The sequence below is a fragment of the Candoia aspera genome, chromosome 3 (assembly GCF_035149785.1).
Source record: "Candoia aspera isolate rCanAsp1 chromosome 3, rCanAsp1.hap2, whole genome shotgun sequence".
Classification (NCBI taxonomy): domain Eukaryota; kingdom Metazoa; phylum Chordata; class Lepidosauria; order Squamata; family Boidae; genus Candoia; species Candoia aspera.
Genome location: NC_086155.1, coordinates 108,214,693 through 108,317,812, shown reverse-complemented (window position 1 = coordinate 108,317,812; position 103,120 = coordinate 108,214,693). Strand labels below are relative to the sequence as shown.

Below are 103,120 nucleotides of genomic sequence, written 5' to 3'. Positions count from 1 at the left end.
TAGTGACAGCATTTCCAGCACTTCTGGTTGTCATCGTTAAGCAAATCCCGCACCATCATTAAGCACAATGTCACATGGTCACCATTTGCGAACTCCTGCCAGCTTCCCTACTGACTGCTTGTTGGAAGCCAGCAGTGAAGGTCACATATGGCAATCATGTGACTTCAGGACACTATGATATCATAATTGCAAGTTGGTTGCCAAGCGCACAGATTGCAATCACATGACTGTGCAGACACTGCAACAGCCACAACTACAAGGACTAGTTGTAAGTCTACTTATTCAGCGCTGTGGTAAATTCAAATGGTTGCTGAATGAGTGGTCATTAAGCAAGGACTACCTTGTATGTACAGTGACCATAGGACCTTTATTACAAAGGATAGTCCTTCATTTCAGAAAGCTGTCCTTTAGATTTATTTTTCAAAAACTCACTTTTGTCCTTTATTTCAGTCATTTAACCTTTACCATACAAATGGCACCACTTAATGCACTGTCTTTCACATTCATGTGAAAAATATGGAAATTGAATTGAATTTAGAATAAATTTACATATACTGCTTGATTCTAGATTTTTTTAATATGCATTTTTGTGAAGTTTTTCTTGGATTTGCTCTTGAATTTTTCTTTGTAAAGCAAAGTTATAAACATAACGTTTAAATTGTTTTATTCCTTTGAACTTCTTTCAGATTTGCCCTTTTCATGTTTGTCCTTTATTTTTTCCAAGAAAATATGTCACCATAGTTATAATAAACATCAAAACAGTACTTAATGGTGTATTTTCAATTCTTTGGACAGATCATTCCTGTCCGGGCCAGCCTCGCTCCGAATAAGACACGGACTCACTTAATAGGGATTAAGGATTTCCGGTTTATTGAAACGGTGCTGACAGAAAGAAAAAAGGGAATGGAGGCATGGTGGCATGGTGCCCTGTTTATACCCTCTTGCCAGACCCCGTGCTCTTCCACCCTCCATTGTCCCCATTCCTTTGACCGGATGGGCGATTTAGGTGTTGATGTGATTTGTGATGGGTGTCTGGGCGTTTTCCCGGCTGCCGTCTTTGTCCTCTGGTTGCAGGTGCGTCCTCCGGGGCACAAGGCTTGAGTTCTTCTGTGTCATCGATGCTTATCTGAATTACCTAGTGATATCCTTCTATTAAGCTGTAGATCGGTTGATGGGTGTGGACGCTTGGGTGATTATCTGAGCATTGATTTGATTGTAATCCTTCCTCTCTTTCCTGATGATCATGATCCACGTTGTGAGGCTCTTGTGTGCCTTGCAATGGGGTCATGACAATTCCTTATATTTGGTGTGTATATCTGTGATTAATTTTGATTAATTGATTTGTATACTTTAATTTAATTTAATTTAACTTAATTTAATTTAATTTAACTAGCCCCAGATGTGATGATGCAGTTAGCTCAAAGCCAGAAGGATGGCTAGTGGCTGACGGTGCTGCTGGTGAACGGCGGATCTGATGTTCTAAGGATCAACACACCATTGGAACCTGGAATGTAAGATCTATGAGCCAGGGCAAATTGGATGTGGTTATTGGTCAGATGTCAAGATTAAAGATAGACATTTGGGGCATCAGTGAACTGAAATGGGCCACTTCACATCAGATGACCACCAGATCTACTACTGTGGACAAGAGGACCACAGAAGAAATGGAGTAGCCTTCATAATTAATAGTAAAGTGGCTAAAGCAGTGCTTGGATACAATCCAAAAAACGATAGAATGATCTCAGTTCAAATTCAGGGCAAGCTATCTAACATCACAGTGATCCAAATATACGCCCCAACCACAGATGCTGAAAAAGCTGAAGTAGAGCGGTTCTATGGGGATCTGCAGCACCTACTGGACAACATGCCTAAAAGAGATGTTATTTTCATCACGGGAGACTGGAATGCTAAGGTGGGCAGTCAAATTACACCTGGAATTACAGGTAAGCATGGCCTGGGAGAACAAAATGAAGAATAGATTTAAGGGATTAGATTTAGTAGATAGGGTCCCGGAAGAACTATGGACAGACGTTCGCAACATTGTTCAGGAGGCGGCAACAAAATACATCCCAAAGAAAAAGAAAACCAAGAAGGCAAAATGGCTGTCTGCTGAGATACTAGAAGTGGCTCAAGAAAGAAGGAAAGCAAAAGGCAACAGTGTTAGGGGAAGATATGCCCAATTAAATGCAAAATTCCAGAGGTTAGCCAGAAGAGATAAGGAACTATTTTCAAAGAAGCAATGCGCGGAAGTGGAAGAAGACAATAGACTAGGAAGGACAAGAGACCTCTTCCAGAAAATTAGAAACATCGGAGGTAAATTCCAGGCCAAAATGGGTATGATCAAAAACAAAGATGGCAAGGACCTAACAGAATAAAAAGAGATCAAGAAAAGATGGCAAGAATATATGGAAGATCTGTATAGGAAAGATAATAATATTGGGGATAGCTTTGACAGTGTGGTCAGTGAGTTAGAGCCAAACATCCTGAAGAGTGAAGTTGATTGGGCCTTAAGAAGCATTGCTAATCACAAGGCAGCAGGAGACAACGGTATCCCAGCTGAACTGTTTAAAATCTTGCAAGATGATGCTGTCAAGGTGATGCATGCCATTTACCAGCAAATTTGGAAAACACAAGAATGGCCATCAGATTGGAAAAAAGTGGATGGATGGATGATATTCTAGAGGTGATGGATTCGACCCTGGGGGAGCTGGGGGTGGCGATGACTGACAGGAAGCTCTGGCGTTTGTTGATCCATGAAGTCACGAAGTGTTGGAAGCGACTGAACGAATAAACAACAATACTTTAATTTTTGTATGCTTTGTTCTCTTTTTTATAAATTACAGAAACAGAACTCCTTCCTGTTATAAGCATAGGAGAGGCATGGAATAGAGGCATCAGGAGTGGATGGAAGAGAGGAACATCTTAGGGAAAGGACTCTCATTGGCAGTACCATAACTCCCTAAAATTATCAATGAACTAGTCAAACACTCCCTACTCCTTGAATAAACTAATGATTTTATTGGCCTTAGGTCTTAGCTTTGCTTTTGAACTGTGGTGTTGGAGGAAAATTCTGAGAGTGCCTTGGACTGCAAGAAGATCCAACCAGTCCATCCTCCAGGAAATAAAGCCAGACTGCTCACTTGAGGGAATGATATTAAAGGCAAAACTGAAATACTTTGGCCACATAATGAGAAGACAGGACACCCTGGAGAAGATGCTGATGCTAGGGAGAGTGGAAGGCAAAAGGAAGAGGGGCCGACCAAGGGCAAGGTGGATGGATGATATTCTAGAGGTGACGGACTCGTCCCTGGGGGAGCTGGGGGTGTTGACGACCGACAGGAAGCTCTGGCGTGGGCTGGTCCATGAAGTCACGAAGAGTCGGAAGCGACTAAACGAATAAACAACAACAGGTCTTAGCTTATTTTAATATTTAAATTTTACTCTGTAAATCAGCAGGGTTTAGCAAACTTTGAAGTACAAAATCTTCCATCAGTATATCAGCTGCCTACTGTGCTCTTGTACAGGCCGAATTAGGAGCAAAACAAAGCATGTTTTGAGAGGGCTCCCTCTTTGTCTGCACAAATCAAATAATTTTTTCTTCCAAAAAAACCTGGGAATACCACCCCTTCTCTCCCCACTAAAATATTTACACACTGCTTGCAATGCACAGGGATTCCCAGCCACAGTTTGAGAAATTCTATCTTAGGCAGTAGCTGGAGCAGGAAGATGACAGAAGGGTCCAGCATAGTTCATGTCCATTGTCTATACAGATGCCCAGAACATGCCCCCTCGCAGAGAATTCACACAAACACCCTTATTCCAAGAAAGCACGTAGGTAGAGGGAAGACATAAAACAAACTGTATTTTCTGTACGGATCTGGGTAAAATTAGTTTTAGCAAAATACGACGTACTGTATCTTGTATTTTGGTTTTTTAAAAACCTACACTATTTTGCTTTACTTAAAAAAAAATCACAGATCTCTGATCTACAGATTTCTATAACTTTTCATTTCCTGATTAGTTTTTTATCAATAAATTTGTTTCTGGGATAATTTCTCACTGGATGACAAATCTGAATGATACTTCTTCCTTTCAACCAGCCAAACATATTTACTTTTTGTTTTATCCACATGTCATATTTGGAATTTGTATCTTGGAAGGATTATCTGTATTATTACTGTGAGAAAAAAATAAAGATCTCTCCCTCCCAAACACTTGTCTTGTCTCCCCCAAACACTGTTTTCCCACCATACTGCTCCCCCTCCAAGTGAGGCAGAAGGTTGGAAATTACAGACAGAAGAGGATACAAGAGATTAAGATCAAAATGTAACAGGAAGACCTGAGATGAAAATGTAACAGGAGCCCCAACTTTTTAGACAAAAGATTCCCTACAGCCTTAATCAGAGACCTTGTAAAACAAAAGGTTGCTCCTTCCAGAAATTTGTAGCGCCCATCCAGGTAAACATTCTTCCCCAGCCAAACAGAGCTCCGTAACTGAATAACAAAAGATTCCTTCCAAGATGAACATCACAAGCTAGTAGACAAAAGCCAGAGCCCAGCAGGGAACCTGGACTAGCTGAGAACAGGAAACACAAACAGCAGGGGCCTGACCACAGAGCGCCTCCTCTCTGAACTCCGGTAAACTGCGCTTTTCTAGAATTCCTGGAGAGCGCCCGCTTCCAAGAAACCATCCAAGTGCGCCTTCTCAGAAGTTCCTAGAGGGCGGGAACACCTTTGCATAACAATAGCCAGGGTTTCCTATATAAAGGGCTTGTGGGGAAAATACAAGTATGGCCACCTCTGACAGCTGATTGTTCTGTACTTCATGCCCTCTTGGCCAATAAAGTTCACCTCTGTTCAAGCAATTGCCCAAGTACTTTTGTTCCTGGCTTGGAACAGAACTGGTAAGATTTTCTTCCAACAATTCCAAATATTTTCCCCCAAGCTGGGGCCTTCTAGGTTCTTGGACTTTAGCATAGGTTGAAGGGAGTTGTAGCTGGAAGCAGCAGATTAGGGAAGGCTGGTGTTTGGGTGAATTAGGGATTATAGCTATAAAATAAGAGGAACTAAAGCTGAATAAATTGCAGGAAAAGAGGAAATTACAAAGCCAGAGTAGGAAGAGGGTGTGGGCCTTGAATGTACAGTATTTGTGTTCAAAGGATTTTCTTTATAGTATTTGCATACCTTTGGTTACTGAATATTGATGGCATGCTCCATCCCTGGATGTACTACTGACTGAGAACAGGAAGTTTGTGAGTCAATAGAATAGCTTCACTACACAGATAAACCTACTGTGGATTCTAGCATGCTTTTTGGCCAGCCGTTTGCAAGTGGGTCCCATTTAGTCTCTTTCATCCAGACCTGTGGCGCCCTCTGCACCCTGCTCCTAGGCCCTGGCCGGGTGCCAGAACTTGGTCTTTGGAATTAGCCACAGAGCCTGGCAGTACCATTACCTCAGTGTTTTCAGTGCACATTGCACTTCCTTTTATTTCATTATGAGTTCTTTGCCCATTGGATTCCTTTTTACTAGACAGTTGTTTCCACATTTTGAGAATATCTGCAGAAAAAATGTGCTTAGTCCTACACGTATATGAAATCAATTTTTCCAGCATCAGAAAGACTGGTTTTTCAGTCGCAATATTGTTCAGCAAATCTTTATTTTCAAGAACACATGCTAGCGATAATACAGAATCGACAATGATGCACTTTCCAAATTTCACCATAGAAATGTATAATGAACCATGTGATCTACAGACTACAGTGGTCATAGATTTGAAGGGACTGGATTGAAGCCAATTGCTGGAATCGGGAAATAAATTGAAGAACATAAATCTAGACTGTCAAGCCTGTCGACGAAGGAGGGGAAGAAAGAGACAATTTACAAGGTCACAATACTTGAACATTTGAATGACTAGTTGTGAAAATAGTCCAAAAAACCCACAAGGCACTCAGAAAGCAAGACAATATTTGATTTTAAGGCTATGCCTGCCAGATGGAGGACATGACGGCAAAAGGGAAGGCATGTTCTCCTTTTGCCAGCCTCTAGTAATGCTAGTCCTCCTAGTCTATTGCACAAAAATCATAATGAACAGCCTTGTGGTACAGAGTTTAACAAATCTGTCTTCACATTAATTTTGTGGATCGTGACTGCTATGTGAGATGCATGGAGCAAACTACTGTGAGCAAGATGATGGAACTCGATTTGGTTATAGGAGCATGATAAAAAGAGTTGGGGAATAACCAGGATTGTTAGGCCATTTAGGAGATAAAATAGCTAGATAATCGTCTCAAATAAGCTGCAGACGTGAGTGTGGAAGAAAATTTCCTCTCTCTTTGTGGATATTCTTTTTGAAAGGATCATCTATTAATGTAGATCTTGTTGTTGTTGTTTATTCATTTAGTCACTTCCGACTCTTTGTGACTTCATGGACCAGCCCACGCCAGAGCTTCCTGTCGGTCATCAACACCCCCAGCTCCCCCAGGGACGAGTCCGTCACCTCTAGAATATCATCCATCCACCTTGCCCTTGGTCGGCCCCTCTTCCTTTTGCCCTCCACTCTCCCTTGCATCAGCATCTTCTCCAGGGTGTCCTGTCTTCTCATTGTGTGGCCAACGTATTTCAGTTTTGCCTTTGATATCATTCCCTCAAGTGAGCAGTCTGGCTTTATTTCCTGGAGGATGGACTGGTTGGATCTTCTTGCAGTCCAAGGCACTCTCAGAATTTTCCTCCAACACCACAGTTCAAAAGCATTGATCTTCCTTCGCTCAGCCTTCCTTATGGTCCAGCTCTCGCAGCCATATGTTACTACGGGGAACACCATTGCTTTAATTATGCGGGTCTTTGTTGTCAGTGTGATGTCTCTGCTCTTAACTATTTTATCGAGATTTGTCATTGCTCTTCTCCCAAGGATTAAGCGTCTTCTGATTTCCTGACGCTGATTCCTGAAGTAATCTTTGCACCTAGAAATACAAAGTCTTTCACTGCTTCTACATTTTCTCCCTCTATTTGCCAGTTATCAATCAAGCTGGTTGCCATAATCTTGGGTTTTTTGAGGTTTAGCTGCAAGCCAGCTTTTCCACTTTCTTCTTTCACCTTCATCATAAGGCTCCTCAGTTCCTCTTTGCTTTCAGCCATCAAAGTGGTATCATCTGCATATCTGAGATTGTTAATGTTTCTTCCAGCGATTTTAACTCCAGCCTTGGATTCCTCAAGCCCAGCATGTCGCATGATGTGTTCTGCGTACAAGTTGAATACGTAGGGTGAGAGTATACAGCCCTGCCGTACTCCTTTCCCAATATTAAACCAGTCCGTTGTTCCGTGGTCTGTTCTTACTGTTGCTACTTGGTCGTTATACAGATTCTTCAGGAGGCAGACAAGATGACTTGGTATCCCCATACTGCTAAGAACTTGCCACAATTTGTTATGGTCCACACAGTCAAAGGCTTTAGAATAGTCAATAAAACAGAAATAGATGTTTTTCTGAAACTCCCTGGCTTTTTCCATTATCCAGCGGATATTGGCAATTTGGTCCCTAGTTCCTCTGCCTTTTCTAAACACAGCTTGTACATCTGGCAATTCTCGCTCCATGAATTGTTGAAGTCTACCTTGCAGGATCTTGAGCATTACCTTATTGGCATGTGAAATGAGTGCCACTATTCGATAGTTTGAACATTCTTTAGTGTTTCCCTTTTTTGGTATGGGGATATAAGCTGATTTTTTTCCAATCTGATGGCCATTCTTGTGTTTTCCAAATTTGCTGGCATATAGCATGCATTACCTTGACAGCATCATCTTGCAAGATTTTGAACAGTTCAGCTGGGATGCCGTCGTCTCCTGCTGCCTTGTTATTAGCAATGCTTCTTAAGGCCCATTCAACCTCACTCTTCAGGATGTCTGGCTCTAGCTCACTGACCACACCGTCATAGCTATCCCCTATATTGTTATCCTTCCTATACAGGTCTTCCGTATATTCTTGCCACCTTTTCTTGATCTCTTCTTCTTCTGTTAGGTCCTTGCCATCTTTGTTTTTGATCATACCCATTTTGGCCTGGAATTTACCTCAAATGTTTCTAATTTTCTGGAAGAGGTCTCTTGTCCTTCCTAGTCTATTGTCTTCTTCCACTTCTGCACATTGCTTGTTTAAAAATAATTCCTTATCTCTTCTGGCTAACCTCTGGAATTTTGCATTTAATTGGGCATATCTCCCCCTATCACTGTTGCCTTTTGCTTTCCTTCTTTCTTGGGCTACTTCTAGTATCTCAGCAGACAGCCATTTTGCCTTCTTGGTTTTCTTTCTTTGGGATGTATTTTATTGCCGGCTCCTGAACAATGTTGCGAACGTCTGTCCAGTTCTTCCAGGACCCTATCTCCTAAGTCCAGTCCCTTAAATCGATTCTTCACCTCCACTACATATTCCTTAGGAATATTAGTGAGCTGATATCTAGTTGATCTGTGGGTCTTCCCTAATCTCTTTAGTCTGATCCTAAATTGTGCAATAAGAAGTTCATGATCTGAACTACAATCAGCTTCAGGTCTTGTTTTTACCGACTGTATAGATGTCCGCCACCTTTGGCTGCAAAGGATGTAGTCAATCTGATTTCGGTGTTGTCCATCTGGTGAAGTCCATGTATAAAGCCGTCTCTTAGGTTGTTGGAAGAGAGTGTTTGTTATGCAGAGTGAGTTGTCTTGGCAAAATTCTATCAGCCTATGTCCTGCTTCGTTTTGTTCTCCCAGGCCATACTTACCTGTAATTCCTGGTGTCATTTGACTACCCACCTTAGCATTCCAGTCTCCTGTGATGAAAATAACATCTCTTTTAGGCGTGTTGTCCAGTAGGTGCTGCAGATCCTCATAGAACTGCTCTACTTCAGCTTCTTCAGCATTTGTGGTTGGGGCGTATATTTGGATCACTGTGATGTTAGATGGCTTGTCCTGAATTTGAATTGAGATCATTCTGTCGTTTTTTGGATTGTATCCAAGCGCTGCTTTAGCCACTTTACTATTAATTATGAAGGCTACTCCATTTCTTCTGTGGTCCTCTTGTCTGCAGTAGTAAATCTGGTGGTCATCTGATGTGAAGTGGCCCATTTCAGTTCACTGACGCCCCAAATGTCTATCTTTAAACTTGACATCTGACCAATAACCACATCCAATTTGCCCTGGCTCATAGATCTTACATTCCAGGTTCCAATGGTGTGTTGATCCTTAGAACATCGGATTCGCCGTTCACCACCAGCACCGTCAGCCGCTAGCCGCCCTTTTGGCTTTGAGCTAGCTGCGTCATCACGTCTGGGGCTAGTTGAACTCATCCTCTGCTCCTCCCCAGTAGCATTTTGGCCATCTTCTGACCTGGGGGTCTCATCTTCTGATGGTATACCAACATATCTCTGGTTCTACTGATCCATTTAGTTTTCACCGCAAGAATATTGGGGTGGCCCTTCACGGTTTAGCTCATGGCATCATTGAGGTGCTCAAGCTCCAGCACCACAAGGTAACGATCCTTTGCTGAATGTAGATCTTATTTATTTAAAATATTTGCATCCCGCTTCTCTAAAGAAGCACTGAAAGCAGTTTTGCAGAAATACTTTTCGGAGCCACAGCAGCTATTAGAAGCACGTTAGTTCCCGCAGCCCCTCCAGGGGGCGCAAACGCCCCTCTCCGAGGAGACTGTGCCGCCACGGGCACAGTAGCCCAGTCACGTGGCTAACGAGCGGTACGTGCGTGCTGAAATCAGACGCTGTTAGGCGCCGCCGGTTTGGCTATTCGCCCGCCATTTTGGCCCGCTCTGTGTGAAGGGAGCTCAGGCGGTCGCTTCGGCCTTGGTAAGTGGGATCTTGAGGCGGCGTTCTCTGGCGGTAGCGGAGGGTGAGGGAGCGAAGGGGATGGGGGATAGAAATCTGGTGCCGGCGGCCGTTAAAAGGCTCCGCGCGGGGTGAGTGTCCCGCCGGAGAGAGTCGGGTGGCCCGCGGCGAGCCCCGGCCGGAGCCGGGCGCCGGTGCAGGGAGAGCATCGTCCTTCCCATGCGCCTTTCTGCCTCGCGCCTTGGGGTCTCAGGGATGGACTGGGGTGAGATCCGCGCCTGGACTTCCCTATTTTATTCCTAAATCGAGACAAAAAGGAATTTGGGGGGAGGGGGACAGCGAAGAGCGCAGGAATCGGAGATCCTTTTTTTTTTAACATCCGGTTTTTTCGCCTTGAAGGTTCCGGCGTCGTTTCCTAACTTCTTTTTCCCAGTCCGAATTCTCCGACAGCCTCGACGACTCTTTTTATTTTCACCTTTTATTCCTCTTCCGGCATTTCTCTCCTTTCAGATTTCTTCCTTCTGGGGAACACGAGTAACTTATGTGACTAAGCCTGTCCTAAGATTGCTCAAGGCTGCTGTTTCTGTACTTGTGCTAAATTTAAGAGTAATTTCTTCATGGTGAGATGAGGCAGAGGATAAAAATTTAAGTACTTGAGCTGGGAATAGATCCCATTCAGGTTCGGTGAATTTGCTCCTCAGAAAGGAGAAGTGTATGTTAGCGATTTGAGAGTAATAGTTCAGTTATCAAATAGTGTAGTGTGTGATTGACTGAAAAATCAGACATTCCCCTCCCAGCCACCTGGATGTGGAGGTCTTCATCAGAACCTTTCCTGTGGAAAAGTACAGAGTTATTTTTCAGTTGAAATACTCCTTTTACTTCCAATATCTTTCAAGTTTTATTTTTAATCCGTTTTTTCTCAGCACTCTGGTAGTATTACGATGTGGCACAAAACAAGGGTGAATCGTTGGAGCTGGCATGCTTTTCATAGAAGAAATTATAGTATAGGTGAGTGCCACAGAATGGATGAATTTGTGAAGGAGGTTGTCAGCTTTTTGAGGTAGCCCAGACAACTAGCACAAACCATGAGTACTAGCACTATCTTTATTTTAAGCTTACAGTAACAGAAACAAGTCTGAAAGCATTTCTCACTTCCTTTACTTTTACTTTCCAGAAAACTAGGGAGGGTCCCTTCTGAGATGCTTCCCATGTCCCTTTTCCTTCTCTGGGCTGAGATACCTTTTGCATTATGGTTGTCTAGTCTGCAGTTCTTCGTCCTGTCCCCCAAGATCATTCTCACATACCATTACAGAGGTCTAGCCTCATTTTATGTGACACCAAAAAAAAGTATAGGAGGCAGAATGAAGCTACCTAGACAGTTACTGGTTATAAGCAAATAAGATCCCAATCTTTTAAAACTATTGTCCTAATCATAGTCCAATCAGATAAGCTAGTTATTAGAATTTTTCACCCTCACCTTATCATTTGACTGGCCTAGTCATCTAAAGCTCTGCTTTGTGAGGTATGAGCTAGACAACAAGTTTTCTCTGTGGCAGCCTACTCTTTATGGAACACACTCTGTCCCAGAAGTATGTACAGTCCCTACTTTATTTATATTCCATAAACAAGCCAAAGCTGTATTGTTTCACCAAATCTTGGGTTCCTAGAACTCCTGAGTGGGGTGTTCATCCGCCATATTAAACTTTTGGTTTCATTATTTATTTTTATTTTGTGTGTTGTAGTACGCTGCCTAGAGACCTCCAGGATTATAAACATTATAAATAAATAAATGTCTGTCTGTCTGTCTGTCTGTCTTAATGCTGTATTTCTAGAACATGAACGTTTCAGGGCAATCTGCTTCCTTGTGGTGATTCTGTTGGTGGGGGGCGGGTGGCCTCAGTGCAGCAACCCATTCTCCTGTTCTGTTTCTCTAGTTCCGAGGTTAAAAAGAAAACCACCGGAAGAAATCTTCATTCTAATAATAAAAATGGCAGTATTGCAAAATCTGAGGTAGAAAATTCTCAATATTTTTTGCGAGGTTATATATCCTTTTCTCATTTCCTTTACCCAGTGACTTTGTTATTGTGTGAATGCTTCTGAATATCAGCTGATCAGTAGTTTTTTCTTGAATACTTAGATATTTCTTCTTTATTGCTAAATCTGAATCAGCCAAGTAAGATTGCAAACCATATTCTGATCCAGATTGAAAGGATCACATTCAGTTTGGATGTAGTTAATCAAAGTGGACCAGAATGACATAAGGAATATTCCAAATGAAAGTCTCATTTATATAACAGTAAATTGTCAATCCTAGTGTCTGATAGATGGATGATCCTTGAGTAAACAGCTATATGGATAAAAGAATATAATTATATTACAAGGTTGTTATCTTGATTACAGGCATAAGTGCTATTATTTTAAGACAGTGTTCTCACAACTCAGTAAACTGTAAAGTTCCTTAATCTAGATTTCAAAATCTTGCTTCAGGGCTGCCAAATAAACCTAAGGGTTGGAGGTAATCTAGCAGCACACATTGATTTTACAGTTTAGTGCATGGTGAGGACACAGCCATGTTGGTGTAATTAAGAGGAAATTTTGGATGTTCATATTTTATTTGAAATGTATTTTGTAGAACTAGTGATACATTTTACTCAAGAAACTTTCATGTATTTGCTGTTGTACATAACAATATTGTATTACTTCCTGTAATGACCTTATCTCCAGAACACTAAAAATTCAAGCTCTAATCTGAATAAGCTCTATATTGAAAAGTTAGGAGTTAGCTGTTTCTCTGAACATTCTAACATGATACATGCAGGGGGATTTTCCCTTCTGTATTCTTAACTCCTATTCTTTGTGCCACTTAACCTTGTGGCATTTACATTTATTCCTGATAATGGGTTCTACTACATCTTTTTTTTTAATATGTTGATTTTTATTCCTTCGTGAAAGAGTATGGTTATTTTTGCTCCCCCCTGCCTCCTGATGATCAATTTCCTTTTGAAGACAATTCCTGATATTTTGTCCCTCGTTAAAAGTGCCATGTTAAGTCATATTATGTGGGTTAAAGTATCTCTATGTAAAGAATAGATGTAGCTTAATATAAACCTGAAATATTTTTGAAGCCATAACACCTACATAGATCCTTTGTAGGTTGTTTTACATTAAAGCAGTAAAGGCTGCACCAAAAAAATGCAGGCTCTTTTCCCAATTTAAATTAATGCAATTAAGTTTTGTACTGTATTAACTAATTCTGTGCTTTGTTCTGAATGAGATACTTCAATTTCTTGAAGAATTGGGTTTTATTTTTTTGGCAGCATAGTGAGATGGTAGTAGAAGTGATGTTCCAACAGTGGGAATGCTTGAGCAGAGGAAAAATGACAAGAGTCTGTTAGTGAATGATGAAAATCACAGAAGTTCCATGTTTTTAGAGCCAGAATTTAAGATAGGTTGGCAGACACCACTCACATATTCAAATATTAATGCAAATATAAAAACTTTAAAACAATGACATACATTAAGTTTAGGATCTGTAAGATTATGTGGGATCATCCCCAGGTCACTCTGACTGTTGCATGAACATTCTGTAATAACTTGTTATGACATGTCCTTATAACGTTGCTTTTGTCTCATTCTCAGCACACAGCTAAGGTTTAAGGTTGCCATTGATTATTCCAGTTTTAATAGGGTTTTTTTCCCCTCTTCTCCACACTTTTGCTGAGGACACAGCCTAGCATGCTTCGTCATCAGTGATATGGTTGATGACTCAATCAATGGCTGGGATCTGGCCAATTCCTACTGGCGATGTTATGCTGCTGCAGCCTTGCCCACTCTCCCTCAATCACTGGTCACAGCCCTTGATGGCCATTTTGGCCTGAGCCATGAAAGAGGCTGGATACCTGGTTTTTGCAGAGCCACAAGAGGGATCAGCAGTGAGGGTAGTGCACAGTATGTGACATACTTTCCTACTGGCTCATAGCCTGAAGCAAAGCACTTGAATGTGGCTGTCCGGTTGTGCCCTCTGTCAGGTGCTACTCTGTGTGTAAAATTCCACACACTGAAACTATTTATTTATGTACTGAGAAAACTAACATTGGTGAAATAATGATATTCATTTAGCTTACAGCTAAGTTACAGAATGGTCTTTGCTTAAGGTTATAAATATGTATTCCCCTTTAGAGATAAGTTCTTCCAAGAGTCCAATTGACAGTACTTCTGTGATATGAAGAATGTAGTCCACTTTTTGAGGCCATCGTAGATAACTGATATATTAGGCAGGTAGTCCGTTAATTTTTATGGACTTTTGATTTCTGTAGAAGTATTTTCAAGGCTTTTATGGTTTCATAGTCAGCAGGATTTAATGTTTAATCAGTGTATGCACTTGTTTTGAGATATTCTGCTAGTAAGTACAGTAATGTTTTTTGTACCTCTGCCTACAGCCAGTTATGCTCTATATTCTTATATATTTGGTTTTGGTTTTTCTTAAGAGACTGTTTTACATTTTGAAAGATTTTGTAGTATGAAAATCACGCAGTGATTACAGTCATTTCTTAGGTGATTGGGCCATAATTTCATTGTCTTTGTTTTTTAAAAAATAGAACTATCAGTGCAGATGGTTGACATGATAACAACATTATTGTTATATGAAATAACAAAGAAGCGATTTCTTCACCTGCTTTCCTAAATAGATAGTTCTGTAATACAGTATTTGTTGTTGACACACTATTTTCAAGTTCTTGTAAACTTAAGAATACTACACAGTATATTTTCCCTGGAACCCCATGCGCAGTTAAGCATGCAGCTTATATCTTACAAAACCAGAGTAGATTTTATATATTCCATTTTTAGTTTGCTGTTGTAAGATATAAGGCAGTGAAATTTAGGAGGTTGTACTTTTACATTTTGGTGTACTTGCATTCTATTTTAATGCTTAGCTAGAATCTTATATTCACTGTATGGATAGTCTTCTGCTTTGCTTGCTGTTGCAACTTAGAGTTGCTTTGTTTTTAAAAAAGAAACCTTAATTTTTTGTGAAGAGCATTGAATAAGCCATTCTTTGCAGACTGGGAATACTGGGGTCTGCCTCAGAGAAAGAAGAAAATGAGACTTTTTCTTTGCATCTTTTGAAGTGCACTTCTGAATCTGGCAATGTTTTTCTTTGTCCTAATGCTTGTTCACTTGGTTTACTGACAAATTACTCTACAGTGTATTTTAATGCAGATCTAATCTTTCTATATAAAATTTGACTTTTGAATTAATGGTTTTAAATGCTGTTCACAGATGAAGAATGGGAACTCTCAAGTTTAGAAGGCTTAGTTTAAGGCTTAGTTTGGGGTTATATTAATTTTTACTGTACTGTTTTACTGTTTGACTGTATTTTAATTAAGGTTCTGTTCCTGTTTTATGTAGCCGCTCAGAGTCGTGCTCTTGAGTGAGATGGGTGGGGAATAAATTTGATATAAATAAATAAATAAATTTCCAAGTAGGTTATCATTGTACTAAACAAGGACTGTGTTGTTGATTGCAACCATGGTTTTAATCTTTATAATGTTCTAGACCACTTGAATCAATTTATGAAAATTTTGGCAGTGCTGATACATATGTTGTGTGAGGCTGCTCTTTAGACTGTTATTTTATATTTGCAGCATTGGAATCTAGAAGTCACACACAGTGCATTGAAAGCAAACCTCTGGTAGAAACATTTTTGAATTGTTGCTTTCATATAAGAAGCTTTCCTTACTCAAATCTAACCTGACTTTGCACGTTAGCTGGATTTTGTTAACAGTATCTAACTGCAAAATATAGAAGTAGTAATTATCTTTAGAGGGTTAGAAGAGAGATGGAGAAAGCTGGAGAGACAAATATGTATCCAAAACTTAGCTGTCACCTCAGCTGAATAATAAAAAGCTCAAGTTGATCAATAAGCCATAGGTACATTTTCTATCTCATTCTCAGCTAGTGGGAGAAATGAAAGAGCAAGCATCGAGCTTCATTTTCTTAATGAGAGAATGGTGTGAGGAATCTCATTGTTTTCCCTTCAGAAGGGAGGACCTTATTAATTATTAATTAATTATTAATAATAAGCTTATTAATTATCAGTCTGGCAAATGAGCCAAGGCTCATTGGTTAGATTCTTTATCTAGTTTATCTAACTTAAAGTATTGAAATATGGCATATATTGATGAATATTTTTAAAGGTGGTGCTAATACGTTAAATTGATACTTATTTTTCTCTGCACGTAAGAAGCATTCACTGGTTTGCCAGTTCTTAATTGAATGCTTTAAGCTAGATGGACTGTCATAACATGTGAGTGAAACCTATTTTCTATTTCCTATGGTTTGATCAGACTAGAATGATTATGTAGCTGATCTCAAATATGTTATGACAATAGCCATACATGGAACTGCAAACATTTTAAAGTTATAGTCTGGTATAAGGGTCAGCAAACCTTTTTTTGTGAAGGGCCATATCCTACTCAGCAACTGGCAGGTCTGCAGGCCAAGGAGTCTAGGAGCCATTGGATGGTGCTGGCCCAACAGGCTGTTGAGAGGCCGCTGCCACCACCCAGGACACTCCATCCTCAGCCCCACCCCTCACCCTAGGAGCTTGGCTGAGGCTCAGGCCTGGTAATCTGCCATCCACCTATCCATCTAATTCTTAGCTTGCAGGCCATGTAAAAACAAGTAGTGGATCAGATTTGGCTGCGGACAGTAGTTTGCTGACCCCTGGTCTAGCAGTTCATGAATGGAACAGCATGCTGAGAAACAAGAGTATGTCCCCAGAGAGTTTGTATGTATATAAATGTTAATGTTAACTACTCTACATGCATGAATATAGATAGATTCAAGCACAGGCTTTTCTTAAAGCATATTAGTAGCATTGCTCATTTTAAATTGTTCCATCTCTTTGTTACATTGTGATTTTGATATTTTTTGGTATGATTTGTATTTGTTTCTAAAAATCAGAGTTTTATCAACAGAATCTCTGTAACACACATACTAGTTTCATTATCTGTTGTGATATTTCATATATTGGAAGAGCTGCAACAAAGTTTTTGTGGAGCAGTTGCACCACATTCTGGATATCCCAATTCTTGTGATAATTACATGCATTGCATGGATGAGGTTTGTTTTTTTTAAGTTGTTTTGTCTAGCTAGTTCACTTTTTCTTTTCAGGGGGTGAGCAAGGAGATTCCAGACTCGATGAACTGAAATGTCGGAGAAGTCAAGCCAGAGCACAAAAGCAAAGGACGGGAAAACAAAGTATGCAACACTTAGTTTATTCAACACATATAAAGGAAAGGCTCTGGAAACACAGAAAACTACAGGTATGTTTGTTAAAATTGAACATTTCATACCCATTTACTAGGTTTTACATGGTTGTCATTTTGTTTTATGCAAGAAGCGTTTGCGCTAAAGCATTTTGCTTAACTTCAGAATTTCAATTTTGCAATCTAGTTACATTTCCTAATTTATATACATGGCAATGTTAGACTTATGGACCCTGTTCAGATTTTTTAAATAGTTTAAGATCATGATGCTGAAAGGACCATCTTCTCTCCAAAGTCGTCTTTTTTATTGTTTTAGTATGATCCTTTTCATTGTTGTTAGCTGCCCAGAGTCACTGGTCTGAGATGGGCGGCAATATAAATTAAATAAATAAATAAATAAAAATATATACAGATTACTGGTGTGTTGAGTCTTTTGTCTTTTAGTGGGTTATCAATTTGGCATTTAATCTATGAATTTCATCTGTTACTTAAATGTTTATGATTGATTTGTGTAGATTTTATTGTATTACACTGTTCCTTGTTATGTATATTTTTAATGAAAAAGCAAATTACACCCATAAATATCTGTGTACTTGAGCAGCAAATTCACAGTGAATACAGTTCCATAAGCAGAGGAAAGAAGGAAAAAAGAGAAGTCCTTTCATAATTGCTGCTCTATAAAAGAGAGCAATAAATAAAAATAGACTTAATTTATACTTGACTTAGGAAACAAAGTTTGCTCTATGAATCTTATGACATAATATTAGACTTTAATGATGCTTTGTATTGTTTAATGTTTGTTTAAATAAGGCAGACCACAGAAGAATAACCTGATATGCGGATGCTCAGTTTCCACTATCTATTTCAAGAGCTATATTCATTTGTCCCTACATTATGAATGTATATTACAGTTGAAAATGTTTTTGTTATATAGTTACAACTCGTCATGGATTACAAAGTCTTGGGAAAGTTGCCATTTCACGGAGAATGCCCCCTCCAGCTAACCTCCCCAGTCTTAAAGCAGAAAACAAAGGAAATGATCCTAATATAAACATTGTGCCTAAGGATGGCACAGGTTGGGCTTCTAAACAAGAACAACATGAGGAAGAAAAGTAAGTTAAAGTTACACTACAAATCATCCTTCCTGTTAATGTTTTAGCATATGCTGCAGAAGTGTCATAGAACATTACAGGTAGTCCTTGCTTAATGATCATTTGTTCAGCGACTGTTCAAAGTTATGGCAGCGCTGAATGAATGGTAGTTACAACCGGTCCTTGAAGTTATGGCCTTTGCAGTGCCCCTATGGTCACGTGATAAAAATTTGGGTGCTTGGCAGCCCGTCCATATTTACGACTGCATTGTGTGCTTCAACTCCCCCACCCGCCTGTCTCCCTCCCCGTCTGCCCTTTTGGCCACCCTGCACTCTGCCACTGCTGCCTATCCCTGCTGCCCCCACCACCCCCAGCTGACCTTCACCGTCTTCTTCCCACTGCTGACGAGGCATGCCTGGCTGAGGCAGCTGCTGGCCCTTCACAAGGCCCATTATGAATTAATTATTAATAATATTAATTATGAATTTTATAAGAATTTTATGCAAATACTAGGACTTTAGTTTTCTGATAATTTATTACCAGTATTTCCTCTGAGTAAAAAGAAACCAAATCCCTCGATTCCCTTCTCATCCCCATTTGGGAGATAGATATGATCACAATATTGTCTGCATATAAAAGAGCTGGAACTACTTAGCCTGCTAATACAGGGGGATGATGAATGGGAACAGAGAAGCCCTGTCATCTCAAATAGGTATTTATAAAAGATGTTTCATCAGTAATTTTTGTAAATGAAGACTAGATTGGACAGATAGAAGAGAAGGATCGTGTCTTTTGAAGCATTGATATGGATCCCATTCAGGTTTAATTAATCCTTGATTAAACTTACTTTTCTAGATCTTGGTGGCAGCATCAGATCATCTGTTTCTCTTTGCTTTGCATCTATAATGAAGAATGTAGGATTGTTCGTTCACTTCCACCATGAAAAAATAAATGAGTACAAACTGAAATTAGATGTTACCTCTCTGTGTTAAGAAACAAATTTCATATAGTTTAAAATGTTTTTTATTTGATACAAACTATTTCATGCAGATCCTGATAGGTTTTCCTGAAGTTCTTCCCTTTTATTTTATATCAAAGCTTCTGAAATAAGGTTGTTGGTAGAAATTCTACTAAGAGAAGTATTGGCCATAGGAGTTGCATTCATAAATGTGCCTAAACTTCCCCAAATTATGATTGTTCTGCTCTTACCATAGAAGCTTTAATGATTTGAAAATTTGAATTGTTTGTGAAAACATGGTTTTGCCGTCATTATGTTAGTCATTTTCGCTCTCAAGCATCTTCAAATTTCTCTTGCTTTTAGACAGGCAGAAGTGCCACAGGTGCAGCCAAAACCTGCAGTTCCTGCTCCTCCAGAAGCACCTCCTGTTGTCAAATCATGGGCTAATACCAAGCAAGGAGGACAGGGTGATGGTAAGTAGAGGAAAGATGGACCAACCTAGCTGAGCTAATAGTTCTGCCCTGCAGTTTTTTCTAAGACTCATTTCTTTCATCTTTCTGTTTATTTGGGTAGTGTTAGAGATGTAGTAGAATCATTATTCTTTGGTGAAAGATGAAGCACAGCACTGAAACTTTCAAGTCTGTAGCAGTTGCCTTCTGATCAGAAACTTAGGTAGACCATTTGACATTAAAGGGTGAGAAGGTAGTATCTAGAGTACAATTTTGCTGAAGTTGGTTTATGGGAAAAAGAACACCAAAATGCGTGTATGTGCACAGATCAGCTGGCTTTGGGTGGTCTGTGCCTGATCAAAATAAGTTCCTGGCAGAGGTCCTTTGTGGATAGAAGAAAAATGGGACCAAGGACATCGATGGCAGTAGCTGAGAAGAAGGAAAGCTCTGGGGAGATTGGGGGCCAGTTCATCTGTGGGATATGCTGCATTGGGGAACAACTGAAGGGAAAAAGAGAAGGAGCTTGGGAGCTCAGACCAGTGGGTTATGCTATGGTGGGAGCTGCTGTGGGGAGGGAGAGAATTAAGGGATAACTTCCTTCCCTTTGCTTTGTACTTGCTTCGTCCAGATTTTGATTACTCTAAAACACCAAAGAGGTGGCATTGCCAAACGGTGAAGATTCAAAATTATTTGGCAGAACTTCTAGAATGGGTTTTGCTCCAGGTACAAAACAAAAACATTTTTTCTGTTTCATGCACTCTCCCCAAGCCAGAGCTATGAAGGATTCAAGGCCTAGGTGTGTGATCTGTGTCTGAAGAGTTGATGCGAAAAGGATATTGCCCTTTGGGGAGCTGTTGAAGGATGTTAAGGCAAAGCTATTCTGGTCATTATGTCTTGTGTTTGTATATGAGTTATTATTTGTTTATTATATGTCTTAGCAGAGCATGTAACATTTATGTGTATGGCTGTGGCTGCTTCTGCTGCTTCTGTGGCCTTGAGGGAGAGTAGAGAGAGAACAGGGTGCCCCTAGTATACAGGGGGAAGTATGAAGCTTGTCAGATAAGGAAAAGTTACATGCTTGAAAGCTGTTCTTTACGTTGAGTCTTCCGTCTTGCAAAATTTTAGACTGATAGGCCAGTCTACCTTCTGGTCTTACAACGCTGATTTTAAATGCCAGGTTGGATTTCTAATAGCTTGATTGTGAATGAGATGGCTAACCCAGGGACTTGGGTAAATGGGCTTAGTGTAAGTGATCTCATTCAGCTCTCCTCATGTGGGTACTTGGTCCAGCACAAATCTATGCTGGGAGGCCATAGGATGTGTGTTGCTATTATCTCTAGGGATGCCAGGAAATTGTTCTGCTCTAGTCCCAGTTTTGAAGGCATATACCTGTTGATTCATTGTGCCCTTCATTGACCTCCCTGATTGATGTGGTCTCAGAGATCAGATTGAGAAACCTTAGGCAAGTTGGTCTTAAAGAGACTTCAAATTCATGCTGAGCTCTCCCACTGTAGAGCTCTTTCAATTCACCGTAGGCTTGAAATGTCATATTTTTGACTTGGCTTTTGCAATGGATAGAGAGAAAGGAGTCTGAGTGTGGGGTCTCTTTGTGACAGGCAGATCACTTCCTTGTGGAATTTATATTGGTATAACAGACCTTTCTTGGGAGGGTAGAATATCTTTTAGAATGATTCATTCCAGAGACTGATGAAACCTGGATGATTCTTGAATGCCCTGGGGTTTTTCTAGCTGGCAGGGCTAGCGATCCTATTGAGGTTGTTGTCATGTCAAAGAATTAAGAGAAGGAAGTCATTGATGTGATTGCTCCCAAACTCCCTCCAGTGCTGTGAACCTAAACTGTTCCTTGGCTCTCAGTGCAGCTTCACATTTTGAAGTATTTATTTATTTATATTTCAAATTTAATCACCGCCCATCTTGCATGAAGCAACATTTTGAAATAGATACTAAGATGCGGGTGCCACAAGTTTAGACTGTGTCAAGCACAAATGAAAGTATTATGTCGTGACTGGGGAGTTCTATACTACTTTTTTATTGTTTTAACATATGAAAGGTTCTATTTTTTATTGTTTTAACATATTAAAGTAGGCAGCAAAATTTGTTTTCTTATTCTCACTTGGCAAAGATAGCTATTTGTTCTATTTGCTGGTTTCTCCCTCCTCCCAAGCAAAACTATTTGCCTTTTAAATTGCAAGATAATTTTTTTCCTGTACTCAGGACTTCATCCTAAAGCAACTTTAAGCATAAATATTTCCAGATTATGATTAATGTAGGGCTAAAGAAGTGTTTACAAATATTGGTGTCAATTTTCTCTCTTGAGGTGATAGCTGATTTTTCTCTAAGTGGTAAGACCATTAAACTTTCACCTTTAATCCCTGGGTGATTATCTGTGCAGAATAGACAGTATTCCTTGACACATCATCTTCTTTGAGTCTTCATGCTCTTCTTTGGTTCATGCCCCAAAACTCTCTTTAACAACTTCTCTAGAAACCCTCAAACTAACAAATCTTCAGCAATGTAAATGCTGCCCAATCCACCTCAGATTTGCCTAGTCTTACATATGGCATAGGAAGGATAAATTTAACTGTGTTAAATGCGTTATTTAAAAGGTTACAAATTTTAAATCTAATAGAAATAGCAATTGTGAAAAACCTGGCTGTTTCAGGAACCATGTCAACTGAGGAAAACTGAGTTTTCTCTTTATTAGACCATAACAGTTTAACAGGAACTATCAGATGTCCACTCATACTTATGTAGAAGGGACAGTAAAGTAAAACATAGCCAACAGATTTGATAACCCCAATTTGGCAGGTGCATATCCATTTGTATATTGGAATGTTATATCTGTCCTCTACTAGAAGGAAGAGAGTTAAGTCTTGCCAGAGGGAAAGGGCTCTTTGGTGTGGCACACTTAGGAAATTCATTAGATAGGTAGAATAAATAGTCTGTGGGTGGAGACTCCTAATGGGGGGGTACTATAGTCCCAATGAAGGTCAGTGTTAAATATACATTAGCTCCCTCCAGCCCTAGAGAAATTACATAATGTGCTAAGATCCAAAGCTACCTGAAAGTCTAGATCAGTGCACTTCAGCCAGGTTGAATAAAAATTCAACAGGGTCGAAGAAGCCAAATATCCCTCTGTAAAAATTAATTTGGAATCTGAGATGACATTGCCCTGGCCAAGTTCTTTTTGAACCAAGGTTAAATTCCAGATGTAATTGGGAGTTAGACATTGTAGAAGAAAAGCCATTTTAGTTTGTGGTAGCCATGAAACAGTGTTTGGTAGCATCTGTTTTGACAAATTTTATTAAAAAGCATAAGCTTTAATGTGCTTTCATAGTTCATTTCATCAGATGCATTAAATACCTTGGTTTGATGGTGGTGTTATTTGTAGTCCAACAGTGATTACATCTGGCAAGCCTTTTGGTGATGTATACTACTTTTGTTTTAGGGGGCAAGTCTTTCCATGATACATTACGAGGACCCGAAAGCTCCCATTTAGGTCCACTTGGTTTGTGTTGATTTATCTTTATTAATTGGACAGTAAATACAAATAGTCCCAAAGAAAAAGAAAATAATTGTGTTGATATACAAAAGAAGAAGAAAAATAAAAATCAATAAAAACATTATTAAGGAACTGTATGGTTACAAATTATACTCTTCCCTCCCATTGTGCCCTAACTGATAAGTGTAATCCATATTTTTATAAGCATTAGGGATTGTTTCTGATTTCTAGTTAAGTCCTTTCATCTATTTTTTTCTTAGAACCCATACTCTAGGTTTGCCTTGCTGTGTAATGCATAATATATAAGGGAGTCATTCTTGCTTAAATTTAATTAAACGTATGTTGTGAATATAATTTTGCCATTGCTGCATATTCTTCATGTTTAGTTACCCAATAATGTTGCTGGCAAAGTGTCTGCTTTCCAGTATTGAGCCCGATTTATCCTTGTAGCCATCAGCATATATCTTAATAAATTATGGCATTTCTTGTTTATATGTTTTATCATTATTCCTAGTAGAAGTATTTGAAGTTTCAGTTCAAATTTTACTTTAATTTTTATAAAATAATGTTATGTATTTCTTTCTAGTACTTTGAGGGTTTTTATTTTTTTTCATAACCACCACATATGATAGAATGTTCCCTCTTTATTATGGCATTTCCAACTTTTTATTTTGTATGTTTTATCTATTTTTATTATTATTGATGGAATTATATACCATCTGAAAACATTTATACCAATTTTCCCTTAAATTATAACTTGAGATAAATTTTATTGATTTTTTTCCATAATTCTTCTCGTTGTTGTAGTGTGTGTGTTTCCTTACAGATTGGCCTCCATTTTTTAATGCAGTTTTTTACTTGTTCAGTCTCTGTATCATATTTTAATAACAATTTACAGTGGTTCTTAAAAGTTTGTGGACTCCTTTGAATTTTCAATATTTCTGCATAAATGTGACCTAAACGTGATCTGTTCTCCACACAAGTCCTAAAACTAGATAAAGAGAACCCAATTAAATAAATGAGTCAAAAACATATAATTTATTGAGAAAAATGATCCAAAGCTACATGATAAAAACATAAAGTTGTTAAAAGTATGTTTACAAACAGTATAATTTAAAAAATGTACATCTACACTAATGTAGAGTAATTTTCCTATGAAGGTTCAGCTAATTTGCACAGGGTGACTTTCATTAGAAATTATGTTAGATATCTGTCTACAGATGGGACAGTGGGAAAATAAGTGGTTGAAAGGATTGAAATTTACGTTATGTTATAAATTTATTACATTTATAAATTCTTATAAATTTAAGGAGAATTTTTATAAAATGATGTATCATTGGTATATGTCACCAGAGAAATTGTCTAGAATGTATAAAGGTACCTTAAATTTATGTTGGAAATGTGAACAACAGAAAGGGACATTCTGCCATGCTTGGTGGACTTGTAAAAAAGCCAGAAAGTTTTGGATTTAAATACATACACTAAGTCAGAGGATTTTAAAGATTAAATTGAATTGAATTGAATTATAATTATAATTGAAACCAGAGGCTTTTCTTTTGGGACTGATGGATAAACAGTTGGAAAAAAAGTCATGGAACTTTGTTTTTATGCATGACCACTGCATAGGCTGACCATATTTCCTTGAGACAAAAATGGGACATTTGAGATGGCAAAACGGGATGGAATTAAACTTATGTAATATTATGTAATAATCCATATTCATGAAAAAGTAAGACAATAAAGTTTTAAAGAGTTTTTAAGATCCATTTGCTGGTCCTTGCTGGGAAAGTGCGGGAGAGGGAGGTGCGGCAGTGCTTGGGTCCGGAGAGGCTGGTGCATGGGTGGAGTTGGGCGGAGAGGTTGCAGGAGGGCTGAGGGTGGTGGCGAGCTGGGACGAGAGGACAGGAACTGAGGCGGCAGCAGGCTGGAGAAGCACAGGAGGGCTGAAGGCGGCGGCAAGCTGGGGCAGAAGGACAGGAACAGAGGAGTCTAGTGACCTGTTCCTCTCTGGCGCACCCTTTTATTTTATTTTCTTCCCGCCGTTTTGGCCTGAGAGCCAATCGGCTTCTTTTCTGCTGGGTGCGCTTTTCCGACCATCTTCCACTGCACTGATTGGCAGCAGCAACTCTTCCCCTTGCTCACTGCCGATCAGCTGTTCCTGCAGTTCCCACTCTAGGTTTCCTGCTGGATTGAGAACTACTGCCAATGGGTAAGTCAGCCTGCTTTTCAATTTCAATTTTTTCCTGCTTTTCCCAATAATGGCTCCAACGTTTTTTAAAAAACGGGACAAAATTGGCATTTATATTAAAACGACAGGACAGTCGGGAAATGTCACAAAAACGGGATTGTCTCAAAACGGTATGTATGGTCAGCCTACCACTGCAGCAAGATTATTATATGCACAAAGATGGAAAGATTCGGTACTACCAACAGTAGAGGAATGGTTGGTGAAGATGATGGAACTTGTGGAAGTGGCCAAACTGACTTCTTTGATTAGAGAAAAGACAATATCTGGGTTTATTGCTGACTGGGAACCCCTTATAGACTTTTTGCATGAAACAGAAACAAATGAACTTATGATTTACAGTTTTGATTATTAGATAGGATAGATTATAGAAAAACTGAGCTACTTTGTAACCATAGAGGAAGAGGTAAATCTATAATTGTACTTACAACTGCTGTAAAAAAATTCAGAAGCTAGTCCATCCGTCCATCTTTCCTTCCTTCCTTCCTTTTTCACTTTTAGGTCTTTGATCTCCTTTTTCTCTTTTTCCTACTTTATATTAGTGTCTATTGTTTGGTGTAGTGGTTAAGGCATCAGGCTAGAAACTGGGAGACCATGGGCTCTAGTCTCACCTTAAGCACAAAGCTAGCTGGGTGACCGTGGGCAAGTCTTTCAGCCCTAGGAAGAGGGCAATGGCAAACCATTTCTGAAAAACCTTGCCAAGAAAACTGCAGGAACTTGTCCTGGCAGTCTCTGAGAATTGGATATGATTGAACGGATTGAAAAAAATAGTGTCTGTTAGTTTTTTTATCTTCTTTTTTAGAATTTTTAATAAAATTATAAAAAAGAAATTAGCTTAGATAAATAGTCCAATTTTATAAAAAAAATCTGCAAAAAAAATTCCAGTTCAAACTTTTTTAGCAGACCACATCCCAGTGTACCTAGGAGAGCTTTGAGTGCAGTCTTCGATATTCCACAAAAAAATATTACTGTGGACCTGAACCACTTCTCCCTCTGCATAATTCTAGAATTTCTGACATTAAGATGATAGAGTTGGAAAGGGCCATTTAAGCCATTCAGTCAGTCCCCGTGCTTCAGTGTAGTATACCAAGTTAAAGCATCCAAATTAAATTATCTCAGAATATAACACATCCAACAAAGGGGAGCTCACCATCTCCCTGGGTAATTGGTTCTTCTGTCAAACTACTGCTTCTCTTAGGAAGATTTTTCAATCAAAATTCACCTTTTTATGTCTTCATTATTGGATTGTCCTGCACTGTGGAACAAGGATGAACAAGTCTTGACCTTTCAGCTATATTCTTCAAATGCTGCCATATTCTTCCTCAATCATTTTTTTCATGGCTAAATATAACCAGCTTCTTCAGTCTCTCTTCCTAGAGCTTCGTTTCTAGTCTCCTGATCATACTCATTATCCCTCTCTGAAACTATTAATTTCCCTGAATTGTTATTGAAAAATGGTGCCCCAAATTGGACAAAATAGTGAAAGTGAAATCTGACCAAAGCAGAATTAAGTTGAATTATTGCTTCCCATGATTTGGGAATGATACTTCATGAGTAAGCTATGTATGTACTTAATTGTAATGCTGGGTGCTTAAGGTGAGACTAGAAGTAGTCCTTGGTTAATGATCACTTGTTCAGCGACCATTCAAAGTTATGACACCACTGAATGAGTGGTACTTAAAACCAGTCCTTGGAGTTCTAGCCATCCCAGCACCCTTGTGGTCACTTGATTGCAATCCAGGTTCTTGGCAACCAGCTTGCACTTACAACAGTTGCAGCATCCCAGTTACGTGATCACCAGTTGCGGTCTTCCTGGGGATCTTGTATTCCATACCTCCTGCAGCACCCCCCCCAGCCCACACTCTATACTGTGTACATGCCCACCTGGCCAAGCTTATAGAGTACTGCAGCAGCCACCAGCACACCCTCCCACACCCAGCAGCCATCCCTGGCCATGCTCGCGCAGTGCTGTGGTGGCCAGTGGTACACTCTACCACACCCTGCAACAGCCACCCCCCACCCAGCCACACTTGCACCACCGTAGCCACTTATCTGCCTGCCAGCCTGCTTGCAAACCACCCAGGACTTGGAACTTCCTGCCGGCTTCTCCATTGATTTTACTTGTTGGAAACCAGCAGGAAGTTGGCTAGATCAGAGCATATGTAATCATCCTTGCTTCTCAGTGCACAAATACAACTCAAGAGATAATCAGAAACACATGGAGACACAGCAAGTTTGTTACAGTGGAAAAATACAGTCACTTCCTATGACCACTGCTGGTAAAGGAGTTGGAAAGAATATCAGAAGCCATGCATTCAGTTTTTCTAGCTTGTAATTTTTCCCAACTCAATAGAATGTTGGAAATAAATTTCTGATCCCCTTTATATAATTTATCTGTCATCCTTTCAAGGTAGACCAGACTAGGAAACCAGTCATGCAGGCCAATATTACTTTTATTATAAAGATATAGTAACAGAATCTTGCAAGTCTGAATGCACTCCCCCCTCCCTCCCTTCATGAGAATTAGGGAGGGTCTTTTCTGAGATGTTTTCTCAGGTTACAGTTCTGCCCTGATTCAGGTTTCTTTTATCTGATCATTGTCTTGTCTTCGGCTCTTCCTCTTGTCCTTCAAGGCCATTCCCTCTTCCCACTACATTGACCATCAATACAATAACACTCCAAAAACTTAACAAATGGAACCAAATTGGTGTGGTGAGAGCTCCACAAAAGAAAGATGACATTCAAAAATAGGCCAGATCAGGCAACAGGCTATGGAGATAAGAAGGCCAGGAAAATTTTCCCATTATATCCCTATTGGAGAAGCAGTTGGGCAGTGGCTGAAAAGGTTTCAAACTCCTCCATTCTAATGCCCCCTTTTCCTGGCATGAGTGAAAGAAAATCTATTATTAAGGGGTTTGAAAGAATTCCAAAAAACATACTCTGCATGCTTTCCCTGACCTTTTTTTAAGACTTCACTAAACTTGTGAAGCCACATTGACTCTTCTGTCAGTTTCTGTTTTTTTTTTCTCCTCATTAGAATGTTTTGCAATTGTCTTATTAATATCATCTTCTTTAATATCTCCCACCGACCTTAAGCTCCTTTTCCTTTTATCTTGTTCTGCCAAGGGATCCTACTTGTAATTGCTCTGTGTTTATTAAAATTTGGTTATTTGATGTCTAAAATACAGTTTTACTATGCTCAGTTCTAATTTTGCTTAACCACAAAACCTTCAGCATTTCCATGGCCATTTTCCTGCAACATTCCTGCTACTTCCATTTCCTCAGCTAAGCCTTCCTTTTCATAGAAGTGTCTTTTGCAAATAATAACAGCAACAATCTGCCAAGTAACCTCTTCCCCAAATTGTTAACTATATATCTGGGCCACAGCTCAGTACTTCCACATGAAGTGTTTATAAATGGTCCTAGGTTCAATCCTTGGCAAGTCTAATAAAACTATAGCTGAAATTATAAACAGCTGCTTTCAGTCAATGAACTATGGAGTAATGGTAATTTGGTGCAAGGCAGCTTCCTTTATTCCAGTACTAAAAGGAAGACATTTTTTCTTCCAGTCTGCCTTCTGGGTGTATTAAATAATTCTGTTTTTAAGACCAGCTTCCTAAGCTATAGTAACTTTAAATTCCAGTTGTTGATTTCTTATTCAACAGCTGGATCCTCACATAGTGCTAAGCTATAATATGTTTAATTTGGTTTTGGCTTGGTACGTTCTATTTATCCAGTCAGTAAGCTCTTACTTTCCAGTAGAGCAATATACTCATTGCTATTTTGTAATACAGATCATTATTAAGAAAACTAATTCAAATCATCTGAAAAATATGAATTATGAAAGAAAATATATTTCTTGTTTAAACATAAGAATAAAAGAACATTCTTTAAAGCTCATAAATTGTTCTCTGTTATGATTTAGACGTTCTGAATTACAAATGTATTGACTTTGTTTTTAATGACTTTCAGGTCCTGGAGTTCAAATAAATAGCTATTTCCAGCAAGAGTTTCCTAGTTTGCAGGCAGCTGGAGATCAAGAAAAGGGAAATAAAGAAAAGGATGCAGCTGAAGAGCCTTATGGTCCTGGGCCAAGTTTGCGTCCACAAAGTAAGTGTACATAAAATAGCCTAAGGTTAGGGTGGTAGTGCAGCCCCTGTTGGGTTTTTGCATGTTGGGGAGTGTTGTTTTGGTCTGGAGAATTACATGGTTTTTACTGTGTTTTTTTATCTATGTACTAGACTTATTGTACGCCACCCCAAGTCTTCTTAGAGTTGAACAGCCTTAACAAATCCAATAAATAAATTTAAAAGTTCTTTATAGAATTCAGTGTTCATTTACATTTGATCCATGTCAAAATTAATTTGCAAATGATATCCTGAAAGTCAATGATATATTTATCTAGAATTGAGGGCTTTTTGAGATTGAGAGCTATTTGCTCTAAGTGGTACAGTCCTAAAGTGTGACCACATCACTTAGTGACAGCAATCCCTGCAGTCCCAGTTGTCACTGTTAACCAAATCCCATGGTCATTAGGCAGGGCAACTTCCTGCTGGCTTCCCATAACCAAAGTCAGTGGCAAGGGTTGGGGAGGGTGCCCGAGTGTCAGGGAGGGTGCTAGGGGGTGCGCAAGAGGCACAGGTTGGGGAGGGTACACAAGGGTCAGGGAGAGTGTTAAGGGGTGCACAAGAGGTGCAGGTCAGGGGATGCAAGGGTGCACGAGTGGCCGATATGTGAGCACAGGTCAGGGGAGAGTGCACAGGTGTGGGAGACTTACCCCAGTGACTTGCAACCTTCCCTGCTGGCTTCCCCACTGATTTTCTAAGGAAGCTGGCAGGGAAGCTTGCAAATGGTGATCGCTGGGCACTGCAACCAGTCATAAGCACAAATTGGTTGCCAAGCACCCGGGTTGCGATCACGTGACTGCGGGGGCACTGGGACGCCATGTTGGGAAAGTGCACAGCATAATACTAGGGATCTCCAAAACCGAGATACTCCAAAAATATTCTTAGTATGAAGAGGCAACTTTGTAAAATCCTACCCTTTATACAGTAGTGGTTAACAAAAATGAACTAAGTCACACAATTTATTTCAATTTTTCATTGAGTGATTGTCCAGGTTGTATGACTTCAGTTTATGTTGCTTCAACTCTTTTCAGTCAGTAGAAATGTTGTGGTTTTTTGGAAGAGGAAAATAAAACTGCTTACTGTATTTGTACAGAACTTCAGAAATCTTATGTTCCCTTTTCCAATGCAGATGTTGCTAGCTGGAGAGAAGGTGGAGGCAGAAGTTTAAATTCTCCAAACTCTCCAACTGATCAAGAAGCAAAACCTCTTATTCAAGAAGTTGGTAATACGCCTGGACCAACAGAACAAACTGATGTCCCTAAGATACCAGAAAAGAAGGATATACGGATAGCACAGCCCCCCCAACCCAAGATGAATGGCCAGCAGCAGCCAGGGATCCTTCCTCAATACAGAGGAATGATACCACCATATGTAAGATCAAATTCTTGCAAAATTTCTTTCACTTGCAAGGTCATATTGTAAAGAAAGTGGAATGTGGAGGACAAATGGTTCCTATAGAGCAGATAGCAGAATAGCCTGTTTGCTAGTAAGTCTCTTCCATTTCTGGTATGGATTTAGATTATATTTAACTACTAGAGAAGGTAAAGCCATAACAAGCTTTTTAAAGAATCTTACAAAACATGAAGAATTGAGAAGTAATTCTTATAGCCTTAGGATTCAAAAGCTACCTATTGGTGTATATTAATTGAAAAAGGAACACCACCTGGGCACGGATGAAATAAAAAACATATTTTATTTCAAGCATGGAACAAAGCACCCCTCTCCCCTCAGAATAGAGCACCTCCTCCCCCAACATTCCAAGTTAGCTCATTCCAAGGAAAGAAATCTCAAAATAGTTTCAGTACTTTTTTTTTTTTAACAAAACTCAAATCTTTCAAGCATTCTGGTCATCAGAAATAGTGGGAAACCAAACAAGTCCCTTGCTCCCCTATTTTTTTACCACAGGGCCACTAGTATAGGTAGATGCTGATTGCTACAATTTAACCACGTAGAAGAAGGAAAAAATACAAAAAAATAAAAACATACATCTTGAAGTCCCAAACAGCTTTGATAGAAGAGAAATCTCAACATTCTTACTGCACACCGACAGGTAGAACAAAAAACTAACCTTCAATCAGTTATGTAGCACCTATTCTTTAATTAACATTGCAACTCCAAGATTGAATCCCAACCTAGCCAAGCAGTGCTATTGCACTTCTATCGCTACAGTAATACAGGATTTCTTTAAATGTATGCTAATGTTTCATTGGCAGGATGGGAAGAAGTTGTGCTGTTTTCAAAACTGGGCTGTTCCTGCTTAATTGCATGGATGGTGTGTGTTAGCATTATACAACAAATCAAAAAAAGTCAGCACTCTCCACTCCTACTATTTTACCAGGCTGTGCTAATAGTAATATCAACATTTACAGCTCATGAGCAAAATGTGCTGATACTGTCCATACAATCAGCAATTAAATAGGTGCACATTGGGAGGTTTTTATCATTTTTCTAAATGCACCTTGAAGCTCACATCAGTAAAACGTAAGAGGCATGCACAGATGCATATATACCCATACTTCAACAGACCAGCACAGAATCTTCTCACACCCACACCTCTAGATACCCATCACACTATGCTAGTTTAAGAGTGAAACCAGGGCACTTGAACTAAATTGAACAGGGTAGAATGCAGGTTGCTTCAGAGGCTTGATTTTGACTTGATGTGTTATGTGAACCCAGTCCATTGTGATGTTTCTGGCTTAACATGTTGCATGAAATGTAACATGCTAAGTTGTAAATGTAATGTAAATGTTACACAATGTTTCTGTCTTAGCATGTTACATGAAATCAGTAAGTGATATCCTAAGGATTTTTTCGCTGGTCCAATAATAGGCAACTTGATATCTTCGAAGTATTTAAATTAAATGTTTCCACTATTCCAAAAGAGTATGGCCAATTATCAGGAACACTGAAAGGTTAACAAGCTGCCATACCTGGAATAAATAATATATCCATCTATTTGACAATGTGGCAGTGTAATTTTTTTAAATCAGAACATAGCACAGGGGATCTGAACTCCTATATTTAGCAGGTATTATCTGAAATAATCTAAGATGAAATGAACAGAGACAACTAGCCCCTGATCTCTACTTTGTGGCTACCTCATCAGGTCCCTCTGTAACTAAGTACTCTGCCTTCCAAGTCAAAACTGAAGAAATGTTGACTCAAGAATGGAAATACAAAAATTTCTATTAATTTTGAATCATTGGGGGAAATGGTTTTTCAGGGGAATTGAAAAAACAAATTTTGGAAAAAATGAAATAAATGCATGGATGTATAAACTGCCTCCAATGTCTAGCTCACACCATTGTTTTGAAGCTTAGTAAAGGACAGAACAGATCCTCCAACTGCTAGATCAGAAGTCAGCAAGAAGCAAGCCAATCCATCTTTTTTCTGCACCTTTTCATTTCATTTCGTTAAAGCCATAGTTTGCTTTAAAATTTCATTAAGAAAATAGAGCAGGCTGTTTTGGAGCCCTTAATCTATTATGATTTGTAATTTGGCTACATGAGATGTCAGAAATGTTCTTCAATTATATTAGTTGAAGTTAGCCCTGTAAAGATTATTGCCAGAAACTATTCATGTTTCTAGCAAATTCTTACTATTGTATCTTAGCTTAATATTCTAAGATATGAGTAGTTATTTTGCTCATAGAGGCAGCCCATGTGTTCCTTCCCTGGTTGACTGAGCAGTTATGATAGAAAGATTTCAGTTAATCGTACTTCTGCAAAGTACTTCACTGGACCAAACAAGTCAGGAAAATAATCAAACTTCAGAACAGGCACAAATACAAAATCAGCTTCATACTGTGGTTTAACATCCTGATATTTTCTTAAACTGGTGATTCTTGTTTCCTGTTTCATTCACATTGGGAACCTATGATTTTTCAGTGTCTTCTAGTTCAACTGGAAGTGTGAAGGGATAACCAAAGGGACTGTATGTGCTAACTAATTATTAATGCTACCTTTTCTTAAGAAGGTGATACGTAATTGTTTAAATATAGCTGTACATTTTATGAGATACAAATAGATCTGTGTGAAATGCAAAATACATGCTTATAGGAGCCACAGAATTTCAAGATGATATACTTTTGCATGATTTCATTATATAAATTTGGTAAACTCAACCTTTTAAAAACTTGAATAGCTTTAAATTTCATAATTTTTTATATGGGAGCCTATTCATCATTGCTTTGGTTACACTTTGGCATTGTGCATGATATTTCCTATAGCCTATCTTTATGTATGCCTGCCATATAAATGTAGTTCTTACAGATCTAGTTTCTTTTTCTTTAGATGCTTAATCAGTACCCTAAATTGGCATATCCACCAATGGCAGGTCCCAGCAGATTTCCTGCCCCATCTGAGAGCAGCAGGTGAGAAAGCCAATTGCTTTGCTTGTTTTGTTCCAATATAAGTTTGCATTTGATACCAGAACTTGATCTGCTTAATAACTGTGAAGTCTTATACCCAGAAAGTTATACATTGTGCAGTACATTATATGGCTGAAATTTGTAATCTCTTAGGCTAAGAGAATCCTAGACATTTAACAATGTATATGCTGATATCAAGGATTTTAGCTTTTTCTCCACCTGACTTCTTCAGTTTGATTTTACCTTCTAGTAATTTAAATATTTACTCCAGTATATTTTTCAATATTAAACCAATCATATAACCATTAAGCTGGAAGGGTCCATTTAGGCCTTTGAGATCTGACCCCCTGTTCCATGCAAGAATTCAGATTAAAGCATTCCCTGATAGATTGCTGCCAGTCTCTACTTGAATATGCTCTATAAAAGTAATCCCACCTAATAGGGTATTTTGTCTCATTTGTTAACTAACCTGAGTGTTAATTTCTGAGGTTTAAATCCAAATGTGATACATATTTCCTGTTTTTCTAGGGGCCAAAGGGGAAGGGGGCCTTCTTCATGGAACTCAGAAACTGTAGAACGTCCATCCATCCTAAGTGCTAATGAACTCAAAGAACTTGATAAGTTTGATAATTTAGATGCTGAAGCAGATGAGGGTTGGGCTGGTAAGCATATGGATCTTGATAAACCTTGAACTGAAATTGCATACAGAAAAAGTGTTCACCATGCTAATCTCTAATTTGTTACTTTAGGAGCTCAAAGTGAAGTCGATTATACTGAACAGTTGAACTTCAGTGATGATGATGACCAGGGAAGTAATCAGAAAGAACAAGAAAGCAGGTGATGTATTGATACAGAAAATATAAAAATAATCTGCTAGTCTTTGTGTTCTAAATATAATGTTTGCATCAGTTTGCCTTTGTGAAATAGTACATAGCTACCTACCAGGTGTACATATCTGTTTAGCTGTAGTGCTTCTATTTGCTAAATAATTTTGAGCATGTCACTGTTACTTATCTAGCCTATTTCACAGCATTTGAGAACTAGCGTGGTGTAACGATTAAGGTGGTGGACTAGGAGCAGAGAGACCCAGTTCTAGTCTGTCAGCGATCAATGCTCACTCAGTGACTTTGGGCCAATCACCTTCTCTCAGCCCAACCTATTTCACAGGGATGTTGTTGTGGAGGAGCAATAGGTACGCTGCCTTAAGCTCCTGAATAAAAGGCAGGCTACATATCTCATTAATAAATATATTTGTAATCTGTACATGCTTCTCATTATGTTCACTTTGTTTTTCTATGTACCTTGGTTGGTTCATGGTTCCATTTTCAGCTACCTTATAAACCTTGTCAGGGCTGCCTTAGTATTGCAATATTTATGAAATTAGTATAAAGATTTTAAAATGTGTTTGTCATAAAGATTATAAGCAAAATATGTTTCTGTTAATGTGTTTTATGCAGTAATGAATCTACTAAAGATCTGAACAATAAAGATGTAGAAGAACCTAAATCATCTGCTCCTTTGCCATCAGTTGGATCGAAAGGAACATATAACAAAAGCAATCAGTTCGACCAGGTATGTCTTGTTGCTATTTCTTTAGACACCATGTAGTTCCTAAAGAACAAATCGGCCAGAACACTTTTTTCCTCAGCGAAGCACATATGCTAAATGTCTGAATTTGCAATTCTTTTCATGCTACAAGCAGCATTTGCTGTTCCAAACAGAATTCTGTTTCTGTATATCTTTAGTTTGAGAAACTTGCAGTAAAAAAAAAAAGTCTTCCTCTCTCTTTCAGGAGGAATCACATCTGATCTTACTCCATTGATCACTAAAGTTATCAGTAGTCTATTGTGATTAGGGTTAATACTTTCAAAAATGGTTTCCTCTTATGTATTAAACATGCTTGATTAATGTCTTTTTGCCTTCAAATAACCAAAATAAAGCTGCTTCTAATGACAATCATTGCCAATTAAGTATATTGTTCTATTCATAATTAATTAAAGTATTAAACCTTTCATGTTGACTCTTTGTCCAAAAGATTAAACATAATGCATATTTATATGATTAATAGAAATATGAATTATTGAGAGACATTTCTGTTGCTGCTTTTTAGGCTCCAGTTCAAGACATTTCTTTTTGGCATGACCTTTGATTTATGCTTGCTTTTACTATTTAAAATCAGTTACGTTTTGTTGTTGTGTTAAATTTGAATGGTAAATTCTGTTCGAAGTGTATGTATGTGTAATTTTATTTTGTCCTGTATACCAGAGTATCAAGTTGAAAGGTGACAAATAATTTCTTATGTTTAAAAACAAATAATTGTATATGTTTAAATCAATAAATTTTATTTTCTTGATGTATATTAGGGAAAAGATTTCATTTTGCTGCCTTTACGCTCTGCCTCTAAGTAAAATTTAATGTGCCCAGCTTGAAATGTTTAAATTAGCTTTGTTCAGCTTTTTGATTTCATAAGAATATCCATGAAGGTTTTTGTTTTGTTCTGTTTTGTTTTTTAATCCATCAGGGACGTGGACTTCTACCAACACAATCTTCAGTAGTTGAGAGAAGCAGTTCTGGACTTCATGCAAAATCTGCTCTTCAGGTATCATCAGAATGTTGGTTTAACAGAAATCATCTCTGATCCAAATGTTAATATTTACATTCCTTTAACTGTCTTTTTTAATAAAATATTATAGTCTCAGTTGGAATAATTTCATAGTTAGATTCCCCAGAAGTTGAATTTGCATTTTTTTTTCCTTTAAATACCTTTGCTGAATTCATAGGCTAAACTCCAAAATGAATGTATGGGATGTATTTGTGCATCAGTTTTTCTTTTTTTATTGCATTCATTTACTCTGCATTAACTGCTGTGTTGAATCTCTGATCTTAAAATTAGAATACAATATGCTAAGACTACTACTCCTTAAATTTTAGATTTCAGTAAGCCTAAGGAATTAAAAGTTAATTCACGCACAGGGTTCAAAATAATAAAGCTCTTGCTAACAAACATTTTATCTTTAAGAAGAAGGATTATTTTGAGCACCTCTTAACTCTGAAAATGTTTTTAAATATATATATTTTGGGGGGATTCTTTGGTGAAAATAGGTAGAATTCCAGGATCTCCAGCAGTGTTTTTCCATTTATAATTTGCACTACTTATTTTTATTAAACCTGGCCTGAGATTATATGACACACTACTTGGAAGTCTTTCTTCCAGAGTTACTAAGAGAATTAAGAGCCATTTTGCTCAGGTATTTAGGCGGGGAAATTTAATCTTACAATTTTGGTATAGATGTTTACTTTTTAAAATTTTTTTTAAAAATAGCATCCACTTCCCGATCGTATGGCAGGGCCAGGAAGACAAGGTTCCTTTCCTCCTAGGCCAGTACCAGATGAAGATGAGATTTGGAAGCAGAGGCGAAGACAGCAAACAGAAATATCTGCATCAGTAGAACGAGCCCGTAAAAGGCGAGAAGAAGAAGAACGAAGAATGGAAGAGCAAAGAAAAGCTGCATGTGCTGAGAAATTAAAACGCTTAAATGAGAAATTTGGGTGTGTACCAAAACCAACCCGAGAAGACTCATTGAAAGAAAAAGAAAAGATCATGGAAAAAGACATTGAAAAGGAAAAGGAAAAAACTATCGAAAAGGAGAAAGAAAAATCGATAGACATGGAAATAAAAGAAAAAGAAAAAGAAAACCAAGAAACAGGAAAGGAAATAGAAAAGGAGAGAGAGAGAGAGGAGAAAGAAGAAATGGAAGAGAAACCTATAGCAGACGAGAAACCTAAAGCTGAAATTTCTGAGTCTCAGGAGTCTATCATTGCACCAGCGATCTTAGAAAAACAAGAAAAAGAAAGCATCAGTGAGGAAGCGAGAGGTCTGTATCAATTCCTTTGTTAATGTAAAGCAAAGTTGCCATCCAGATATTGTCATGCTTCAGTTTTCAGCATTCCTTGTCTCTACTCAAGCTTTGTCTGGGGCTTTAGCAATATCTCAGGGGAGGCACAGGATCCACACCTCACATTGGAAGCAAGCAGTATGCTTGTGAATGCTAGCATTACAGCCAGATCATTACCCTTGAGTGCTTTGGACGTCCTGAAGTAGGCATTCAGCATTTCATAAGGAGGAGCACAGTTTTTAAATGTGTTTAGAATAGAAGTCATGCAAAATAATGCTTGGAAAGTCAACTACAATATAAGTTGGAACATTTTCTCAGTTTTAGTACCCTACATCTGCAGAGCACCCATATGTGCCAGTAGAGTTTTCATTTGGAAGATCCGCAGTGAATGTTTACAAGTTGAAGAGGCAAGCTGAACTTAGATTAAATACCAGTTTGCCTAATTTGAGATGTAAGCTGCTCTGGTGACAACTTCTTAAAAAAGACTGAAATACATAGTTTTGTTTTCCTCATCAGTTTATCGGTTATTCTTAGACCTAAATCATATGTGGCACTAATCTTTTCTCCCCTTGCCCTTGGACAGATTGTCAACTTGTTTCCACCATACAAGAAAGCAGTCATAATGAAAGAGACAATTCACATGAAAGTGAGCCTGATTCTGGTGCTCAGCCTCGTCCTGCTGTTTCTTCTGGCTATTCAAAGCAGTTTCAGAAGTCATTGCCACCACGATTTCAGAGGCAACAGGTAATGCATTCATCTTAAGCTTTATAGTACATATTTTATTCAATTTCAGTTACAGAGACAAATAAGTGACTAAAGATTGCTTATAACTATACAGGTAATCCTTGCTTAACGACCATTCATTTAACGACAGTCCAAAGTTACGACAGCCACAGAAAAAGTGCTTTATGACCTGTACTTGCACTCGTGACTGTCGCAAACCGTCGCACCACCCCCTGCCGTCATATGATTGCAATTCGGGCACTTGGCAGCCGGCTTGCATTTACGACTAGCTGCAGCATCCTGTGGTCACGTGATCAGAACTTGCAACATTTTTTGCTAGACTCTAGCAAAAAACGTCCTTTGGGAAAACTGGATTTACTTAACAGCCATGGTGATTCACTTAACAACGTCATAAAAATGATCATAAAATCGGGTCCAGTCATGTGATGACTTAATGACTGCATCGCTTAACAACCAATTTTCCAGTCCCTGTTGTTGTTAAGTGAGGACTATCTATAGATACCATGGAACAAGTAATAGCTTCCATGATCCAAAGTTAATATAGCAATTTTATGTTAATTGCTCTTTCTACAGCTGTAGATTATATCTGTGTGCCATTTTCAACCAGAATTTACATATTTATATATGTAAATATATAGATTAACAATGACTAAGGAGATATCCATCCATCCACCCAACCTTAGTCGTAGTTAATGCTACTAAAGTTCCCAGCATAGTAAGAGTTGGAAGTTTGGACACCAAGAAGATTAAATATATACTATTCCAAAACAATGGTAGCTGAAAAAATGTGAATTAAGTATATCAGATGTTTCTAAGAAAGAAACTGTATAGAGAAAATTGTATCTGCTTTTTTGTAGGAGCAAATGAAGCAGCAACAGTGGCAGCAGCAAGGGGTTTTACCACAATCTACACCATCACAACCGTCTAGCAGTCCTGTTCCCCCACCACCACATAGACCATTGTACCAACCCATGCAACCACACCCTCCACATTTGGCTTCTATGGGCTTTGATCCAAGGTGGCTCATGATGCAGTCTTACGTGGATCCAAGAATGATGTCAGGAAGACCTACTATGGATATGTCACCTATGCATCCTGGTATAACTCTTACTGTATGCTCTGTGCAGAACTTCAGTTTCCTCCAGTTTTTCCTGGGTGTCATTTCAATGTCTTTGTACTGCAGGTCATCAAGATGTTCTGAAATTAGTCATTTCAAGGGGCTGTTTATTTCAAAGTGAATATGTTGACAGCTACTGTCATTACTAGAAATACTACTAGTCGCTTGCCAGATGGGCAGTGAAGAAATTTGAGAAATAGATAAATAAATATTTTTCTAGTGGCATTACTTGAAGATAAATGGATAGCTACCAGGCATATGATCTCTTCTGTCGCTGTGCCCCAACTGTGAAAATATGTTCTACATCAAAGTATATTTGTAGGATGTGTGCTTGTTTATAAATTTATACTGTATTTAATGGGCTATAAGAGTAACCTTGAGGACCAAGAGAAAGAGCCTCAATCCAGACAACTGTCAGACAAAAAAAAATTGAGTCCGAGGCAGAAATGTAATTTAAGAAACTGTCTCAGGCTTGATCCTCCCTAGTTCTCTTGTAGAGGAAGGGGGGAGGCACATTTAGACTTACAAAATTTTGTTACTGTAACCTTATAATGAAAGTAGTGTTAGCATTCCTAACCTTGGTTTTCTAGTCTGGTCTGTCTCAAAGGGCTGACAGTTTTACACCTCTTGGCTAAAGGTCAGAAGTATTGGATGCAAATCCTAGTATGCAGCTTATTTTTGAATATCTCCATTTCAGGAATTATACCTCCTAAACCACTTCTGAGAAGGGATCAGATAGAGGGGACAGGAACTGGTTCAGATTCTTTTGATCATGTTGCTCGATCAGCAAGGGAACATACCATACCCCTGGCAGAATCACGTATGATGTGGGGGTCAGAACCGTATACACACACAGATCCTCAACGGACTAGTACCTCCCCCAAAATCCTTGAAGAAACTGTTGATACAAGGTAACCTTTGGGGTTTTTGTGTATAGTGTGGCTTTCTTCTCTGCAGTACTGGCATCCTGTGCATTCAGGCATATCTGTAACTTCCAATAATGTAAAAGTATCAACATATTTTTTCTAATTAATGCTTCTTCCTAGAAATAACTATATTCTTCAGGACAGTTGTCTCTCTTGGACAAGTAACAGAAAAATGTAAATGTAATTCCAGCTCCACTAAACTAATAGAATTAACAGATGGATATTTGGAATGAAAGAGCTGAAACATTGCCCTTGCATTTTTTATTGTGGACTCCTTGACTATTTTCCACTTAAAAACAAACAAAAAATTCATGGAAGATTGTCCACACATCTCCCTCAGCATGTCTAGTTTGACCCTGAATGTCAGCTATAAGATATAAATGACATCTATAAATAGTTTAATTGCTAAAGTAGTTCAATAGTGGACTAAATTTAAACAAATTTTCAATTGCTAAAGTAGTTCAGGAGTGAACGAAATTTAAAGCTCTTACTATGTAAAGGTAGTCCTCGTTTAGAGACCACAAAGGGACCAGCAACTCAGTCATTAAGCGAAGCAGTCGTTAAGTGAATCCGTGACTATGTTTATGATCTTACTTCAGCTTTCCTTTGCTTTACAAACCTCCGCAAGTCATAAATGCAAGGATTGGTTGTAAAGTTATTTTTTCATCACTGTCATAATTGAACAGTCACTAAACAAGGACTGCCTGTATACATATTTAGAGTTATGTTCATTTTAGCAGCTATTTCAGTTTCTTTCAAATACCTACCCACTGGGTTGCTAAGTGAGATTTACTGTATTTTTAGATATAACAGTATTCTAAATGTTGAAAATCTCTATCACAACCCCCCAAAAATCTCTCCAGAACTAATTGGGTTACCAATTGATACCTTTGAGTATACAACAAATAACCCACATTTGAAGCATGTTTTTATGTTTGATATTGTTTAGGAAGATTGATAAGATTTCAGCTGAAAATGTGGCTTGTTTCCATTAGGTCTGAGGAACTTTTGGATCAAGAGCAAATAGCTGTTCAAGCCGTCTACTCAGGAGAAGAGAGTCAGTTGGATCCCCATATAAAGACAGACTTCCTCAAAGATTCTGAGGATGTGAATGCACAGCAGACTTCAAGCAGGTCTTTAGAAAATACACAGCCTCATCAGTCAGACACATGTCCACCAACAGTAAGTTTCGAAACAACTGCAGGAAATGTTTCAGAAAGCTCCAAAGAAGAGCAAGTGCCTATAGAAGAGAGTAATTCTTCTCTGAAGAGGAGCATTTCTCATGGATCTACTCATTCTTTGAAATCAGAAGAGCCAGGAAGTGATACACAGGCAAATGTTCCCAAAATAAACAACAGACACATTGAAACAAAAGAACCACTGCTTGAAAGAGTGGACAGCAAGCAAAAAAAGGAGGTGTTTACAACTAGTAGGTTGTCAGAGGGACCAAAACCTGAAAAGCTTTTTAAACCTAAATCTGAAACTAGGTGGGGTCCAAGGCCAGGATATGGCAGAAGAGAGGAAGGTAGTGACAGGCCAATGAGAAGATCTGGTCCTATTAAAAAGCCTATTCTTCGTGATATGAAAGAAGAGCGTGAACAAAGAGAAGAACGTGAACAGAGGAGAGAACGAGAGGGAGAAAGACTGACAAATGAGAGAGTCAGCAAAATTGAGAAAAGGGACCAGCCTCAGATGTTAATTTCCAGATTAGAACCAGAGAAGACCACTACAGATGGCAAGAAAACATTGCAAAACACATCACAAGCTTCAGAGGGTACAGACAGCCCCACAGAGTCTGTAATGACACCCACTGTTCAGCAGCCTCTCATTGTGCAGCAGGCAGCAATAGTACTTCCTGTAACTCAGCAGCCAGCTACAATCCAAACACCTTCACCTTCAGTTCCACAGCCAGCCAGTCCACAAACTGCAGTTGAGGCTCCACCACTTACTGTACAACAGTTACCAGTTCAGCAACCTGTCAGTGTAAAGGAAGAAAAACAACCAGAAAAAATAATTAGCAAAGAACGAACTGTAGAAAGACCTGGTATTGAAACCAGACCAGTAAAAAGAGAACCTGGATTACCTCCCAGAACGTACTGGAAAGAGGGTAGGGACTGGTTCCCAGACCAAGGATACAGAGGGAGAGGACGTGGAGAATATTACTCTAGGGGGCGCAGCTATAGAGGTTCTTACGGAGGCAGAGGTCGAGGTGGGAGAGGTCACAATAGAGACTATCCACATTACCGAGATACTAAACCTAGAGTAGAACATGTCCCTTCTGGTCCTCTTAGGCAGAGAGAGGAGAGTGAAACCCGTAGTGAGAGCTCTGATTTTGAAGTTGTTCCAAAACGGCGAAGACAAAGAGGCTCAGAAACTGACTCTGACAGTGAAGTACATGAAAGTGCAAGTGACACTCTTCTTTCAGACAAGGACAGCTTAAGCAAAGGCAAACACCCGAAGAGAGAAGAAAGGGCAGATGTTAAAAAACCTTCAAAAGCCCTGTTATCTTTCAAACCTGAAAATAACATTCGAGGGGACCATAGAATTGTAGATAAAACATATGTAAGGGATGATGAGAATAAGACCAAACCAGGTTTTCTTCCTAAAGGAGAACCTTCTAGACGTGGCAGAGGGGGGATGTTTAGACGTGGTGGCAGAGATCCAGTTGGCCGCCCACCTCGACCATCTATTCTTAGGAGACCAGGATACAGAGAGAATCTGTGGAACCCTAGGCAAACAGAAATGTCCAGAGTTGAAGATGGAGAACCACAACGAAGGCATGAGCACTATGGCCCTATACAGTTGGATAAAAGACCTCCTGCTAAGTTTGAGAGGAAATTTGATCCTGTAAGGGAACGACCACGAAGACAAAGGCCTGCACGGCCTCCCAGGCAAGATAAGCCACCACGCTTTAGACGTTTAAAAGAAAGAGAGGCGGCATCAAAAATAACTGAAGTCACAACCAGTTCATCATCAAGTGTGGCAGTGAGTAATGCTGTTAATGAGCAGCCAAGCACTACTTTGGAGGTTTCCGGAAGTAAGACACCTGACTTGTCCAATCAGAACTCTTCAGACCAGGCAAATGAAGAGTGGGAAACTGCTTCAGAAAGTAGTGATTTCAATGAGAGACGTGAGAGGGATGAAAAAAAATTAGCAGACATCACAGCACAGGGAGCTGTTAAGACAGGAGAAAACACATTAATTCCCAAAAGAGAAATAGCTAAGAGAAGTTTTTCCAGTCAGAGACCTGGGATTGATCGGCAGAATCGCCGTGGCAATAGTGGCCCATCCAAACCTGGACGAAACTTTTCAGGGCCAAGAAATGAAAGAAGAAGTGGCCCTCCAATAAGACCTGGGAAAAGGGGGTAAGTATATTTGCTACAAGAACCTAATTTAGAAGGCTTCAAATAAAAGCCAATAAAATAAAAAGATATAATTTTACTTCACTGGAATTTTAAATGATTCTTTAAAATAATGTGAAGTTAATGCTTCATGTTTGATTCATAAACGTTTCAGAACATGCAGGAGCATGAATGCAACACTTGACTGTAACTCATTAAAGCAGCCACATCTGTTTCCCAGGTTGTGCAGTTGCAGTGGAATTTTCAGCACAGCAGCTGCACAGTTCTGAGAACAGACATTGCTGAGTCTATGTAACGACTCATAGATATACTGTGTTCACATTCCCATGAATTCTAACTCTTTGGTTTTTTAATCAAATCCAAAATATTGCACAGCGCTGAGAGTTACTTCTTCCATGGTAAGTTTTTGGCTGTCCAGTTAAAAATAAATAATTTAGTTTACTTGAAATAGGACAGGACCTCTTCACAGTTGTCTAGTGATTTTTATAAAATACTTCATTACTGTCAGTCTAGTGGAACACTAGTGCAAAAGTGCAGCTTCTGGGCTGCAGGTTGACCACTGGGAGGGAAGAGTAGATGTGACTCTCAGGGCACTCTCCCTCATAGCCATCTCCTTTCCAGCTATTGCATTTTCCACCCACTCACTGCCACATTTTGCTCTGCCATTTCTCTCTCTATGAAGGTGGAAGGAAAGAGGATTGGAATGGCGGAAATTCTTGAAATTGGATGAGGCCATTAAAACATCAAGTGTAGTTTTCTAAATTAAAACATTGTGCAACATACTCATCATCTCAATTCCAGTGGAGTCTAGGTGGTTTATTGATATTAAAATATCCCAGGCAAATGTTGGGTTAGGCTCCACTTGAACACATCAGACAGAGCAAACCCACCATCTTTCTGGGTAGTTGGCAGTTGGTACTGCTGTCAACTGCTTTTATGATTAGGAAATGTTTTCTGTTGTTCAGTGTGAATCTATCTTCCTGCAACTTAAATTCCTGCATGCTGGTATGATAGAGATCAGGTGTTGACTTGCTCCTGTATGATACTAAAGAAGCTGTATGACACTTCTGAAGGAGCTCCTGTATGACAGTTCTTCAGAGTGTTATCTATCACATCCTCCCTCAGCCTTCTATGAATTGTGTCCAGAATTGAACACAGTATCAAAGTAAGGTCTGACTAACTCAGAACCATGTGGAACTAATACTTCCTGTGATTTGGAGGTTATATTTCTGTAGATACAATCTAAAATGCATTTGCTTTTTTTTTTCTTTGCTTTTTTTTTTGCAGCCATATCACTCTGCTGATTCATACAGTTTGTAATCAATTACTGTTCTTTAAAAACACAAGTACCGATCAGGCCAGATCTCAGACCATTGTTTTTTCTCACAGTGTTGAACCAGAAAAACCCAAGCCAGAGGTGGCATTAACTCTCAGAACTAATAGCTCTTGACATTAGTCCTCTTTTAAAACTGCCCAAGTTAGTGGCCCTTTCTCATATTGTGGAATATGGTTGAACTTAAATTATTTTTAGCTAACCTTCAGACATTATGAAGAGGTTTGACCCTCTTAACTTGTCTTTATAGTCTGTTTTTTATCAGAGCCCTAATTTTTCTGCAGTTTTTCCTTTTGTAGAAAAATGTTGGACCCAATTTCAAAAAATTGACTCCACAGTAGTTTACAGAAAAACAAAAATCCACAGTAACAAGCAATAAGACACCCATAGTAACAGGGCTCAAACAAAGTGAGCATGAAAACATCTGCAGTAGGTTTAGATATGAGTCCTAGGCTGAAGAGTTTGTTAAAACATTTAAGATGTCAAACAATTACAAAAAAAAAAAAAAGATGGCATCCATACACTAAGGAAAAGCCCTATGGAAGAGCTCCATCTTCAGTGTTGTGTTGTGTTGTGTTGTGTTTTGTTTTGTTTTGTTTTGTTTTGTTTTTAATGTTGTCTGAGAGTCAGATGTCAACAGGGAAGATGTTCCAGAGGGTTGGTGCTATAACAGAAAAGCAGCAGCTGACAAAACCTGTCAGAGGTAGGGCTGCAGTTTTTCTCAGGATGATCTTGTTGGTTGAAATAATTCTGACTGGAGAGATCCAAAGCATTAGAACTTTATAATAGTGAGGCATCAATCAGCACGAACTAGGATTGATCCAAGATTTTAGGAAGTCAGAAAATTATGTGAAGTGTATATGGAAGTTACCTCAACCAACCAGGAACACTTTTTCCACAGATTTGTTTCACTGAGGTTATGTGAGTTCTGCGTTAAGGAAATGATAGCGCCATTCTTTTTTATCAAGAGGGCAGGAATGGACCATGTCCAATATTCCTCAAACCATCACAATTTATTTCCCAAATCCAGGCACATGGAAGAAAGGCAGAATGGTCTGTCAGTCAAAGACAAGGACATGAAGATTCTTGGAGTACCAGTGAAGGGCACTTAGATGCCACATTGATCCCTTGTGCAGTCCTTTTTATTGAAAGTGAAGGAGGTCCCAAGAACTTCTGTGTCAAAAGTGCTGAGGCAGCTCTGAGGAACTTTGAAATTTCAGTCACAGCTTTCAATTGTGAATTTCATTTTAATAGGCAATCTCTATTTACAGAGAAGAGATAGCAGGTTTGGATGACATGTCAAAGGGCATTAAACATGATTTTAGCACTATCGCTCTTTCAGCTATTTTGCTGACAGATTCCTCATTAGGACAAATAGATGTGTTTGAATTTCATGCTACTGTCACCGGAATTGTAGCCATAGGAAACCCTTAGTGATCTGAAATCTTAACTCAGACTGATTAAGCCTTCTCAGGATCCAAAAACTTTCAGGCTGAGTTTTCCTTAAAAAAACAACCTCATTTCTTAGAAGAAAGATGGATGCTCTGGGTACGACAGCCTTTTTGCGCACATTCATTTTGCCACACTTGGAGGCAATTATCAAGTAGTGCAGCTTCAAGGATCAAGGATCCTGCTTGTTTTTTTCTGACTCTAATGCCATAATTAAGATCCTGTTGGTTATAGGGAAGGGAATAATCCATAATGCCATCCAAAAGTTGCCGAAAAATTGTAGTAAGACGTTTTCTTTTTTAACAAAACTTGGAATAGTAGTTAGGGATTTAATGATATTACATTCACTGTCATGCAGTAAAGAAAGTACAATATTCCTTGCAATAAGAAGTTATGTAGTATATTCATTTGTTCACTTCTATGCTATCTAAAAAAGCTGCTTATGTTTCGAAAGACTTCTGGAAATTTTTAAGAAGCACCACTGTTTATTTCATTTCTGCCATATGTAATGTTAAGGATTTTTTTTTCACTTTTCTGTAAAATTGGTGTACAATCAACCATGTCTGCATTTTTATCGAAAGACAAAATATTTCCTGTATGAAACTGCATTATTTTTCCCTATGAGCTAAATGTAATGGTTTTCCAGAAAGCTCTAACTTGAAATAATTTTTTTTAAAGTGATAGATTCTGTTAACCAAAATACAGTATTTAATAATCGCCATTAAACTACAATAAGTATATTTTGTGATCCATAGAATGGTTAAGGCATTACAGTGTGATTTTAATGGTGACTATGTGTGAACATGTGAAAGACTTGAGTATGTATTATGGCTGTGATTCTGTAAAGCAGAACTAATTCAATCCAATTCATGTTAGACGGGAAAATAGATGTTTTCATCTACATGTTTTTTCCTTTTCACATTGCTGCTACTCCTGTTTGGATTAATCATACACAAAACATTTTGAATTTTTTAAAAATTGCACAAATGTTAAATTTGGGTGGATCATAAAAAAGTAAAATTGTGCTGCCAAATGAGGGACAGATATTTCTCTATAGTTGGAACTCCATTACATCCCCCCTTCCTTACCTCCCCACTCCAAAATTTTGGGCATGTGCTGCAACCATGTGGGAGAAACTTTTCTTTATTTGTCAAGAAATGACAAAATGGCTTTACTGTAATACATAGAATGAGGCATGTTACTTCAACTAGAATATGGGCAATGTTCCATAATGTGCTAAATACCACTATTTCTTCCATTGCTGTGCTTTTACTAATTAATTGGTTCTGTTTCTTATACAGACCATTTGAAGAGCAGATACCTGTTGTGATTAGCACTGAACCAATCACCAGCAGTTTACATCAGGAGGAAAATGGCAGTAGTGCTGCTGTGCTGAAAGGTTCCAAAGATAACAACAACAAGAAGCGGGAAGAGCCCAAGTCTGGCCCAAAGAAACCCAAAGAGAAAGTAGATGCAATCTCTCAGTTTGATCTTAATAACTATGCAAGTATGTATTTGGAAATCTCTGTAAGATTCTTATGTGCTTCCTAAGATTCTTAAATACTCCATCACTGGAGGTTTTCATGAAAAGGCTGGATAGCCATTTATCCAAAATGGTATGAGGATTCCGGCACTGGGCAGCAGGTTGGGCTAGAACAGCAGTTCCCAACCTTTTTGGCACCAGGGACCGGTCTCGTGGAAGACAGTTTTTTCCATGGACCGGGAGGGGAGGGGATGGTTTCGGGATGATTCAAGCACTTCCTCTTTTTCCCAACCTTTGTGCCCTTTGGAGATAGCAGCCAATGGGCTTGCTTTCTCTGGCAGGCGGAACTCAGGCAGTAATGCGAGCAGTGGGGAGTGGCTGTAAACATTCAGGCTGCAAATTCGCCCACCGCTCACCTCCTGCTGTGTGGCCCGGTTCCTAACAGGCCACAGACCAGTACCGGTCCATGGCCCGGAGGTTGGGGACCCCTGGGCTAGAAGACCTCCAAGGTACCTTCCAACCCTATGATTCTATGAAATGCTTTCTTTATGAAATGCCCAGTGGAATAACGGTGGGTTGTTTTCCTTTTCCACTGCATAAACTAAAGCTGTGATAATGACCATTGCTTTTAACTGGTGTCTAGGTATAGATCTAATTAAAATTTGGATTTTCTTTATAGGTGTTGTAATTATTGATGACCATCCTGAAGTGACAGTAGTTGAAGATTCCCAGTCCAACTTGAACAATGATGGCTTTACTGAAGTAGTATCAAAAAAACAGCAAAAACGTTTACAAGATGAAGAACGTAGAAAGAAAGAAGAACAAACAGTGCAGGTTTGAGATCAGGCATAATATTACTTTTGTGTGTTTTTTTTTCTTGCAGAAAGAAGTATTGATTTGAATTACGTCTTTTTCCTCAGACAGTTTCAATAACACTATCCACACATTCTTTTGTCCCTGCAAAAGGATTCTGATTTATTTCATTTTGTGATGCCTTGTTCTGTTTGGAATCATACAGGATAAGTTGATCTCATGCTGTAAAACATTTACATAGCAAATGCATTCTATCTCTTACCTCTATCCACCTATTGGGTATTCTGTAGCTCTTCAGGTGTTGCTGAACTACAACTGCTTGCATATACCTCACCGTGATTCATATTAACTGGATGGACCAGGAGTTGAAATTGAGCAGCACCTGGAGTAAATGGTGCTCAGGCATCCTGATTCAGAGAACATTCTACTTGAAATTAATGCGGAAATCTCCCAAAACATTCATTTGTTGCAAACCATAAGAATTACCATACTGGTTCCAGTTACAACGTTAACTAGTTCAATATTCCGTTAGCTGATCCACATGGTATCTTTTAAATTGTTGATTTATTTGTATGCTGATCTTCAGTCCAGGTTATTCATGATTATCGGGTTGGTAGTTGATATAATGGCCACGGAAATACACCTTGTACTTTGTAGGAAGGAGTGTCTAATCAGTCTGCTTGTGCACCATAAATTCATCTAATCGTTTTTTTAACCAGCAGTCAGATGTATTCCTTGCATTAATTGGAAGTTATTTGGAAAAAGTGCATCGTTTTGCCATTTATTTAAGCACTTCAGTTTCAACTTTCCTTAGTGGATCACCTCTCTCAACAGTCTTTTCTTTTTCAGGTCTGGACCAAAAAGAATTCAAGTGAAAAAGGAAGATGCCCAAATTCTAAGCTACCGCCCAGGTTTGCCAAAAAGCAACAACAGGCAACTGCAGCGGCTGCGGCGGCTGCTGCTGCTGCTGCTGCAGCTGCTGCTCAACAAGGTCAGGCTCAACCACAACTCCCATTGCAATGTGTGTCTCAGATTCCAAGTCCACAAACACAAGCAACTTGTGCAGTGAACATCTGTACAGACTATGCAGGAACAAGCAAAAATCTGCAGAATGCACCTGTCCATAACGCTGTAGGAACTGAATTATGGGATAATAAAATACCCCCTACAACCGTCCTCAGTGACATCTCTAAAAAACGTAAGCAGAGACCTTTTTTTCCACTGGCTACATGTGCAGGAGAAAGAAAAATGTATGCTTAAAGTGTTGAATAACTAACTTCCTTCCCGGGCTTCTCCGTTCCTCTTGGCATGAAATGTTCAGCCCTTCATATGATACTGTCATGTGAAATAATTAGATTGTAAAGCTGCAGGGTTCAACCACACATCCTTAAAATGTGTATCATTTCTTTTTTCCTTTGATCCTTCCAAACATAGTGGGTAAGTTTCCTATCTGCTACTTGATCTTTGAATATGTGAGTGTTGGTCAGAATATAATCGGAACTGACATGCTGTGTTCCTCACTTTTTTCTGGACCAATTCCAAGAGTTTTTCTTCAAAGAGAAGTCAGTTATACACTGTAGTGAGAAGTTTGTTTTTTCCCCAACCTCCTGAGCTTTACTATATGGGAGGTATCTTAAGATAGCTTTTCTGAACTTCTGCTAATGTGCTTCACTTCCAAAAATTCTGATTCATTTTACTCTTTGGACTTTCAGTGGGACCCATTAGTCCTCCACAGCCGCCTTCTGTCAGTGCATGGAATAAGCCTCTGACATCATTTGGATCGGCAACGTCACCAGAGGTAATGCATTAAGCAGACAGTGGATAGCATATATTTTGATTTAAAACTTGCCATGTGTAGGTATTAAAACAGGAAAACCTGTATCTAGGCCAGATATTAGAAGTTGCGTTGTTGGACACATTTCAGTTTATTTAAAAAAAAAAAAAAAAGCATTGTGATGCAGCCACTTTGTAATGGAATGGTTTGTTGCAAATTTGCTATAATGGAGATTTATCCAGTTACAACGAATTGGAAACCTACAATTTTCCTTTTTTTCTCTCTTAGATACAGCGAGACATTTGGACAGAGATAGGCACAGACAGATCCAGGCAGGTATAGACATAAAGAAAGGGATAGATACACAAAGCGGAAAAGAGAAGGCAGTGTTTTTCCTCCTTTACAAGTGACTGGCAAACATAATTCTGTTGACAGGAATAGAAAAAAGAAAGGTTCCTAGCTGAAAAATAGCTGGAAAGGTGTGGAAAACACTCCCAGAGGTCTTTAAAGACGATCTCAGCCACTTTTTAGCAAAGGAGTTCCCCATTCAAATCAAAGGAACTGATCTGCTGAAAGGGGTGAAAGCTTTCTCCCTGACAAAGAATCTGTAGTCTCTGATGAGAATGAGATGCCATTTCCCTCCTGCCTTTTCTTCTAGGATGCTTTTGTTCTTCACAATGAATGAATATTGATTAGCGGTACTGCTTCATTCACTTGTATAAAGGAAAAATGACATGAAAGGTGCCTGAAATGATCTTTTTTGGCTGAATAGGTAGTGGATCTTAAGATCTGATGAATATGGAAGTTCATCCTGTATGATTATAACTTAAAATATGATATTGTTGTTAATTTTAATTTTAAATACATAGTACAATTAGCTAATTTTGTTACTGTGTAATAGATCCTTTCTTATTTATTTATTTATCTATCATATTTCTTCACTGCCCATCTCGTATTGCAGCGACTCTGGGCAGTTTACAAGCAATTAAAATAAAAGATTAAAATATCATTAAAACAAATACAAATATAAATAACACATAAATATAAAAATGCAAAATATAAAATATAAAGTCCAAGATGGTAAATAATGGTCTCATCATTGGCCCCATCAAGGTGTCAACCACCCCCATGATTGACTATCCCCCCTCCCACCCTAAGCGAGGTGGCACAACCAAGTCTTAACCCCCTTTCGGAAGGCCGGGAGAATGGGGGTCTGCCTCACGTCTGGGGGTAACTTATTCCAGCAGGCGGGGACCACATCAGAGAAGGCCCTCTTCTTGGACCCTGCCAGTCAACAATCTCTCATGGACAGCGTCCATAACATACCCTCTCTGCCTGACCAGGTGGGATGGATCGATGTAATAGGGGTGAGGCGGTCCCTCAGGTAACCTGGCCCCATGCCATGTATGGGTGATAACCAACTTGATGATAACCAACACCTTGAATTGAACCCAGAAGCAAACGCACCCAATACAGCTCACACAGCAAAGGAGTTATATGCACCATCCTTGGGGCTCCTAAATCTGCTCACGCGGCTGCATTCTGAACCAGCTGTAGCTTCCAGATACTCTTCAAGGTAGCCCCATGCAGAGCGCATTGCAATAGTCTATGCAGGAGAGGACTAGGGCATGAATGACTGACCAGAGGGACTCCCAATCCAGGAAGGGGCTTAGCTGGCACACAACCCTAAGTTGTGCAAAGGCTCCCCTGGCCACAGCTGCCACATGCTCTTCGAGCAGGAGTCGTGAGTCCAGGAGGCCCCCAGGTTCTGCACTGGATTTGTCTGGGGGAGTGCAACCCCTTCCAGAGCCAAAGATGGTAAGTTCTTGGATGCCAGGGAGCCCCCAACCCACAGCCACTCCGTCTTACCAGGGTTCAGCTGAAGCCTCTTGTTCCCCATCCAGGCCCCAACAGCCTCCAGGCACCAAGAGAGGGTGGTCACAGCATCACTTAAGTCACCTGGGATGGAGATATATAATTGGGTATCATCAGCATATTGATGATACCTCATCCCGTGGCAATGGATGATCTCACCCAGCGGTTTCATGTAGATGTTAAAGAGGAGCAGAGAGAGAACCGAACCTTGCGGCACCCCACACGGGCCGGATCTCTCGCTCCCTATCAACACCGATTGGGACCGGCCCTGGAGGAAGGAGGTGAACCAGCGCAAAACCATACCACCCACCCCCAACTCTCAAGTCGACCCAGAAGGATACCATGGTCAATGGTATCGAAAGCCATTGAGAGGTCAAGAAGAGCAAGGATTAATACATTAAATGTAGTAATAAATGATAGTAATAAAATAATAACAATGCTCAATGATTATTTTAAAATTGATAAATAACTGACAATAATTTACTGTGTGTATTAGGAATATATAAATTGGTAGCACCTTGTGTGTACTCCATAAAGCTTTATCAAACTTCTAACAGAATCATCTTCAACTATCCTACAACCTCATTTTTTCCCTGTCAGTATCTCCATTGAGCTGTTTGCTAACATTGAGTCCAGACTGACATGGAAAGATTATTTCCTGTCTTCTGTACATGACTAGGAAAAAAATATTACTAATTCTTTATGCTGCAATTTTTCATTTGCTCTCTTGAATGTCGATAATAAAGCTAATCTAGGGCATAGCATAACATTTTGGTTAGTTATTTGTTCTATTCCAGTACAATCTTTTTTGCCGCAATGTTTGCATTTTCACACAAGACCACACCACATATGTAAATATGTTCCAATTCTGTTACATTTTCATCAGCACTTTGCTCTTGCTCCTGGTTTTCTTAAACTCAGCCTCTTAAGTATTGAATTCATCATCTGTGAAGTTTCTCTAATTTTAGCTGATATTGATTTAAACAGGTTTTTTAGTCACAAAGTTGAAAAATTACTATGGATTTCAATATTTAAGTCGGTTTTCTAACCTATTTTTTAATCATCTAGAATGCCGTAGATACTTTAAGCAAAACCTCATAAGTATTAGAGATTCTATCCCTTTTTTTCAAAGTCCTTTTTTTTAGGTGTGCTTCAAATCTAGTGTTTATATCCTTGTTTTTGGAGAGATGACATTGCTGTAGAAATCTGATGTATCTGTATCCTCCAAGACAGTAAATACTGTCTTACTACTAGCTTTATCTGTTCTCTTCAACACTACAAAAATATTACACAATACAAAAAGGGGGTCGTTATTTCACCTAGCTTTTTGTTTGAATAACTATAAAATTGTAATGCTCTAGCCTGATCTATTTTTAAGCCATTAATTTCAATCTGAAGCCAGTTTGAAAACTGTTCTGAGGTTATATTAACAAAAATGCTATTCAATAGTATTACATTGTAATACCATTGTAAATTGGGAATTCTTATTCCTCCCTTCTCTGTATTGTTAGAAGCAATTTTAGTCCTAACCTGTGTCATTTTACCCTCATGTATAAATGCGTTCAGTAATTTCTACCATTCCTGGATAATTACTTTAGAAAGAGACACAAGGAGGGTTTGAAATAAAAAAAGAAAATGAGGTAAAATAGATTATTTGATTGTGCCTAGTTTCCCCAACCGGGATACTTTTGATTTCCATGAGTTAAGCTTCTGAGTAATATTCTTAATAAATGATTTAAAATTTAATGAATATAGTTTCTCTAGTTTTTTAGACATAACCTTTCCCCAATATTTAAATGCTGCAGTACAGAACAAAAACCTGGTTGAGTTATAAGTAAAAATGTTGGTGCCTTTACTAGGGAATACCTGCTGGACAGGAGAGTGGAATTGATTTGGGAATCGAAACTATTCAGTTTGGAGCTCCAGCCTCCAGCGGGAGTGATAGTGAAGTTGGCCCAGTTTCAGATAAGGCCTCGGAGAAGCTTCTGGAACCAAAAGAACAAAGGCAAAAGCAGCCCCGTGCAGGACCTATAAAGGCACAGAAGGTCGGTGAAATTTTCCAGTTCTCATTAATTAGAGAGGCACACTGAAACATTTTAATCCTATGAGTATTTTTAAACAGAATATATAATGAAAAATCCCATGATTTCTCACATGACCTTGAGAAAGAGAAGTTAATGATTAAAGTCACAGTAGTGAGGAGGAGGAATAGTTGAATACATATGTAGGAAGCCTAAACAGCAAGGGCCCATCTTCTGCCACCCTGTGATAATGTAACAGAGGCTGTCCATACCTAACAGAATTATCTCCCATCTTTAACAGAATTTTCAATGTAGTTAGGTTTCAGTTGCTTTTTACTGATACAATAGCTTTCCAAATTACAGATAACTGTTGCAGAGGAATTTTACTGAATAAATAAGCAATTTAAGAATTTGGAGGTGCTTGGAGCCTAGAATCTTAGATTGTAGAACTGAATGTCATCAGGTCTGTCTCTTTCTCCTCTTCTTCCCATCATGATTTTTTTTAATTAAAAAAATTATATAGCTTTTTGCAGAGCTCAGAAGCACACTTCACAAAATCTCTGAACGTTCCTAATTTGGTTTGGGTTACTTTATAGAAATCTGAGGTTTCCTTGGAGCCAAACCAAATCTGAAGTAATCTATTTTGACTTGGAATTTGGAGATGTGCAAAATCTGATGAATTCTTCTACATATGATTTCCCCCCCCGCCCCCGCCCCAAATCAGGTAGATCGTAGGTAAAAGATAAATGCTCCCTTAAGTCATGTTCCAACTCCTGGTGACTACATAACCATTTTCAGGATGTTTTTTGGATTTCTCAATATAGTCTGAAGCCTTTGGATTTTCTGATAGTCTCCAAATACTGAGTCCAACCCCGCTTAATGTTTTTGAATCAGCCAAGGTTAGCTAGGTGTTACAGCCAAGCAACTAGATTGTAAATGTTTGAAATGCTTTCAATCTGGTCTTATTTCAACATAAATAACATTTGTTCAGTATAAATAATAGGAATAGTTAATGGCTTAAAGTGCTCTCTTATTTCTTAAAAAAATGGTAGCTATATTTATACAGAGCAAGTAATAATTAAGTTGTCTACCATATATTAATTGCTATTCATGTCAGTTTTAACAAATATTTCAGCCTAGGACTTACAGCAGAATTACATTTGAATGTAGTTTCATCATTTTTATTGGTGGTGGTAGTAGTGTAGTAGTATCAGTCCAAATCAGTGTTCTGCAGGATAAGGATATGAACTATAATCTACCATTCTGATCCAATGTGGGTTGGTAGGTAGACGTTTTTCAACTACCATGTCTAGGGCTGGAAGAGAATGATTGCCTGAAAGTCACCCAGCTAGCTTCCATGCCTAAGGGAGGATTAGAGCTTAGATCTCCTAGTTCAGCCCCTTAACCCCTTACACTGCTTTGGCTCTTTTTATTGGTATTTGGCCCCCAAAATACAAACTGCAGTAAGCAATAACCCAGCAATTCTATTGATTACTTCCATTCCTTCTTGTAGAATTCAGCATACACTTACATTTACATTGACTACTGTTTATTCTTTTTAGCTTCCAGATATGAATCCAGTAGAAAACAAAGAATACAAGCCTGGCCCAATTGGGAAAGAGCGATCACTAAAGAACAAAAAAGTAAAGGAGGCTCAACAGGGTGATTCTGAGGTTCAAGAAAAGTCCAGTCCTACTACAGTCAGAAGCCCAGATCGTATTACTTCTAAAGAAACCAAGGCAGCTAATGAACTTAGTACAGAAATAGGAACAATGATATCAGTGTCTGCTGCAGAATTTGGAACATCCCAGAAAGTAAGAAAACAGAAGTGCTTATTTCTTTCTGCCCAAATTTTATCAGATACATTCTTTTATGAGGATCTGTGCAGTGAGAGCATAAAAGAGATGTAAGAGTGTTTGCTGTGAGGACAATCTTAGTGTTTGGTTGACTTCTCCCAATTAAAAAAAATAGTAAGATCTATTACTACTATTTTCTACTGTTTTATTACTGTTCTATAGTAGAAAAATCTGCAGAGAAGAATATGTATTGGAGAATCTGATGGAAGGATTGTGATTCAGTGCAGACTGCAGAATTGCTGGGGCCTACCACTATAGATATTTACCCTTTCAGTTAATTGTGAAGTCAGATCTTTCACAAGGCTCTTAAGCATTTTTAATTATTAGTAGTTAATAGCATATGCAGATTGGTCAGTATAGCCATGACAGGAACATGTAGAGTCCAATACGAGAGAATTCACCTAGACCGTCATATTTTGGGACTGATATATTTCAGAATTATTTCTTACTTTGTTACATAATGTACATGTGGAAAGAGTCTTTCAGTCCACAGCTTTTCTTATTTGACAATAGAATATTTGAATATTCAAACCTGTAACTAGTGTTTTCTATAATGTTACTTATGAATGGGAATGTTATGTTTCCTGCTCCGTCAGTATGAAACTTAAAATCATGTTTCGTATTTCTTTTACCTAAACCTATTTTGCATTGACAAGCCATAACTCATTATATGATAATTACTCTGTAAATGGCAGCCAACAGAGGTTTGCTTTTTAAAAAAATACTGAATATGTAAACCTAATTGTTAAGTTATTGTAATACAGGAATTCAGTTTGTGAAGCTGAAATGACCAATTATTTTTTTCTGTGTTCAGATCAGACTTTTTGAGGGAAATTATTCATATTATTTAGGTACGCTGCTTTAACTTTTCTTTACAGGAGTCTGTAACGGATTATACAACACCATCTTCTCATTCCAGTACAGTGGCAACAAGCAATGCAAAGATGGAGGAGGCTTTAGTTACAAATGTAGGTATATTAATGATGTCATACTATAATTTGCTTACTTAATTTTATTTTAAAATTAAATTATTTTAGGTTTCCATTATGCCTGTAGAAAAATATTATTCAGTAAGCTACAGTCCTCTTATCTACTAAGGATAAAATCATAGATTTTAAATAGTGTTACATATATACTCCCAATTAAAATTTGTAGGAAGTGAATGAGATTAGAAGTTGAAACGGTATCTGCAAGATACAATGATGTGTTCTTTGCATATTAAAGTAACATGTATAATACCATGTGGTGAGGAAGTGTACACTTTTTATTACTGAGTTATTAATGGAATAGTTAAAACTTCATACTCATTGAGGGTAATTACGTAGTACACTCTTAAATCTATCACTTCCGAAAACAGAATTGTGTAAATAACTACATATATAGATATATGTTCAGTTGAGCACATGTACTTATGCATATGCTTGTACATGTACATACATGTCCATCTCTTTCTGTCCCCTGCTGTGTCTCAAATACAATTTTTTGCCATGAGGTTGGCATCAGTTGCTGTGAGACCAATGCCTAGTTATACATCTTCACACATTGGGCCAAAGTATTCTTTGCCCCCATAGGTCTGACGTCTTGGATTCTCACTGACAATTTTGTGTCATCCTGGCCCAAAGCAGTACCTAAATAAAAGGGAACTCCTTGGATTTCATTATTCCAACTCTGCACATTCAGATACGAGTGTAATGTTGGGGCTGCAGATTAAGGACTGATAACCAATTAGATCTGGTATCTCTTCCCAAGGATATACTCTGACCAGCTCATTCATCCTCCTTAGATTTGCTAGATACCTAACTCAAATTACAGTCCCTAAATATAGGAGGGCGTTCTCTTTGACTCGATTTGATGCTCTTCCTACCGCAGTCTTAGAAGGAAGATACAAAGATATCCCATTTGGGCTAAGGTTTTACCCATGCAGTGAAGTTAAAAAGGCCATGGAAACTGTTAAACACATGTTATTATATTGCCCGTTTTATACTGTCACATGGTAAGAGTTAATAATATTGCATTTAAGCCAATTCCCTGGTCATCCCAATTAATTTTACTTACTATTTTTATTCTCGAATATCCACGCCATGACCCTGTTACCCTAAATACAGCTAAATTCTGCTATGTCATATCAGAATTAGCAGCCAACAGATTGATAAACCCAGTTAATTTTATGATCTGTTACTTTTATATGTAATCCCCCCCAAAGGTCAGACATGACTTGGTGCTTGCATAGGGCACCTTTCACCAATCCATTTTTTACTAATGAGTTTTATTTTGTACTTATCTTTGACATCTTTTTCTATTCTAAAGATAGCTAACTTGTCAGGGAATGATCTGACCTAGTCTTCTGTTCAGGATGTAGGGACATTTTAGAATGGGAAGAATAGAGTTGTGCATATATAAGAAATATATAATTCTCTTGCCATTTAGGAAATGTCTTGTGTGGTTCCTTTCACTGCACTGTTCAGTTCTCATTCCATTTTACCCAACTATAATTCTGTATCAAAACTGCAACTATAGTTGAAAAAAAAACTTCTTACTTCAAGGGATCAAGGTAGCTATATCCCTCTTTAAATGAATGCTCCTTATATGAATCATTTTATGATCATTATGATTATTATATTTTTATCCTGCCTTTTTTTAATATATAATTCAAGGCAGCGAACATACCTAATGCTCATGCCTCCTGTTTTCTCCACAACAACCCTGTGAGGTGGATTGGGATCAGAGAGAGTGCATTGTATCTATGCTAGACCTGGACAAAGCCTGGAGAGAGCTCAAGCAGGGAGCCTTTGACCGCGATGAACAAAGAGACAGAACTAATATTTCACATCTCCACTATAATGAGCTATTGCACCTTTGTTTTACCATCCCTAAATATTTTTATCATCTACTTGTCCTATCACATAGGAGGGCTTTCACACGGTCACATTTAGATGGTACTGTTGGAAAGGTTTAATGGCATTCCTTACAAGAGCATTTATATATCTGTTCAAATTCTGAAGTTGAGATAAGTAGCACACATACTTCTGACATGCCCTATTTACCATCCTTGGAGGGTAGAGTTAATCTTTCATCATAAACTACCAGATTAATTTCATGTGGCAATAGTGTGTTACCTTTCAAATGATCAGGACTGGGAAGTTTCCAGAATGGTTGTCAAATATTATCGTATTGCAGTAATAGGTGGAGGTTAGACTAAGTATGCTTACTCTCAGGTAGAGTAAGTTTTTACTGGGTGTTCGTATTCTTTTCTCAACTGTTTGTCTTTTGGGGGTGTGGGTCTAGGATTGTGTCTTTTTTAATAGATTTAAACTTTAAAGTTCTGATTTGGATGAACTGTTTAGTCAAAACTTCATTATGAACTTAATTTTCTAAATCTCTGGGGAAAACGAAGGAATAGTGCTTTGGAGAGAGATCCATGAAACTGAAAATGCTTCTGATCCAGCCATAGTTCCACAGTATCTGTTGTTATCACTGGATCAGCAGACAGAGCAGGAATTTCAGTTAACTGCCTAAATGACTTGTTCCTGCTCTGATCCTTTAACCTTTACTGCTGTAAGGAAAAAGTTTTTAAAACATATTCTTTGAGGACTTTAAAAATAGGAGTAGCACAAAAAATTGAATAATTTGGGGAAATGGATGCAATGGGCTCTAAATGATCAAGTTTTAAGACTGTTATAAATGTGAATTACAACCATTCTGAAAGCAAACATGTTTATTGTTTAAGTTTCATATCAATCTTGTAATAAGATTTCCTTGCCATCTGGTATCTAATTTTTTACTCTAATATGTAAACAAGTAAATATTCCATGAATATATTTGGGAAATAATTGTGAATACAAAATAACCTTAAACTTGGAGAGAAAAAGTGCTAATTACAAGGGTGATTAAATTAAAAATACTTCTGCATGTGCCCCCTTTTTTCAAAGTCTGCACAGATTTTGATTTTGCCTGCTGTAATTGATGTTGCAAAGTGTCCTATGTTATCTGGCAATTGAAAGTATCCCTTTAACATGGAAGCATTATGGTTAACTATTCTTTTGCTTTGCAGTTCCATCTCTCGCTTATTCAGTGTGTGTGTGTGTGTTTGTAGGGGAACAGAATTCCAGAATCTCTCCAAGAGTTTCTTGTGGATTAATTGTTTCTTATTAAATGGATTTCATGATATTCAGTACACTGTGTTCTGGTTTGTGATAGTGTTTGTTGCTTTCCTTCTCTTCATAAAAGTTTAAAGCTTTGAGTTGGATTATATCCAGTCAGAACACCTTGTAATTCTTAGGTGCTGCTGAATTTGGTGCATTGAATTTTGGCCTTGGGTTTCCTGATAGTTGCATGGCTTAAAAACTTCATATACTTCTATTGGTTAAACTAGCTTCATTCCATTCTCTGGCGGCATCACGTAAGGGTGATGATTTTAGAGCACTCCTAATGACGAGGAATAAGAGAGCACTGATGTTCTGTTTGTTTTTACTTGTTGGGAAATCTTTTTTAAGTTCTCTAGTCAAGTTCAAATTCTTCCTCTTAAGTTTTGAATCCCACTGAAGAGATATCAAGTAAAATCATGCTATATTTGCAAGATTTTAGTTCTATGCTCTTGTGACATCATGGAAGGAAATGTGTCTCAAAGATATATTCGTATCGCTTCCATATGAAACTTTTGAGGATCAATCTAAAGGAAATTTATTTTCCTGAAATTATTTTTTAATTCCAAAAGGAAATGGACAATATTCCATGATCATAAATGATCAGATAATTTTTTCCCCATCTACCAGATTCCCCACCCCCACCCCTCTTCTGATGCTTCCCTGTCAAGTGCTTAAGTCTGGAAGACTGCTTAGTTCAGCTGCATTGCTTGAGCAATTGCTTTTGATGGGGCTTTTGTCATAGACCTAGCTAGAATGTGATCTCTGTTACCTACCTTTCAGGTGCCCCTGCCCCACACCCTTCCCCTCCCTAGGAGGGAGACTCTACAACAGAGCTCCAGCCTAACTCCAGTTTCTCCCGCTACCGTCGACCTCACCCTCAAGGTATGTACCATGTCCCTCTAAGGGTCATTCTATTGCATGCTGGGGTAGGATTTAACCAAAATTTTGGTGTAGATTAGGGAAAGGCACACTTTTTTGCTTTTTAGATAACTAAAACAAGATTATTCATTGTATTATTTTAACCCCACTTGGTAACTAACACCAAGACTCTGCTACTCGCCACCTATAGTTGGATATAGATCAGGATATACAGTGAGATTTACCTATGATTTCCCTTCCCACAGAGAACATATAGAAAAGAAGGTGCTTATAGATAGTATAAGATAATATATAGAGCCTTTTCTTTAAAATTAAATTGTTCTGATTTGTATTTACATTGTTGAACATAGCAATTTGATGAATATTGGTTGGCTGATTTAGGACGCATCAAATTGAGAAATGGAAAGATTAACATTTGTTGACTTCTTTACAGTTACTGTTTTGGCAGTTAATAGTGTTCCTTTAGTGATGATATGAGAGATAGCAGATAGGTAAACTTCATATTGGCAAGATACATTTCGGTTGGATACCATTTCAACTTGCTATGAAGTAAGTCATAGTATTATTTGGAGATTGACACCAATTTTGTCCAGGACTATAAGAAGAATGTTAGAATTCTCTCTTCCCCCTCTTCCTCTCCTCCTTTCCAGCTGGGTTGCAATTAGAATCCAGTAAGGATTCTAATTAATATGGCTTATAATTTTAATTTCAGAGGAGCAAAAATTAAGGTTTTTGTTCCTCTGAAATTAGGTTCAGTAAGCTAAATACAGAATTAGGGAGAAGTCAGAAAAAATTCTTAGCAATCTTGATGTATAAAATAGTTTTATATCAGAGTACAATGTTTTGCAAATATTGTTTTCATCTTAGGCATATCTGGAGAATTCTAGCATTAAAACTAGAATTTCTGATTATTTATTCAGCATAGGAGCTGTTTAATATTCATAATTCTGTGGATAAATTGACAGCTTTTAATATGATACTATCTTAGTTTTAGCTCTTATATAAGTACATCTCTATCCCCCTCTATCTTACCTTTTTGTCTATTCATCTATCCTTCCATCAATGCATACATAAGTCCAGACACACACACACACACACACACACACACACACACCCCTGTGCTTTTGCATAACTCATGTCAATGAAATTTCTGTAAATTTAATAGAAACATTCCGTTGGGATTTTTATTATTTTTTGAAGATGTGCATTTTCTTATTTTCTGTTGGCATATATGAGTAACTTGCTTTGTATATATCCATAGAGAAGTCAGCTTCTTGACAGACCAGAATTAAAAAGTGAAACACTGAGGCTCAGTACTTTAAAATATTTGTGAAACATATGTGGTAGACACTGCACTGGACAGAAGAACTGTTTTTAGAATAAATATATAGTTCTACAAAAGTATCTCTTTTATCTCTGCTTTTTTTCTAATAAGCATGCAGTGATTTAATGCAACAGTTTTCAAATTGTGTACTGGGGAATGATGAGGATCCCTGACAGACTGGGGATAAAAAAAAAAGTTCACTCAAATGCAGCCAATTTTCTGTTACAGGAGCTTTACCTCTGAGAATGTTTGAAGTAACAGGTTCTGTGGCCTGAAAAAGTTTGAAAACTTCTGATCTAATGAACTGTTTGAATGTTTGGTATCAGTCAGCCTTTCCTTCAGATACTCTGGATTAGAATTTCCATCTAACATTGTTATAATGGATGTTATACTTCAACCCATTGGAAAGGCACATGTTATTAAGAAAAAAGCAATTACTTAGCTAATGTATATTCCTCTGCACTGTGGAAAGAAAAGGTCTGTAGGAAGATACTGAGTACATAGACACACACCATTGGTAATCCTACAATAGTTGAATTATTATCAATATTGGATTCCTAGTAATGATCCTTATCCCAAGTATCTGAGTTAAAAGGATTTATATAGGAATCTTTATCTACTCCACATAGATGGCCTTTCTGTGCTTGGATAGTATGTATCCTAGAAAAAATAATTTAAGAAAGCCTTTGAGGGGTTGTAAGTAAATGTCTACATAAAACTGACTGTATTTTGATACTAAATGTATACTGCTGAAATTTGAATATCTATAAAATTATTGTGGTATCATAGTGATTGACATCTGATGTCATTTATCTGAAAGCTATAGCATTATATTTTGACAGTAAAAAGTGATCTATATTCTTAAAATATGAAAGTAAAGCATAATTTGAGATGCACAACTTGAATCCACATCACCTTTTGATTGATTTGATCATTGCAGAAACTATGTTGCAGTTTCCAGAGAAGTAATACAAGGCAGGAATGCATGATGTTAATATGTTGGGCTATACAAATACACAGTAAGCATTACTGAACTGTCATCAGAAACCTGTGGCAGTTGATTCAGTTTAGAAAGAACAGTTGACATGCTTTATTTGCAATGCAGTACTATTAACAGATGTTCTTGACAAACTATTTATACAATTTTGTATGCCATATTAAGACTTATATTTAACTCTGATCTGCACTGCATCCTTTTTTTATTCTGCTACATGAACACTTATATATTGAATATTTTAAGGGAATTGGTTTTTCCCTGATGATTTACTTAGAGGAGTAGGGACTTACCTAGAAAAAACTGATACGACAGTATGGCAGTGAAAAGTAGTACCTGTTTTAAAATAAAGCCATTATTTTTTCTGAACAGATGGAATCTGCTCGCAAAGCATGGGAGAATTCACCAAATGTGGGAGAAAAGAATTCACCTGTTACATCATCAGCATCTCCTGTTACTGGTGGTAATAGTAATGGCAGTGGAGGTGGGAACAGCAGCAGTAGCAGTGGACCAACCAGTGGTACATACAGCTCTTTTTCAAGTGCATCGATGCCTCCCATTCCAGTAGCTTCTGTTACCCCTACAACTTCATTGTCAGGTATTAACCTTCAGACCATACCATAAATGTGACTAAGCATCTGGCTGTCGTTTTCTTGTAAAGCTCCCTTTGTTTCTTTTCTCTGTTTATTATTTGGTTAAATACTGTTCTAAAAAACAATGTGTAACTTTTTGATTTGATTTACTTAATTTTGTTTCCTTCTAATTAAATTTCTTTTATCTAAATATTGTACTGAAAACTTGGAATCATTCCTCTTTAACCAAGGCACTCATATAGATATTTTATATTGATAATCAGTGAAAAATCTATTAACTATCATTAACTTTCTGAAGTCGTATAAAAGTTTTGTACAATCAACTGTTGGAAAGAAAATTGCTGTTGTAATTCAGACAGGTCACGGGAGACTGGAACGCTAAGGTGGACAGTCAAATGACACCTGGAATTACAGGTAAGCATGGCCTGGGAGAACAAAACGAAGCAGGACATAGGCTGATAGAATTTTGCCAAGACAACTCACTCTGCATAACAAACACTCTCTTCCAACAACCTAAGAGACGGCTTTATACATGGACTTCACCAGATGGACAACACCGAAATCAGATTGACTACATCCTTTGCAGCCAAAGGTGGCGGACATCTATACAGTCAGTAAAAACAAGACCTGGAGCTGACTGTAGTTCAGATCACAAACTTCTTCTTGCACAATTTAGGATCAGACTAAAGAGATTAGGGAAGACCCACAGATCAGCTAGATATGAGCTCACTAATATTCCTAAGGAATATGCAGTGGAGGTGAAGAATAGATTTAAGGGACTGGACTTAGTAGATAGGGTCCCGGAAGAACTCTGGACAGAAGTTCGCAACATTGTTCAGGAGGCGGCAACAAAATACATCCCAAAGAAAGAGAAAACCAAGAAGGCAAAGTGGCTGTCTGCTGAGACACTAGAAGTAGCCCAAGAAAGAAGGAAAGCAAAAGGCAACAGTGATAGGGGGAGATATGCCCAATTAAATGCAAAATTCCAGAGGTTAGCCAGAAGAGATAAGGAATTATTTTTAAACAAGCAATGTGCGGAAGTGGAAGAAGACAATAGAATAGGAAGGACAAGAGACCTCTTCCAGAAAAGTAGAAACATTGGAGGTAAATTCCAGGCCAAAATGGGTATGATCAAAAACAAAGATGGCAAGGACCTAACAGAAGAAGAAGAGATCAAGAAAAGGTGGCAAGAATATACAGAAGATCTGTATAGGAAGGATAACAATATCGGGGATCGCTTTGACGGTGTGGTCAGTGAGCTAGAGCCAGACATCCTGAAGAGTGAGGTTGAATGGGCCTTAAGAAGCATCGCTAATAACAAGGCAGCAGGAGACGATGGCATCCCAGCTGAACTGTTCAAAATCTTGCGAGATGATGCTGTCAAGGTAATGCATGCTATATGCCAGCAAATTAGGAAAACACAGGAATGGCCATCAGATTGGAAAAAATCAACTTACATCCCCATACCAAAAAAGGGAAACACTAAAGAATGTTCAAACTATCGAACAGTGGCACTCATTTCACATGCCAGTAAGGTAATGCTCAAGGTCCTGCAAGGTAGACTTCAGCAATTCATGGAGCGAGAATTGCCAGATGTACAAGCTGGGTTTAGAAAAGGCAGAGGAACTAGGGACCAAATTGCCAATATCCACTGGATAATGGAAAAAGCCAGGGAGTTTTAGAAGAACATCTATTTCTGTTTTATTGACTATTCTAAAGCCTTTGACTGTGTGGACCATAACAAATTGTGGCAAGTTCTTAGCGGTATGGGGATACCAAGTCATCTTGTATGCCTCCTGAAGAATCTGTATAACGACCAAGTAGCAACAGTAAGAACAGACCACGGAACAACGGACTGGTTTAATATTGGGAAAGGAGTACGGCAGGGCTGTATACTCTCACCCTACGTATTCAACTTGTACGCAGAACACATCATGCGACATGCTGGGCTTGAGGAATCCAAGTCTGGAGTTAAAATCGCTGGAAGAAACATTAACAATCTCAGATATGCAGATGATACCACTTTGATGGCTGAAAGCGAAGAGGAACTGAGGAGCCTTATGATGAAGGTGAAAGAAGAAAGTGCAAAAGCTGGCTTGCAGCTAAACCTCAAAAAAACCAAGATTATGGCAACCAGCTTGATTGATAACTGGCAAATAGAGGGAGAAAATGTAGAAGCAGTGAAAGACTTTGTATTTCTAGGTGCAAAGATTACTGCAGATGCTGACTGCAGTCAGGAAATCAGAAGACGCTTAATCCTTGGGAGAAGAGCAATGACAAATCTCGATAAAATAGTTAAGAGCAGAGACATCACACTGACAACAAAGGTCCGCATAGTTAAAGCAATGGTGTTCCCCGTAGTAACCTATGGCTGCGAGAGCTGGACCATAAGGAAGGCTGAGAGAAGGAAGATAGATGCTTTTGAACTGTGGTGTTGGAGGAAAATTCTGAGAGTGCCTTGGACTGCCAGAAGATCAAACCAGTCCATCCTCCAGGAAATAAAGCCAGACTGCTCACTTGAGGGAATGATATTAAAGGCCAAACTGAAATACTTTGGCCACACAATGAGAAGACAGGACACCCTGGAGAAGATGCTGATGCTAGGAAGAGTGGAGGGCAAAAGGAAGAGGGGCCGACCAAGGGCAAGGTGGATGGATGATATTCTAGAGGTGACGGACTCGTCCCTGGGGGAGCTGGAGGTGTTGACGACCAATAGGAAGCTCTGGCGTGGGCTGGTCCATGAAGTCACGAAGAGTCGGAAGCGACTGAATGAATAAACAACAACAAAAATTCAGACAGGAATAAGTTAACATTTAAAATGTTTAAATGTTGACAATTTAAAATACAACATATTCTGAGCAGGGGTTTTGATGTTGCTTCATGCTTCAAATTGGTACCCGTTGTATTTAAACAAGATTAACAGTATGATTTTAATTAGGTGTGTATCCAAAAGAAAGTGCATTGCAAACACATTGTTACATACTTATTATGTATTTTGGGTCCTTTAAATATTAAGACCCATTCCACAATAATAATAGGATTTCTGAACAATTTTAATCTATATTTCTAAACATAGAATATAATTTTTCAACTTATAGTTCAGTTCCCCTCACCACTTAATGAATTCTGCCAAATAGTTTTTAAAGCATTCCTCTAAAGTAATTATTACTTAATGTTTCTGAAAGAAAAAAATAGATTGCACTCCAATCAAACATCACATGTGTTACAGCCGTTGCTGGTGGCCTTATTAAAGCCCTATCAAGATTCTGCCTGGAATGAATAGATGATGCAGACTATCAGTGTGGTTCTTAACCAAATTATAATATTATATCAGTTTTTTGGTATTGCAAATAAGCGGATGTGATAAAACATCCAGGTCAATTTCAACAAGAGTACTGGAAAACTTGTAATTAATACTGTCAAAAATATAGAAGAATCCTTCCTAAGTGTTATATTCTGATTATAATAATGAAGAAATTCCTCTGTCACCGTTACGTCCACATAGTGCCAGGTATTATATCTTCTGAATGTGAGGACCTAATGAATATAAGCTTAGGAACAAACAGTAAATCCTTAGATTTTTTTCAGATAAAAACAACTCACTTTTGATCCAACATAATTTTAAATCCCAGTTGGATCCACCTAGGGCATCATCTGAGTCTACTGTGAAAACTTTTCCACTTATGCAAGCTATTGGTAGAGATAAAAATCAGTACCTGTATCTGAAATAGGTAACCTTGTGCCTTTCTGTAATTTTACTATTTGTCATGTTTATGGGAGTTCATATTACTTGGAGAGTATTAAGTAATTCTAATCCTACTCCTTTCCTTACCCATCTTGATTATTAAAATTTGTAAATGCTATGGATTGCAAAAATAATCAATGCTTTTCAGAGAGGAGGTAATTCTTTTTGCCTTTAGGAACATGGTAGGAAGACCCCTTTTTTAAAGAAACTGAGTCTGGATTCATTGATCTGTAACTTTTGCTGCCTACTATCTAACCTTCCATTTTATACAAGATCCAGTGTGGGAGGTGGGGCTTTTAGATCCTGATAATGTTGGGGAATCCTTGAAAATAGTTTGGAATCTTCAAGGGTTGCAGAATTTGTCTGCTCAAGTGCTTGTTGGAGTTCACACGTGGATTCTGTAATAGTTGCACTGTTTACCTTACTAGGACATTTGTGGGCCCAATTCAAAGCACCAATTTTGGCCTGTAAAGACTAGATTACTTGAAAGGGCTGCCTGCATAGCTGCACTTGTATGACCTGCCAGTACCTTGACATAAGGCCTTGCTTATTTAATCAACTTTGATTAGACAGACATTCAGGACAGTAACTTCCCAGTAACAGCTTATACTCTGTAGAATATATAGTTGGAATCTTATTTTTAATGTACAAAAAGATTGTATCATTCTCTGTTCCAAAATGTTTTTACCCCTTTCTATTCTCTTATGAGGAACTTGCTGATTTGTTGCTTTTTTATAATGGAGGAATGGGTAATTCAGACATAAAAAGTAATGCACAAGCTTTTATTTATCTGGTTTTGGTTTAAAACTTAAATTATAAATTCATTTCATAGTGTGCATTGATAGTATATTGCCTGTTTCTATGAAAATAATCTAAAGCAGCCTTTCTCAACTTTTTGACCCTGGAGGAACCCTTGAAATATTTTTCAGGCCTCAGGGAATCCCTGCATATTCAGGCTCAAATACAAAATTATGATGTTCGTTTCATGCGTAAGCCTGTATATATGCATTAACAGTGTTCTTAAACTAAGAATAAAACTTACCTCTTTAATGTGGAGCTGCCCAAATTTGAAATAATTTTTAAAATAAATCATGATCTCCCAGGAAACCCCTAGTGACTTATCATGGAACCCTAGAGTTCCTCGAAACCCTGATCTAAAGTGTCTTAAATAAAGTGCTGAGATAGGTTGCTGTCATTTGAAACAACCAATACTATATCAGGTAGGATAGCTGATGCAATCCTAAAAATGGTAAGAACCCTTTGTTTAGCAAACAGTACACCAAGTAAAGATGATTGACCTTTAAAGATATTCAAGAACATTGTCATTCTTGAAGAACACAGCTGCTGTATGTGTCTCTGTCAGAGTTTTTGTGCATGTCGTGGAGGCTTCACCATTGTGCCACTTCATGCAGGGAGAGGTATCCTTGTACAATAATGTTCTGAAATTGAGAGAATATTTTAATAAAATATTGCTGTAATGCAATTGCATTAAGGTACATCAAACTTTTGATTATTGTGCTAAAATATTTTGTCAGTAACTTGAGTCTTGCTTTGCTGATTTCTAATCTTAGGAGCTGGAACATATACTACTTCCTCATTGAGTACAAAAACCACTACAACCTCCGATCCACCCAACATCTGTAAAGTGAAGCCACAGCAGTTACAAACAAGCAATTTAGCATCTGCTGGTCATTTTTCCCAGTTAAGCTGTATGCCATCTCTGATTGCCCAACAACAGCAAAGTCCACAGGTCTATGTGTCTCAGTCAACAGCAGGTAATGTGATAGGTTATTAATTGCATTATATTTAGAAACATTTTTTTTCTCTGAAATTTAAGTCACTGAATTTAACTTCAGCTCTTGTAACAGCTTCTGCATATCTTCTGGTATGCAAATTATTATTTTCCCCCAGCCGTATAAACTTAATTTAGTGTTCAAGAGGGCATTGGAATTCCTCTGAGGGTTGAGAAATTAGTTATTTTTTTATACCTTTGAAATCCTCCCATGGACTTAGCAGCTAGGCAGATGGCTTTCTTTTCTTTTATAGTTTAATTTTTATCTTTTCTTGTGGTCCTGTAGCTCAAATTCCTGCTTTCTATATGGATACGACTCATCTATTCAACACCCAGCATGCACGTTTGGCTCCTCCTTCACTTGCCCAACAGCAAGGATTTCAACCAGGACTCTCGCAGGTACATAGGGTGGGGATTGGGGAACAAGCAGTTTACAATTATATCCAGCCTATATCAAATCATTATCGAGCTTGAAGCCTATCGAGCCTTGCTTTTCGTCATCACTCTCACAATAGCAGTTAAGCTAGCATTGGTGCTAGTTGGAGGTTTTAATTACTCCAGCAGGGAAATCATATATCATTCTGAGTGAATATGAATTAGTGATAGGTGGAACTGAAAAAGAGTATGGGGTGATGGTATTCACCAACAAAAAATGTTCTCTGAGATACTCTTGGGAAAATTGTGGGAATTATCTTGGAGGGAGCTTGAGAACTGTGTTTACCACCAGCATGCAGGTTTGATGAGGGGAAAATTTGTATCTGATTTAAGAATTATGGAGTGGGCTGGATAATGGCATTTAAATAAAAATTAAAAATGGTTTCTATTCCATATCAGATGCTTACTTTAAAAAAATTTTCTTCCTGACAAAACTAATGGCTGCATATAGCAAAATCTTGATTTTATCAACCAAATGACATAAATACAATGGGAATTGTGGGTGTTGCATATGCATCAAGGGCTGCTAAATCAAGGATTCGCTGTACTGAATTTTTTTTTATGTTATATCCAAAGAGAAGAGGAATCCCAATATGCAAGATTATTTTTGTGAATTATGAGCGCTGGGATGTCTGAGCCTGTTCAGAATTCTTATAAACCAAATCTAGCAGTAGTAGTATTGGTCCTGCAATGAAATATCTGTACAGTCATTAGTTGAGGTGCCACAAGTTAGTGCTACCAGAGCACATTAAAATGTCCAGTTCACTGTTCAATGTCTAATGTATCATTTTATTGTAAACCGCTCTGAGATTTTTAAAATGGGAAGCAGTATATAAACGTTATAAATAACTAAACCTACAGTTAAAGGATTTGAAATCATAAGGCTAGAGAAGACCTCTCTCTGCTGAGACACAAGACAAGTACTAGCTGGATGGATTCAGTCAGGAGAGTTTCCTATGTCTGTGGGTTGCATAGATATTTAAATTATTTCTCTTCCTTCCAGCCTACTTCAGTTCAGCAGATACCAATCCCAATATATGCCCCTCTTCAAGGGCAGCATCAAGCCCAGCTGAGTTTAGGAGCAGCACCTGCTGTCTCCCAGGCTCAGGAGTTGTTTAATTCTTCTCTGCAGCCCTACAGGTAAGTCTTTGGAATATGAAGAAAACAATCAGGAAACAGAAGATATTGATTTCTGTCTTTTTCTCCTAAATGTATGCACAATTAGTTTATTCATACCTATTAGTGCAAGAGTGGTGCAATACCCATTATTTTTTAAAATTGCCTTAAGTTAGCAACATCAATTCAAATAAATTCATTTGACTGAGATTGTTGTTGTTAGGAATCAGTGTTCAGATTTCCTTACAGTGAAAGGAGATTTGGAACTTTCAAGAGTATTAGTACATGTATTTTATGAAATACCTTCTTTGTTCAGAATGTTACTGGCTTTTTGTAACTGCATCATTTTTATAACACTGAAAGAAGCATTGAAGTATTGTAAGTTGTGAGGAGGGGAAACTCATGTGAATTGCATGCTGCAACGTTGTAGGATCTTCAAATAAGTGGTTGGCTTTGGCTTAAAACCATTTTTATAAGGCATGCAGTTTAAGTAAGTACATTACAATTGCTAATTAATTGAGTCTAGGTCTTGTGTTACAAATCCTTTCCTGAAGTTCTGTGAAGAAGATGATACTATTTTTCATTTCAGGCTTGTTTGCATGGCTGTATCTGTGGGTGGTTCTATTCCCCTTCAATAATGTCACCACCCTACAATATTCTGATCAGAAAGCTCAGTTGTGATGCTTAATTCAGAAAAACCTGAACATCTCTTATTGATTGAAACTATGATTTGTTTTACAACTCCTGTATTATTTTAACAGTGGCTTGTTATTTTTAGAATATGAAATCATGGCTTTGAGCTTTGCCCAAGTGCTTGCTGATTCACAGTAGTGCAGGATAAATAGATGCTATTAAAAAGTACTGCTGCTCAGGCTATTCTGTGATTTCTTGCTTTTTCTAAATTCCTCCTCCTCTGTGATAACAATTTTTGTTCCATACCAAACTCCTCACTGAGGATAGAGAAAAGAGATCTCTCCTCCATATACCACACCATCTATTTCTTCCCACAAAGCCTGACAAATGACTGTTTTGCAGGAGAGAAATTACAGAAGTTTAGAAAAATGCATACTGGCAAAACATATCCTGTATAAAAATTTACAGTTGTCTGTCAAAAATTTTCTCAGTTATGTATACCACATATGCGGAAACCACATGCCCACAGGCTCTTAAAAGACCTGATTTCTCCCCCCCCCCCCCAAAGCAGCAGAAACCCTCACAAAATACACATCTGCATTAAAGATACTCTGAACCATACGATCCAAAGCACACCAGAAATAATCCTCCCATGCGTACACAGATACATGCTCAGAACCAATTCCTGTAAAAATTGTCCTCTGTTTCTTCTGGCAGCACCCACATACCCTATCTGGCTTTGAGCATTATTAGGACAACGTTTTTTCTTCATTGAGCAATATGTTTCTTGTCTCTGAGTTTGTATGTTTGCTTATTTACTGAACAAATGAAACATCAAGACAAAAAATCTTGCAGAGTTGAGAAGAAGAATAAACCAAGAAGAGAACTTAAATAAACACATTTGTTGCTGAGTAGAAATAGTAAATATGGATATTTTTATTCCTTCTCAAGATCTCATACATGTAGAGTATACTGGCTGGGGAATTCTGGGAGTTGAAGTCCACACATCTTAAAGTTACCAAGATTGAGAAACACTGGTCTAAAATGTGTGTGTGTACATGTTTTTCAGTGACTTTTGTGTAGGGATAGGTTCCCCAGCCTACCGCCCACTGTGAGCCGTCCACTGTGTCCAAGGGCACCTGTACTGCTGCCCATCACGCTTCATCCCCACCTAACTTTTTACGTTTTAAGAAACTTTCCATATTTAAAAAGGGAATGTGGTAGTTGGGAGCATCCTGCTGGGGGAGAGCTGGAAGTGTTGGCAGGTAGCATTCAAAGCAAAGCAGTGCTTTGTAACTGGCTGTTTCCCTCTGGAAAACCTATTTTTGAATAGATAAGACCTGCCAGAACCCATTTTCCACAAGTACTGTAATTCCAAGTATGTTTACCACCCCACACCAAATTGGAGACTTCTGGAGTAGGGGGTTATATGGACCAATTTTGTCTCTGTCTGTAGGGACTGTTTTGAGGAGGTGCTACTGAAATCCATTTGTATTCTTTCTGTATGATGGGTCAGGTTGCTAGAGCCCATGCTTTTGTTAGTTTTTATGCATATATTTGATGTTGATCCGAGTTTTGATAGTGTACTTCTCTTTTATCAGTTTCCCTTCTGTGAAATGACTTTTTGTTGAGTTCTGTGGGGGAATGTATTTAACATTTAGAGATCAGGTTTTTACTTAAGCCCTGTGTTTTAAGCAATATGGACTATAGTTTAGCCTGAGGAGACTCTTTTTAAATTTCTTTCTCCTTAAACCTCACTGGACTGGGCAGAGCATCAAAGAAACCAGGATTCCAGATGCAGCCATAAATTATTATTAAAAGAAGCCAGGATTTATAAGACCAACTTCTGGTCATGCTTTAAACTGGAATTCTTTGCCTCATATATTTTTAGATATTCAAACTACAACTATGTTGGAACAAATATATGCATGGTATTATATGCAAACTATCCATTGTATTTGCTTGAATATTTTGCTTGTTTTTTCCAGTGCAGCTTTAAACTTTTATTGCAGGGGCAGCTTTTTAATAAATTAACAATATTTGACTAATTTAGGCCATTTTTTTAAAATAGATCTCAGCAGGCATTTATGCAAGGTGGCTTGTCTCAGCCATCTCCAGTGGTTCTTTCGAGCACAGCTTTACACAACTTCCCAGCAGTGCAGCATCAAGAACTTGCCAAGGCACAGTCAAGCCTTGCATTTCAACAGACATCCAACACTCAACCTATTCCTATCCTGTATGAGCATCAGTTGGGTCAAGCTTCAGGATTAGGAGGTTCTCAGCTTATTGATACACATCTGCTCCAGGTCAGAAAAATAGATGTTGCTAATGTGGTTATGGAAGCATTGTAATTACTGTCTTTTTTTCACGAGACAAAAGGAACTGGGTGTATATGAGCCAAGTTTATATGTTGTGTTTATGTTCGGTGTCTGCTGCTACAGTGGTGAGAGAAAGTTTGTGAACCTTTTTGAACTATCTGTAATCCTGCAGCACTGTGACCTACATTGTGAACAGAGGCCTGTTAGTAGTTAAAGAGATGGTTATTGATTCATCTGACTCCATTTGCAATTTTAAGATTATCCTAGGGCTTCACATATTTTTTCCAACAAAGTCAATGAATGTTAACTTGGTGTATTAAAGGCATTTCACAGTACACTGTTTTGTCTGTGGTTGGTTTAACCAGAATCTTTTTACCTATTAAATTTTTTATCTATTTTTATCTATTAAAATGAAGCTCAGATTGCCTTGTAAATCATAGGACTGCAGGATAATGGATAATTCTAAAGGGTTCATAAACTTACCATCAACATTGTATCCACTACTATTAGCAACTATATACACTGAAAGAGGTTATCCATTGGTTTGAGGTGAGGGGTCATCAGTATGCTGATTATATCCAGTTATACATGACATGTCCATCCTGGATCAGGCTGAAGATACCATGAAAATTGTGGTCCAGTGTCTGAGGGCCTGGATGCAACAAAAGAAACTGAAGTTAAGTCTGAATCAGGGTGGCAGGTGAGAGCTGCATCAGCCGTATAACACCTAAGTTGCAAGCACTGCATCAGCTGCCAGTAGATTTCTAAGTGCTGGTTTTAACCAAGTCATATATGGCTTGGCTGCTAGGTATTTTCAGGACCTTCTCCAGGTAGAACAGGCCTATCCTATAAACTTGTCCAAGTTGTAAATGTTTTATATTCTCCATGTGTGAGAGATGAAATGATTGGGGTCCTGGAAGCAGAGGCAGCTCTACACAGGAAGTATAATCCTGTCCAGAATCAAAAATAAGAGTATCTCTGGCATGAGATGGTTTCCGCACCCATAGCTTCTCCATCATCCTGGGACAAAGCCTAAACCTGTTCATCCTCTCCCAGAACCAAACATAATCTAGGCAATGAGACCTAGACCTCATCTCCTATTTGGCTTGGAATTGAGATGCTAGTGTCTTCATACAGGTGTTTGAAAACAGGGGCAAAAGCTTCTAAACGGGTGTCACCCTACAATGAAGACTGTAGTGCTTGATGTCTCCTCTCAGCACCAGATGGAATTGCTCACTTAGGAAGGAGGAGAACCACTGTAGATAGTGCCCCCCACTCCAACCCTCAGAGGCAGTCCAGAAGGATACCATGATTAATGGTGTCAAAACCTACTGAGAAATCAAGGGTCGCACTTCCCCTATCTTGGTTCCACTTCTGGTCATCCATAAGAGCAATCAGTGTAGACTCAGTTCCATACCTGGCCTGAACCCAGACTGAGAAGGTCCAGATAATCCATTTCTTCCAAAGTCGAATCAGTGTGATATTTTTGTGATTATCACATTGTAAGCCACCATGACTTGTTTAGATTCAACAGTTTATACATCCAGCAAATAAACTAAGCAAAAAAATCAAAAGAAAGCCCTCCATGTTAGGCTGGTGTGCCAATTGTGTCTATTCATGGACAGTAATGACTCGCCCAGTGATTCATGAACTGGTAACTTCATGATTAGATTATAGTAATTCAGTCTTTGTGGACTGCCCTTGAGACTAGTCTGGAAGCTACAGCTAATGTAGAATGCAGTGGCTAGGCTATTGACTAGAATATGACCCTCTGCACACTTGTGCTGAAGGATGTGCATTGGCTGCCAGTCTTTTACCAACCAGATTCAGGATGTTACTATTAGAAAGTCCTGAACAACCTGAGAATAGCTTGTCTAAAATAATGTCTCTAATTACATCTGCCTTCGTAGACACCTAATATATTTAGCATTGATTCTATTTTCTTTGCATTTGCTGCCTGGCAGATATGAAGAGATGGGCCTTCTCCACACTAGCAATGATTCTCTGGAATAACCACCTCTTTGTGTTGTGCCAGGTCCAATACTGATGTGTTACACCACACTTGTTTCTGTTTGTATATATGCTATATTTCACATTAAGTTATACAGTCACTGACTTATCAGAAAACAGCATTTTTCTTAATTAGGTTGAGATGCCCTTTAAATATATATGACCCACTTTCACCTGTGCTTTTTCCATCCTTACTGTTTTAATTGTTTGTGGCAATCAGTAGCTGAGCTCTTAATGAAAAATTCAGGATCAGGGCATATGACAACATCTGGCATCCTCATGTAACTTGTGGAGTGCTCATTATTCTGATTACCCTCTCTTTGGGGGGCCTACAGTTCTTTGGACAATTTGTTGTGGCCATTGTGGGTAATTGCATTGAGAAGCAGCTGACAGCCACTGTCTCTCCACCAGTAGGCAATCCCAGTGTTAGAGGGAACGCGCCAGACAATTCTTCACTGCAACCCTATCAGATTTGGAATCAGCCCTGGCCTGGCCTGGCCTGGTTCATATATTGAAGCTTCAGCCACATCTTCCAGTGCTCAGCTCTACAGCAAAGAGAAAACAAATAGCAATATAGCAAAGTGTTTTAGTTCCAAGGCAGTTTTTAGAGGCACATACATAAAAGTCATGATACTTTTTAATGCTTTTTTCTGATTCAGCTGGCAGCTTATCTGACATACATATAAGGTATCTTTGCTTTATACTAGCTACTTTTCCAAATAGTAAAATAATACAGTAAGCAAATGACTACCTACAAAATAAAATACTCATACTTGTTCTGCTCTTCAAGTTAAAATAACTTTGCTGAGTTAGTCACCTAGAAAATGTTGACCTCTTTCTTCTCAGGCGAGAGCTACTCTTACCCAGGCCTCAAATTTGTATTCTGGACAGGTTCAGCAACCAGGTCAAACAAGCTTTTATAACACTGCTCAGTCTCCCAGTACTCTCCAGCAGGTAAACTATGGCATGGTAAATTGCTTTCAATTTTTTAAATATCCCTATGTGTGTGGTGTATGTAATGTTGTAGTTCAGTGACAAGAGAATATTCCATTTTGTGCAAAGTAGATAGCACTTTATACAGCAGATATCTAAAACTATTCCTTAACATGGAAGATTACTTTTTAATAATATCTGTTTGCTTTTTTAACATAATTGCTTTAGCGCAGGAACATTTATTTTTGGGAGTTGTCTTCCTCTTATTACTAAAGTATTCTCTTGTCAGAAATTTCTTTGATATGAAGTATGTCTGCTCTGTTTACCCTTACAGTGATCATAGAATGAAGATGTAAGTGGTCTCAGAATTCTTCTTAAAGAGACTTCAACATCCTCACTAAGTCCTCCTTTTCTGGGGCATCTTATAACTTAATTAATGCTATAACATGTCCTAATGTACTATGAGTCCAGCAGAGAGTGGGTCATAATCTAGATCTTGTTTTCTCAGTGATGCATAAGGAATGTGAATAGATTTTTAATACCACTTTATGGTCAGATCATTTCCTAGGGAGGTTTTCAGCCTGTTGAGATAGTTGTGCTTGGAGTCTCAGCTGAATAGATTCCTATTAGTCCTTGGAGTTTTCAGTTTTTATTGTCAGTGCTCTAGCAGTTGGTTGTTTCATGAAAGATGGACAAGGCAACCACCTGTAAGGGTCTTCTCCTAAAAGCAGCTCTCGTTAACTGGAAGTTTGTTTCCAACAGAAAGCAGTTACTGAAAATGTACTGCATTAGCAATGCCAGCAGAATACAGGTGAGATGATGCAGAAGAAAAACATTTTGCTGCTCTTGTGTTGCTACAGTGCTTTCCAATTTCCAAATTGTTTGGATTTACAATTTAAAGGCCATATTCAGTGCAGTAATATTCAACATACCTCTGAGAAAAGCTTTTTTGGAGAAGTTTGAATGATTAAAGTCCAAATACGTGAATGAGAAACAGTTTGGTTAAGGCTCTGGCCTAGGGGAGGGGGAACCTAGTCCTCCCTTAGGCATGAAAAGCAACTGGGCCTTTTGGGCTAGTCACTCTCAGCCTTAGGAAGAAGGTACTGGGAAACCACTTCCAAAAACGTTGCTGAGCAAACTGATGCATACTTGTCTATGTAGTTGCCAGGAGTCCACACTGATTTGAAGGCAAATAACAACATGAGTAGATCATGGAAAGTATTAACCCCTGGCAATATGAGGGAATGTTCCTCACTACTTTAAAGGAGGTAGTTGCCCATCCACCCGCTGAATCCAGTCATTTCTCCAATAGTTGGCTAGCAATAATTACCCTCCTTTGAGGCAGAATTATGGAGCATATAATATCCAGTGCGTCTAAAGAGTCATTTATGAAAGAGAAGAACAGGAATCCTGTACATTCTCCTGGATCTCTTAGAGAGATTCAATATCGTCAATCATAGTATCCTCCTAGAGCAATAGGCAAAAATAATGTTTGCTCTTTAATAATTGCAATCATACTAGAATGGATAAAATGGAAATACTGTTGTGATACGGTAAGGCATAGAACTCAATTTTGTCTCCTATGCTATTTAGCATGAAAATGAATTCAGAGTAATGTGACAGCAAGATCTTTTTTTTTTTTTCATTTTCATCTAATTCACACAAAGCAATGGAAATGCTGAACCAGTTTCTAATATTAGCCATAGGTGAAGGAGTTAGCTTCCTCCTGGAAAGGGTCTACCTCCCCATCAGGATTAAGTTCCCCGTGTGAAATTAAATTAGCCCGTATAGCTTTGGTGGCATGTCATTAATTCAGGCTGGTATGCCAATAGCAAGACCTCTTCAACAGAACAACTTGGCCACAATTATATATCAAAGTTATGAGGGAGTCAGTGGCCTTTAAATGCAATAAATATATGTAACATCCTTTTGTATTAAATATGGGGACAACCTTGGGAATTTCCATTAGTTCAAAATATTGCAACTAAATTATAATCTGGAATTGATATAAAAGCTGCACTGACTTCTGAGCGCATTCCACGGTGCTGGCTCAAACTCTAATCATAGAGGTCAGCATACTTGAAGAATCCTTTCTTTCTCATGAACATGCCAGGCACAATTATTCTTCAGAAACCTTTCACTGGGTGCCTTTGAGATGGGGTGGTTGATGACAATTGATGTGGTATCACCCAATAAGGCTTCCATATTTGCTCATATTTTTAAATTGCTCTATTTCTTTAATGTCTTGGCTTTGTGTATATGCAATGTTTGTTAATGACATTACTTTTTAATTATTTTTAATACTCTAATTGATAATTACTATTTTAATTGGCTATTTTCTACTAGCCATTTTAAAGGTTATAAATAAATAAATAAGATTGCCACGATCTTGCAAGTTCAGAATTTTCCAAGCACATTTGCAACTAGAAAACTGATCCCTTATTTCCAAAATCCGTATGTTTAAAGAAATTGCAAAGATAGAAGGAATTAATTATAATATGGGGAAGTAATGGAAGAATTTTATTTGTAATGAACATGATCCAGCTCGTTTTCTGAATAATAGTTACTACCTGTGTAATTTCAGTCTTCTCTGCAACCTTAAATGATAGATAGGTGAATATTTTTTTCTTCCCTGATGCACAAAAATAGTTGCAAGATATATTAACAGTATATAGGAGGCAAAATGTATATATTTCTTGTCAGTGTTCAAAAATGACAATTTTATTTTAATGCAGTTAATAAGGTACCTGCTTATCTAATACATCGTTTTTTTCCAGGTGACAGTACCTATACCAGGATCACAACTTTCTTTGCCCAACTTTGGATCAGCAGGCCAGCCTTTAATTGCTCTTCCACAATCCCTTCAACCTCCATTGCAGCACACACCACCACAACCTCAGGCTCAAAGCCTGAGTCGGCCAACACAAGTAGGTCAACCTTTCAGAGGACTAATTCCAGCTGGAACTCAGCACAGCATTATAGCTGGGAAGGTAAAGGTGTTCATGTTAATCTTGCCATATGTTAGCACAGAGGTTCTCAAGCTTTTATCAGTTCACAGCACCCTAGCAGTTCCCAAACTGTGCACTAGGGTGCTGCACCAAACTTACTAACAGTTCAATTTATTACCTAGTGAAATATTCTGCAGTGCCCCTGTGAGGTTGCTGCAGCCCCCAGGGAACCACAGCACATAGTATGGGAACCACAATGATAGTAGATAACGAACACTGACAATAATCAAATTAGTTTAGAATTAATAAGCAGATAACGAATTATAATTTAGTTCACAGTGACTGTTTCAGTGTTGGCTACTTAATTCCCTCCTTCCACCCCTTCCTAAAAACTCCATTCTGCTTGACTAAGATCTGGATAAAGACTCTAGAAGAGGGAGATTGTGGGCTGGAAGGCTTATGTGTGGCACTTAGGCTCTGTTGTGTCTAATGAATTCCATACAGGTAGTCCTCAACGATCATTTGTTCAGTGACCATTCAAAGTTACGATGGTGCTGAAAAATGGACTTACTACTGGTCCCCAAAGTTTTGGCTGTTGCAGTGCCCCCCACGGTCACATTATCAAAATTGCGGCCCACCAGCACTTACGACCACAGAGGTGCTTCCGCTTCCCCCACTCGCCTATATTCCCCACCATCTCTGCCTTTTTGGCTGCCCTGCACCCTGCCTTGCGAGTCGGCAAGCAGCCCCAGAACCGCACAGCTCCAGGGCTGCTTGCCACGCTGCAGCTCAGGGGCTTCTTGATGTGCCACAGCTCTGGGGTTGCAAGAAGCCCCTGAGCTGCAGCACAGCACGAAGCCTCAGCCACCCCTGAAAGCCTCAGCTGCCCCAGCCCACCCCTGCCAGCACCAGCAAGCCACAGTGCCCAGGAAGCGCCAGCAAGCATTTGTTCACCCAGCTGCCTTCTCTCCCAGTTTCCTGCACCAAACTTCCGCCTTTTGCGCCCAGCCACCATGGCTGAAGCAGAAGCGCCTCGCTGCCTTTGCTGTCTCTTTTTCACACCCAGGTTCTCTAGCAAACATTTCCTACACTTGGCTCCCTGAGCCTTTGGAAAGCTGCGCTGGCTTTCCAAAGGCTCTCCAAAGACAAATGATTGACTGCTTTCTTAAGAAATGTTAGAGTAAGGATGAATTTCATTCTAATGAAGGACTTATAGACATGGGTCCCTCTGGATACTCGATAAACATATCAGTATTTTATTTTGCGTTATAAATAACCTTGCTGTTTTTCTTCAGATGTCAGAAATGGACTTGAAGGCTTTTGGAAGTGGCATTGATAAACCAGGCACACCTCCAGTTTCTGGACGAAGCACCACCCCAACTTCTAGCCCCTTCCGGTAAACAAGTCTTTTCAAACAAATTAACTTTATAGACCTGTGATGGAATTGATTTAAAAGAGAGAGAAAGGGGGGAAATTCAGTATTGAATTAAAGTTTAGTATAACAATGCGTTTTTGGCAACAGAAATGGAATACAGGAATGCTGGATGATAAGGATGATAATTCAGAGAAATATTTGATTTTTATTATAATTATTTGTGGAGAAGATTGTATTTAATGCAGATTAACTTCCAACATAACTTTCCCCAACCTCATGTCCTCCAGAGATAAAGGAACTGCTACTCCCAGAATATATAACAGCACATCATTGGGTTCTGAGGGCATCAACCCAAGAGTACTTAAAGAACTCAAATGTGAGAATGCTGAGCTTCTAGCAAAACTATGTAACTTGTCCCTCACATCAACTTAATTACCAGAGAACTGGAAGATAGTCAATGTGACGATCATTTTTTTAAAAGAGTCACAGGAAATTATAGGCCAGTCAGCTTAACATATATTGTGTACTGATAGGTAGGAGTGGTAATGAATGAACAAATAAGCACATAAAGGAAAAAGTTCTATTAAAGGAAAATTATACTGGGTTCTGCAAAGGCAAATCTTGCCTCACCAACTTTCTGGGGCACAGTAGGAATGTAAACAGGCACTTTGATCAAAGTGATCCTGTCAGCTTTGTATATGTGAACATTCAAAAAAACTCTGACAAAGTTCCTCATCAAAGGCTCCTGATTATACTTAGTAGGCATGGGATACGATGATCTGCTATTTTGCAGATTGCAAATTGGTTTTAAAAAAAAGGAAAGTAAAGAGTTGAGATAAGTGAGACATTTTCTTAGTGGAGGGAAATAAGTGGAGTCTCTTGAGGATTTGTATTGGTACTTGTGCTTTTTAACTTGTTCAGAAATTACCTTGGCTTAGAGTGGTAAAAACCAAATGTGAGAGCGAAGAGTTCCAGAAGGATCTCTTGGAGACAGCTGAATGGTCAGCCAAAGGGCAAGTGCAGTTCCATTTGCACGGATGGAGTCCAATGCTACCTGGGAAAAAACTCGTGGGATTGCTCAGTGAAGAGGTCAGCTCAGTATGCAGCAGCTGCAGGAGTGGCAAATGCTATGCTAAGAGAACATTAGGAAGGGGATTGAAAATAAACCTGTCAACACTGTAATGCTGTTACACAAATCTGTGGTAAATTTCAGTTGGAATACTGAATGCATTTCTGGTTGCCACATTTGGAAAAAAATACAATAGAGCTGAAAAAAGTGCAGAAAAGGGCAACCAAAATTATTGGGGGCCTGTTTTTACGAGAAAAGAACAGAACATTTGGGACTCTTTAACTTAGAAAAAAGGCATCTGAGTGGGAAACACCAAGGTGTATAAAAGTGTGCATGGTATTAGGATCAGAAGTCATTCTGTAAAGCTGACTGGAAGGAGATTTAGGACAGACAGAAGAAGCTACTTCTTCACACTGCTCATTTTTGGCCTGTGGAATTTATTAGTACAAGATTTGATGGCCAGTAACCAGAATGTCTTTTTAATGGGCTTGGATAAAATAATGGACTGCAGGGTTCAGTCTTCAACTCAGTGCTACCTTTGGGTTGCAGGATAGCCTGCCTCCAAATTCCAGTTGCAGGAGAAAAAAGGCAGGAAAGGGTTAGGACTGTTTCCTCCTTGTGAACACAGCAGAAACATTTGATGGCTACCATGAAAAACAGAATGGTGCACTGAGGATGGGCCTTGGCCTGATTCATTAAGATTGTACTTACATTTCTGTGTTAATAGCACCAAACTGATGAAGGCTGTTCTAAAAATGTGAAATTCTACAGAGCATTACTCTTTGTACAAATTATGATTTGTAAAATGTCTTGATTTTCATTTTTGGAAAAAGAGAATTGTGTATAGGGATTTTAAGGAATAGGAACAAATGCATTGGCTGGTTCAGAAATATAGATACATATGGAAATACCAGTAATAGACATTGCCATTGTTCACTTGAGATTGTATTTTGATGTAGCCTTTCTGATAAAGAAACCACATCAGAATGTTAGCTAAAAGCTCAACTATTTGACTATTGAAAAAGGAAATTTGTTTGGAAAGACAGTATTATTTTGCAGCAAAGAAGAAGACAGAGTAGTAGTTCAGTGCCCAATTTACAGTTATATTAGCAGTTATTTTAATAGCACAGCTATGTGTCTGCAGTATTCTGTTACAAATAAGTATAAACACCAAGATCCTATGTGGAGTGATTTGGGTATTAACTGCTGCCAATGAAAGCCTCACAGTATTTGATAACATTTCTGAATCTTATTCTTTGAATAACTTGTTTTCATTTCATTACCTATATTTTATAAAGGTAAAGTCTCCCTTGAGTTGAGTTTGACTTGTGATAACAGCATGGAGACAGTTGTGTTACTTTCTTGGCCAAATTGCAGAATTGGCTTGCCATTGCCTTCTGGGATGTTTCAGTAGTCTCCCATCCTAGTACTAACCATGCCTGACTTAGCTTTTTATAGACTTAGACTTTGTATAGTCCGCTAGAGACCACTGTCTGCTGTGACATTTCCGTATAGTCACTATGTCAGGTTGAACCCCAAATATTACATAGATGAAATGATTACTGAGCAACAGGGAGTATCTCTTATTAGGAATTCAAAATTTTGACTTTAGGTTGAAGGAAAGACATGGACAATTTTGTTAGCACTTGAGTTGTACTAAGCTCTGAGTTTTACAGAAGCCTATGAACAAGTGAAAATGGAAAAGCCACTCAAAACCCAAAAAAGATGAGTGATAAGGGGTATCTTGCCAACATTTTTTGGGAATATATTGCTTCCTTGAAAGACAGAAAGCAGAAAAAGGAGGTGCAAAAAGTAGGAAACTGGCTTCCAAAGAGCGTCTTACATCCATATGAGGAGCTTGCTCTTGTAGAATAATTCTTTTTTCTTTCAACTATTGACCACCATGCCATATTGCAAACTGCTTTTTTGAAATCTTAATTTACAAAAACAACTATCTGGTAGGGCCATGATATTTATCAGGAAAGCTTTCATTGATTCTCATGGGTAGATTCACAGTTTATTGGATTCTGACTATTATTAACTGAAGAGTTGTATTTTAAAAGCATGCTGAGTTAAATAATGAAAGGGTTGTTGTAGGAGTAGGGTGATACGTAGTGTAGAGATTACTAGATTTTATGTATTGCCTAGAATAAAACCCCATGTCAGATGTATGGATTGGTTGGATTAAGAGTTCTTAATATTTTAATATGGCAGTACTTAGGGCTAGTCATTAATATTATAAGAGATTGTGGCATCTCGTGAGGTTAAACTACCAGTATCATACAGAAAGTTGTTTTGTAGAAGATACCAAACTGCCAAGAGAAAACTAGAAATCTGTCTCTCTATAAAGGAATATAATATACTCTCAGGGCCTTTTGTTGTGTTAGAGAACTTTCAAGGACATGTCAGAATACATTACTTAAGCTTGTCTAGATTGACTTCCTTTATAGAAATTTGTTTATTTTATTTTATTTATTTTATTTTATTTGTCCCCACCCATCTCCTCCCATTAGGGGACTCTGGGTGGTTTGCAGTGAAATGATCGATTAAAACAACAACCATACAATATAAATACAATATATAAATATAAAATTACTCTTAATAAATAAATATAAAAATAAGGGTAAAAAAGTCCAAGTGGCAGAGAATCTGATGCAGCCCATACATGGGAGGAGTGGTCTAAGGTACCAGCCATCCCCATGTGGAACTATTCCCCTTTCCGCCCCAAGCGAGGCAGCAGAGCCAGGTCTTCAGACTCCTCCAGAAGGCCAGGAGTGATGGGGCCAATCTCACCTCCAGGGGCAGCATGTTCCACAGGGTGAGCTACGTGCAGAGAAAGCCTGCTTCCTGGACCCCGCCAAACGAAGTTGTCTTAGAGACGGGGTCCACGGCATGCCCTCTCTGCATGATCAGGTGGGACAGGTTGATGTAATGAGGAAGAGGTGGTCCCTTAGGTAGCCTGGCCCCAAGCCATGTAGGACTTTAAAGGTGATAACCAACACCTTGAATTGGACCCGGAAGCAAACTGGCACCCAATGCAGCTCGTGCAGCAGCCATGTTACATGTGCCCTTCTAGGGGCACCAAAAACAGCCCGTGCAGCTGCATTCTGGACCAGCTGGAGTTTCCGGATACTTTTCAAGGGTAGCCCCATGTAGAGCACATTGCAATAGTCTATATGAGAGATAACAAGGGCATGAGTGACTGTTCAAAGGGCCTCCTGATCCAGGAAGGGGCATAACTGGTGCACAGTATGTAGCTGCGCAAAGGCTCCTGGCCGCGGCTGCCACCTGGTCTTCAAGCAGAAGCCGTGAGTCCAGGAGGACCCCCAGATTACATACTGGGTCTGTCTGGGGCAGAGCAACCCCATCCAGAACCAAAGATGACAACACCCCAGATACGGAAGAGCAATTAACCCACAGCCACTCCATCTTACCAGGGTTCAGCTGAAGCCTGTTGTTCTCCATCCAGACCCCTACAGCCCCCAGACACCGAGAGAGGGCAGTCACAGCATCACTTACCTCACCCAGGATGGAGATATACAATTGAGTATCATCCGCATAATGATGATACCTCACCCCGTGGTGACAGTTGATCTTGCCCAGCGGTTTCATGTAGATGTTGAAAAGGAATGAAAATTCAGAAACTAAGGTTTTATAATTTAAGCTTTATTCAGCCACCTAATTGGCTAAATGCCCAACTCTGTTCATTCAGAAATACAATGAATATGAAGTACTCTGCTTCTAATGAACATCAGTACACTAACGTAAAAAGGTAGGACATTTGTTACTTTGAAGACACGCATGTCTGCAAGGGTTCAGCGTGCATATTCATTGGAATCCAAAAGAATAACCAAAGCATTATTCTTATTATGTAGCTAGAAGTATTAAATGTAATTTTACATGGATCTCATGGTGATGCAGACTATACTGTTAATGCACATTTCCTTGCATAACCTGAAACCATTTACTTAACTATTTTTCCTCTGGATAAGGTAAAAATGTGAACATTACAACAATTGATGTCATTTATGATGTATTAACCAACTTAATGTAATTTCTCTTCAAGGGCTGTCTCTACAAGTCCAGTCAGTCAGTCCAATAAAATGAACACCATTATTTACCAGAAGCAGTTTCAATCAGCAGCTGTGAGAATGACTCAACCATTTCCTCCTCAGTTTGCACCACAGGTGGGCAGCAGCTGGCTTTTTGCAGTGGGATGGGATATTCAGTAGCTTGATTTTGTTTTGAATTAAGACTTCCTGGATGCTGAAATATGTCAGATTCTTGATTCAGTATGCTTTTCATAATTATAATTAATGTGAATGTTTTGGTATCTGGAGGAAAGCATTTTGTTTTCAGTAATATCTGTGTTCTTGAAGTTGAGAAATTGGACAGCAAATGGATGACCACAGACTTCCCCACATGGCTCTCATAATAATTCAGTGTTAATCATTTGAAGGGAGAAGGACAAAATAGCCTGTCAGAAGGGCTTCATGTCTCCAGCAACTGGTTATGGCATAATATACTTAGAATGTCTCCTGTGCAGAAAGAATGGGAATTGTCAGAGGGCAAATGTCTCCTTGCATAACCTCCACCATTTCACTCAGGTTGTACAGAAACTCATAGCGATTGTTTTGCCCTTAGTCGCTTACATGAAATGCAGCTGTGCAGTAGATTTCTAAAATAGCTACAGTCGGTGGAAAAAAACCACACCAAGCCCTCTTTAAAAGAATGCAAACGCTGTAAAGCTTCTGATAGGGAGAGATGAGGTGTATACTTTTGACTTGAGACTGCCTTGGATATTGCACATCAAATTTGCAGGTGCTGGGTATTGCCTAGAGGCACAAACCTGTGTGCTAACGGTTCCTGCGTCATGGCATATTTGAGGATGCCCTTCTCTCCCCTCATTCCTCTTGGTCCTTGATGTGCTGCTACAGTTTTTAAGCACAGTATCCACCTTAAGGTTTTTCAACGTTGAACTTTCCAAACATGGCCAATCTTAACAGAGAAAATGAACCCACTACTTGGCACTGTTAAATAACAGAGGCATGCTCCCTGCAGAAAAGCCACCGTAAGATCAGGTTGGCAGTTTGCTAACAGCTAAATGTCTCTCTTTTTGTTGTTGTTGTTGTTTTTTTCCCCCACTTAGATCCTCTCTCAGCCTAACCTGGTCCCTCCATTGGTAAGAGCCCCACATACTAACACCTTCCCAGCACCTGTTCAGAGGCCGCCAGTGGCACTGGCTAGTCAGATGCCACCTCAGATGACCACAGGTCTTTTGAGCCACCCTCGTTTGCCACATGTGGCGAGGGGTCCTTGTGGATCATTCTCTGGAGTCAGAGGCAATCAGGCCCAGGCTGCGATGAAGGCTGAACAAGACATAAAGGTTAGTATTTTTGGATGGCCATGCTGTGTTAACCACAGTACAGTCTTAACAGCTTGCAAGGGAAGATACTATTCTTTGTTTAAGATGCAGATTTCCCTCTGAAGCGGCCAAGTAGAAACAGAACAGCAGAACCCATTGCTAAGCTTCCAGCAATAGATTAAGTTCACCTACTTATTTTTAATGCAGTCTAAGACCTGGTCAATTGTATTCATTCTCTGTGTTTTTCTCTCTTTTTTTTTTTTTAAGTCTATAAAACTCATACTTACCCACCCATAGCTGCATTTCACGGCATAAAATTGGTAGAAAAGCACTTGGAGACTCTTCTCAATGAAACCCTTTTTCCCTTAAATATGAGCTGTCCTGCAAAGTCCATGTGGGGATGTCGTAACAGCAGAAAGAATCTGAAATCAGTGAACCTATTTGACTGCAAGTGATGACATAGCGTCCTTACCAACTAAGAGAATATTTGTGGCTCAGGGTTGAACTGTGGAGTCCTTGGTCCTTAATCTTTTCCTCTATTTTCATTCATAAAGTGTTATTCTGAGAAAAGTGAGACCACTTGATTTATCAATGCATTGCTAAAATCTTCATATTACTCTGTCTGTTATTTGCCCAAGCCCCAGTTGGTGGTTATTGAGATTATAAATTAGTATTAAGTAGCTTGTAATTGAATTATTTATGTGCTATTCTGTTTTCAAAACACACAGCATTATTTACAGGGGAAAAGCATAAAATTGCAGTATTAAGTTAGTAAAAACAACAAATATTAGATAAATAAAACTAGAATAAATACAATTAATTAGAGACAGTATCATCAATGTGCTGGTGAGCCGGACAAGAAAAGGGATATACATTTTGTACCAGGCAAATTTCCCAACAGCCCCTTTTGGGAGGGACTTGAGGCGTAAAAAGATAAAGACATATTATGGCCCCATTTTGCCCCTTAACAGTCTTCCCCCGCCTCCGGAAAGACAAAGGCTGTAAACTAATTTTTTGCCCCACCTATTCTGGGACCACAAAAGAGGTCTTGAGTATACTTTTCTGCACCTTTTCTATCAGATAATTCCAAACAAATAAAACTTCAAATGACTATTTCAGAGCTTGGCTCATAATAGATATCTCTTTCAGTAGTCTTGCCAACTTTTCTTAATGAATTTACAGTATCCAAGGGGAAAAACCTTTTGAAAAAAGTGAGTGCAAACTTGCTGTCTGTAATATCTAGTCACTTGTGTCCAAAAACAAATTGCTATTTTCATACTGTATGAAAACTATGCTTCGTATTGTTACGTACCTTCTTATCTGGCAATTCAATTACTACTTCTGATAACAGTACTCAAAATCATGGTTGAGCCTCCTAATTCTTGTATTACTTCTAGCAGGATTTAGATCTAAGGGAATGCCAAAGCAGTGCTGGTGAGAAATATCAGTAGAAGTTGAAGTCCACAGAATGGGAGGCAACTATTATAAGCATATAAAAGAGATCAGTCCATTATAATCTAGCAGGTGGTACTAGATTCCATTTTTAAGACGTATTACTGGGATTTTTTTAAAGTGTAATGAGCAGAGGAAGTACCTACCGTTGTTTTGGACTGCTTTGTTTAATGTCACCATCCTTTTTTATTAAGGCAAAGCAGAGGGCAGAAGTCATTCAGTCGACCCAGAGATTCTTCTCTGAGCAGCAGCAGAGCAAGCCACCTGGAGGCAAAATACAGAAAGTGGGTGACAATGGGAACAAAGCTCCAGAGGCAGTGACAGATTCCACCCCTGGAGTCTGTCAAGACAAAGTGGAGGAGAAGCAGAATCCTGCAACAGTGCCCAAGCCTATTAGAACTGGTCCCATTAAACCTCAGGCCATCAAGACCGAAGAAACGAAATCATAAGTGATTTGTCTACATACCAATATGGAGAGTGAAGTGACAGCCGAGCAAACCTTTAGCCCAAAGGGCAAGGCACACCTGTTCAAAGCTATGAGTAGCAAAATCAGAGACAGATGTGATCAGCTATGAGTGCTAAAGATCTGGAATCGTGGGACTTACGTTTTCTATGCCGTTGCATGAATGAACATGATCAATCTGAATTGAAGCACCTGTCTGTTTTCAAGGATGCAAAATTAAATGAAGCTCCTGACACATTTTATTAGCCAAAGGTAAACATTCTCCTTTTTGCTGCTGATTTATTCAGAGAAGAAGGGCAGATTGGAGAACACCATGCTGGATAGAACACTGGGTTTGATTTTGTGCTGCTCATGTCCAAGTAAGATGTTCTTTCAGAATGGAGCAAGAGAATTTATGACAATGAATAAAGTCATCAAGAGCAGCTTAATCACCCTCCATTCTTCCCCTACCTCCCACCACACACCATTTCATTTTGTAAATGTTTGATGTCAGATTTCCAAGAAAGGCAGGATGTGGCTGCTACTGCAGTTTGATTATGGTGCTGAATTTAACTGAAAAAAAATGCTAATTGCTTCTCCATGTTAATGTAATACCAGAAGGGCAGATTTGGGAGGCTCCCTTTAGGAATTATATTTGCCAGTTACATTGAGCTAGAACTACACAGTGCTTGAGAAGAAAGCCTTTGGCCTTAAAATGCTTCTCAGTTTATGTGTGTATAAAGCAACAAGCACTTGATCTTGGGCCACAAAATACCAGATATTTATATCAGAGCTGCATCACACTTTCTTTCTGCTCATTGTGCTGGAAAATAGAATCAAGTCAAATAATGCCTTCTTAATTGTATCCTTTAGTAGTATAGCTGTAGGGAAAGTACTGTATGATAACTTCTGTGAATGTAAAATATCTCATTCCTGCTTACAATATGTAGTTGTGACTGTGCTATAGCAGAGCTGTTTAAATGAAGTTACTCAGACTTTTCAAGTCAATTGGAGGGCACCACATGGCACATCATTTACTGAACTGTTTCCTCTGAGAATTTCTTTCTTTCCCAACACTTTCTGGAACAAAGAATGAATCAAAAAAGTGTAATGTGTATAATTTTGTTCAGATGATGGCAAAATCTGGAAAAGTCTGTTGCTGCTATTGATGCCTAGTGAAATGCTGTTGGTTATCTTTTTTATATAAATATTAATTTGCATTTTTTGGAAATTTAGCTGTGATGTCAGCTTTGGAGAAAGATATCCACTTGTACTGTGAGTTGGCATTGTACAGAAATTAACAGCCATATTGGTCTAGAAAAGTTTAAACTTTTTTTTTTCATTTGTACAGGGGTAACACACTGTATTAAATATGTAAGGTCTTATTTACATGGGTTTGATTACAGAAACTAATAAAATATTCTCTACATAAAGTAATGGGTCTTGTTTTGTTACTTATATTTGGTCCCAAGAAGTCATGGACTTCCTAGTTGTTTTGGAAAACCATCTCTTCTATCAGTTCTGTTGTTCTGTTCATACAATCCTAATTCCAAAGAGGAGAAGCTCGGAGCACATCCCTCACGTGATAGGTAAGAGAATTATGCAGAATTCCAAAGGGATCTTAAAACTGCGCACATGGGAAAGTTGTAAGAGCCCTCTTATACAGAAAACATCCCATTTAATCCCTGCCCTTGCATGGAAGGATTTCTGTATTGCACATAGCAACCATTTTTGTGGAAGGTAGCTTCATATGGGCACATTTTTCACTTCATTTGGCATAGCTGAATTGTATTACGCAATTGCTTTGTTTTATATGTGTGTTTGTGTATTAGACTTTTTATCCTGCCTTTATTATTTTTATAAATAACTCAAGGCGGAGAACATACCTATTACTCCTTCCTCCTATTTTCCCCACAACAACAACCCCACGAGGTGGGTTGGGCTGAGAGAGAGCGATTGGCCCAAGGTCACCCAGCCAGCTTTCGTGCCTAAGGCAGGACTAGAACTCTCAGTCTCCTGGTTTGTAGCCCCATTCCCTTAACCACTAGACCAAACCTTCAGGCAGTTCCCAGGCTTCAGTACCAGTAATAAACAAAATTGGGGGGGGGGAAATTAAAACAATTACAAATCAGCATAAAAGTAATTTTTTTAAAAAAAAGCACAAAAGCACCCTCTGAGATAATAGAGGTCAAAAAGTGCTTCATCTGATAGTAAAATGTCACCCACTTAGGCAGCAGTTGCACAATCCGCATTCCAGTCAGATGGAGCTACCACCAAGGCCTTGCTTATAATAGCTATGGTTGTACTTGAAAAGGGCACTTACTGAATACTTTAAAACCACTGGAGGCATACATGCAGACAAATTTGTTTTTAGGTACCCTAGCCCTTAGAGGGCATATGAAGAAGTACCAGTTCGGAGCCCAGGACCAAGCTAGTACTTAATGCAGTTGGCAAAGCACAGAGAAAAAGTAACCATAACATCCCAAACCAACACACAGGTTCGCAATTGGAGGTTGATTTTGATGCACTTAGATACGGATAGGTGGCATTTTTGAGCAACTGTTGAAAATTCCAGGCACTTAAAAGACCCTTAATGGATCTTTGGCCACTATAAAATGTTCCCTCCTATAGTCATGAGAGTCCACTGTGATCAATCCCAGTCTCTGCAGTAATCTACACTGCTTGCACATTTATTAGGCAAGTTGTATTTTTGAGGATGAATTTCATTATTGAACAACTACAGTGCTCTCGGTCAATCCAAGATGTTAATAAACCTCAAACCTGAATATTTAAGAAAGTAAAAGTGAGGTTTTGGCTTTCTTAGGAGCATATCTATGTGTGCACAATTATTGGGCATCTATTAGTGTGCAGAATTACTATGCAACTAAATGAAAAACGAAAATTCCCCCATCTCGTTTATTTTCATCTGTTAAAGTGAGAATAATAAACAACTCATAATTTACAAATAAACATTTCTGACATTTCAAACAAAAAAGCAGTGACCAATATAGCCACCCTTCTTTGCAATAACAGTCATAAGCCTTCCATTCATGGAGTCTGTCAGTTTCTTGATCTGTTGACGATCAACTTTTTGTGCAGCAGCAACCACAGCCTCCCAGACACCGTTCAGAGAAGTGTACTGTTTTCCTTCACCGTAAATCTCCCGTTTGAGAAGGGCCCACAAGTTCTCAGTAGTGTTTAGGTCAGGTGAGGAAGGGGGCCATGTCATTCTTCTTTCATCTTTGAGGCCTTTACTGGCTAGCCACACAGTGTACTTCGATGCATGCGATGGAGCATTGTCCTGCATAAACATCATGGTCTTCTTGAAAGATGCAGACTTTTTCCTGTACCACTGCTTGAAGAAAGTGTCTTCTTAAAACTGGCGGTAGGTTCGGGAGTTGATTTTGAGTTCACCTTCAACCCGAAAAGGTCCAACTAGCTCATCTTCAATAATACCAGCCCATACCAGTACCCCACCTCCACCTTGCTGGCGTCTGAGTCGAAGTGGAGCTCTGTGCCCGTTACTGATCCAGCCACGGGCCCATCCATCTGGTCCGTCAAGAGTCACTCTCATCTCATCAGTCCATAAAACCTTTGAAAAATCTGTCTTCAGATATTTCTTGGCCCAGTCTTGCCGTTTCAACTTATGTGTCTTGTTCAGTGGTGGTCGAGTTTCAGCCATCCTTACCTTGGCCATGTCCCTGAGCACTGAACACCTTGTACTTCTGGGCACTCCAGGTAAGTTGCAGTTCTGGGATATGACAGCACTGGAGGATAATGGGTTCCTGGTAGCTTCACGTTTGATTCTTCTCAAATCTTTGGCAGTTAATTTGCATCTTCTTTTCTCAACACGTTTCTTGCGACCCTGTTGACTATTTGCAACAAAACGTTTGATGGTTCTGTGGTCACGCCCCAATATCTTAGCAATTTCAAGAGTGCTGCATCCCTCTGAAAGACTTTTTTCAATTTTTGACTTTTCAGAGTCTGTTAAATCTCTTTTTTGGCCCATTTTGCCTGAGGAAAAGAAGCTGCCTAATAATTATGCACACCTTGATATAGGGTGTTGATCTCCTTAGGCCACACCCTCCCTCATTACACAAATACACATCACCTGATATGCTTATATCCAATAAGCATTCAGTTTTATACAGCTTGGAGGTGGAAAATATGCATAAAAATGATGATATGGTCAAAATACTCACTTGCCTAATAATTGTGCACACAGTGTAATTCCTTGGCTGTGGGTAGGGTTGTCTGGAAAAGAAGGTGGAGCATTACATTCCGATGCTCTATTGAATTAAACGGAACAATTGTGCTTCTACAGCAGCATCCTATTTCCCTGTGGAAGCTCTTGTGACATTAGAGAGGCATTAGATTTCCGTTTGCCAGTAAAAGGGATGGCAGAGCAAGCAAACAGCAGAATAAGTATTTGTCTAAGCACAAAGACAGCTTGGTAACTAAGTGCAACTAAGTCTGAAATGTAGGTGTGAGAGTCTACTGAAACCCTGCATCTGGCTTCTGTATGTAAGCAAATTGATGGACAGGCAAATTGACATACCAAATTCATTACAACATAAAATTTCCTTGCAAAAAAACAGCTGCAATTTTAGAAAATTGATGAAGAAGAAAGGCATTGTCATCAAGACTCACAGGTAACCTACATGCGAGAACCCACAAGAACCTGTAGATGAGTCTGCCAGAAAGGTGGTCAGTGTTGTTTCTTGTCTTCAACTGTGAGGAGCAGTATAGATGTGCCATGAGAGCTGTTTGCATTTCAGTTGTCAAGGTGGGAGTGCTATTAAATGATACAGAATGGGAAATGCAGAAACATTAAGACCGGTCTGAGCACTAACATTCTTTTGGTCAAAGGGCATGTTTTAATCAGAAAGCCTTTCAAAGTATTCTTGCATGATGGTTGTATAAGAAACTATGATAACCTATAAAGAACAAAGCAGAAAATTGCACCTCAATTCCTTGAAAGTTAAATATGGTCTAGTCAGTTGTAAAGACTAGGACAAATTGATTTGCAGTTATTCAAGGGTACAGGTGGTCCTCATTTAGTGGCTGATTCATTTAGTGACCAAAGTTACAACGGTGATGAAGAAGTAACTTTGCAGCCAATCCTCGTATTTACAACCTTCACAGGTTTGTAAAGCAAAGGAAAGCTGAAGTAAGATCATAAGCACAGTTGCTGTTTCACTTAGCAACTGCTTTGCTTAATGACCAAGTTGTGGGCCAGAATTGTGGTTGCTAAATGAGGACTACCTGTACTATAGAATTAAAGGTAGAATCCAGGAATAAAGCCATGAAAATACCATACAGGAGACCACTTCTGCATCCCACCCCACACACCAACTTTAATTCAAGAAGTAGCACTGTATGCAATAGCTCTTCTACTGACTGAAGTTCATCTCTGCTACGATGCTCAAGCACACAGATCAACCAGTCCAAAGCAGCAGGATGAAGAAAGCCAAGCTTCCATAACGAGAGGGGAAGCATGACATGATGAAACCAAGCAAGTGATTGGATGCAGTTGCTAACTATTCACTTTTTATGCTTCCTTTCTTGAGCATAAAGGAATATCAGCATTCTTGGCATATGGCCTATTAGCCAGAGAAGGCCAAATAGCTCTCTGCCAGAGGAGGTGTGGGAGTTCGATCAATTTGGGATACTTGTTCCACATGAGGTGGCAAACCTCGTTCCCTGGGATACAGAGCAACAAGGACAGGTGGTATGTTGTTAGAGAATCGGTGACCACTTTCATTTCGCAAGTAGCTGGAGGAAATTGGTGACGAATAGATGGCATAATGTTTTGGCCCAGAAGGAACGCAGTGTCCGCATTGCCCTGTAAAGTCCGTATCTTTTGTGTTGAGGAAGTAAACAATGCAGTTCTCAGGCATCAGTTGGTGCTCAGATCGGTCAATTGCCTCTTGCACAGGGTCTTTGGAGAGCACAGCCCAGCTACCTAGCACAGGTTGCATCCTACTCCCTTCTATCTGAGCTGAAAGCCACAAAGGGTGAGAATGGATACATCGTTCAAGACAGGCAGAGTTTTGGCTTTCTTGGCAGCAGACTGGAGAGCTTTTGTTAATGCAATGTGGGCATAAGTCCACATCACTGGTGGGAAAGGTCTGGTTCCCTAGGAGACACTGCTTGCAGCTCTGACTGCAAGGGCAAGGCGGCCTTTGCTGAGATATTACAGAGTGAGGGATGTACTTGCAGGGCAATCCTCTAAGACCAGGAGGAGATAAACCGTGTCTACCATGGGACAAACGAGAAGCAGTATCTGAAAAGGGGGGCGTTAATGGTGGTGTGCAGTGACAGCTCAGATCCATTCCTCTGGTCTGTTGAGTAGTAAATCATCAGCCATTGATGCTTGACCTGTGAGGTAGGGGGAGAAAATGGGAGTCATTCAGAAGGACCTTGGGTCTGGCTGCTTTACTAAAACAAAGAGTGTTTGCCCAGTGCTGTGGAACTCTGTCCAGTTTGGCATGCCAAAATGATATAAACCAGTGTTCATTAGTAACTGGTGTATACCACGTGTTCTGCATTCTATAATTTCATTTTCCATTTTACAGACTGAATAAAGGGAAAGATTTGGTCAAGCTAATTTGACTTTTGAACCAATGATGTCTAGTGAAGATCCTATCTGCTCCTATAGCATACTGCTTCTTGTAAATCTGAAAATGCATCTCCTGCCTTAAATGTAAAATGGCCTGAGGTTGGCCTTCCAGACAGACAGCTGGGGTGTTATTTGTATTGTGGACATTGACCACCTGTGCAATTTAAAAGTTGCTGCTTAGTGCCTTGAAATATGTATTTGAAAAAGGAACAGAGAAATAGACGCAGAGTACAGCCATTAGAATAATAGGGAGCAGAAGACGCTATTGTCAGGGCAACAGCTTATTACAGGAGCTGTTTATTTAGTCCTCTACCCTCACTGGATGTTGGTTGCTCCCAGACTGCCTCCTAGCACAGAGAATTTGAGTTGCCTCAGTGATAGTCCACATTGATTAAAGATACTACCAGGTCAATAAATGGGCAAAGAGCAGTGATCCAACAAAACTTAAACATGTATGAACATGTAAATCTGGTTTGGTGTTATGGAGAGTTTGTTGGAAAAGATGAGAAAAATATATGTCTTCTACCTTTGCCAACCCATGTTCTTTGTGCAGCAGTGGGCAGGTGGAACTGTAATGGTTCAGCATGATTCAGTTCCTCCAAAGGTGTTCTGTTTCACAGATTTCTAGTTTGAAATGTTTGCTTATGAAAAGTGGGTGCTTGGAACAGAATAGGGATTCCATGGGTTTATTTATCACACTGCAGTATCAACAATCCCAAGATAATCTGGAGCTCTGCAGGATGTTGCAGAGAAACTCCCCAGATTTGTGATTTTGGAAGATGAATAATCACACCTTGCCTGAAGTTACTTAGCCTTTCATAGCTCCACAGCACACAGGAATCTGTTCCAATAGATATTTGGCTCCACTCATTCCACAAATCATACAACTGAGCGGCATCAGGTAATCGGGATGTGGAGGACTTTTCTATAGTTCTGTGATCAAGGTCATACCAGTACCAGGTGAAATGTAGCTTTGTGGAGATTCAGAGCTCTGTGAGGCTAGAGGACTGAATAAAATAATTACCCTGATGATTTGGGGGGGGGGGGTTATGCCCCATTGCAGGTAATTCTGTCAAAGCCCAGACTGACCTTTGGAATGGAAAAATGTCCCAAGAGGTTGACGCAATATCAGAGCCCCTCTCCTTCTGATTACAACCCTTAGAAGCTGTGGATTTTGACAATGGTAGTGATGAAATTATTGTGTTGATGGCTAGATCTAAGATGGCAGAAAGCTTGGAGCAAGTCCAACTGGATACAACGTAGGAGACATTTGAAGACTTATTTTCTGGCAGTGGCAACAAATAACTTATTCTTCCCAGAGTTGTCCAGTAGAAATTTTTCTGTCATAAACCTATTACATCTTGGTCTGCAAGGAGAAAAAGTAGAACGCTCAGTAGCCAATAATAATTAATTTGGTCATTGTTCTGCAGCTAAAATATTTGTATCTTGACTTGGATGTCATGGTAGGAGCAGATCAAACAGATGTAATGTTGGCTTTATCATATTATAAGAGATGCCTTTCAGCTGATACAGGATAATCCTGGCTCAAGAAGGATTTCTTACCATGAAACCAGTCCTGGAAAGGTTTCACTGTAATTTGTTTTTTTTAACATTACATAATACCATGCTTTGCTTTGGAAATAAATGCAATAACATGGATTAAATTACCTATCTCAAATGATGGCATTTGTTTAGAATCTTGAGACAGTGGGAGAAATTAATGAGTGAAGGTAAGAAAGATAAGAAGAGATGGAGTTTGTGTGTGAAGAAAAGATAAAAAGGGTGAACTAGGTGAAGAACTGGGAACAGCAGTACTGGGAGGAAAGGTGTCAGCCCTTTGAGGTAGGCCAGGTCAGGAAACGGAGCCCACAAGCTTGATTGGAATTATACTTTACTAGACAACCCATGACCCATTGGGTCATAATTTCAGAAATATTTCCTTACCAGATTCCTCAGTGCCCTCAACAATGGCAGAGCTTCTAATGTACCACCTTCAACAATGGAAGAGTTCTTAAAAATTCAGGGAGACATTCAGAGATGTATTTGCCTTGAAAGTCACTAACATGGAACTGCATAGCACAGTTAAACATCGGGAGTTGACCAAAGGAAATGTTTTATGTCATTTTGTATTATGTCATAAAATGTTTTATGATAATTTTATGTCATAAAATGTTTGATAAAATTTGCCAAATTTCTATTCCACAGGAGTCATGGGTCCCAGATTTTGGACGCATTCTGTAAGTTAGCCCATCTGAGGTAGCTTGGTTCAAGAACTGTTGCCTTATGATGCACCTTTTCAACCAGTTAAAGGTTACAAAGTATCAAACAGACAGGAGAGTTTTAGTAGTATATAGATTGAGATAAATTATCTCAATAAACATGCCACTGGCTGGGAAGAAATATAAATTATGACAGAAGGCTATGCTAAGCCATAATATGATTTGTTTGATTCTGTCTTAGCGTGTTATATCAGTGCAGTCCATTGTGGCTTATTCAATAAATCAGATTCAAATTGTGGCTTAGCACAGTATGTGAACCTACTCAAAGTAAAACAGTTCTTTGGCTGTCAACTGCGGTTCTAGTTCAGATACTAACTTGAACCAATAATATTTTTCTTCAGAGCTAATTATATTGAGTCCTCCATTTCCCACTCCATCCCACCCCAATTTTTCCAAAATGAATCTCTGTCAGATTGCAAGTCAAGGGAACTAAATAGAAAATGTTTCTTTATTATATCTAGGGTCCCTATACGTTTGGTGTGGTGGGGAGAATACCTGGATAATTGCTAATGGAAGCAAAGAAGCACATATGGCTCTTTGCTGCCATGTAGTGATTTACCTGGCCTTTTGCAACACAGATATGGCAGCCCTAGCAATGCTAGTTCACGTTTTAATATAAAATAGAGTTTCTGTGATGTCCCAGAGTAAATATTAATCTCTGGATGGCAGGAACAGTACCTCAGGAAACTTTATTGTGACTGTTGTAGAGCAAATATAGAAAGACTACCATTCCTTGCATTTCTTTAGAAAAGAAGCAAAATCCACCATGTCAGAAATAAACAATTGCTTGAGGGGAAAGAAGGGTGCAAGCAGGGCCAAATTGTTAAAAGGTCCAGACAAGCCCGAAAATGCTCCAGCTATGCTTCCACCCCTGATCCTGATTTGCCTCTGGAGCTCAGCTTTCTGTCTATTTCTTACAGCTTTCCCACCTGTGGCATCTCGGACCCGAGCCTGCCTCCACGCCATTTTTTAACCATTCCCTCCCCTGCCCCCTGCCTTGAAATAGAATTGCTAATTCTACACTGAACAGGTTGGAGGACAATATGTAGGAAATATATTGTCCTCCAACCGCTCAGAGTCCCTCTTTTGAGGGAGATGGGCAGTGATGAAATTTGATAAATAAATAAATATCGGTTTTCAAATACCATTGAAATACTTGGTATTGACAAGACCATTAAAACCCTGCCTTTACTGAGACAAGGAGATCAGATGCAGATGGAGCAAGTCCTTAGAATGATTCACACATTTCCAACTGGAAGTATACTTCTGCAGTGCCATAACTGTGTGCCCTGTTTGTAAGTTTCCAAGATGTCTGATCAGCCTTTATAGGAAACAAGATGCTGGACTAGACATATTATTTAGGATGTATTTCTCTGTAAAATGCTTACTATGGTTGAAACTGTCTCCAGGGATAATGAAGAAATATATTAAACAAAGAAACTCACTACATAGTACCAAACTTCCAGCTAAAGTAGGTAACCTTCCTGGTCACTTACTTGCATTCCAGACTGATACTTAGCTTATTCTTCTTGATGGCTTTATTCTTATGCACAACAGAAGACTGAGAGGTTTTTGCTGAGATAGGCGAGAATGGGAGATGCCACCTTGATCTCTGTTGTCACATCACTATAGGCTAGTTGTTAAAACTCCATGCCCACAACAGAGAAGCAGCATCTAGCCTGCTGCCATACTAGTGAAGTCTGTGTGAATTTGTCATCAGTGGTTCATTCTGATTGGCTTGAGAGGAGTCTTTGATGATGTCACACTCATGTACCAAATCCTCACAATTTTTATGGAGCAGTTGCCATGTTAATTCCCTCAGAAGAAGCATATAAGAGTCTCTTCTCAGGCCTAACCAGTTCTGCTGGAGACATCAACAATGAAGTTCAAACCTGGAAAAATATGCCCTACAGATCAAGTGTAGAACACAACTTTTTCTGGACTGAGTGCCACAGGCCTAAAAAGTAGTGAAGGGGCTAGAATAAAAGCTAAATTTGATTTCATCTGTATTTAAACTTAATTCAAATAAGATCATAGTTACTTGTCTCAAGTCTGTCAGGAACAAGGCCAAGAACCATGCTGAGCCAATATCTCCAACTCTAGTTATCGTTCTCACCTTATAGACAGACTCTTGTCAGACTAAAGCTACTCAACTAATCTAAGGGAAAATAACCCAGAAGGGCTCTAGGGCAGAGCTACCTTGAACCTCTTAACCTTCCCAGCAACAGAGTCCGGGCTGCGAAGCCTCTTATCAGTCTGGAATGTGTTTCCTCCCTGGGAACCAGCAGCAACGCTGGAATCCACCAGAAGTCATACATTTAAGGATTTTCCCATTCTATTACATCTATCCTTAGAGTTAGGGTCTGGCATCTCTGGAATACTGTAGAAGCCAGCAACACCTGAGAGATTAAAGCCCAATGGACGTGGAGAGAAAATGGCAACAGCAGTCTCTACTGAATACGTCCTGTTGGATGACATTACAAACAATCCTCTTGGCCTTTTTAATGAAACTACCTCAAGTACCTCAGGCCAGAAAGCAAGAACTTACCCAAAGGCTCCCTGATGGAAGAGTGGTAATTCTATCAGACCTCCAGGGGTGTAAGGCATTGGTGGTAGGTTGACCAAAAGGGGGTTATTCTTTGCATGATTGGTACCTAATTAGCTCTGCAAAGAATATTCATGGTTAAGAGAGAGAAAACAAATTTTATGAACAGTATGGAAAACATTCAAATTGCTCCTCAGAACTTTTCTGCAACATTCAAAATATTCATGCCCTATTCCAGTGACAGTCACTTTTTTTTCTATTGAGGGCCATATTATTGCAGATACCTCTGTGGGGTGCCACATAGTAGTGAGAGGGGCCAAATGTGGGTGGGGGTTCTCATTTGCTCCCTGATATTTTCTCTGAATCCCTCTTTTTTCTCAAGTGGTAGACTGAAGGGAAGAAACAATGTTCTAAACTGATCTGTTGAAGAGATAGTTTAAAATTAGGCCAAGAACCACATACTGTATGGTCTCAGGATGCAGATTGTCTATTCCTGTCCTTTGGCCACCAGTCCTGGCCTCCTCCTTTCTATAACTCCATATTGCTAGGGTAGGGTGATTTGTCAGCTTGCTTTCAAGCAACCCTCTGTCTAATTTCAAATCTGTCTGAAATCAAACAACTAAAACTCCCTAGAGGGAAAAGGAAGAGAGGAGGTAGTAGAAGCAGATAAAAAATGCCAAGGCCCACAAATAACATATACCCTTCACAACAGTTCACACGTTCTCCTACTGAAATGGACCTGTCTTGGCATACAGCTGTCTTGGTTAACAGTGCCTCAGCATTTCTCCCCTTCTTTTTCTGTCATATTTTAGACTGTAAGTTTGTTTATGCAGGGGAAAATCCTCCAGTATTCTGCAAAGTACTTTGGGTTATAGATAAAAACATAAAGAAATTCTAATGATACTCTTGGTGTGAAGAAAGACTTGGTATGAAAAGATTGTCCCAATCAATGACAGCAGAGGCAAACTGGACATGTTTTATCAACTGAGAAGGCTCTTAGTTTTTGAGAAGCCCTGTTATTGGGCCAGTTAGTAGATTGTTCTTGTACAGTAGCACTTTAATATTTACCCATTTTGTTATATTATGTTGACACTTGGCATTAACAGTCCTTTGGAAATCTGTACAGAATTAGAACGCAAGCCTACAAGAAAAGATTGTCATTTATTATATTTCCATAATTTTGTATAATTTAAAAATAATATAGAAATAACCATGTGATGATAAAGTTATGCAATCCTAAAATGTTTACTAACAAGTTTTTTTTTTACTGTTAATTTTTCTGGATCCCTCTTTATCTCAGTCCAGGGACAAACAGAGATCTGAAATGCTGCGGAGATGCAGAGAAAGATTTTAATGGAGAAAGCATCTGATGAACGAAGGTAAAGCAGCCTCTTCTCCCAGGAAGGAGGCCCTTACCAGAATTTTCTGCAGGGGGAAGTGGTCCCAGCTTACACTACTGATAGCTGTGGTATATCAATGTTTCTCTGTAATTGTTATCACTGCACATAAATGTAATGAAATGTAACATAAAGATTGATTCAGTCCTGCCAATCAACCAAAATATCAGGCCTAAATCTTCTCAGGCAAAGGAACATTCTCATAAGCAAGTGATTAGGAGTG

The 103,120-nt window shown here is 38.9% G+C and overlaps 2 protein-coding genes and 1 long non-coding RNA gene across 11 annotated transcripts; 1 reads left to right on the top strand and 2 right to left on the bottom strand.

Moving 5' to 3' along the window:
* Positions 1 to 9,744: 9,744 nt before the first annotated feature.
* Positions 9,745 to 91,487, top strand: PRRC2C (proline rich coiled-coil 2C). Of its 9 annotated transcripts, none has more exons than XM_063298542.1 (36): positions 9,745 to 9,822; positions 16,978 to 17,129; positions 18,007 to 18,184; positions 19,485 to 19,594; positions 29,311 to 29,448; positions 30,595 to 30,836; positions 33,761 to 33,840; positions 34,366 to 34,499; positions 34,587 to 34,674; positions 35,295 to 35,409; positions 36,359 to 36,436; positions 37,160 to 37,712; positions 38,317 to 38,477; positions 39,335 to 39,575; positions 40,292 to 40,505; positions 41,516 to 43,885; positions 47,966 to 48,171; positions 48,827 to 48,981; positions 49,810 to 50,158; positions 50,673 to 50,758; positions 51,023 to 51,070; positions 54,469 to 54,654; positions 56,193 to 56,444; positions 57,365 to 57,454; positions 61,412 to 61,513; positions 64,201 to 64,426; positions 69,738 to 69,941; positions 70,245 to 70,357; positions 71,397 to 71,533; positions 74,214 to 74,448; positions 77,362 to 77,424; positions 80,181 to 80,393; positions 81,647 to 81,747; positions 86,862 to 86,982; positions 87,945 to 88,181; positions 89,807 to 91,487. In XM_063298542.1, exons 2-36 carry the CDS (start codon positions 17,015 to 17,017, stop codon positions 90,059 to 90,061), a joined length of 8,196 nt encoding a protein of 2,731 aa, XP_063154612.1. In that variant the 5' UTR covers positions 9,745 to 9,822; positions 16,978 to 17,014; the 3' UTR covers positions 90,062 to 91,487. The 9 variants fall into 9 exon arrangements, with proteins under 9 accessions (XP_063154612.1, XP_063154609.1, XP_063154608.1 ...); XM_063298539.1 differs by having other exon boundaries at positions 77,362 to 77,439; XM_063298538.1 differs by having other exon boundaries at positions 77,317 to 77,424.
* LOC134493774 (uncharacterized) lies at positions 87,118 to 89,844 on the bottom strand. Its single transcript, XR_010067604.1, has 3 exons — positions 89,755 to 89,844; positions 88,448 to 88,721; positions 87,118 to 87,333 (listed from the first exon to the last, which is right to left on the bottom strand). It is a non-coding gene; the product is annotated as an uncharacterized LOC134493774 (long non-coding RNA).
* A 4,087-nt stretch (positions 91,488 to 95,574) lies between the features above and the next one.
* Positions 95,575 to 98,052, bottom strand: LOC134494923 (uncharacterized). Its single transcript, XM_063300174.1, has 2 exons — positions 97,766 to 98,052; positions 95,575 to 96,435 (listed from the first exon to the last, which is right to left on the bottom strand). Exon 2 carries the CDS (start codon positions 96,387 to 96,389, stop codon positions 95,661 to 95,663), a length of 729 nt encoding a protein of 242 aa, XP_063156244.1. The 5' UTR covers positions 96,390 to 96,435; positions 97,766 to 98,052; the 3' UTR covers positions 95,575 to 95,660.
* Positions 98,053 to 103,120: the final 5,068 nt, after the last annotated feature.

What these genes read in the sequence shown, in the direction of transcription:
- PRRC2C (XM_063298537.1), top strand. Translation starts at nt 17,015, where the DNA reads ATGTCGGAGAAGTCAAGCCAGAGCACAAAAGCAAAGGACGGGAAAACA. An exon ending in GAGGAATGATACCACCATAT is followed by an intron (nt 30,837 to 33,760) that starts GTAAGATCAAAT and finishes CTTTTTCTTTAG; the next exon opens with ATGCTTAATCAGTACCCTAA. An exon ending in CCCTACAACTTCATTGTCAG is followed by an intron (nt 64,427 to 69,737) that starts GTATTAACCTTC and finishes TTCTAATCTTAG; the next exon opens with GAGCTGGAACATATACTACT.
- LOC134494923 (XM_063300174.1), bottom strand. Translation starts at nt 96,389, where the DNA reads ATGGATCTGAGCTGTCACTGCACACCACCATTAACGCCCCCCTTTTCA.